Raw genomic sequence first — 144,179 nt, forward strand, 5'->3', positions numbered from 1 at the left:
AAACATTTATTAGTTTACTCTCTAAGGTGGTCCTGGAATTCAGTTAATTATTACAGAATCACAGTTAGGCAGCCTTGTTTAAAGTGGGGTTTTAGTTCTCCTTTTAATCATAATTGAAAGAAACGTTAAGTCCATATTAGTTCAACTGTAGGAGGATTTTCAAAGGAAACTAATCTGTAAAGCACAGAACAGAAATGCCTTGTATAAAAAGAACAAATGGAAGATTTAGCTATAGGTGTATGTTCTGCTCATATGAGTTTGAACTAAGTAGTAAGCGATGAATAATTAAGATGAATCACTACTTTTGATTACTGAGTACCCTGATCATATAGCTGTCATTTCACCTTTCTGTATGAGCATGGATGTAGAATTCCTGCTGAAGATACTTTACCAAGGGGCTGTTAAAGAAATATTTGTCAAGATAGGTATTTTTTTTTTTTTTTTTGCTTTGGCGGAGCCACACAGTTTGGGAGATCTTAGCTCTCCAACCAGGGATCCAACGCAGCTCCCGCAGTGAAAGTGCTGAGTCCTAACCACTGGACCTCCAGGGAACGCCCTCAAATAGGTAATATTGATAAGTGTATCCTGGCTTCCATCCTCTTAAGGTCAGTGTTTTAGGGTTCATTCTTACAGTATAAGTAGGATTTATTTAACAATCAAATGAGGGGCACTTTACTGTCTATACTTCTCTACTCTCTGCAGATGGCCCCAAAGAATGAAACCACATTTCCCTCTCCTACCTACTCAACATCAGCATATGCTATCTCTATATTCCCTCCCACCAAAAGCTGCTTTGGGGAAACAATCTGATGAAGTGGTACAAATGACTAATAAGGCTTAAAATATTACCTTTCCCAGGATTATGGCTTTGTGCTAGAGAAATAAACCACTCAAAGGGTTTATTGTGTGGTTTATTTATTATTTATGGTTTGCCACTCTAGTGGCAAAATTTCAGGTGAATTGGAGGAGGGGTTTTTGGTTATAGATACTTTCCTAGCCTAAATGGTAATCGGCCAGATAGGTCCCAGTAGGCATCTAAGTTAAAAAAAAAAAAAAAAAAAAAGGCCGGGGGCCAGGGCAGGTTCTAGCCTAGGGACTGGTCCAGTCCTATTTATTTAGGTTTGGGAGTGGGGCAGGGAATGGGAGGTTAGGTTTACTTGAATCTATGATGCCACATTTAAAGGGGTCTTGAATCAACCTGAGATTAAATGCAACTTCGGAATTTCACCATCCATCTGGTCTCCCGCTGGTGTGGGAGACTCTTCATTCTGGGTTGCTTTAAGAGAGAGCTATACCACTGATTCTGGTCAAACTCAAAGCAGTTTTTGAAAGTGGGGTAGGAAATCTTTCTTGTGTCGATTAAAAATAGTTTATATGCTAACTTTTATACAATTGCCAAGAGTCATATTCACATAAAATGGATAACTAGCTTACTAGTATACCTGGCTGCCGTTTCTTCTAACTTCCAGCTTAATGCTTTTACGTCTAGTTCAGCACTGAATAAGCCTGAACACTTTGTACTATCTGTGAACCTTCAACTTCTGCTCTAGGCTAAGGCACTACCTGTGTTAATTCTACCAGTTCTGAAGTAGTTAAAAGCTCCCACCCCTAACAGAATGTCTTGAATATCTTTGGAGTTATTTCAAGTGTTTATCACTAGCATACAACTCACTTTGGTAAATAATTCTTTGCTGGACTTTATCAACCCCTTCCTTTGGATGCAAGCCAAAAATCATCTGTAGGGCATACAGCTCTTTATTCAAACTTGGTAATAAATAATTATCTTTGGAGCACAGACGGAAGAACTGAAGCAGTGACTTCAGGGACACAGAGACTAATTACCGTCATTGTACACGGTTAAGTACAGCAGAGACTGGGGGCGGGGAATGGTTTGTTTCGTATCTACTGCGTTCCTTCTCGGGGTAAAACAAGGCCGTCTTGTCTGTTCACATATTTAAAGCGGTAACTGCAAAAACTGCAATGTTATGGTTGAGGCGTTTTATGCCATATGTGTTGATAGAATGCCTAAGCAGCTCTCTCCGCAATAAACGCAAACCCTGCCAGGCTGAGTTTCACTAGGGCCAGCGTAATTCAACGACTGCATCACCGAAACCGCCAGGGTTGGAAGCCTACGTTGCGTTCGGAGTGTATCCAATGTTTCCTCTAACAAAGGCACTATCTTGAGGCAATTTCGCAGACCATTTTCCCCCTCCCAGTGCCAGCTTTGTCTCCCCGCCGGTGTGAGGTCGAGACTTGGAGGAGCCCCAGCTGCGTTGCTGTCCGAGCAAGCTCGGAGCAAGAGCTGGCGTGGGAAGCTCCACCACGCTGCCGCTGTGGCTTCTTGCAAACTGAGCGTGCCATTAGAGGAAGTTGGAGTGCTGCAGTTGAAAGAGATAGATACCTGCAGCCTTAAAATCGGGTTGGACATGAACCCTTCGCACCGATTACTGTCGTACAAAGAAACTCAATCGACTGGGGTGGAGGAGGCTTGGGGACTCTAGGTCTCCCAGGATGGGCGGGGGCAGCCGGGGTCGGCTTCAACCGAGTCCCCCACCTTGGGCAGCCGGGAAGCCGCAGGAAGGCCTCCCAGGCCTGGGCCTGAGCGGGCCTCAAGCCGCGCTTCGCAAGCGAACCCCCGGCCGCCGGCGGCCCCACCCCCCGGTCCCCGGCCCGCGGCCCCGGGCCCGCAGCCCCACCCCACCGCCGACGTCGGCCCGCGCCGCCCCCACGCGCGGTGGCCGCCCCGCCCCCGCCTCCAGCCAGACTGTTGGCGGTTGGGGAGAAGCCCGCGGGAGGCCGCCCCGCCCCCGCCTCCGCCCCCGCCGCCGAGCCATCACCGCGCGCAGCCTCTTCCCCCCTCGCCGCCGGGGCGGAGGCGCTGTTGCCGCCGCGGCCTGTGAGGCAGTAACTCCCCTCCGCCCCAGCCCCCTTCCTCCTCCTTTCTCTCCTCTCCCTCCCTCCCCTCCCCGCCCCTCGCACTCTCTCGCTCGAGTGAATGTGGCGCGGTGGCGCGGGACACAGCCTCGGCCCCTGCCGCGGCCCCGCGAGCTCGTGAGGAGACGAAGCGGCCGCCTGCCCCCACCCCCTGCGCTTCCCGGGGGAGCCACCGCTGCCGGGGAAGAAGAACGAGGAGGGGAGCGAGGGGACAGCGGCAGGGAAACGGGAGAGGGAGGAGAAGAGGGCTCGAGGGCGAGAAGGGATAGTGGGGAGGGACGGACGGAAGGACGGACGGCCCGACGGACGGCCCGGGGAGGGGGCCGCCATCGAGCCTATCCAGCCCCTTAGCTCTAGCTCGGGGCGGCCGCGGCGGCGGCGCAGGCGAAGGGCGCGGCAGGCGCTATCGAGACAATAACCCCGCCGCCCGGCTCCGGGGGCGGCGGCGAGAAGGAGGTGGCGGCCTAGCGCGGCCGAGGCTCGCCCAGCGCCCCGGCGGCGTCTTCGCCCCCCGCCGGCCAGGTTCGGCCGCCGTCGGGTGTCGGGGCGCGCGGGTCGGCCGGAGTCCCAGGCTCGCAGCTGACGCCCCCTGCCCTCCCTCTCCCCGGCGCGCGTGGAGCTGGTTTTCCGGGTTTCCCTGGACCGAGTTGGATCCTGCTGCTCGCCACGGCAGGAAGTGAGTTTCGTACGGTAATTCCGGGCGGTGTCACGAGTGAAAAGTTTTTGTTTTTCGGCGGAGATCCTAGTTGGGTCTGGGAAACTCCTGCAAAACTCGAGACCAGGAAACCAGTCCGCGTCCCAGCCCCCACCAAAGCCACCTTACTCTTCCTACTGCGGGAGGCCACTTCACATCCGCTCTCACCAGAGAGAGAAATTCGGCTGGATCCGAAGTGACTAATGAAGGGAAGGAAATCATGTCAGGCGAAGCCTTGAAAAAGCGGCCCTGAGACGCTGCCCCACCGAAAGGTAATTTTCACAAGTGTCTACGAGTCACAAAGCTCCCGGGCCAGGAAAGTGAGGGAACTTCAGCGTTTTTCACTTTTTGTGAAGTTCACCTAGATTCTCCCTTTCTGATGTCGAACTGGATAGTGTTTTGGGTGCTGAATAGTAGAACTGATTTTATTCCCTCTTCTACCATCTGGACTCTGGTTATTTTAGAAGAGGTTGTAAGAGTGCGGTGGGTCGAAAAGTTTTTAGCAATCCGAGGAAGGAGTGCCTTTGTTCGGCACAAGGTCCAGAAGTTTTAGTTTCCCGGAACATATACGATGTATATTTCTGATTTATTAAGTTGCTGAACCCGGCAACTTTTTGTTTTGGAAGAAAGTTATGTCACTGCGGGGAGGGATTTGCTGCTGCTGAGATGGCTGCCACATTTGTTTATACTGTTACCGATTACTTGGCTTTTGTGTTTAATTGTATATAGAGATTTTTTTAGTACCAACCTTTATGGGTATATTTCATTTGGATCTTATAAGCCAAAAGCCTTTGCCATTCTTAGTCGTTTTTCTAGGAGGGTAATACATTTCTTCAATAACTTGTTTCTTTCAGACATTTAGAACTTGATAATACTTGTTAGGTTAATTAATTGAAAGCAACTGTCGGCTAGGTTTTTCTAGTCATTGACTTAGTAGAAAGAAAAAGGAGGGAGTAAGTATTATGGACAAAGGGAGAGTTATAATTGAAAAACAAACGTAAACATCTGTAAGTGGTTTGGTTTGTTAGGACTTCTGTGCAGTTCAGAACAGAAGATACAGGAAGGGAAGTAAAACGCTTAAAACAATTTTCATGGGCAGCACGTTAATTGTGATAAACAGCTGTGCTTTTTGAATAGTACAGTATTTACATTTTTGTGTTGGCCCAAGTGTTTTGGCCGGTTCTGCCGCCCAGAAAGTGATGAGTATCCGCCTTGGGGGCAGGGATTAGTGAAGCAGGGGGGACATTCCACCAGTCAGTTATAGATGTAAACACTTCTGAACCAGTCGGCAGTCTGTATAGATGAAACTAGTTTTGGTCGTAGCAAACACAAACGGTTTCTTCAGTCGTGTTATAATGTGTCTTTTTAAGGTTGGTTTTTCCCCCAGTACTTTGTGGTAAAGGGAGGTGAAAGATAGTACTGTGCTTTTGAATAAATATTAAATAAATATGGTATTTTGTTGGTAGGTGTATCTTAAATATAAACTGATGTTTATTTGCCCATGCTACCTCAAGGAAAAATAGGTGGCTTTCTTTAGTTCAAAGAAGAGAAAAGGTAGGTCTTAAAAGACAGGATCAAATTATTTCACAAGTATATTTCAAAATGGGAATCTTTTAAGTCTTACTCTGTACTGTTTTGAATTTTTCCCTAGAGCTTAGTCTCTGGAGCTCCTTTTTAAAATTTTTTTAATTTTAAAAATTGTTGGTAAGATTTGTGACTCATCAGGTAATTCCTGTTAGGTCAGAGTGGCTTTATCCAGAAATTTAAAGCGTATAACTAATCTACTTTATGATTTGGGGACGTATCATTAGGCAACAAAAGAGGTTATTCTTGGGCATCTGAAAGAGGGGAACAAAATAAATGGCATTGAACTTCGGTTTCCTTATATGGTTTATACTTGGCTTCAGAGCAGCAAAACCTTAATAGAGCAAGTCTTTTATAGAGAATTATCACTTGTGAAAATGTTTCTCTGCATTAGTGAATTTTACTTATAAAAACTATTATAGCCCGCGAAAATACCTACTTAAATAAATCCCTGTTTTAAAATATAGTTCTTGATTTTTTTTTTTTTTTTTTTCCTTGAGGGAGCAGTAGTATGTTTAAATGCAGACAGCACATTTTTAAAAGTGAGATGTTCACCTTTGTAGTTGCCTTTGAGTCCTTTTTTTCCCCTTAACAAGGCAAAATTTACTTTTCAGTTTACTTAGAATTTTATTAGGTTAGCACTGAATTAACGTAATGAATTTTAGGTTTTATACTATGGTCAAACTATAAATATTTTTCAAAGTTTCGTTTAAAATGTGACAGTGAAAAGAGGTTTAAAAAAGATGATAATCAATTAAAATATTTTAAAATGGCTTCAAATTTTGGATACTGTTAACATTGTGTGGGTTTTCTTAGATTAAATTGGCAAATCTAGAGTATGTCCAAGGTGTTTGCGCAAAATGCGCTCTTAATGGCACTGTTTATTGAAGGTACTTAAGAGTATTCCATAGTGATAAACTTAATCTTTCAACTAATTAATTCAAATATTATGTTATGAAGTCTGCTTGCTGTTTGAGAACAAACTATTACAAACTTTTCATGTATAAAAAGCTTACAGAGGTTCAAATATGGAAAGCAAATTTTTATTGCATGTTTTTTATTAATGAGGTGATAATTATAGTTAGAGACATTTTGCATGTATCATTGGTAAATCTCTAAAATTCAGGTATTTTAGGAATATTGGTATTGAGCTCTTGGTAGTAAATGATACCTTTAAGAAGCACATGAAAATTTCAGAAAATTAGGTGCATATTTGGGCATTTATTTTAAATAATTGTTTATAGATGACATGGTTTAGAGTTTAAGCTGTTTTTTTGTTTAGAAATAGATTATGGCAGTGTTTACAAAGTATTTGGGATTATGCAGGTTTTAGTGATATTGGATAGGAAAGTAATTTTTTTTTTTTGTAATTGCTGCTTACCTAGATTCTCTTTAAACAGACGTTGTTGCTTGCGTTTTTTCCCGTTGCTCATCCATTTCTCTGTCACATGTCTTGTTTATTTTCTGGGAACACCTATAAAGTCCTAAAGATTCCTTTCTCTTTTCCTTTCCTGATAACATATACTGTACCCGTGTTTAGCTATTCATAATAGATTATTCAGTTTTTAAAAAATTAATGAGTTTATTTTTTGGCTGCGGTAGGTCTTCGTTGCTGCACACAGGCTTTCTCTAGTTGTGGCTTCTCTTGTTGCGGAGCACGGGCTCTAGGCACGTGGGCTTCAGTAGTTGTGGTGCACAGGCTCAGTAGTTGTGGCTCGCGGGCTCTAGAGTGCAGACTCAGTTGTGGCTCGTGGGCTTAGTTGCTGCACGGCATGTGGGATCTTCCCGGACCAGGGCTCGAACCCGTGTCCCATGTGGATTGTTTTTATTTTTTTAAAATTTACTTAATTTATTTTTTATTTTTGGCTGCGTTGGGTCTTTGTTGCTGTGCGCGGGCTTTCTCTGGTTGCGGCAAGCGGGAGCTACTCTTCATTGCGGTGCGTGGGCTTCTCATTGCAGTGGCTTCTCTTGTTGTGGAGCTTGGGCTCTAGGCACACGGGCTCAGTAGTTGTGGCGCATGGGCTTGGTTTCTCCGCGGCATGTGGGATCTTCGCGGGCCAGGGCTGAAACCCATGTCCCCTGCATTGGCAGGTGGATTCTTAACTACTGTGCCGCCAGGGAAGTCCCAATTATTCAGTTTTTAAATGCACACTGTTTGCCATGAAAAATGTGTATGTGAATTATGCTCTGTAATATCTACTTTTGAATTGTCTAAGGAAATAAGCTCAGCACTTCTGCTTTCTACTTTTCTGTGATTTACTCCCTATTATTTTTTGTTTATTTCTTGGTGCCTATCATCACTTGAAATGTACTACATCATTTTTCAGCTTTAACTTTTTCTGTCTTTATAAAAAAACAAATCTAGCTGTTATTCAGCTTTCTCTTCTAATTCCTTTATCTTCTTATTTTTATGGTTAGCTTCATTTACTTCCCCTATTTTCTCCATGTTCAGTTCTTGTTTTTAAATTATATTTTGCCCTTCTCCTCTTTTTGAACTTTACTAGTCTATGCTTATCACTTAAAAAGTTGTTTAAGGCTTCCCTGGTGGTGCAGTGGTTGTGAGTCCGCCTGCCGATGCAGGGGACACGGGTTCGTGCCCCGGTCCGGGAAGATCCCACGTGCCGCAGAGCGGCTAGGCCCGTGAGCCATGGCCGCCGAGCCTGCGCGTCCGGAGCCTGTGCTCCGCAATGGGAGAGGCCACAACAGTGAGAGGCCCGCGTACCGCAAAAAAAAAAAAAAAAAAAAAAGTTGTTTAAAACATGAGTAGAAAATATTTATTTGCTCAGCTCCATTCAACTCTGAATATCCCTTTTCATTCCAACTCAGTTTACATGTCAGTGTTAACCTAATACTCATCAGTGTATTTGTTTTTATTTATGTTTTGTTTCCTCAATTCTTTTTTTCTCTTTAATATTACCAGATTTACCTCTGTTAAGATAATATCATGGTGTTATGTATTCTTATATTAATTAACCCTCTCCCCAATACCTTTTTGCTTTATTATGCTTTCGGCCTCTTAAAACACACAAGCTTATACCTTTATACCTCCCTTCTCTATTTGTTCCTTTCCTTCCTGTCCTACCTCTCAAATTAGTTGTCTTCTCTGTCAGTGTCCCTAAATTTTTGAAATTGCCTTCTTTTGTCTGTTTTTATGAAATAAGCAGAGTGGAATTCTTTCACTCACTTTATTCTTCTCACTTCAAATTTTGTTCCAGGTACCATTGGGTTAAGGCCACTCCAGGCTTTCTTATTGATAGTATGTGAGACAATAGGAAAGAATATCTAAAAATTAAGTTAATAAAAGAAGATTTTACTTATCTGGAGGTTATTTATCTACCTATGACTTTAGGTATATAGAGTATAGTAGAAGAACTAGAAAATAATAAAAGAGACATTTAAGTAATCAAAATAGATGTAATAAAATCCGGGGACTTCATTCATAGGGACATCCTTATTCAGAGCCCATTTGTTTTTGATTATACTGAGCTGTTTCCTGCCTTTTTGATGTACTAGAAGAGGTGAGAAAGCACCCTGACAGCATCATGAAGCTAGGGTCCATGATATTGGGTGGGCCAAAAAGTTCATTCAGGTTTTTCATAAGATGTTGCAGAAAAATCCAAACTTCTTGGCCAACCCAATACAATGAGGGAATAGAAGAGTGGAAAAGAAGACTGAGTAACTTAGAAAACAGTAGTCTCACACACGGGAAATATAGCCCATATTTTGTAATAAGTGTAAATGGAAAGTAACCTTTAAAAATTGTATACAAATAAAAAATTAAAAAAAGAGTAGTCTCAGACAACTTGCTTTACGGATGAGTGCCTTATACATTTTATTTGTCCTTAGGAGGATTCACTCTATTATAGCATAGTATAATTACAAGTAATAGTAACTAGCCCTAAGGCAGCTGTTCGCAAACTTTTTGGTCTTAGGATTCCTTTACTCTCTTAAAATTTACTAAGAACCCTACATAGCTTCAGTTTATGTGGGTTATATTTATTATATTTCCTGTATTACAAACTTTCAAAAGTTAATTAAAAATAATAAACCATTGCCTGTTAGTGTAACCCTCTTTTAATAAAAATATTTTTTAAAAATTAAATTAGGTTTTTTAAAAAAAACCTGTTTCCCAAAACAAATCTTTAGCAAAGAGTGACATTGTTATATGTATTTGGAAGTCTCTTGTGTTTGGTTGAATAGAAAACAGCTTGATTCTCATATCTGCTTCTGCATTCAATCTTGCAATATATTGTTTTATTTAATTTAATTTATTTATTTATTGCGTTATGCGGGCCTCTCACTGTTGTGGCCTCTCCCGCTGCGGAGCACAGGCTCCGGACGCGCAGGCTCAGGCTCACGGGGCCCAGCCGCTCCACATTATGTGGGATCTTCCCGGACTGGGGCACGAACCCGTGTCCCCTGTATCAGCAGGCAGACTCTCAACCACTGTGCCGCCAGGGAAGCCCACAATATATTGTTTTGGTTGAAGTATATGAAGAAATCCTGTATTATACAGACACATGGTTGGAAAAGGAAGAGGTATTTTAGCCAACATTTGACAAGTGGTAGTTTTTTAAAGGAGAGCTGCAATGTTGAATCTGAAACCATATCACTGAATTTTCCATTTCTTGTTATCTGAAAGTCCGTGGTATATCTTGCACTTTATTTTTTTTGTGTCTTAATATTTATTTATTTATATTTATTTTTGACTGTGTTGGGTTTTCGTTTCTGTGTGTGGGCTTTCTCCAGTTGTGGCGAGCAGGGGCCACTCTTCATCGCAGTGCGCGGGCCTCTCACTGTCGTGGCCTCTCCTGTTGCAGAGCACAGGCTCCAGACGCATAGGCTCAGTAGTTGTGGCTCACGGGCTTAGTTGCTCCGCGGCATGTGGGATCTTCCCAGACCAGGACTCGAACCCGTGTCCCCTGCATTGGCAGGCGGATTCTTAGCCACTGCGCCACCAGGGAAGCCCATATCTTGCACTTTGAATGAATCTTTCACCTGTTTATGATTTTGTAACACTGTGTATTGGTTGTTTGGGTAATACAGGTTCATTGAGTTACACATTTTTTCCCTAAAGTTGACACATTTCATTATGCAGTAACAAAACCAGAAAAGTTGTTAATGTCACCGGTAATCTCAGCAGAAGTCCTTAATAGGAAGCTGTAAAGCTCAGGGTGGCAGATACAAGTTTTCCACAATTCTAAATTTTCACTTGGAAGCTCGAACATTAATCATTGGTAACAGATACTGTCAGTTTTTCCCTTGAAGTTACAGGCTTACTCGGTTTATTTTTGAGAAAATGTCTGCCGAATTCCTAAGTCTATATAACCATAATTTCTCATTCTTTAAGGTCAAAATGTTGTTCCATTAAAAAAAGGCTAATTTAATTCACAACTCATTTATTTACACAAGTGCTCTTCCTCAAGATTGCTATTTCTCCACATAGAATATGAAGAGGACATGTATCGAAGAGTTGAGACTTAATAAAATTATTATTTTGGGAGGGGGATTCTCTGGCGGTCCAGTGGTTAGGACTCACTGCAGAGGGCCGGGGTTCGATCCCTGGTCAGGGAACTAGGATCTCGCAAGTCACGCGGCATGGCCAAATTAAAAAAAAATTTTTTTTATTGGTTCATTAAAGATATACTTAAGTGAGGGCTTCCCTGGTGGCTCAGTGGTTGGGAGTCCGCCTGCCGATGCAGGGGACACGGGTTCGTGCCCCGGTCCGGAAAGATCCCACATGACGCGGAGCGGCTGCGCGCGTGAGCCATGGCCGCGGAGCCTGCGCGTCCGGAGCCTGTGCTCCGCAACGGGAGAGTCCACAACAGTGAGAGGCCCGCATACCAACAACAACAACAAAAAAGATATACTTAAGTGAAAGTGGCATTTGAAAAGAAATCTGGGAATATGTAATGGTGCTAGTCGAGCTTGATGTCACTGTTTGTGCTAAGATGCTACGGATTTTACCCACCGTTGCTGTCAGTATAGTGGGAAAGGGCAAATGATGTTTTAATATTATGATGAAAATAGTATTGACCTTGAAAAGTCCTTGAAAGTCTCCCAGGACTGCCAGGGCCCATTGACCACTCTTTGGGAACTTAGGTGGATGTTGGGATTTGTGGAGCTTTTGTTACTTGCTTTGATTTTTTTTTTTTTTTTTTTTTTTTTCATTCTGGGAGAAACCTGAGGCTTGATTGTTTAGCTCATTAATTTGGTCTTCAGTTCTTTTCAATTATTTCATTACTTTTTTGGGAAGGAAAATAGAATTTCTAAGAACTCTTGCTTTGCATTTTCAAAGGAGTTGATTTTTATTTTTTGGTTGTATTTTTGGTCCACACATAAGCTCTTGAATCTCTGAGATATGTACTACTTTTACATTGACTTCTGTTTGCTCTGTTAACAATATAGGAAGTTTGTTCTTGTGCTTGGTATATCCATCATGCTTTTGGTTTTTCCTCAAATGTTAGATTTTTCATTGTAAAGTTTTATATGATGGTCCAGACTATACCGTATTGGTCATTTAAGTGTATTTCCCGAGCTCAAGTGAATCCCAGTTTTTCTGTCTTTGGTATATTTAGCTAATGGGTTTCTCCTTAGGGTAGCTTGTCCTCTTACACATATTTCTTGTCCCTCAGGAGATAATATTCCCCTATTTCACAGTTATACTGTCCAAATGTCAGATCTCCCACAGTATTGAGAGCTGTGCTGGAGGCCCTAGCCATGCAGCTGTTCTACTATGGTTTTATTACCTGGCTGACTGCCCGGGACACACACTTCTTCCAATGCTTCTTGCTAAGAAAACTTATCCTTTTTGGAGATCCCACTTTATACTTGTCTTGTGTATCTGGTTCTTCAGATGTGTTTTGTTGTCATCCGCCGTCTCTATCCCCCCCACCCCCCCGCCCGCCCCAATCCACTTTTTATTCTCTACAAATTCCTTTCTGTTCTTATCTGTAGATGTACCCCTCCTAGGTTTTTTAGGTCACTGTAGTTTTTTTTGTAATTTTTTTTCATATTTTAAAGTTTGGAACAATGACAGATACGCAGGAAAGTTAGTAGCATAGTGCAAAGAATTTTTTTTGTTCCTGAACCATTTGATAGTAAGCTGTCCACCTCTGATGTCTCATCAGCCCCAAATACTTTAATATTTATTTCCTACAAACAAGGGCATTCTCCTACATAATAACATCATAACTATTAAATTAGGAAGTTAACAAGAATACATTACTAACATCTGAATCTGACAAATCGTCCCAGTGTCTTTTTTTTTTTTTTTTTGCGGTACGTGGGCCTCTCACTGCCGTGACCTCTCCCGTTGCGGAGCGCAGGCTCCGGACGCACAGGCTCAGTGGCCATGGCTCATGGGCCTAGCTGCTCCACGGTATGTGGGATCTTCCCAGACTGGGACACGAACCCGTGTCCCCTGCGTTGGCAGGCGGACTCTCAACCACTGCGCCACCAGGGAAGCCCCCAGTGTCTTTTAGATTAAAAGTAGTTTAGAATCATGTATTGCATTTAGTCGTCATGCCTCGTTAGTCTTCTTTAATTTGGAACAGTTTTTATCTTTACTTTCAGGGGACTGACTTGACACTTCGAAGATTATAGCTCTAGCTATTTTGTAGAATAACCCTTAATTTGCATTTCTCTGAAATTTTAATTAGATTTTGATTAGATTTTCATTATTAGATCTTTGGCAGGATTATCATGGAAGTGATGTTGCATTCTTCTCCTGTATCTTATCTGGTGCCAGGCAATTTCAGTTGTCCCATTATTGATAGGAATTGGTTATGTGATTAAGGTTGTAAGTGCCATGTCAAGGTACTCCTTTCTCATTTGTAATTAATAAATATTTTTGGGCTACGTGTTGAAACTATGTAAATATTTTGTTCCTCATCAGATTTTTTTTACAGCTCTGTCTATTCATGATTACATATTATATGCACTGAGTTATAATCTACTGTCATTTATTTTGGTACTCAAATTGTTGTTGATTAGGCTAGTGGGAACCCCTTCCATCTGGCTTATTTTCTTTTTGACATACCTCTTCCTTCTTTGAGCACTTTTTTGTATCTAGCATAATATGCTGTTCCAGACTTACCTTCAGACTTGCCCCAGTTATTTTTAGTGGAAAATGGTACTTAGAAGCCAAGATCAGGGCACTTCTTGTGCTCATTGCTCTTGGGGTGTTGCTGCACCTGGCCTTCTTAGTATATAGAGGTGGGGATATTTTTACGTGCGCACATGTACACATTCACATTTACATCTATATTTCTATAAATATAGAATGATTTTGCAGTGGTACTTCTGATTCTAATCCAGTACCACACAGTTCATTCTAGTGTTTTCCCTTCCCATATTTGTAACTTTTTTCTGATAGTGAGAACTAGTTTTGTTTCTGTACTTTTTTTTTTTGGTAAGGGAGATGAGTTAAACATTTGATCAGACATTTTCAGCCAGAAGCCCCTGTAGTCCAGTTAATTTTTGACGTATTTCTAAAGGGATAAAATTCTAAAATGTAGCACATGGTAAAATATACTTAGGTGAAATATTTCATTCCTTAGTAATTCCAGATTACTATATGAAAGGTGGATGGAATGAATCAGTATGTTTATGGTCTATGTTGGATAGGTTCCTTGTGGAGATAATGTTGGGGTTTGATTTTAGTATGAGTGCAGTGATTTTGCTGCAATTGTATTTTTCCATATGAAGGTGTTTTTTTTTTTTTAATATGAAGATTTTATTGTTTATATAATCCCAAACTTTGGAGCGTGTATCTTATTTTCTTGATAATTTTGTCCTTGGAATTTCAAACCTTAGGCCAATTCTAGAATGCTGTGGGCTGGGGTGGGAGAAAGTTGTGTCATTTGTATTAGGGCCAACACAAGAAACGTGTAATGTAAAAATGAATCTCCTTGGGCTTCCCTGGTGGCGCAGTGGTTGAGAGTCCGCCTGCCGATGCAGGGGACATGAGTTCATGCCCCGGTCCGGGAAGATCCCACGTGCCGCGGAGCGGCTGGGCCCGTGAGCCATGGCCACTGAGCCTGTGCGTTCGGAGCCTGTGCTCCATGATGAGGGAGGCCACGGCAGTGAGAGGCCCGCATACCGCAAAAAAAAAAAGAAAAAAAAAAGAATCTTGGGCTTCCCTGGTGGCGCAGTGGTTGAGAATCCGCCTGCCGATGCAGGAGACACGGGTTCGTGCCCTGGTCCGGGAAGATCCCACATGCCGCGGAGCAACTAAGCCCGTGAGCCATGGCCGCTGAGCCTGTGCGTCCGGAGCCTGTGCTCCGCAACGGGAGAGGCCACAACAGTGAGACAGTGAGAGGCCCGCATACCACAAAAAAAAAAAAAAAAAAAAAAAAAGAATCTTGCCGAGGCTATCACCCAGTCTAGAATAAGTTGGTTTGACTTCCCCCATCCCTGGAGATTTTTGGAAGTGATTTTAGAGGCTTATTGGGATATCTTTTTGTGGCTAGAATAGATTTACTCTCAGTCTTTTAGGAAAAGATAAGGATCCTGGTGGCAACAAACAGATTCTTTGGGTGCCCTGTTAATCTCTGGGGACTTGAAAAGATTTAGTTAATTTTCCTGGGGCTAGCTGAAGAATATCAGAGACTGTGTATAGTAGATGCAGTTCAATGGGTCAGAAATACCTGATAGCAACATAATGTCCTGTATGCTCTTTCTCTTGAAAATTGTTCCCAAGCCAGAAACACTGAGAGTCTATCTTCTTTATCTTTTTGGAACTTGGTTATTGAAATCAGTACCATTTCTATCAATTCTGTCTTTTAGGTATCTATAGAGTGATATACTTTAGGGTAGGCTTGGAGGGCTGGACATGGTACAAGCACTGAGAGGCTTTTGTTAGGCAAAGTGCTAAAACAATTACCTTATTTTTTTTTTTTTTTTTTACTCGTTATACAAATTCAAATACAGAAATTTATAGAAGATGAAAATTCCCTGTAATTCCACTTCCCAGAGATCCTCAGTGTGTTTTTTATTCTTCTGAAGACTTCTGTATGTATTCCAACATGTAAGTGTGCATGTGTGTACATGTGTAAGTATCTTTAAATAAAAATGGAAGATATATTTCATTTATATATAAGGGGATATAGTAGGTATGTATAGGTGTTAATTAGCATTAGAATTGTTTCTAGGTTGTTATACATGTTGATGAAAAATTAATCAGTCCATCTAAGAACTGGAAAATTATATTTGAGCCAAATTTGAGGATTATAACCTGGGAAGAGCATCTCAGAAAGCTCTGAGAACTATTCTACCTATTAGAAGTCAACACATAGTATATAAGTTTTTTTTGAGACAGAGGGCTGTATGGTAAATTATTGACAGTTTACATAATCCAGATTTAAGTGCCATTGGGGTAGGTCATGTGACCCTTTACAAGATCAAGAAGGAATGGTATCCTTTGAGTTGTCATGTTGACGCTGGCAGAATGTTGCTGTTCATGGTTTAGCAGGTATTCCTGCTGATGGGGGAGGTTTGGTCAATGCATAATGTGGATACACAATGCACAGTGTGAGGAGAGGGCAGAGAAAAATTTTACGTTTAAATTTCTCTTGTCTTGATGTAAATATGAATTTTGTTTCATATACATGACAATGCTGTACAGAATATAGGTTTATTCTTGGATTCTTTGCATGTAAATTTTTACACTTGTATGAATTTTTTCTGGTGGACAAATACCTAAAGTGCATTTGCTATGTGTGTAGTTGAAATTGATAGAATCAAATTCCCTATGAAGAGTTTGTATCCATTTATACTTCCACCAGTTGCATATGTGAGTACCTCTTTATGAGCATTCTTGAACAAATTGGATATTAGCTAAAGTACTTGTGCAGATCTGAGACAGGCAGCATAGTATAGTATATATATAACATAGGCTTTGGAGTCACATTGCAACTTACTAACTGATGTTGGCAAGTTAAATGTAAAAATTCTTTTAGGAATATTACATATTTGTATGCCTTTTGTATTCTACATGGATTTAGTTGACTTGTCACTTATATACTTTGGTTATGGTGTTTGCCATTTAGAAGTTTAAATTTTAATGTAGTCATATTTGTCAGTCTGTGCATTTTTGGGTTTAAGGGTATTCTTAGAAAGAATTAATGCCAAGATTATAAAAATAATAACCTAAGTTTTCTTACTTTGGCTTAAGGAGTGAAATAATTATCTAGATAGATTCCAAAGTTCTAACCAGTTGTTGTAACACCATTTGTTGAATAAATCACCTTTTTTACTTCTAAAATTCTATCTTTCTCAATAGAAAATTCCTTCCCAAATATACTTAATCTATATGAAAGTCTTCTTTTTTATTTATTGTGTTTTTGTTATAATACTATGCTATCTTGATTTTTTTCCCCCCTCTTCATTATAGTATGCTTAATATCTGGAAGTGTCAGTTTATTACTCTACTTTTGAAAAAACTTTCCAGGTGAACTTGAATCATTAAGTTCTAAAAATACTTCTTGTTGGTATGTTGATTGAGAGTGCTTGAATTTATAGTTTAAGAAGTAATTTATACCTTTACAGTAGCATATCTCTTTCTAGGAAAGTAAATTTTCCATTTATTTACTACTTTATGCCCTTCAGTGGATTCTATGATTTTCTTCTTGTCATATCCATGTTTCTCATTAGTATGCATATTTTTTGTTATTGTTAAGAATTATGTATATTTTTTCATTAAGCTTATTTCCAAAAAACTTAATGGAGGGAAGGTGAGAGCTGCTGCTGTTATGAATGGGGCTATTTCTTTCATTGTATTCTTATCTGGATACTTAAATGGAGGGAGGAGATTGATTTTTCATATTTATTACCTACTGCATTCTACTGAGGACTTTTAAAAATTGCTAATAGATTTTTAGATAGTGTGGTATATCTTCTAGGTATATAATTATAGATGAATGAGTAATAGCACCTTTGTGAAAATTGAATTATAAATATATTAAATTGTATAGTCTCATGTATTATAATTTAATATACATTCTGACAAGTACTTAGTAACCTATCTTTTTAACTGTAAAATTCTTCCCTGATATCCTTTTTCTTTTAATACAGCAGGTTCTTATTAGTTATCTATTTTACACATATTAGTGTATATATGTCAATCCCGATCTCCCAATTCATCCCACCATCACCACCCTCTGCCCGCTTTCGCCCCTTGGTGTCCATACTTTTGTTCTCTACATCTGTGTCTCTATTTCTGCCTTGCAAACCAGTTCATCTGTACCGTTTTTCTAGATTGTACATATATGTGTTAACATACAATATTTGTTTTTCTCTTTCTGATTTACTTCACTCTGTATGACAGTCTCTAGGTCCATCCACGTCTCTGCAAATGACCCAATTTCATTCCTTTTTATGGCTGAGTAATATTCCATTGTATGCATATGTACTGCATCCTCTTTATCCATTCATCTGTTGATGGGCATTTAGGTTTCTTCCATGACCTGGCTGTTGTAAATAGTGCTGCAGTGAACATTGGGGTGCATGTGTCTTTTTGAATTATGGTTTTCTCTGGGTATATGCCCAGTAGTGGGATTGCTGGGTCATACGGTCATTCTATTTTTAGTTTTTTAAGGAACCTCCATACTGTTCTCCATAGTGGCTGTATCAATTTACATTCCCACAAGAAGTGAAAGAGGGTTCCCTTGTCTCCACACTCTCTCCAGCATTTGCTGTTTGTAGACTTTCGGATGATGGCCATTCTGACCGGTGTGAGGTGATACCTCATTGTCGTTTTGATTTGCATTTGTCTAATAATTAGTGATGTTGAGCAGCTTTTCATGTGCCTCTTGGCCATCTGTGTGTCTTCTTTGGAGAAATGTCTGTTTCCTCATTTCCTTTCGTTCCTTGAGATCATCCTCCAACATTAGGATAGCAGTCTGATTAATTTAGTCTTCAACGAGGGGATTTTTATTGTTGCCCAGGAGTTTCCATTTAATCATACTACACTTTCTTTCTCGCATTGTCTGTCTGGGGGAATCGGAAAGGGAACAAGAAAACTTGCTAAATTCTGAGGGTGATTTAAGTAGAAGTTGGTTCCTTCTATCACTATTCTGCCCCGTAACTGCCTCTCAAAGGTGACTTCAGTGGTATGAGAATGGCTTCTTCAACCTTGTTCCTTTACTGCTTTTTGATTTATTTCTGAGAAAAATACGACTACTTACAAACATTTTCCTTCAACTCTTAGTATTTAGTGTGATGCACAGTAGTATTATGTATATCTTTTAATGATAGTTATTTTGGTCCTTTATTTGATCATAATATTAAACTCTCTAGCTATGTAGTTTATACACATAGTAAATGTTTCCCAAGAGATCTTTGCCACTGCTTACACCCTAGTTTATTTTTGTCAATTTACATGTTTCACTGACCTTGATCTTATCCTTCCTTTTAATATATTTAATAGATAATTTGGTGTAAATGAAAGACGTTCCCCAGAATGCTGATATTTTCCTCATATTCAGTGGATTTTATCACTGAAAGTGACTTAGAAACAGTCTAGTCTAAGTAACCACTCTTTTCTTTTCAATTAACAGAAGGGGAAACTTTTGGCCCAGAGGGAGAGGTGAAATCCTAGAGGTCATTTAGTTTATTAGTGACATAAGTGAGATTCAAAAAATAAATCTAGGGCTTCCCTGGTGGCGCAGTGGTTGAGAGTCCACCTGCCGATGCAGGGGACACGGGTTCGTGCCACGGTCTGGGAAGATCCCACATGCCGCGCGGAGCGACTGGTCCTGTGAGCCACGGCCGCTGAGCCTGCGCATCCGGAGCCTGTGCTCTGCAACGGGAGAGGCCACAACAGTGAGAGGCCCGCGTACCGCAAAAAAAAAAAAAACCAGGGAGTTCCCTGGTGGTCCAGTGGTTAAGACTTGGCGCTTTTACTGCCATGGGCCTGGGTTTGATCCCTGGTCAAGGAACCAATATCCCACAAAGTGCGTGGCATGGCCAAAAAAAAATCCAGGTTTCCTGACTCTGTGGCTTTTTTTCCCTTATACCAGAATTTTACTAGGTATGTTCTGAAGTAGATAGTTTCTGTAGAATAGCACTATTTTTTAAAAAAAATTTGCTAAATGTTTATTTTGTGCCTCCTTTCAATTCTCATCTTCCCTACCCCTCCCCCAGCTTTATTGAGATACAGTTGACATGTAACATTGTGTAAGTTTAAGGTGTATAATGGGTTGATTTTATACACATGTATTGCCATATGATTACTACCTTTGGGGTAGCTAACACTTCCATCACCTCACATACTCACCTTTTCCTTTTTGTGGTGAGAGCATTTAAGATCTACTCTCTTAGCAACTTTCAAGTATATAATACTTGTTAACTATAGTCAGTCATAATGCTGTGCATTAGATCCCTAAAACTAAATCCTTCTTTCGTTTGTTTCTCATCACCCCCCTCCCCAGAACTATACTCCTAAATGGCAGCTAGAACAGCACTATTTTCCAAATATTTTTAATAGGTGTTATAGAAAAAAAGTTCTGGGTTCATGTAAGTGAGGACACCTTGAGTTAATACACCTTTTCTTTTTCCTTTAGCACGTGCTAGTTTGTCATAGATGATTGTTTTTAATTTTAGAAATAACTGGAATACAGGTCAGTTTACAAAAAAAAAAAAAAAAGCATCAATATTTGAGCCACGAACTTTCATGGAAAGAGTTATACTAAAGCAGCATGCAATTTGTAATCTCACATTTAAAAAAAATGCTCTTTTTTTTTTTTTTTTTTTGCCTCTTTCTACTCATCCATACAGCCCAGCTCAAGTACCATTGTTTCCACTGAAGCTTCCCTAAATATTTGAGAAGTTTTCGCTTCTTTGGATTTATAATTTAAATTTTTTTTAGATTATGATAAAGTTCACATAACATAAACTTTACTGTCTTAACCATTTTTAAGTGTACAGTTTAGTGGTATTAAGTACATATTGTTGTGCATCAATCACCACCATCCATCTTCAGAACTCTTTTCATCTTGCAAAATTGCAATTTTGCGCATTAAACCATAACTCCCTGTTCCATTCCTCTTCCTCACAGCTGCTGGCAGCCACCATTCTACTTAAAGTACTTTAAGTGCCTCATAAAGATAGAATCGTATAATATTTGTCCTTTTGGTTTCAGCATATTTCACTTAGCATAATGTCCTCAAAGTTCATTTGTGTAGTAGCATATGTCAGGATTTCCTTTTTAAGGCTGAATATTCCTTTGTATGTACCACATTTTGCTTCACTATTCATCTGTCATGAACACTTGGGTTGCTTCCATGTTTTAGCTATTGTGAATAATGCTGCCATAAATATGTGTGTACAGATACTACTCTTCAAGACCCTGCTTTCAGTTCTTTTGGGTATATATGCAGAAATGGAATTGCTGGAACATATGATAATTTCATTTTTAGTTTTTTGATGAATTGCCATATTATTTTCCACAGTTACCTGTACTATTTTATTTTACATTTCCACCAACAGAACACAAGTGGTCTAATGAGAGGTCTAATTTCAGTACATCCTTGCCAGCACTCCCTTTCTGTTTTGTTTTGTGTTTTGGATAGTAGCTATCCTGATATGTGTGATGGTGGTATCTCATCATTTTGATTTACATTTCCTTAATGACGAGTGATTTTGAACATCTTTTTATATGCTTGTTTATATGTTTTCTTTGGAGAGATGTCTTTGCCCATTTTTGAATCTGGTTGTTCTGTTGTTGTTGAGCTTTAGGAGTTCTCTGTATTCTGGATGTTAATCCCTTACCCAGATATATGATTTGCAAATATTTTCTCCCATTTTGTGGGTTACCTTTTTCTCTGTTGATAATGGCTTGAGGCACAACATTTTTTTAATGTTGATGAAATCCAGTTGTCTAATTTTTCTTTTGTTGCCTGTGCTTTTGGTGTCATAGCCAGCAACTCACTGCCAAATCCAGTGTCGTGAAGTTTTTCCCTATGTTTTCTTCTAAGAGTTTAGTTTGGATTGTAACTTTTAAATGTGCTTAGCTATTTAATTTAAAACTTAAATATATAAACTCTTCTAATTATTTTTGGGTATTTTGGTTAGCTTAACTAAATTTTTTCTTTTTTAAATAAAAGTAAAGATGCTAGCATTTTTCTCTCTTCCCCTAGTTTATTTTTTATTTTTATTTTTAAAATAAATTTATTTATTTTTGGCTGTGTTGGGTCTTCCTTGCTGCCCGCGGGCTTTCTCTAGTTGCGGCGAGTGGGGGCTACTCTTAGTTGCGGTGCATGGGCTTCTCATTGTGGTGCCTTCTCTTGTTGTGGAGCACGGGCTCTAGGCGCACGGACTTCAGTAGTTGTGGCACAAGTGCTCAGTAGTTGTGGCTCGTGGGCCCAGTTGCTCCGCAGCATGTGGGATCTTCCCGGACCAGGGCTCGAACCCATGTCCCCTGCATTAGCAGGCAGATTCTTAACCACTGCACCACCAGGGAAGTCCCCCCCCTAGTTTATTAATGTTGCATTTTGGGCTTCTCTTTGGAGCTAAGCCTTTTATTTTGAGATAATTGTAGATTCACATGCAGTTTTAAGAAATAATATAGTGAGATTTTTTTTTCCCCTTGAGGCAACATCTTGAAGAATTATAGTACAGTATCACAACCAGGATATTGAAGTTGATAGTCAGGATACAAAATAGTTCCATCATCACAAGAATCCCTGTTGTTGCCCTTTTATTACTACAATAACATCTCCTTCCCATACTTCCCTCCCTCCCTTTTTGTCTTTTCAAAACTTTATAAACGGAATCATATAGTATATAACTTTGGGGATTGGCTAATTGCCTAATTCCTTGGAAATTCATCAAAGTTGGTGCTTATAGTAATAGCTCATAGACTTTTATTGTTGAGTTGATATTCCACAGTATGGATGTACTACCAGTTTGTTTAACTATTTCATGTTGAAGGACATCTAGGTTGTTTCCAGTTTTGGGCTATGAACATTCATGTATGGGTTTTTCTGTGGAGATAAGTTCTTATTTTTCTGGGATAAATGTCTGAGTGTAATGCTGTGTTGTGTAGTTTAATATTATACGAAGCTGTCAGAGTGCTTTCCAGAGTGGCTGTACTAGTTTACATTATTCTCACCAGCAGTGTATGAGAGATCCAGTTTTTCCACATCCTTGCCAGTATTTGATGGTGTTACTATTTCTTACTTTCTTACTACTTTTTATTTTAGCCGTTCTTTTTGATACATAGTGGTATCTCATCATATTTTAATTTTCATTTCCCTGATGGTTAATGATGGTGAATATCTTTTATATGATTATTCACCATCTGTATATCTCTTCAGTGCAATATCTGTTCTTGTTTTTCATCCACTTTCTAGTTTTATATATATATATATATTACAGTTGCATTTTGAGAGTTCTTTATATATTCTAGATACTGATCCTTTTAAAAAATATATATATTTTTAAAATTTATTTAGTTTTGGCTGTGTTGGGTCTTCGTTACTGCTCTCAGGCGTTCTCTAGTTGCAGAGAGCAGGGGCTACTCTTTCTTGCGGTGCATGGGCTTCTCATTGTGGTGGCTTCTCTTGTTGCAGAGCACGGGCTGTAGGTCCGTGGGCTCGAGTATTTGTGGCACGCGGGCTCAGTAGTTGTGATTCATGGGCTCTAGAGCGCAGCCTCAGTAGTTGTGGTGCATGGGTTTTGTTGCTCCACGGCATGTGGGATCTTCCCGGGCCAGGGCTCGAACCCGTGTCCCCTGCATTGGCAGGTGGATTCCCAACCACTGCACCACCAGGGAAGCCCAATACTGATCCTTTCTTGATATGCGGTTTGCAAATATTTTTTTAACAGGGTCTTTTGCAGAGCAAAGGTTTTTTAGTTTCATGAGGTCCAATTTATCACTCTCTATGGTTGGTGCTTAATACTCTTTGCCTATCCCTGTATTCTGAAAATTTTCTGTGTGTTCTTCAGAAAGTTCTATCATTTTACATTTAAATCTGTAATCCATTTTGAGTCAGTTCTTATATAAGGTGTGAGATTTAGGTCAAGGATATCTTTTTGGCCTCTGCGTATCCAGCTGCTCCAGCACCATTTCTTGAAAAGGCTGTATTCTTCCTCTATTGAATTGCTTTGCATCTTCGTTGAAAATCACTTGGGAATATTTGTGTGTGTAGACATTTTTTAACATAAGGAGAGGTTCAAAACAGAAAATAAAAATTACATGCAGTTCCACCTCTGAGATAATTACTGTTATATTTTGTTGTATTTCTAGTTTTTTAAGCCTCTGTATATGTGCATAAGATTACTTTTTGTTTTAAAAAAATTGTTCTTTGTACTCTTTTTATTATGAGCAGTTTTCCATTTCTGCATAAAAAGACAGCATTTAATGGTTTTGTAACTTCATGTAGCTCTGCTGTAGTTTGTTATTGATGGGATTTTATAGTGTTTCCATCTGTTATTTTCATAGCATAGTGCTTAACACATAATGAATAGATTCTCAGCATATACTTGACAAATTAATTTAGACCTACTCATCATACCTTAAAAAGACAAAACAAAGTTCAACTTTTAATCTACTATCTTCTGCCGTGCATTGGCATATATACTAGTATTAGGCACTTTCTTCAGAGTAGAGTGTTTAGTTCTTTGAATTGTATACAAGGTGAAGAGGTTCCAGTGTATCAGTTTATGGAGTTACAGTTTTTTCCTGCACTACAGTGTCTCACCTATATAGTCTGCTTACCATGTAGGAGCAAGAATTTGAGGTAGATTTTTGGAGGATAATACAGAATCAGATTCTGTTCTCTTCTAGCTTAGAAGTTAGATACAACAACAGCGTTTAAACACCTACCTTGTGCTAAGAACTGTTCTAGGCTCAAGTGAGGACAAAGAATAAATATTTGAGGTCTTACTTTCCTAGTCTATAAGTAGCCCTACCTTTATTCTGATAAACGAATAAGCTGAGACACATAGGCATTCTTTTGCCAGGATCTGTTGTGCTATTCAGCCTCTATACTTATTCAGTTAGCTTTCTGTGTAACTTTCTAGCACTTTGGGGGTCTATTTGGAGATATTTTCAAAAGATAATTCAAGGGCAGCCTTAATAGTTTGTCTTTTATTTTTTTCACCATATAATAGAGTTATTTATTAAGATCCCTGTGTGTTCAGTTTGACTTTTTAAAAAAAAAACGATTTCTTCTTAAAAATAAGATTCGAGGTGACTTTTGATAGGATGTGAATACTAGTTAATAGAAATACAAAATCAGATCCAAGGAAAGGAGTGAGGAAATATATAACATTAAAGTAATTTAGCTATGAAGAACATCCGATTTAGCCAAGCTGCCTGGGAGCCAAGGTTCTCATTACCCTGAATAAAGAAATACATATCAAGTTCTCCAAAGGATTCACAAAGATTTTCCTTGCATTAATTTCTAAATGATTTCTAAAATGTAAATTCCCTTACGTTAAGAGCTGTTGAGTAATGAATGGACAGTACTGTTGACAATAATTTAACAACACATATTCCATGGCTCTCAGGCTCTTTTTTAATATATATGTATTTTAATAAATATAGGATGATATAATATACAAAAAACTCAGCAAAGATGGATCATACATGAGGGAAGGCTAATGTGTTTCAGAATATTATATGTATTCATATATATCACACATATATGTATAGACACATACATATATGTGTGTGTGTGTGTATATATATATATATATATATATATATATATATATATATATATTTTGGCACTCTTACTTGATCTAAGGGTAAAATAGACATGGATGGAGACAGTATTTTTTATACTCCTCTAACCATCACTGTTCTAATTTGGAGTTTATCTAGCTGAGTAGCAGACAGTTTCAGGATTTTGCTTTCTAATGAAAGAATGGCATATCGGAATTCTATTTTGCTTATTGATGCTCTGGAAATCAGTTGAGAGAATGGTATGTTTATTGTCGGATTAAGAAAGTGATAAGTATTTATGTCTAGCTAGCCAAGCATTCCTTCTCTATAGGGGCACTTGCTATTATAAAGCTTGTAGTTTCCTCAGGAGGCAGGTTTATAGCTGTTAATAGGCACCTAATGCAAATGCTTTACTGAGATCACTAAAATACCAGATAATATGGTACAGATGATTCTGGCTTAACAGATTTTCAAGATTTCCAAGTCTATAACTAATCACATGTCTGCTATAGAAAAAACCCTCATAGTCCCAGGAAATGTCAAATTTTGGGCAGCATGGTGTCCCAGTTTGCTTGATTGAGTTAGCTTAAAAAATTTTTTTTTTCAGATAGTTAAAAGAGGTGACTTTGAGGTATTATTTAAAACTAAGTGGTTGCATGTTGGAATATGAGTACCACTGACAGAGATTGTAAGTCTTCCAGTTCATGTGCATCCATTCTTTTTTTCATAATAAGTAAAATATCAGGACTAGTTGTTCTTTTTAAAAATAGACTTTCTTTTTTTCAGAGCAGTTTTAGTTCACAGCCAAATTGAGCCTAAGGTACAGAGATTTCCTATATACAACCTTGTTCCCACATATGCACAGCCTCTCCTATTATCATCATCCCCCACTAGAGTGGTACGTTTGTTGTAGTTAGTGAACCTACATTGACACATAACTATCACCCACAGTCCATGGTTTACATTTGGGTTCATTCTTGATGTTGCACATTCTGTGGATTTGGACAAATGTATAATGGCATGTATTCATCATTATAGTATCTTACAGAGTAGATTCACTGCCCTAAAAATCCTCTGTGTTCTGCCTGTTCATCCTCCTTCCACGCCCAACCCCTGGAAACCTCTGATCTATTCACTGTCTCCATAGTTTTTTCCTTTTCTGGAATATCATGTGGTTGGAATCACATATGTGTGTATGTTTTTTTCAGGCTTCTTCTTCTTTGCAGTATGCATCTCAGGTTCCTCCATGGCTTGATAGCACATTTCTTCTTAATCTCTGAATATGTACCACAGTTTATTTATCCATTCACCTACTGAAGGACATCTTGATTGCTTTCAAGTAGTGGCAGTTATGAATAAAGCTGCTATAAACATACACCTGCAGATTTTTTTTGTGGTCATAAGTTTCCAATTCCTTTGGATAAATACCAAAGAGCATGATTGCTGGATTGTTTGGTAAGAGTACGTTAAAGTTTTGTAAGAAACTGCCAAGCTGTCTTCCAAAACGGCTGTACCATTTTGCATTTCCACCAGCATTGAATGAGAGTTTCACGTCCTCACCAGCCTTTGGTGTTGTCAGTGTTCCAGATTTTGGCCATTCTAATAGGTTTACAGTGATATCTTGTTTTAATTTGCATTTCCCTGACGACTTACAATGTGGAGCATCTTTTCATGTGCCTATTTGCCATCTGTATATCTTCTTTGGTGATGTGAGAGTGTTAGGATCTTTGTAATTTTTTAATTGGATTGTTTGTTTTCTTGTTGGGTTTTCAGAGTTCTTTGTGTATTTTGGATAACAGTCCTTTATCAGTGTATCTTTTGCAAATACAGTGCTCCCACATATGGGGGAGGGGGCGGGATTGGTTCGAGGACCCTCCCTTGTCCCAGGATACCAAAACCTGATGATGCTCAAGTCCCTTATGTAAAATGGCTTAGTATTTGCATGTAACCAAGGCATATTTTCCCTATGTACTTTATTTTTTTAAATATTTATTTATTTATTTTAAATTTTTGGCTGCGTTGGGTCTTCGTTGCTGTGCGCAGGTTTCTCTCTAGTTGCAGCGAGCAGAGGCTACTCTTCGTTGCTGTGCATGGGGCTTCTTACTGCAATGGCTTCTCTTGTTGCAGAGCATGGGCACTAGACGTGCGGTCTTAAGTAGTTGTGGCTCATGGGCTCTAGAGCGCAAGCTCAGGAGTTGGTGGCTCACGGGCTTAGTTGCTCCGCTGCATGTGGGATCTTCCCAGACCAGGGCTCGAACCCGTGTCCCCTGCATTGGCAGGTGGATTCTCAACCACTGCACAACCAGGGAAGCCTTCGCCATGTACTTTAAATCACCTTGGGTTACTTACAATACCTAATACAATGTAAATGCTTTGTAAATAGTTTTAAGTACATGAAAATACTATGTAAATTGTTTCCAGCTTGTGGCAAATTCAAGTTTTGCCTTTTGAAACTTTCTGGGATTTTTTTTTCAAATATTTTTGATACAAGTTTGGTTGAATCCAAGGATGCAGAACCTGCAAATATGGAGGGCCAGTTATATTTTCTGCCAGTCTGTTGCCTGTCATTCTCTTCACATTGCAGAACGGGTTTATAGTTTTAACAAAGTCTAACTTATTATCAATTATTTCTTTCATGGATTGTGCATTGGATGTTGTATCTAAAAAATCATCACCATACCCAAGGTTTTCTTCTGTGTTGTCTTCTAGGAGTTTTATAGTTTCATGTTTTACATTTAGGCCTGTGATCAATTTTGAGTTAATTTTTGTGACAGGTATAAGTTCTGTGTCTAGGTTCAGTGCTTTGAATGTGATTGGTTGTTCTGGCACCATCTGTTGAAAAGACTGTCTGGTGCCATTGTATTGCCTTAAGGGCTATATTTTTTTTAATTGCATCGATTGTAATATTTTATGGATTTGCGGTCACCTTTTCTCGGAGAAAGGAAGGGGTCATTGTGAACTGGGAAGTTATTCTAATGGTGTCTATGTCATTTTTCCCTGTCATCCATTTTAGAATAGATAGAATATCTGTTGAAATTTCAGAATTGTTTCCACCCATAGGCCATGGGGTTTTATTGCAAAAGATTCCCAAACTCATACATATGCCTATAAATGTTTTCTCAACAGGAGTATTGAAAGTGTAATTATTATCATGTTGGTCCTTGATGTTTTTGGACCTAAGGTGTCCTTTCATTCATTGAGAATCATTGATGATATGGAACACTGTTATACTTGGAGCTTTAAGACTTGCCTCTTCTTTATCCTGTGGTCTTTGTTTATATTTAAATGTGTATATAATAGCTAATTTAGAGGGATGTCAGAGTTCAGGATGTGAATGAATTTGGCACAAAGCACCTGGCAGTTCTTAGCTGTTCTCACAACATTTTCCCACTTCATTTTCTACAGAGAATTTTAAAGAAATTTGTTACTTAAAAAAAGTAACTTTCAAAAGTAATGTTTGACAAATTAAGGCTAATTCCACACATTGTCTATGAGATAAACACAAGAGGATTTAGGTATAGGTGGGACATTTTCACTGTTGTGGCCTCTCCCGTTGCGAAGCACAGGCTCCGGACGCGCAGGCTCAGCGGCCATGGCTCACGGGCCCACCCGCTCCGCGGCATGTGGGATCTTCCCGGACCGGGGGCATGAACCCGTGTCCCCTGCATCGGCAGGCGGATTCTCAACCACTGCGCCACCAGGGAAGCCCTAGGTGGGACATTTAGAAGTAGAAGCAGCTTAAAATTTGGGTTTGCTTCTCTTCTCTACATATAAGATGCTATTTTACTTAAAAAAATAAATGTCTTCAGCCCTAAGGGATTTTTAGAATGAGTTAATAAAATTATAAATATACCTAAAATATTAATCTGAATCCTACTAAAAGTGAAACTTTTTATACATAAGACTTCGATCAAGTGGTGGTATTTTTAAGCTTTTACTTATAAGTGTTAATAATTAAGCTTTTAAAATCCTTTTGTAACAAGGTGTTAAGATTGATCTGGTTTTCTTTGGAAGGTTTGTGGTGTTTATAATCATAATTAGGCTAAGTAACCTCAAAACAAACACATTAGCTGTACAGAAAAATGATGATTTCAAACCTGCCTCGTGTGTGCGCATGCGCGCATTTGCTGGTTTCTACCTTTTTCTGCTTTTTGCTTGTGGTTCCTTCTCTATAGCTCCTTTTCTCTTGAATTTAGGAAATACTGTAAGGAAATTTACCTTAAGAAGTTAGGGCCTTGTCTTTACCAGGTGGATTTGCATTTTAATAGAGGTTGTTTGGAGAGTGTCCAAAATAAATAATGGTGGAATTTCAAGCACTAGGGCACTTGTGTCCAGGATTTGCAAATCAGGTCATGCTTTTCAACAGGTTTGGCTCAGTTTCTAGGGCACTGTACACGGTGCATAAAAACATTTTATTTATAGACAGCTTCATTTAAAATGCCACTTAAAGAACAAAGAAGTAATTAGCATATTGAAGTGTCAGGTGGAAAGGAGGAGTCTTGTGGTAAGGTAAAGGGCCTCAACTGAGCAAAGGATTTGGCTCAGTAAAGTTGTAAAACCTTAGTTGGGATTAGATTATGGGGTTGGGTATAAGTAATTTATTTTAAGGTTTTAAAGGGAGAAGGAAGGTGGTAAAATAAATTTAAATGAAAAGTCAGGTGCTAACTGAATGGGATTAGGAAATCAGTTTGGAATCTTTTGTATTAATACATCATAGTGGCATTAACCAATGTCCTGATATTTTTTCTTTTTTTTAAGCTATTTTTCCATCGAGCTCTAATTCACATACAATAAAGTTCACCAGTTTAAAGTGTACAATCCAGTAATTAGTACATTTACAGGGCCCTGCAACCATCATCATCATCTGAGTCCAAAAAATCTCATCATTTCCCCAAACTTCATACCCATGAGCAGTCACTCCTGTTTCCCACTGCCCTTAGACCCTGAACCACTAATCTGCTTTCTGTTTCTATAAATTTGCCTGTTTGAGACATTTCATAAAAATGGAATCATACAGTATGTGGCCTTTCGTGTCTGGCTTCTTTACCATAGCATAAAGTTTCCAAAGTTCATCCATGTTGTATCCTTTATCAGTAATTCATCTCTTTATATAGCTGAATAATATGCATTTCATTGTATGGATATAAAACATTTTGTTTCTCTATTCATTAGTTGATAGATATTAGATTGTTTCTACTTTTTGGCCATTATGGATAATGCTGCTATGAACATTAGTTACAAGTTTTTCTGAAAGCAGGTGTTTTCAGTCCTCTTGGTTTTATACCTAGGACTGGAATTGATGGGTCATATGGTAACTGTGTTTAACTTTTTGGAGGAACTGCCAAATTGTTTTTCAAAAGTGACTACAGCAATATACATTTACATCAGCAATGTATGAGGGTTTCAATTTCTCCACATCTGTCTTGATACCTACCTTTTTTATTGTAGCCATCCCTAGTTGGTGTAAAATTTTATCTCTTTGTGGTTTTGATTTATATTTCCCTAATGACTAATGATGTTGATCATCTTTTTATGTGCTTATTGGCCATTGGTATTTCTTCGAAGAAATGCCTCTTCAAATCCTTTGCCCATTGTTAAGTTTTGTCTTTTTAGTGAAAGTGAGCCCCAGTGATTTTTCTGCTGTGGGAGGCCATCTAGACTAGAAAGCAAGCATGGGCTGGTGGTTTGGGAAAGTTAATGTCCACAGAAGCAGTCCTTAACTAGTGGGAGACAGGAGCAGATGGATAACAGCTTGCCTCTCATCCTATAGGCAGACAGTTCTGAGACCTCCTGTGCACCTGTCTCAGGGAGTTTAAGTAGATTGAACCCCAGTTGTCCTTAGGGATGACTTTGATAATATACCATTTCTTATATTGGCTTTTCCTCCATATCTCATACTCTCACTACTCCCTCAGGTCATTTCTTAGATAGACTATCTGCATTCAAGTCTTTACCTCAGCCTTTGTTTTTGAGAGAACCCAAACTAAGACAGGTGTCGGTAGAGGACTTAGTATTGAAAGAGTTGATAATATTTCAAGATTTGAAACTGGATGATCAACAAAGGTACGAGTATAGATAGAGAAGAGGGCCAACATCTGTATTCTCAGTCACTATAATGTGTTAAGAGGTTGACATAAAGTGGAGAGATTAATTTAGAATTGTCTGTTGGATTTGGCAATAGGTAGGCCATTAATAATCTAGGAAGAACAGTTTCCATTGAAGTGATTGGGACAAAAGTGTGATTGGGGAGTGGATTTGAGAACTGTTGATGAAATAATTGAAGTCAGTGCATATAGACAACTTGTTTGGAATTTTGCTGTAAAAGTGAGCAGAGAAATGGGTTAGTAACTGGAGAGATATCCTCAGGAGAGGTCCTTTTTAAGATGGGAGGAGAAGTAACACCAACTCGGTGTCTTGTATTTCTGCATGTGATCATGCAGAATCAGTTGTTCCTTAGAATATCTTAGAGAACTCGGGTTCTCCTTGGTTTATTTGAGCATCTCGTTCTGTACCCATCAAGGCTCCCCAAATCATGTGTAATGAGTTCAAGAAGGAAAAGAAGTTGTTATAAGTCATTAGCAGAAACTAAGAAGATTGGGATTTACTCTGGCATAGAGATGAATATTAGGAAGTAAAGAAAAATAAGGGAATACACACGAAGAAATTAGTCCTGCCACTGGATTGTGTTATGGGAATAGTTTAGAATCCGGTCAAGACTGTATGAGAAAGTATTTCTAAGTTTGAAATAATGCCAAGATTTAATTTCCTACCATGTTAAGCACAACATCATTGTGAATATATGTTTGTGATGCATATTGCCAACAAACGTCTCTTTGCACAGCTTTATTGACCTATTGTTGAAAATAACAGAGCTAACTCTGTGTTAGAAAAAGTTGAAATTTACTCACAGACCTTCAGTATTCCTTTTTGGCACAGTTTCACCTTCTTTGAGTTTAGTTATGAGCCATACTGAGCTGCTTTCTTTCCTCATTCTCCCTCTGTTTCCTCCCTCTGATTATAGAATGATCTAATGTTAGGTTTTCAGAGTTAAATAAACCAATTCTAGCTGGGATGTTTGCATTTGTAGTCTTATTTCTAATTGTGGAATGAAAGATTTTTCTGTAAAAATAATTAGGCCCTCTTTTTGTTCCATAAATTGTCATTCCTTCTAAACTGAGATGGAGGAGAATTCTGAAGGTTTGTCTTCTACCTTGACCAAGTTTGTTTCACAAAGGGGTGAGTCAGACTGGATATCTTCCATGGGAGTATCTTTTCTATAAATAGAACGTTTTATCTACACTGGCAATCTCCTAGTATTTCTTTCTGTTTGTTTGTTTTTTCCCCAGAAATTTTATTGCACTTTCTCCTAGTGTTTCTGCTTCTAGTTAGCATATAGGAGGGCACAAAAATTTTTTGGTCACCTGGTAAGAATAAGGAAAAACCTGTAAAGAATAAAAATCACACTTAAAAAAAAAATAGAGCTAGCAAAAAATCAGTGGAATCAAGGAAGCCTTAGTGAACTGATTTCCGTAGATACATGAACCTCTCATAGGTGAGTCAAGAGTGTGGCAGTTTCCCAGCCAGATTTCAGTATAGGATGAAGCAGGACTTACCATAAATGGAAAGACTGAAGGGATGAATATAAATCGTCTAGTCCTCAAGTGACATGTGGGCTTTTGTCCACTGGGTTGGGAAAAGGGATGGGAATCTGACAGAGCTCCAAAGGCAAAATTAAATCGTTAAACCTGATAATTTTATCCACCTGCTGGGGTTGAATCTAAAGGTAAACTGAACCAAAAATATCTGGAATTGCAGCCCAAATTCTTCCTATCTCAGATTTTGACAAGATCAAAAAGATATGGCTGTGGTTGGAGATGGGAAGTTGGGGGTTGAATTGATCACAGAAGAATTCACTCTAATTAAAGCTGCAGCCAGTCCCAGCTCATGTTGGTTCTACTAGGAATCTGAATTATCAGTCACTCATCCTAACTGAGAGAAGAGCATAGACTCTCTGGGTAATAAGTAAAACTTAACAATATTACATTCAGTTCTCAACTGTTATTTTATAAAAAGCATCTAGAATACTGTGAAAAATTACAAAATATACAAAGAAAAAGGAAAATATGATTGTATAATTAAGAGAAAACAGTTAATAAAACCAGACTTATTAGATAACCGAGAGTTAGGAGTCAGTGAGTTAGGAGACAATGATTTTAAAACAATTTACAGGATAACGTGAGGGGTTGAGTATTTCAGGAGAGTATTGGGAACTTTGTACCAACACCAGATGTTTTCTAGAACTGAAAAATGCAGTATCTTTTGAAAAAACTGTTCAATTGGGCTTGATAGTAGTAAGAAATAGACTAAGAAATGGTGAATGTGTGAATAAATATGAAAGTCTATTTTCTGGTTTTTAAATTTATATAAATGACAGTTGAATAGTATAAAACAAAAATTGTGGGATTTATAATATGTAGAAGTAAAATTTATGACAATAGCATGAAGTAAGAGCGAGAGTAGACATAAATACATTATACTCTTATATTTGTTACATCATATATAAAATTACATACTATAATTAGAATAGTATAATATTATTTGATGGTGGACTATGATGAATTAAGAATACATACTGTACATTCCTAGAGCAACCACAAAATATATATGTATAGCTTAAAGTCCATAAAATGAGACAATATAGGAAAAAAATAACTATATCTGAAGGCAGGAAAAAAATATCTGTATTTGAAGGCAGGACAAAAAAGGAACAAAGAACAAATAAAAAATAAATAGTAATGTAATAAACTTAAATTAAATCACACCAGTAATTATATTAAATACAAATGGTCTAAGCCTACCATCAAAACAAAGAAATTGTCAGATTGGATAAAATAGTAAGACCCAGCTATATGCTTCATACAAATAGGCACTTTAAAGACAAATTTGGTTAAAAGTAATGGTTGGAAGAATATACATTAACACTTACCAAAAGAAAGTTCCTATGGCTATAGTGATATCAGGCAAACTATACTTTAAGACAAGGATTATTAGCAGAGAGAAAGGACATTTTATATGATAAAAGGATCCATTCCTCAAGAAGGTACAAGAACCCCAAATTGTATTTATTGATACTTTATAAGAGATTCAAAATACATGAAATAAAAATTGACAGAAATAAAACATATTTACACTTACGATTAGAGATTTCAGTACTTTTCAGTAATTAGTAGAAAAAGAATGCCATAAATTAGTAAGGGTACAGAAGATTTGAACACCATTCTCAATCAATTTAACCTGACATTTTTTGAACACTAAACCCAAGAGATGCAGAATGTGACGTGTAAATATACGTGAAACACTCACCTCAGTAGATCTCATGTGGGGCTGTCAAAACTTCAACATATTGTGAAGACTTGAAATCATAATATTATTTTCTCTGATTATAGTGGAGTTAAATTAGAAATCAGTAACAAAATGAGGTTTAGTAGAGCCCTGAATTTTTTTTTTTTTTTTTTTTTTTTGACTGTACCACACGGCTTGTGGGATCTTAGTTCTTCAACCAGGGATTGAACCCTGGCCCTCGGCAGTGAGAGCTCCAAGTCCTAACAACTGGACTGCCAGGGAATTCCCAATCCCTGAATGTTTTGAAATTAAGATGATTCTGAATAACTCATGGGTAAAATAATAAATCAAATGGGAAATTAGCATTTTAAACAAATTCAACAGAAAGACAACATCAAATTTTATGAAGTACATCTCAGAATTTATAGCTTTAAATCTTGAAGAATAAAGTATTAGAATCAATTACTTAATAAGCTTTACCCTAAGAGTCAGAAAAAGAGAGACAAATTCAAAATAAATAAAAGACCGAAAATATAGAGAAAAGTGAAATCAGGGAAATGGAAAATGTCCCATAAGTAAATGAACAAATTATGAAGTTTTCTCTTTGAAAAATCAATACAGTTGGTAAACTTAAGCTTAAAACTACAGCAATTTATATAGCTCTTGAATTTGTGAATCAGGATGTGGTCTTTTATCCTAGAAAGAATTACAGCATGATGTCCTCAGGGCTGCATTCAAGGAAGGTAAAAGCAGAAGTTGTAAATCTTCTTGAGGCATAGGCACTGTTACTTGCTTATCTTCTGCCACATTGAGTTGGTATAAGCAAGTCACAGTTCAGCCCAAATTCAAGGAGTGGGGAAATAGACTCTGCATCTCTTGATCTCAGGTGGTATAAAACATCGTGGCCATGTTTCTTAATTTACGCTGGTTAAATCAGAAACAGTAAAGAGTCTGAGGTTTTACCCTACTTACAAGCTAAAATGTTAACTTGCCAGAAAACACAAGACTTCTAGACCAGAAACAAAGGGTTTATTACTCCCTGAAAAAGCAGCAACCAGGGCAATATTTTGTGTCAGTTGCCTGAGCCTAAATCTTCATAGGGCTTTACAGTGAGGGTCAGATGGTACCTGCACAGATAGTAGTGTGCATTACAGAAGGGGAACCCCAAATTAGGAAACTCTGATCTTTCATAGGACCACTGATGACATGTCTATCCTCTCCTCAGGAGAGTGAGAAATAGAAACCTTATTTTTACTCTGGAATTTAAACAAATCATCTCTGGAGAGAGGACACTGAACTGTCTCAGTGTTGCTAAGTGTTATTATCTGGAATGTATCCTTGTATAAACATCTTATATTGGCTGTAAATGACATTGCTCAGTGGACCCAGACCATGCAGAAATGTGAGATGTTCATGGAGAATTGTTTTCTAATATAGTATATGTCCTCTTGTACAATAATTTGCAATCCTCCCATATACAAAATTTCATCACTCTTTTCTCCAAAAGTCTTATCCCACTAGAGTGTCATGTAAGGCTTGATTCCAGTTTCTTATAATGTGAGTTCCAAGTACAGATGAGGCTCTGCTATGCCATTTTGTAATTAGAGAAATGCAAAACACAAATACAGCGGGCTACTTGTCCTACATAGGTTAATATTAAGAAAGACTGAGAATATCGAGTGTTGGTGAGGATTTAATTGGAACTCTGGGAGTGTTAAGTGATAAAACCACTTTGTAAAATGACTTGTGTGTTTATTCCTTTTTAAAAAAAAATAAAATTAAACATGCTTATAGACTTTGATCTAGCAATTTCACTCCCATATTTACCCACAAGAACTGAAGCCTGCATTCTCCTAATACTTGTACACAAATGTCATAGCACTCTTATTTAGGATAGGTTGCCTTGGCCAGGGTGTTGACTGGAAAGTAGCACATGGGAACTTTCTGGGGTGATAGAAATATTTTATATCTTGGTTGCTGTTGGTTATATGGATGTATGCATTTGCCAAACTGTACTCTAAAGGTCTTTTTTATTACGTAAGTTATTTGTAAAAATATAAAGTGGAAGTTTCTGCAAATGTGGGAACTCCGTATAACTTCAGTATGTATGTCAACTATTTTATTCCACATTAAGATTTTTTTTGTGGCATATTTAGGCTAACCATGGTTTGATGTGAAAGTTTGATTAACAGTGCAGACATTGAAGAAGCTCTCAACTTTCTACTGAATTAGAATTAGGCTAGCAGGGGTTAGACAGCAACATTGACCTTGTAAGTGTGAAATTTAGTTATTTCACCAGCCTCCTTTCCTCATTTCTTGCTGTATATGTTGTAGGCATAGTGCATTTTATACGTTGAGTTATTTTTGTCCTTCAGAATCAAATGCTTCTGTACAGTATTTGTTTTTTTCATTACGTAGGTTTTTTTACGTTTTTATTTTTGCTGTTTTGCATATAGCTATTTTCATTGTTTACTATTCATGTACTTACCGGTAATGGGTTAATAATGGCCATAAAATGCCTCAGAATTAAGCACAGGTTGTACCAAATACAGATTAGCAAATACTGTGATAGCCATGATTAAACTAAAATGATTTTACACAACCACTAAATACCATCTAATGGCTATGGGCATGCCTGAGGAGCCTTTGTTGTGCATTTCAACTTCTGAACTCATTTAAAAAGATGGTTCCAATGTAAGATTTCTCTTAAATCTAGCCAAGTATAACTTGTGATCTCTTCAGATCCATAGGGAAGTATAACATACTATATTTTAGAAAACCTTTATAGTGATTTCACTTTTCAGTTGGTACAGTAATCCCCCAAATGAGAGTTTATCAAAAAAGGATGGAAAGGGGTTGAAAAGATGGTGGTTTGAGTATAGATGAAATAATATTGACTATGGGTTGATTATTGTTGAAACTGTTAGAAAAAAGTATCACATCAGCATTTTGTGTATGAAAAAGAATCTTGAGTTTCGTATCTCATCTCCTAAATCAGAATCTCTAGGGAGAAGCTACGGTAATCTGTAGTAGTTTTAAAAATACTCTAAGTGAATTTCGTTTAACTAGTTGTACCATGGCACCCGAGGTTTCTTTTGTTTTCTTCTCCTCCTCATGAGCAGGTTTTCTTATTTGAAACTGGTGGGAAACTTTGTTAGGATGGTCTATGAATGGTTTTCCAAATCTCTTTATAAAAATGTATCTCTTTCTCTTACTAGATTATTCACATCTGCCTACAAATCCAGTGCTGTGACTTTTGATTCACATTCTGCTGTCTCTACTGCTCTATTTTTCCAATGTCTTTTTTAGTTAAACTACCTGAGTTGCCTATATTTGCTATGTCAAATTATCCTCTTCCTATTTCTTGAATCCCCTCCGAACAGTGTTATGTCTCTACCACTGCCCAGTAAGATAATCAATGACCTTTACATTATTACACAGTGACAATTAAAGTTCTTACTAACATAGTTGATAACTTCCTCCTTGAAACATTTTTTTCCATTTAGCTTTTAGGATATCACACTTTGGGTGGGTGGTTGGGGGGTAGTTTCTCTTGACTCGCTGACTGCTTCTCTTCAGTGTTCTATTTCTGGTTCTGTTTCTTTTTTATGACCTATTTTTATAATATCTCAGGGCTCAATCATTGAATCTGTTTTCTTTCCCCCTTCCTTCCTTCCCTTCTTCTTTTCTTTCTTTTTTGAACCTGTACTCTGTCCACATTCATGCCCTTGATTCTTTTTTTTTTGGTGGTACGCGGGCCTCTCACTGTTGTGGCCTCTCCCATTGCGGAGCGCAGGCTCCGGACGCACAGGCTCAGCGGCCATGGCTCACGGGCCCAGCCGCTCTGCGGTATGTGGGATCTTCCCGGACCGGGGCACGAACCCGTGTCCCCTGCATTGGCAGGTGGATTCTCAACCACTGCGCCACCAGGGAAGCCCCATGCCCTTGATTCTTTCATCTAATTTCATTACTTTAAATATCATCTCTAAACAGATAACTTACAAATTTATATCCTCAGTTTGGATTTCTCCCCACATCTCTGAATACCCATATCCAACTGCCTGTGTAGGATCGCAGTAGGACAGCTTTCAGGTATTTCAAGCTAAAGCCTCTAAACACAAAGTTCCTTCTCTCTTTTCTCTAACCTGCTCCTTCTGTAGCCTTGTTCCATCTCAGTTCATTGGCAATGCCATTTTACCCGACTACTATGTATGTGGGAGTACCTTGAGTGACAAATTAAGTGGCCATCTTTGCTTGATACATGCAGAGGTATTCTTTGTGACATGTACTATGGGTGGAATTTGTGGAGAAGGTTAAACAACTCAGCAGTCCTAAACAATTTAGCATAGAGACATATAGCCCAGTATATTTAAAGTGACCCTGTAAATTCTGAAACACATACTTATTAATATCTTTTAAAAAGATTTTTTATGATGTATATACATTAATGCTGTTATTTTGGGTTTTGAGCTGTCTTATTTTGGAATGTGTTGGTTACAGGTACAGAAAACCTAGCAATGGTTTAAGCACATAGGGGTTTAGTTTTCTTATAAACCAAGAAATCCAGATACTTCTGTAGTTCAGCTACTAAACTGTGCTATTAGAGACCTCCAGCTTGTTTTGTCTTTCTACTCTGTCAGCCTTTTCGGTAGTTTTTTTTTTTTTTTTTTTTTTTGTGTGTGTGGTACGTGGGCCTTTCACTGTTGTGGCCTCTCCTGTTGCGGGGCACAGGCTCAGCAGCCATGGCTCACGGGCCTAGCCACTCCGCGGCATGTGGGATCTTCCCGGACCGGGGCACGAACCCGTGTCCCCTGCAAAGGCAGGCGGACTCTCAACCACTGCGCCACCAGGGAAGCCCTTTGGTAGGTTTTTAATCCTCATGCTTGTTGACTCATGGTCATAGGATAGTAGTAGACATGTTCACATCTCTCCCTGGATAAGGAAAGCAAATGTTTTTCCAGGACCAACCCCCATCCCACCCCCAAAGTAGACTACTAAGTATATGTCATTGATCTTAACTGTGTCATCCGTTACCTGTTCACCCTTCTTGGAAAGCTCAAAAGTGGGTTTTTAGCTGGGTCCATTACCACCCTGAATAAGGAAAATTGTGGAAAGGGGGAAAAGACTGATAAGCAGTTAACAGTGTCTGCTGCATAGAACCATCAAAAATTACTAAATTTAAATATAATTGGTGATTAGCGTTTATTTGCTTGGGAAAACTTTATTATTTTTCAGTAAGTGCAAATAAATGGGGTTTTAATGGTAGATAGAGAGATATTTATTATTTGATATAGATGAGGGCTCTCAACAGTTTACAAATGTATTATTAACAGTAAATCCAGTGACTGGTTGAGAAGGTAGCCATGTTTTTAGAAGTTAGCAAATTTGTGTGTGTCAGTTTATGGGGCTGAATTATTGAGAATTTTAATTTACATTTTGAGGTAAATAAGAAATTAGAAGAGATATTCCTTAAAGTCATAAAGATCTATTTTTATAGTTAATTTTGTTTCTTTTTATGGTTTCCATAGAATGTTGGCTCAGTTAAGAAACATCAGTGAGATAAATTCAACCCAGTGGTAAGTAGTTTTAATTTCTTTTGTTAGAAAATGTTTGAGTTATTTTGCCTGTTTTTTTTTGTTGTTGGCTTCTCTTCCTCCATTTGATTAGAATGTTTTTGTGTCTGCCCTTTTAAGTCTGATTTCTAAGTGGCTCTTTATCACAACACTAAAATTCTAATTAGCCGTCCCATGTTGATCACTTCCTGTTCTGACCAGGCCAATCTTTCTCCATTTGGTTTATTACTTCTTTGTAGTATTGTGTAAGGGAGGATCTCTTTGGGTCTTGTTATTCATTCCCTTTCATATGGTACTTTCCTCTTCTGACCTCAATAATTAAGGTCCCCCTCCTTTCTTATCAATCAGAAGTTTTTAGTCTAAATTGGTATCCATTTTTGTATTGGTTCAGGCCCACTGAATTTATTCTGAGGTCTAAATTGCTCTTTCCACTGTCTGTCCACAGGAAGTTTTGTTTTTTTGGGGAAGTTTTCTTTTGTTTTTGTTTTTTGGGGGACATTTTCACTTGAGTTGTAAATAAACTCTTTGCAGTTTCCTAGATCTAAGTGTCTAATCTTTTTCTGAATTCATGGTCTCTTCTGAGAAGTTCTGCAGTATGATTAGCACTACAGAAAAGTCTTGGAAGTCTTTTTACCTTTATTAACAATTATTCTGCCTTGTAAATTGCCGCCTACCTCAAGTGCCCTGCACAGATGATTTAAATAAATATAGTAAAATAAATAACACTTTTTTTTTTTTGGCCACACTGTGCCGCATGCAAGATCTTAGTTCCCCAACCAGGGATTGAACCCGTGCCCCCTGCATTGAGAGTGCAGAGTCTTAACCACTGGACCACCAGGGAAGTCCCTACACTCTTAAACCATGTACATTTGGTAATAACATTTCATGTCCATTATTCTCAGCTGGGAGTTATACTTCCAAATCCATTATAATTTCTGGAAAATGGATTTTTTAGGCCATATCTTACAAGTTATTGCATACTATCATATTGTATAAATATAAGCATACAGTAGTTATAATATGAACCAGAATAATAGTTTGAAATATTGTATTAGTTCTGTCTCCTAGAACTTTCTGCAGTGATAGAAATGTTCTGTATCTTCTGTTATTTAGTATGGTATCCATTAGCCACCTGTGGCTATTGAGCATTTAAAATATGGTCAGTGTGACTGAAACCAGATTTAAAATTTTGTCTGACTTAACTTGAATTTTCAGGTTAAAATGCCACTGTGTCTAGTGGCTACCAGATTGGACAGAGCAGATAAGAGGTTTTTTTCCCATTTTTCTTAAGTGTCCCCCTAACTCATTATCAGCGAAGTCTTAGAATCTCTTGAAAAAGAAAGTGTATATTCATTTTTAGAATCTTTTTAAATTATCTCATTAAACACACCAAGTATAAGCTAAATTCCCCTTTAGTGATTAAATTCTTATTAGATCAATAAGACTGCTTATTCTTATCAGTAAAATACACCTTCATATAAACATAGATTAAGCATATTCAGTAAACTTTATTGACAAAGTAATTTTTTGTTTTTATTGGGGTATAATTGATATATAACATTATATTAGTTTCAAGTAATACAACGTAGTGATTCAATATTTGTATATGTTGTAAAATGATCCTCACAATATGTCTAGTTAACATGTTACCATACGTAGTAACAATTTTTTTTCTTGTGATGAGAGCTTAGGATCTACTCTCTTAGCAACTTTTAAATATACAGTACGGTATTATTAACTATAGTCACCTTGCTGTACATTACATCCCCATGAGACAAAAATTTTAGATAGAAACATTTGATGTTTGACATCATAGTGTAAGGGAGGAAAAATTTTTCTTTCACCCTCTTAGGGTTCCTGGCTGGGTGTGAAAATTAAACTGACAAAGACAGATTAAAAGGAAGAAAGTATATACATTTATTTAATGTAAGTTTTAAGTGACACAGGGAGCCTTTGTTAGGAAAGGAAGACCCAAAGAAACAGTTAAACCTGAGTGTTTTTATGCCATGTTTGATGAAGTGGACAGTTGTGTAGAAATACAATAGATCAAAGAGTATGAAGTAAGTGTAGTAAACTGGGGGAGATTTAACAAGTCCCTTCATTAGAATTCTTCCTTCGTCTTCAGAGATACCTTCTGGTATAGGGAGGGCACCTTTCACAGGAGGATTTTATTACCTGTTTCAGGGGAGAAGGGTGTGGAAGTTCAGAGTGACCTTCCTGCTTCTGCTGTTTTATCAAACTCCTTTAGCTTATAATATTCAGTATGCTAGGGTGCCATATTTTGGGGTGGTTTGTCCTGAACCCCAACGGTAGCTTGTTTGTGTGAACCCTAAAGGAGAAGTATGTAGTAAAGACCTATTGATATTTGAATTATTTCATGAATCTGAGTTCAAGTACATCATTATATATTGAGAAGCAGTATAGTGCACTACAAGCACAGAATCAGTTTCTTTATGGAAAAATAGGGATAATAATAATACATGCCTTAGAAAGATACACGAGGATGAAATGAGAATAAGCTTATAGTTTTAAAAATAAATTTTTGTTGTTGTTGTTGCGGCATGAGGGCTCTCTAGTTGTGGCATGCAGGCTCAGTAGTAGCAGCGCGCAGGCTTAGTTGCCCCATGGCATGTGGGATCTTAAGTTTCCCGACCAGGGATCAACCCATGTCCGCTGCATTGGAAGGTGGATTCTTAACCACTGGACCACCAGGAAAGTCCTGAAACATACAGTTTATATAAAGAATTTAGGACAGTGCCTGGCACACATGGTAAGTAAGAATAGTCAGATTTTTTTTTTAATTGCAAGGGAAATACTTATCCTATTATCAAACTCTTTAAGAATATGATATAATTAGAAGAGTTAGAAGCAGTGCCTTGCAGAGCCATATTGGAGCCTGAGGCAAAAGAAAAAAAAATTAGTCATACTGATTCTGTCTTTATTTTTAAATTTATCATTTTGGTCATTAATGGATTATTTTTCAGTGATTTGGATTTTTTAAAAAGATATTGCATTAAAATATTTAATTTGATTACTGAGTTTTTTGTGTGTGTGTGTGTGCCTGAGGCATTTGCTGCACTGGCTTCAACCTAGCCTTGGCTCTGGGTAGAAGTAATCTAATACTCTAATAGAGTCTTCTGCTTAGGGCAAGAATTTATTATTATTTTACAAAGAATTGATAGCATTAATTAGCAGTTACTTATTGATGTAGGTTTTTCTTTGCTAGTATAATGTTAGCCTCCTAGTTGGAATTAACCTCTGTATGAATGTTGTGTTCTTAATAAAATTAGCCTTGAGAATTTTCACTAATTCAGAATTGAGCCTTTCCCCCCAATTAGATCAAAAAAATGAAGTCTGCACTTTACTGGAGCAAGTTTTCTTCTCTAGTGTGTAACCTTATACACATATAAGACCTATAAACTTTAGAAAAATTAAAAGAACAGTATTAATTGAAACGAAATTGACTTGGCATAGATTGGAATTTTGATGTTGGAGAGTTACAGGAAAGTTAATGGCTGGTTAGGAGACCTGAAAATATCTTTGCACTCCCACTTTCTACTCAGAACTTTATAGAGTCAAGTTCTTAATTGAGAAACAGCTCTTAGTCAGAAATTAAAGAAATATCTTTGTTGTATTAGGGTTTTTCTTGTTGAGGATGAGCAGACTAATAATCATGTTTCTTTAAAAAAATTTTTTTTAAATTGGCATATAATTGCTTTACAGTGTTGTGTTATTTTCTGCTGTACAAGGAAGTGAATTAGCTATATGTATACATATATTCCCTCCCTCTTGGACTTCCCTCCCACCATCCCCCCATCCCACCCATCTAAGGACATCACAGAACACTGAGCTGAGCTTCCTGTGCTTTATAGCATGTTCCCACTAGCTGTCTATTTTACGCATGGTAGTGTATATATGTCAATCCTAATCTCCCAATTCATCCCACCCTCCCCTTCCCGCCCCGTGTCCACATGTCCATTCTCTACGTCTTTGTCTCATTCCTGCCCTGCTAATAGGTTCATCTGTACCATTTTCTAGATTCCACATATATGTGTTAATATACGATATTTGTTTTTCTCTTTCTGGCTTACTGCACTCTGTAAGACAGACGCTAGGTCCATCCACATCTCTACAAATGACCTAATTTCATTCCTTTTTATGGCTGAGTAATATTCCATTGTATACATGTACCACATCTTCTTTATCCTTTCACCTGTCATTGGACATTTAGGTTGTTTCCATGTCCTGGCTATTGTAAATACTGCTGCAGTGAACATTGGGGTACATGACTCTTTTTGAATTATGGTTTTCTCAGGGTATATGCCTAGTAGTGGCATTGCTGGGTCATATGGTAGTTCTATTTTTAGTTTTTTTTTTTTTTTTTTTAAGTATCAATTTTATTTATTTTTGGTTGCATTGGGTCTTCATTGCTGCATGCGGGCTTTCTCTAGTTGCGGCGAGCGGGGGCTGCTCTTTGTTGTGGTGCACAGGCTTCTCATTGCGGTGGCTTCTCTTGTTGTGGAGCACGGGCTTCAGTAGTTGTGGCACGTGGGCTCAGTAGTTGTGGCCCACAGGCTCTAGAGCGCAGGCTCAGTAGTTGTGGCACACGGGCTTAGTTGCTCCACGCATGTGGGATCTTCCCGGATTGGGAATTGAACCGGTGTCCCCTGCATTGGCAGGCGGATTCTTAACCACTGCGCCACAAGGGAAGTCCTATTTTTAGTTTTTTAAGGAACCTCTTTAGTGTTCTCCACAGTGGGGTTCCCTTTTCTCCACACCCTCTCCAGCATTTGTTGTTTGTAGAGTTTCTGATGATGGCCATGCTGACCAGTGTGAGGTGATACCTCACTGTAGTTTTTAAAAATTAATTAATTAATTAATTAATTAATTAATTTTTGGCTGCATTGGGTCTTTGTTGCTGCACACAGGCTTTTTCTAGTTGTGGCAGGCGGGGGCTACTCTTCGTTGTGGTGCCCAGGCTTCTTATTGTGGTGGCTTCTCTTGTTGCAGAGCAGAGACTCTAGGCCCATGGGCTTCAGTAGTTTTGGCATGCAAGCTTCAGTGGTTGTGGCTCGCACGCTGTACAGCGCAGGCTCAGTAGTTATGGTGCACGGACTTAGTTGCTCCGTGGCATGTAAGATCTTCCCGCACCAGGGCTCGAACCCATGTCCCCTGCATTGGCAGGCATATTCTTAACCACTGCTCCACTAGGGAAGTCCCATCTCATTGTAGTTTTGATTTGCATTTCTCTAATAATTAGTGATGTTGAGCATCCTTCATGTGCCCCTAGGCCATCTGTATGTCCTCCTTGGAGAGATGTTTATTTAGGTCTTCTGCCCAGTTTTTGATTAGTTTGTTTTTTTGATATTGAGCTCTATGAGCTCTTTGTATATTTTGGAGATTAATCCTTCGTTGCTTCGTTTGCAAATATTTTCTCCCATTCTGAGGGTTGCCTTTTCTTCTTGTGTATGGTTTCCTTTGTTCTGCAAAAGCTTTTAAGTTTCATTAGGTCCCATTTGTTTATTTTTGTTTTTACTTTCATTACTCTGGGAGGTGGGTCTATATGCTTATTGAAGCATATAATTGGTTGCTTAATGTATCATTTTGTGAAGTACAGAAGTGCTTGAGTTTAATTTGAAGTTCTGTATATAAAATTTGATAGTAAAGCAATGTTAAATGCATCTATTTAGTGTGTGTTGGGGAGGAGATATTTATCTGTGATATGTAAACTGTGAGAATTGAATTGGAATAATTTGTTTTAAAAATTGTTATAATACATGTTTTTACTAAATTTATTTTTGTTTGTATATTGCAGTGTCTAAAAATGACTACAAAACGAAGTTTGTTTGTGCGGTTGGTACCATGTCGTTGTCTACGAGGAGAAGAGGAGACCGTGACTACTCTTGATTATTCTCATTGCAGTTTGGAACAGGTTCCCAAAGAGATTTTTACTTTTGAAAAAACTCTGGAGGAGCTCTACTTAGATGCTAATCAGATTGAAGAGCTTCCAAAGGTATGTTAATCCAGTCTTTCAAGAATTGCTTTTGGTTATTTTTATGCCTAGAAGTATGATATTCCCAATGTTGCCATAATGCTGCGCATATATATATATATATATATATATATATATATATATATATATGCATTGTTTCCCCTTTTTTTGGTTTAATTTCACCTTAGGGTGTGCAACATGACTCAAATTTTTTTAAATAGAATTTTTAACCTTTATCTCTTCAAGTTAATTGCTTAAATACTTGTGCAAATAATTTTAAATTTTGTATTTAATTCCAGTACCTTAGTCACTAAGGTAGACAATAAGACTACACAATTTCTGCAGCCAATAGATTTAACTAGACAAAGAATTGAAATTAATGTTTTTCTAGTTTTCCTGAGACATTGATCTACATTATAGTTATTGAGGATAAATTGTCCTTTCAGTTATCACATCAGAATTTTGCTTTTTAACAGCTTTGTAGATGTAGTATTCTGTTTTCCCCATTTCAGTTTATTTGGAAAAGTTTTGGAGGGCTAAACTTTCTGAAATGTAGGAGCAACTAGCAGGAGAAAATAGGTTTGTTGCCATGAAACATCATCTCACATTAACTACTGCTTTGCTGAAATTTTTTAGTGGCGGCTTTTTTTTCCCTTAAATTCTAACTCGTCTTCATCCTCTACTCAGTTTCTTATTGTTGCATGGAAAGCTATGATAGTTTTGTCAGAGAGCTTTACCACCCACACAGCAGTGGTTTTCAAGCTGTGGGTGAAGACTCACTAGTGGCTCATAAAAATCAATTTAATATATGGGGCATTTCCAAATAATGAACTATTATTTGGACTGGCAGAGTTAGAAAATAAAAAGTACAGGACACCCAATTAAATTACACTTTTCAGATAAACAGTGAATAATTTTTTAGTATAAGTGTATCTCATGCAGTATATAGGACATACTTTCATTAAAAAATTATTGTTTATCTGAAATCCAAGTTTAATCAGGCATCTTGTATTTTACCTGGCAACCTTAACTGTGGAGTAGAAAATAAAGAGGGTTGAATGTATCTATTGTTACTTAAAATATTTGTTTTAGATTTGTTTGTGTGTATATATACATACTGGATGGCAGCAGTGTTTTGAAAAAGGTTTTCTTTGGGTGGCCAGTAGTAAAATCATTTTGAAAGCAGTGCTATCCAAGATCATCTTATAAAGAAATCTGTATATAGATGTGGATAAAATATTGAAGGTTGTGGGTTGCATGTTCATGAATTTCTCCCCTAAGTTGTAATAGGGTGCTTTGTAATTGACTGTTCCCTTGTATATTGTTTTTCAGCAAGTAACTTATCCTCCTTAGCTAGTTCTCCTAGAGAAAATGGAAAACTAAAATTAGTCCCTTTTTCTAATCACCACCAGCAAGGTCTCAGTCTGGGGACTGTGTTGAAAAGAGAGAGGCTTGCTATGATAGTGAAAATAACTGAATCACTTATCATGCCTAGCAATTTTCCATTTTTGGAAGAATGCTCTTCTTAAATAGGACTTATTCAGTGCCATCCTGCCGTGCAGTTTTGTTTTTTTCTAAAGACTCTTCTTTTTTAGAATAATTTTAGATTCACAGGAAAATTAAGAGGAAGGTATAGAGATTTCCCAAATACATACCCTGTCCCCACACCTGGATGGCCTCCACCCTTATCAGCATCCCCCACCAGAGTGGTACCAGAGTGGTTAAACCACCAGAGTAGTTAAAACTGGTGAACCTATGTTGAAAAATCATAATCACCCGAAGTTCATAGTTTACATTATGATTTGCTCTTGGTGTTGTGCATTCTGTTGGTTTCGACAAATATATAATGACACGTATTCATCATTATGCTGTCAAACAGAGTATTTTCAGTGCCCTAAAAATCCTGTATCCTCTGTATAGTTTTTGGTATGGGGCTTAGAAGTAGCCCATTTACTTACTGCTTTTGGTTAAATATATTTTGGTCACATTTCATTATTGTGATTTTAGCATAACAGTATATTTGCTTCCTTATTTATTTTGTGCTCCCAAATCAGAATTCTGTATTTTAAGTCATTTAAAATCAGTTGTACATATTGAATTTAATTTATATAAACTTTCATTTTGGAATAAGGATGCTTGGAATACAAGATCCAAAGTTTACCATATTTAACAGCCACTTATTTTTTATGACTTTAGCAGAAAATACACCATATTCTTATTTTCACTAAGTGCATTTCACCCAGGGCAGAAGTGTGAGGATATAAATCATTCTGAGTAGTCCAATTGTGTTCAGTTCCATAATAGCATAAAATAAGAGATCTTCACTTGTATTTGTGTAGGTATAACTCATTCAGTTTTAATGACATTAATAATATTTGTTTGTGTAAAGGTTAATAAATGAAATATTTAAGGAAACTTAAGGAATAATCAAAATCCTTCTCTACCTTGTTTCAACAGCAACTTTTTAACTGTCAGTCTCTACACAAACTGAGTTTGCCAGATAATGATTTAACAACATTACCAGCATCTATTGCAAATCTCATTAATCTCAGGGAACTGGACGTCAGCAAGAATGGTAAGATTTTTTTCCCCCTAACTTTTTGTACTTGGGAACATGTTATATTATTAAAATTTCTATTGTGTTTTAGCAAATAAAAAGATAGAATTAAAAAGTCAGATTGTAATGTATTATCATAATTAGCTTTCATGTATATATAAATGATCTATGAGAACTTAAAGGCAGAGAGTAAGTATAAACAATTTTAAATGACTGTTTAATTAAAATGCTGTGGGTAAATGCATGTACATATTTATATATCCTTATATCTGTTTTTAAATATATATTTACAGCCCTGTTTGTGATGGTGAGAAACTAGTAACAACTAACTATAATGTCTGTTGTTTATTACATAATTTGATGCATCCATAAGAGTGGAGTGTAATGTAGCTCCATCAATACTGACATAAAATATTCAGTGTAGTGGTAAAGGTTAAAAAAAAAGTTGTGCAACATAAATGAATTGAACATCAACAAATATTTATTGAGAGACCACTCTGTGCCAAATACTTTATTAGGAGTTGGATTACAATTAATGATGAAAAGTAAAAGGACATGGTCACTGTTTTCCTGGGGCACACAGTCTTGGTTTTATTTGTTTAGTTTGATAAACATTGAAGAAAGTATGGAAGATATATTCCAAAATGTTAAGTGTTTACCTTGGAGGGAGAGAGAAAGACACTTGAAAATTTTAGAATGAGCATATATTCCAATATATTGGAATAATATTGGAATAAGCATTTCCCAAGAGCAAGAAAATCCTTATACATAACCACAATATCATTATCATGCTCAAGAAATTTGACATCACATTTTCCCTGTTGCCTAATAATGCCCTTTTTAGCTGTTTGCTCACCCTACCCCCACCTTCAAGTTAAAGATCACATACAGCATTCAGTTGTGTCTCTTTGATCTTTCAAAACCAGGAACAGTTTGCCCATGTTTTTGTGATATTGTCATTTTTGTAGAGTTCAGGTCAGTTGGTTTTTAATTTGTGTGAGTTTTCTTCTCATGATTTTATTTTAGGTTAAATAAATTTCCTCAGCTTGAAACTTCTCTTTAAGGGCAGTTTGAAATTTGTTTCCATTCCTTGTGCTTAATAGAGTGGCAAGTATTGCTTGATAAATTCCAAAGTAAATGAACTTGATCCATTACATTGTGCTCTGCATATGCTGACAGTTAAGTAGTGTTATAGAACTTTGGAACTATTGTGACATTAGAAGTCATCAAGTGTAACCTTCCACTCCAAAGGGGTATCTTTTCTACTTTTTGGTCTTTTAAAATGAGAGATGTTAAGGTGTAAGGAAAGAGACCTGAAATAATCTGGGTGTTATTGATAACACTCTATGCACCTGGGAAAGGCTAGTAACCCATGTAACTAGTCTTCATGATATGAAACTATTACTTGGCTCAATAATGAACACGCTTACATATATCCTCCTGAAAATGCACCAACTCCAAACTCATTACTCTAAATTGAGAATGGTGCAATTATGGCCCTGCAGCATCATTAAATTAATATCTTAGACTTTCATGCAACTTCTTGAAGAATGTGTTTGAGTTAAGACAACCTGTTGAACTGTAGTGTTTCTTTTTTTTCATTCTAGTTTTGGCAGTTCCTTCTTGCTTATATTGAAAACCTGCTTTGTACAATTGTGTCAGCTTGTGTTTTTGAGGAGTCGGAGATAATTTCTATGTGACCAAAAGATTTAGGATAAGCACTTAAATATTCTGCCCTGAAAGAGAATGGCTTTAGTAATTGTTGCCAACAAAACCTTACAATTTATTTTCATTAAAAATTAAGTTGATTTATCTGTTCTTTTCTTCTCTTTATATGTGATCTCATCTGTTTTTTTTTAATTTTTAATTTAATTTAATTTTTATTTATTTATTTTTGCGGTACGCGGGCCTCTCACTTTTGTGGCCTCTCCCGTTGCGGAGCACAGGCTCCGGACGCGCAGGCTCAGCGGCCATGGCTCACGGGCCTAGCCGCTCCGCGACATGTGGGATCTTCCCGGACCGGGGCACAAACCCGTGTCCCCTGCATCGGCAGGCGGACTCTCAACCACTGCGCCACCAGGGAAGCCCTCATCTGTTTTTTAAATGGCAGAATCAGTCCCTTGCCTATGGTGAAAAAAGCTAGTGAGGCGAGACAAGAAACTATGATAATGTTGGAACCATTACCTTGACTGATAAAAATTCTGGTATTCCTAATTCCTAATCTGATAGTCATCGTTACAACTGATGTAATTAACCCACTTTACTTTTAGAGAGTTGAGATTATTTAAATTAACTTGTAATATGTAACTCTAAAGTGTATGTTTATACAAGTCTATTTTATTTATTTATTTATTGGCTGTGCCTTGTGGCTTGTGGGGTCTCAGTTCCCCGACGAGAGATTCAACCCAGGCCACGGCAATGAAAGCCTAGAATTCGAACCTGTAGGCCACCAGGGAACTCCAGCTACGTTACTGAAAACAAGAAAATCGCATGCATATTATAGTTGATGGTGTTGGTTATGAGAAATTTGAGTTTTGCTAGTTGCGTATTTGATTAAGTAACAACTTGCTTAAAAGAAAGGATAGCACACTAAATGAAAGTAGTGTTTATCAGATTTTGGAAGTATTAAAATTACATTTAGTATTAACATGACCACTATGTTAGAGATGGATGGGAGTTTCATCTTATAATCTGAATGAGAAAATTGAATTACCCCTAAATTTTTTCTCTTATTACAACATCTCATCATGTTAAATCTTGCATAAGATGCTTTAATCTTGTATCCAAGCTCTACTATTTTTTCCTTTTAGGTGTTTTTATTAGTTCAATCTAATAATATTCTAGTATATCTTAATATACCAGATGCTGTTTTCATATTTATTATCTACATGCTCTGCTTGGAAGGAGGCAGGAAACATTGTGGCATACTTTACTAGTGTTTCAGCAAGCTGTATTTATTTAAAAGCACTTGTTTTAGGATTTTTACTTTCACATTTTCTTAGTTTCTGATCTTTCACATATTTCTTCCAAAGTTTTTCAGCTGGCCTAGTAACATGGTTTAGTGATTAAAACATTTATTTAGGAAAAAGAATTGTACTCTAATCAGTGCTTCTCTGTTTATTTGCCCTGTTGTTATATTGGAGAATTAATCTCATTCTCGGTTAGACTATACATAATATTATCAATATTACCACTTCCCGTTTTGCCTCATGACACTGGCGACCGAATTGTGGACTAGTCTATGTATAGGATGTATATATATTTAAGGTATTTGTCTTCATTTTGTATGGAATTCTTTTTTTTATCATTTATATTCTATGATAAAACTAGAGTGTTAATTTATGAGTCTTAATTTGCTCTTTCCTTTCATGTCTAAAGTTTTGATTTGTTGTTAGCTTTTTAAAGAAATGAAAAGCTCACCAAGCTGCTATTCCAAACCATTGCAGATAGCAACTGGTGTTGGAGAAGTTATCATCCGTTGTGTTCAAATGGCCTGTCTTCTTGAGAAGACCAATAGGGATGATAATTAAAACAATTTGCGAAAGGGATTGATAGAGAAAGCTGATGGAGAGGAGAGAGAAAAGAAATGAAGACTAGTTGTTAATTCTCTCTATATAAGCACACTGATTAAAAGCTAGGAATTGTAAGGCAAAGAAACCAGAAAGAGTAGCTCAGATCTTTCTGTCTGATATGGGAATGCTAGAGAGGTTAATTAGGCCTTTTTAAAAAAATCGAGTCCAAAAGTCCAGAAAGAATGGGTTGAAAGTTTGTGGGTCAGTACAGAAAGCAGTTCCTTGAACCTGAGAAAATCTGATGATTGGGGACAAAATGTTGGAAAAGCCTCTTCACTTTAAGTTCAAAGAAGTTATGTTGATTACAAGGGAAATTATAGATTGCTGGGGAAGTCACTATTTTTCTCTCTGTTTTAAAATTTCTAAAATTGCTAATTTGCTTAATAGTTAATGTTTAAGTTCAGCTGTTTTAATAAATCAGCTTATTTAAGATAATGAAAGAAGAAAAACCATGTGTTAAACTGACATGGAACTTAAAAAATGTAGGCTGGTAATCACTGGTCACTGCTAAGTGTGTTGTTAATGTAGACTATAAGTGGGGTGTGCAGTCACTGTGCCTTGCCATAGGCCTCACCATTCACTGTGTTATAACTGATCCAAACCATATACCTGTTATTCCCTAGCCAATATAATCATCTGAGTTTGCAATTTCTCCTTTAGCCTGTTTTGACTGGAACTCAGTGTTACATTCTATACTATTTAATTACCTTAGCCTTTAAAATACAGAAACAGTAAGGAGCCACTATTAACTTATATTGTACATTTAGGGCATTGGAGGAGTGTTGATGCCCTCCAAACAGAGATCACCAGGATTCCATGTGATTGAGCCATGGGGATGGAAGGGGAGTCTTAGGGGGTGCTAAAAGACTTATTATAGGATTTGGGCTTGTACTTGGTGACTGGAAGAAGGTTTGAGAATATGAGGGTTTGCTGTGGATGGAATGCTGTCACGAAGTAGGAGTAATTCTGTGATTGAGAATATTAATAAATCTCATCTATAGGGCGGGCAGATTAGAGCAAGGCTAAAACTATAATCAGTTAAAAAAAAAAGCAGCTGTCAGTCATTAGGATAAGGGGTGGCTTGTACAAGGTTCATATTTTATCTTTTTCAAGACATGATTACAAATTTGCTTTTTTCTTGATCTGTCATGGTTAAAGAATGGCCTCATCTGATATTGGTATTCAGTGAAATTGCTTAGTTCAACAGGAAAATACCAAGACCTCCCTTTGAATGCAGCTTGTTTGTAGTATGACAAGGACTAGCTGATAGTACAAGGCCAGTTCTTAGATTTCAGGAGGTATTTTCTCTTTCTCAGAAATAAAGGGAGAACTCTTCTGTAACCAAAATAGATTAATATGAGAAAGATAGCGATGTTTTATAGTATCTTCATTTTATTGAGTTTTAGCAAGAGTCACATTCGTATAAAAAGAGTGTATGACAAAGAAGGAACACTATTGAAGTTAAGGGAGAATGAAAAAGGAACAGGTAGCTGAAATTGTTCGAGAATTAAGAAGTAACTCATGATAAGATTCAGGTTCTGCATACTTTATGTACAAGAATAAAAAGAGTTCTCTTTGGAGACAAGCTAACAAGCATTGAGTGTAGGCCTCATTGAGAAAGTGGCTTGAGCAAGGACTTAAGGAAGTTAGCCATGTAGATTTCTAAGGTAAGAATGTACCAGAAAGAAGAAACAGCCAGTGTAAAAGTTTATAAGGTATGAGTATCCATAGCATGTATGAGAAACAGAAGGCTATGGTAGCTAAAATATAGTGAGCAGGATGGGAGAGTGATAGGAATAGAGGTCAGAAAGGTAGGGATTTGGAGCAGCAGATAATGTAGAGCCTGATAGGCATTTGTATGTACTTTGACATTTACTCTCAGTGAAATGGAATCATTTGGAAGAGTTTGAGTCAGGTCATTCAGAGCATGAAATGACTTGCATTTTAAAGGTTTACTCTGGTTATATGTAGAAACAGTATGGTACAAGGGTGAAAAGTAACCAGTTTAGGTGCTATTTCAGTCACCTCTAGTGATAGTGGTGGAAATAGTGAGATGTAGACAGACTCTAGATACATTTGAAGGTTGAGTCAACAAGATTTCATGATGGTTTGGATGTGGGATGTGAGATAAGAGTCAAGAATGATCTCAGTGGTATTGGTCTATGCATGTGGAAGGATAGAGTGCTGCCAGCTGAGATGGGGACATCTCTGGGACTTGTAATTTTTAGTGGAAAAAAATCAGGGATTCATTTTTGGACATGTTACATTTCAGATAAGATATCCAGATGTTCATAGGGGTTTGGAGTTCAGTTGAAAGGGAAATGTGCTAGCTATACATATTTGAGAATTGCCAGAATGTAGATGGTATATAGAGCCTGAGATTAGATACAGTCAACAAGGCCATGAATATGAAAGAGGACTAAAGAATGAACCCTGGTGGCAACCCGACATTAAGAGATCTGGAGGAAGGAGAGAAAGGTACAAAAGATACTGAGAAGGAACACTACTGAGGAAGGAAGGAAGCCAATAGAATGAAAATATTTGTTTTTCTTGCTACATTTTAGCTTTCAAGAAAAGGAACTATGTCTCAGTATCTACAGTCCATAGCATGGGTACATATTAGCTGGATAATATAGAGAATAAGTAATTTCAGTTTGAGACATGTTTTATTTAAGGTACCTAACCAGTACCTAAAGGGCATTTGAAAATTCTTATTTGGAGTTAAGGAGAGAGGAGGGAACCGGAGATACAGATTTGGAACCTGAACATATATATGATAAGAATTGAAATCACAGTGAATACATTGCTAGCAATTTGTAAAAGCAGGAAACCAGTGAGTACTTCAAAACTACTTGCTTAGGAAAAAATTACTACCATGTATCTGAAATTAGAGTTACTATTTCACAGATATTGGTTGGTTAATTTTTATAAACCACATGCTATGAAATAAAGTACTTTAAAATTTGAAAAATATGAAGTATATGTATTTGTGGAAGATGATATAAGCATTACTGTCCATTAAAAATTTAAATTGAAGAAGTCTAACATAGAACTTTTTTTAAAAAATAAATTTATTTATGTATTTATTTTTGGCTGTGTTGGGTCTTCGTTGCTGTGCATGGGCTTTTCTCTGGTTGCGGCGAGCCGGGGCTACTCTTCGTTGCGGTGCCTGGGCTTCTCATTGCGGTGGCTTCTCTTGTTGTGGAACACGGGCTCCAGGTGTGCAGGCTTCAGTAATTGTGGCACACGGGCTCAGTAGTTGTGGCTCGCAGGCTCTAGAGCTCAGGCTCAGTAGTTGTGGTGCACAGGCTTAGTTGCTCCGTGGCATGTGGGATCTTCCCAGACCAGGGCTCGAACCCGTGTCCCCTGCATTGACATGCGGATTCTTAACCACTGTGCCACCAGGGAAGTCCTAGAACTCTTTTTTTTTTTCCCGGTATGCGGGCCTCTCACTGTTGTGGCCTCTCCCGCTGCGGAGCACAGGCTCCGGACGCGCAGGCCTAGCGGCCATGGCTCACGGGCTTAGCCGCTCCACGGCATGTGGGATCTTCCCGGACCAGGGCACGAACCCGTGTCTCCTACATCGGCAGGCGGATTCTCAACCACTGCGCCACCAGGGAAGCCCCCTAGAACTCTTAAAATTATCTTTCTTCATATAAAATTTTAGGTCAGTAGTGTTCTACAGTAGTGACCTACTTAGATAGACTTTATCATGTACTAAAAATTTTACAGCTCTTGGAATAACGTCATTTACATAGACTATTTCAAGATACATTATAGACTTTAATAAAAACCAATGAAATGATATGTAAAGCTGAGTATGAAAATGAAGTCAGGCTCTAATGAGGACGGTGTAGAATGTCCTCCTCCCACCTTCCCTCTAGATATGGAATTTTTTTTTTTTTTTTTTTTTTAAGTATATGATAAGAATTATTCACCACAACCAAGTGGGACTCATTCTGGGCATTCAAGTTTGATATTTGAAAAAAATCAGTGTTATTCAACACATCAATAGACATATAATGAACTTGGTAATTCCATTCCTCGGTGTTTACTCAAAAGAAATGAAATACATGTCATTTGAAATTAAATATAGTGATTTGTAAAAAAAAGTTCATTGCACTTTTTTCATAATTATTGAAACCTCCTTCCTTTTTTTGCCCTATTCTTCAGTGTCTCCCACATCTGCTATGGGAACCCTGCTGCTACCAGATATTCCTTAGGGCCTGCCACCTAGGAGAGTTATTTTAATGTATCCTCAGTAGAATTATCACTTGAGGCAAATTATTTGTTAGTTGAAGAACTGATAAGAATTTGACTCCTGGGCTTCCCTGGTGGCGCAGTGGTTGAGAATCCGCCTGCCGATGCAGGGGATACGGGTTCGTGCCCCGGTCCGGGAAGATCCCACATGCTGCGGAGCGGCTGGGCCCGTGAGCCATGGCCGCTGAGCCTGCGCATCCGGAGCCTGTGCCCCGCAACAGGAGAGGCCACAACAGTGAGAGGCCCGCATATCACAAAAAAAAAAAAAAAAAAAAAAAAAAAGAATTTGACTCCTAAATTTATAGGATTCAGTAACACTAAATATTTTGTATGTAAATAAATGAGAGAAAAGAAAGAAGAAAAATTAGTGTAAAACATATCGATGTTATTATTAGTGGGTAAGTCAAATTTAACGAGTTGTTGTACAAAAGTATAGTATATTAAGTAGTTACATGTGTTTAGAATAGAGAATTGAGTCAGCCTAAGTAAGACCTATTAGCAATAATACAAGAAGCATACAGATACTATTAAGTAATTCTTTGTATAAATGCCCTAAAATATATATTTGAAGTGTTAAATGTGCAGGTAAAGGAATGCTTTGTAGATCAATATTTCCATTTTGGGGACTTGTAATATGGTTGTCAAGTTTTTATGTCAGCATTAAGAAAATTCCTATCCCTCATTCCCTCCAAAAAGCAACATCTCTCACATCCCTATTACCATAATTTTATTTAAAACTGACTTTTCACTCAAAAGAAAATGAATGCTATAAAGCCACTGAAGTTTAAAACTTACATGAAATGAAAAATTTCCAAAATCAACTCAAGAAGAAATAGAAAACTGAAAATACTAAATCAAATTAGTGGTCAGAAAAACTGTTAGACCTAATTTTAGGGAAAAGTTGGACCAAACCTTCATGGAATGGGATAATCCTTAATTTATAAAATCTATTCTAGAAATTAGAATGGGAGGAAAGTACTTGACTCAGTTTATAAGGGTAATAATACTTTAATAACAGAAATAGATAAAGACTGTTTAAATTAAAATGTTGGAAATTCTCTGCTGGGATGACAGGAGTGGCTCTGCTGTGGATCTCATCCTCTGTCAGGCTAGCCCAGGCATCCCAGGCATGTCCTCATAGGACAGTTAGGGGAACCTGAGATCTAGTGGAAATTAGGCAGGGCTTTTTTAAACCCTTGATTTCATCAAATGTGTTAACATTTTAGTGGCCAAACCAAAACAGATGGCTGAGCCCAGAATCAGGATTAGGGAAATTATACTTTGCATTTTGTTGGGAGGAGCTGGTATATCACATTCAGAGAGTGGTAATAGGGAGTAGTGAGCAGTCATTAATGTAATCCATCTATCACACATATCTAGAAATAAACTTAACAGAAAATGTGCAGTATGATCTAAACAGGAAGACATAAAACTACGGAATAGATCAGTAGAAGAGGGTAACAGAAAAGACTGTCCAGAAACATAACCATGGAATATGACACACAAAAACTCTTCTACAAAAAAAAAGAAAAATTCCTCTACAAATGGAATATGACACACAGAAATGCCTCTACAAATCAGTGGAATAAGGAAAACAAATATTTCATAAGTTTTGGCACAGTGTTTTTATATGGGAAATAGTAAAAACAAAGAGAGCCTTACTTCACAGTATATACTAAAATAAATTGCAGATAGATTAAGTAATATGAAAAACAAAAATTACAATTATTAGAAAATGTAGAAAAATATTTTTACAACTTTGGAGTAGAAAAGATGCCTTATTCAAATATTAAAAGCACAGCAGTAAAGGAATGAAATTTCTTTCATGACAGGCTGTGAGGAAACATTTGATATACTAGTATTTCTTAAGAATGCTTACAATCAATAATTAAAAGAATCCAATAAAAAATGTGCATTGAACAGAGAATTCAAACAACAAGAAATAAAAATGATCAGTAGGAAGCAATGCGTCTATCAGCAAATGGATAGAGAAGACATGTTTTATACACGTGTGTGTGTATGTGTGCACGATGAAATATTAATCAGCCGTAAAAAGGAATGACATTCTGACATTTGCAGCAATGTGGATTGAGCTAGAGTTTTTTTTTTTTTTTGCTGTGACATGCAGCATGCAGGATCTTAGCTCAATCTTAGTTCTCCGACCAGGGATCAAACCCATGCCCCCTGCAGTGGAAGTGCAGAGTCTTAACCACTGGACCACCAGGGAGGTCCCCTTTTTAAAAGATTTTTTAAGTTCAAGTATAGTTGATTTACAGTGTGTTAGTTTCAGTTGTACAGCAAAGTGATTCAGTTATACATATACATTTATGTGGGTGTTTATATGTAAGTGTGTGTGTGTATATGTGTGTATATATATATATATATATATATATATATTCTTTTTCAGATTATTTCCCTTGTAGCTTATTACAAAAAATCTATTTCTGTTTTGTATATAAGTTCATTTGTATCTTTTTTTTCTTTAAGATTCCACATATAAGCGATATCATATGATATTTGTCTTTTTCTATCTGTCTTCATTTAGTATGATAATCTCTAGGTCCATCCATATTGCTGCAAATGGCCTTATTTCATTCTTTTTTATGGCTGAGTAATATTCTATTGTATACATGTACCACATTTTTATCCATTCCTCTGTTGATGGACATTTAGGTTGCTTCCATGTCTTGGCTATTGTAAATAGTGCTGCAGCGAACATTGGGGTGCATGTATCCTTTTGAATTATAGTTTTCTCTGGATATACGCCCAGGAGTGGGATTGCAGGATCATATGGTAGCTCTATTTTTAGCTTTTAAAAAAATTTATTTATTTATTTATTTTTGGCTGTGTTGGGTCTTCGTTTCTGTGCGAGGGCTTTCTCTAGTTGTGGCAAGCGGGGGCCGCTCTTCATCACGGTGTGCAGGCCTCTCACTGTCACAGCCTCTCTTGTTCCGGAGTACAGGCTCCAGACACGCAGGCTCAGTAGTTGTGGCTCACAGGCCCAGTTGCTCCGCGGCATGTGGGATCTTCCCAGACCAGGGCTTGAACCCGTGTCCCCTGCATTGGAAGGCAGATTCTCAACCACTGTACCACCAGAGAAGCCCTATTTTTAGTTTTTTAAGGAACCTCTGTGCTGCTCTCCGTAGTGGCTGTACCAATTTACATTCCCACCAACAGTGGAGGAGGGTTCCTTTTTCTCCACACCTCTTCAGCATTTTTATGTAGACTTTTTCATGATGACCATTCTGACCCATGTGAGGTGATACCTCATTGTAGTTTTGATTTGCATTTCTCTAATAATTAGTGATGTTGAGTCTTTTCATGTGCCTTTTGGCCATCTGTATGTCTTCTTTGGAGAAATGTCTGTTTAGATCTGCCCCCCCACCTTTTTTTCTGCCCATTTTTTGATTGGATTGTTTGTTGTTTTTTAATATTGAGCTGTATGAGCTGTTTATATATTTTGGAGATTAATCCCATGTCAGTCATATTGTTTGCAAATATTTTCTCCCATTCTGTGGGTTGTCTTTTTTGTTTTGTTTATGATTTCCTTTGCTGTGCAAAAGCTTTTTAAGTTTAATTAGGTCCCATTTGTTTATTTTTGGTTTTAGTTCCATTACTCTAGAAGATGGATTCAAAAATATATTACTGTGATTTATGTCAAGGAGTCTTCTGCCTATGTCTTCCTCTAGGATTGTTATACCATCTGGTTTTACATTTATGTCTCTAATCCATTTGGAGTTTGTTTTTGTGTATGGTGTTAAGTGAATGTTCTAATTTTATTCTTTTACATGTAGCTGTCTAGTTTTCCCAGCACCACTTATTGAAGAGACTGTCTTTTCTCCATTGTATATTCTTGCCTCTTTTGTTGTAGATTGATTGACCACAGGTGTGTGGGTTTATTTCTGGACTTTCTACCCTGTTCCTTTGATCTATGTTTCTGTTTTTGTGCCAGTACCATACTGTCTTGATTACTGTAGCTTTGTAGTATGGTGTGAAGTCAGGGAGCTTGATTCCTCCAGGAAGGGGAGAGGGACTAGATAGGGGCATGAGATTAGGAAATATGATGTACTATGTATAAAATAGATAAGCATCAAGGATATATTGTACAGCACAGGGAATTATAACCGTTGCCTTGTAATAACTTTTAATGGAGTATAATCTGTAAAAAATACTGAATTACTATACTGTACACCTAAAACTTATGTAATGTGAATCAGCTCTACTTCAATTTAAATAGATCATTAAACATGTGAAAATGTGTTCAGCATCTCTAGGAAATATCAGGAAAATATCTAGTTTTAATTAATATTTCTATTATTTCTGGTGAGGTTCAACCCCTTATACTAGCAAAAAGTAAAGACATTATCAAATGTCAACAAGAATATAAATAGGTACTGTAGTATGAAAATTGATATTACCACCCTGGAAAAGAATTTGGACATTACCTAGTGACACTGATAACTATGTGTCATGTCCTATTCCAGTAGTGAACAAGAGAGGCAAAGATTCTCCCCTCACAGAGCATGTACTCTTAGTGGTGCCTGATAAGCAAACTTCTAAAGATAGGTAAATATATGTTAATCTGCTTTACATTGTCCCATGTATCCCTGGGTTTTCATATATTTTTTTCCCCCTCTATGTTTCAGAATGGCTGTTTTCTGTTGCCATGTCTTCCTGTCTCCCTGACATGTTCTCCTACAGTGACTAATCTTTTAATCCTGTCCTGTGGATTTTTCATTCACATATTGTATTTATCATTTGTAAAGTTTCTATTTCTTACATTTAATCTTTTCCTCCCCATTTTGTTCTTTTTTCCCTTTAAATACAATAGCTGCTTTAAAGTCCTTTTTTGGTTAATCTTGTTATCTAAGTAGAGAGAATAATACAATAGACCTGATGTGCCTACCAACCAGCTTCAGAATTTATCAGTGTGTTATAGTTTCATTTATACCTACTGTTTTGCCACCTCTGATTGTTTTAAGGCAAATCAGACAACCTCTTTCATGTATAAGTATGTTAAGATGAAACTCTCTACTTTCACACTTAAAAAAAGAGAACCAGCTAACAGTAATTGCTTAATATCATTAGATATCCATCAGTGTTAACATTTTCTGATTTGAAGCTTTACATGAATTTTGTAAATTCCAGCAAACGTTCCTTAAACAAAAATTGAAAAAAAAAAAAGAATCATCTTGAAACTGTTAGGGAAATTGAATTTTAATAAAACAACAATGATAAAACCTTTCCTTAAGGAATCATTAAGCCCAGATTTTTTTTTTTTTTTTTTTTTTCCGGGACTCGGGCCTCTCACTGTTGTGGGCTCTCCCGTTGCAGAGCACAGGCTCCGGATGCGCAGGCTCAGCAGCCATGGCTCACGGGCCCAGCCGCTCCACGGCATGTGGTATCTCCCCAGACCAGGGCATGAACCCGTGTCCCCTGCATCGGCAGGCAGACCCTCAACCACTGTGCCACCAGGGAAACCCAAGCCCAAATTTTTTTAATTGAAATTTTTATTGAGATAATTGTGGATTCACATGCAGTTTTAAAACAAGACCCATATATATGCTGTCTACAAGAGACCCACTTCAGACCTAAGGACACATACAGAATGAAAGTGAGGGGATGGAAAAAGATATCCATGCAAATGGAAATCAAAAGAAAGCTGGAGTAGCATTTCTCACATCAGACAAAATAGACTTTAAAATAAAGACTATTACAAGAGACGAAGGACACTACATAATGATAAAGGGATCGATCCAAGAAGAAGATATAACAATTCTAAATATTTATGCACCCAACATAGGAGCACCTCAGTACATAAGGCAACTACTTTCACCAATGGACAGATCATCCAAAATGAAAATTAATAAGGAAACACAAGCTTTAAATGATACATTAAACAAGATGGACTTAATTGATATTTATAGGACATTCCATCCAAAAACAACAGAATACACATTTTTCTCAAGTGCTCATGGAACATTCTCCAGGATAGATCATATCCTGGGTCACGAATCGAGCCTTGGTAAATTTAAGAAAGTTGAAATCGTATCAAGTATCTTTTCTGACCACAACGCTATGAGACTAGATATCAATTACAGGAAAAGGTCTGTAAAAAATACAAGCACATGGCGGCTAAACAATACACTACTTAATAACGAAGTGATCACTGAAGAAATCAGAGGGAGAATCAGAAAATACCTAGAAACAAATGACAATGGAGACACGACTACCCAAAACCTATGGGATGCAACAAAAGCAGTTCTAAGAGGAAAGTTTATAGCAGTACAATCCTACCTTAAGAAACAGGAAACATCTCAAATAAACAACCTAACCTTGCACCTAAAGCAATTAGAGAAAGAAGAACAAAAAAACCCCAAAGTTAGCAGAAGGAAAGAAATCATAAAGATCAGATCAGAAATAAATGAAAAAGAAATGAAGGAAACGATAGCAAAGATCAATAAAACTAAAAACTGGTTCTTTGAGAAGATAAACAAAATTGATAAACCATTAGCCAGACTCATCAAGAAAAAAAGAGAAAAGACTCAACTCAATAGAATTAGAAATGAAAAAGGAGAAGTAACAACTGACACAGCAGAAATACAAAAGATCATGAGAGATTACTACAAGCAACTCTATGCTGATAAAATGGACAACCTGGAAGAAATGGACAAATTCTTAGAAATGCACAACCTGGCAAGACTGAACCAGGAAGAAATAGAAAATATGAACAGACCAATCACAAGCACTGAAATTGAGACTGTGATAAAAAATCTTCCAACAAACAAAAGCCCAGGACCAGAAGGCTTTACAGGCGAATTCTATCAAACATTTAGAGAAGCGCTAACACCTATCCTTCTCAAACTCTTCCAAAATATAGCAGGGAGAGGAACACTCCCAAACTCATTCTACGAGGCCACCATCATCACCCTGATACCAAAACCAGACAAAGGTGTCACAAAGAAAGAAAATTACAGGCCAATATCACTGATGAATATAAATGCAAAAATCCTCAACAAAATACTAGCAAACAGGATCCAACAGCACATTAAAAGGATCATACACCATGATCAAGTGGGGTTTATTCCAGGAATGCAAGGATTCTTCAGTATATGCAAATCAATCAACGTGATACACCATATTAACAAATTTGAAAGAAAAACCATATATGATCATCTCAATAGATGCAGAAAAAGCTTTCGACAAAATTCAACACCGATTTGTGATAAAAAACCTGCAGAAAGTAGGCATAGAGGGAACTTTCCTCAACATGATAAAGGCCATATATGACAAAGCCACAGCCAACATCGTTCTCAATGGTGAAAAACTGAAACCATTTCCACTAAGAGCATGAACAAGACAAGGTTGCCCACTCTCACCACTCTTAGTCAACATACTTTTGGAAGTTTTAGCCACAACAATCAGAGAAGAAAAAAAAAATAAAAGGAATCCAAATCGGAAAAGAAGAAGTAAAGCTGTCACTGTTTGCAGATGGCATGATACTATACATAGAGAATCCCAAAGATGCTACCAGAAAACTACTAGAGCTAATTAATCAATTTGGTAAAGTAGCAGGATACAAAATTAATGCAGAGAAATCTCTGCCATTCCTAAACACTAATGATGAAAAATCTGAAAATGAAATTAAGAAAACACTCCCATTTACCATTGCAACAAAAAGAATAAAATATCTAGGAATAAACCTACCTAAGGAGACAAAAGACCTGTATGCAGAAAATTATAAGACCCTGATGAAAGAAATTAAAGGTGATACAAATAGATGGAGAGATATAGCATGTTCTTGGATTGGAAGAATCAACATTTGAAAATGACTCTACTTCCCAAAGCAATCTACAGATTCAGTGCAATCCCTATCAAACTACCACTGGCATTTTTCATATAATTAGATGAAAAAATTTCACAATTTGTATGGAAACACAAAAGACCCTGAATAGCCAGAGCAATCTTGAGATTGAAAAATGGAGCTGGAGGAATCAGGCTCCCTGGCTTCAGACTATACTACAAAGCTACAGTAATCAAGACAGTATGGTAATGGCACAAAAACAGAAATATAGATCAATGGAACAGGATAGAAAGCCCAGAGATAAACCCATGCACATATGGTCACCTTATCTTTGATAAAGGAGGCAAAAATATACAGTGGAGAAAAGACAGGCTCTTCAATAAGTGATTCAGGGAAAACTGGACAGGTACATGTAAAAGTATGAGATCAGACACTCCCTGACACCATACACAAAAATAAACTCAAAATGGATTAGAGATCTAAATGTAAGACTGGACACTCTAAAACTCTTAGAGGAAAACATAGGAAGAACACTCTTTGACATAAATCACAGCAAGATCTTTTTTGATCCGCCTCCTAGAGAAATGGAAATAAAAACCAAACATAAACAAATGGGACCTAATGAAACTTGAAAACTTTTGCACAGCAAAGGAAACCATAAAGACGAAAAGGCAACCCTCAGAATGGGAGAAAATATTTGCAAATGAAGCAACTGACAAAGGATTAATCTCCAAAATTTACAAGCAGCTCATGCAGCTCAATAACAAAAGGACAAACAACCCAATCCAAAAATGGGCAGAAGACCTAAATAGACATTTCTCCAAAGAAGATATACAGATTGCCAACAAACACATGAAAGAATGCTCAACATCATTAATCATTAGAGAAATACAAATCAAAACTACAATGAGATATCATCTCACACCGGTCAGAATGGCCATCATCAAAAAATCTACAAACAATAAATGCTGAAGAGGGTGTGGAGAAAAGAGAACACTCTTGCACTGCTGGTGGGAATGTAAATTGATACAGCCACTATGGAGAACAGTATGGAGGTTCCTTAAAAAACTACAAATAGAACTACCATATGACCCAGCAATCCCACTACTGGGCATATACCCTGAGAAAACCATAATTCAAAAAGAGTCATGTACCACAATGTTCATTGCAGCTCTATTTACAGTAGCCAGGAGATGGAAGCAACCTAAGTGTCCATCAACAGATGAATGGATAAAGAAGATGTGGCACATATATACAATGGAATATTACTCAGCCATAAAAAGAAACGAAATTGAGTTTTTTGTAGTGAGGTGGATGAACCTAGAGTCTGTCATACAGAGGGAAGCAAGTCAGAAAGAGAAAAACAAATACCATATGCTAACATATATATGGAATCTAAGAAAAAAAAATAGTCATGAAGAACCTAGGGGCAAGATGGGAATAAAGACACAGACCTACTAGAGAATGGACTTGAGGATATGGGGAGGGGGAAGTGTAAGCTGGGATGAAGTGAGGGAGTGGAATGGACATATATACACTACCAAACGTAAAATAGATAGCTAGTGGGAAGCAGCTGCATAGCACAGGGAGATCAGCTTGGTGCTTTGTGACCACCTAGAGGGGTGGGATAGGGAGGGTGGGAGGGAGGGAGATGCAAGAGGGAAGAGATATGGGAACATATAACTGATTCACTTTGTTATAAAGCAGAAACTAACACACCATTGTAAAGCAATTATACTCCAATAATGATGTTAAAAAAAAAAGAAAGAAACCTTACAGAGTAGTACTCTTGTATTTGTCACCTAGTTTCCTCCAATGGTAATGTTTGCAATTATTATAGAACAGTAATAATACTGACATTAATACAGCCCCCCAGTCTTACTCAGATTTTTCCAGTTTGTGTGTGTGTGTGTTTGTGTGTGTGAAGGAGGTTTGGCTATTTACCACAGTCAGTTCTTTTTGATCTCCTCTTACCTGGGTAGTTCTTCAGTTTTTCTTTGTCTTTATCTTTTTAGACCCGGAGAGTTTTGAAGATTACTGGCTAGGTGTATAGGATTTCCCTTAGTTTGGATTTGTTTCATGTTTGCTTATGATTCAATTCAGGTTGGGTGTTTGGGGCAGGAACACGACAGTAGATGCTGCAACCATTCTCAGTGCATCTTAAGATTAGTTGCTCCGTGATGATGCTTTTAACTACTGATGCTAACTTTGAAACAGTTTAAGTGGTGCCTATGAGATTTCTTCACTTTTTTCCCTCTCTTAAAATTAATAAGTATTTTGGGAAGAGAAACTTTGAGACTATATAAATGTATACTGTTTTTCTTCATTCTTTAACCCACTAATTTTAGCATCCATTGATGAGTTTTGACTGATCAGTTATTACTGTAATATTTGCCAGTTGATTTTGTATCATTCATTTTTCATTACCTGAAACTCTATACTTGGGCACTGTGGTAAACTTGCTTAGAATCATACATCAATGAAGTTGAAAGAGCCTTAAATGATCGTCTAGTGTCAGCCCCTTTGATATACATGTTATGTTAGTGGAGGAATGAGTCATATAACACAGAAGTTTTTGAATTTTTTTAAAGTTATTAATTCGCATTCCTCTAGTCTAGATTAGAACAGTACTACTTAAAGTTTCTCTATGGATTGTTGCTAATTCACAAATTATTGTTGCTATATTTTTGCTAAGATAAATTGAAGAGATAAGATTAAGTGCTAAGAAACTTCTACCATAATTTGACTTGTCACATTTGTGTTGTATTTTACAGAAATATTGGTATACAACTGCGTCAGGCATATCCACTGGCATATCTGATACATATTTTCTACCTCTTCTATCTTCAGCTTTGCTTTCAGCTTTGTTATCCTGTATGTATTAGGGACCAGCTCAATCTGGAGCCCAGCAATTAAGAAGTAATGCCTCTTTTATACACACTACTGTATAAAAAATAGATAACGAATAAGAACCTACTGTATAGCACAGGGAACTCTTTTTAATACTCTGTAATGACCTATATGGGAAAAGAATCTAAGAAAGAGTAGATATATGTGTATGTATAACTGACTTATTTTACTGTACAGCAGAAACTGACACAACATTGTAAATCAACTATACTCCAATAAAATTTTTTTTTTAATGCCTCGTTTTATGTGAAAAAACAAAGAATGCTTAATTGTTCTGAATTTTGTGTCCTTAATACCACATAGAGAAGGCACTGATTTTCAGAAGAGCTGGGAGAAGGAAAGGAAGGCAAAACTAAACAAGATAAGTAGCAGTAGTCATAAAGAGGCAAAAGAGTGAAGAGAAATTGTTGTGCAGATGGTTTTGTTCGTTTGACATTGGTGTTGTCAGTTTATCAAGAATCTGCTCAGTTGGTAAATTTTGAATCTGAAAAGTGTACATTAATTATTAATATCATTATTTTTTCCTTTGTAATAGATTCTTTTCACTTGATCATTGATTATTTGTTCGTTTTCTAGGAATACAGGAGTTTCCAGAAAATATAAAAAATTGTAAAGTTTTGACAGTTGTGGAGGCCAGTGTAAATCCTATTTCCAAGTGAGTTCTTCTCTGTTGAATTAAGTTATTTACCTTTGTGAATAAAGCAAGTATGATATAGTAGAATATTACTTAATACATTTTAATGAACAGTTAATACCAATCTGATATCTGCACAAAATTTTAGTTAGATTAAAAAGGAGCCTTTTAATTACTTTCTAACTCCATACATTACAGAGGTAAATTTGACATCCATACAGATAAGGCAATTGCTTTTCCGCAAGTCTCACAGATAGTAAATGTCAGAAATGAGACTAGAATCCAGGTCTCCTAGCTCAGTGTTACTTGCACAATATAAAAATGTCTTCACCTGCAAATCCAATGTGTGTGGCACACTCAAACTTTTGAAAAGAATAAAAGAAACCGAAAGGTCAAAAAGGTAAAAACAACAAAAAAAGGGAAAAGCCATGTGATTGGTTGTACTGTATACCAGAGGTCACATATATTCTTTTATGATGCTAATGGCTTTAAGCAGAATGCTTTAAATTTTAAATTTTGCAAAACTGGAATGATGAAGCAAAAGGTGAATAGTGTGAAGCATAGCTTAGTATAGCTAAGTTGAAAGTTGAAACCAGCTTTCACGTATTACAGTATTGTATTTTAACAAGTTTTTCCAAACATAGGCAAACTTGTAAAGGACAAACATGTAAAGATGATGTTTTACCTTCATCTGAAAATATTGCTCTAGCATCAAGTTCTAGATTTGTAATTTCTTTTGTAAGCCAGAGAAAATAAAAGTAAAGCTACTTATATAGGTTCTTATATGATCTTAAATGTCATTCAGCTTTTAATATTATTTCTTTCCATTTGATCATTATAAAATTATACAATCTTTATTTGATTATTTAGGGACCCAATATTGAAATTGAAAATAATCTAAACTAGTGTTTCTCAAATAGGGACTGTTTTGCTCTTATGGCTATTTGGTAAATTCTAGAGACATTTTTTGGTTTTCACAACTTGTGGTGGACAGTGCTGCTGGCTTCTAGTGGGTCAGAGGCTAGGGTTGCTGTTAAACATCCTACAATGCCGAAGACAGCCTCCTGACAACACAGAATTATCCAGCCCCAAAAGTCAATACTGTCAAAGTTTAGAATTCTTTGTCTAGTCCTTTGGATTGGTGTTAGGTAAGGTGAATTTCAAGATTGTCTGCTGATATATCATAGTCATAGCCTGAATACATTTCTGTGTGTTGTGGCTCATTCATAGTTGACTTATGTGCAGATTTTGTCTTACTGAGACAAATATTGCCTCACTTCCTTTTTATAAAATGATGAAGGTGTAAACATTGAAACAGGTAAGTTATTATAAAAGGCAAATCTCAATTTGAGGATCACTCATAAAAGTGAAGAGGTGGTTGTTACCTGTTAAGAACATGTTATCTGTTAAGTTTCTTATACAGATTTTAATAAGAGACTAAAATTCTGTATATGAATTAAATTTAAATTCTGGTTTATTTTACATAGGCTTCCTGATGGATTTTCTCAGCTGTTAAACCTAACCCAGTTATATCTGAATGATGCTTTCCTTGAGTTCTTGCCAGCTAATTTTGGCAGGTAAGTTACAGTTTCTTCTAAAACCTTCTCTTGTTAGCCCTTGTAAAGTTTACAAACTACAAGTCGCTTTAGTAATACTATTAATTACAGTTTCATAGGCTCTTCTTTTGTAATTATTTCCAAGCATTGTAGTTTTTGTAGTTTCTTCAGAACTTGTTATTTTGTCTTGGAATTTATTTTCCCAAGTAGAAATAAGCAGTGAAAATTTAAAAGAAAAACGTAATTTAACACTTGGCTTTAAACTATGTAAAAATAGGGAGTTTATTTAAATCGGGATAATTTTTGCATATTTGAGATAGAATGCTTTATTCTTAGCACTTACACATTTTTTAAAATGATCTAATTATTGGTTTATCTGTCTTCACTGGAATCAAAGTTCTGGAGAAAAGAAAAATGTGTTTCTGGTGTCCACCCCATTGCTCCCTGCTTGAACTTAGACCAATTCTTGTCATACTGTAGTCCCTGAGTAATTTTCCTAATGGAAAAATGAATCAGTAAATGAACAATAGGTATCAAATTATTATTGTGTTTAGATTAATTGCTAGAGAAAATGCTATCCAAATAATTGTTAATATGGTAGTCATCTTTTTTGTCTTGAAGACAAATACCATTTGATCTCACTTATATGTGAAATCTTAAAAAAGCCACCAAAACGCCAAGCTCATAGATACCAGAGAAATGATTAGTGGTTGCCAGAGGTGAGGGGGCAGGGGTGGGCAAAATGGGTGAAGGTGGTCAAAAGGTACAAACTTCCAGTTATAAAATAAATCATGGGGATGTAATGTACAGCATGGTGACTATAGTTAATTGTACTGTATTGTGTGGTATTTGAAAGTTTCTAAGAGAATAAATCTTAAAAGTCCTCATCTCAAGAAAAAAAAAATTTTGTAACTGTGTATAGTGACAGATGTTAACTAGACTTTTTGTGGTGACCATTTCACAATATAGTTGACCCTGGAACAATGCATGGATTAGGGGTGCTGATCTTCCACACAGTCAAAAATCTGCATATAACTTATAGTTGGCCCTCCATATCTGTAGTTCCTCAGTATCCAAGGTTCCAGATCCACAGAACCAAGCACAGATCATGTGGTACCATAGTATTTACTGTTGAAAAAAATCTGTGTATAAGTGGATTCGCACAGTTCAAACCCATGTTGTTCAAGGGTCAGCTATAGGCTGGCTTTAGCTCAAGTGGTTACTCTGTCCCGTTGGACTTCTGATGCCTATGTTGTTCAAGGGTCAACTGTACATACAAATATCGAATCATTATATTGTACACCTGAAACTAACAATGTTGTTTGTCAATTGTATTTCACAAAAGAAAAAAGAATTTTGGGTGTCGTTGCAGCCCAGTGACTGTCCTTTGGGAACCACATTATAATGCTTTATATATTTACATACATACACATATATATGTGTGATTTCTCTTCTGTATCTGGTATTTGGACCACTTTTTAAAATTGAAATGTATTTGACATGTAACACTGTGTAAGTTAAAGTATACAGCCTGCTGACTGCATACGTTGTATGTTGTAATATGATTGCTGTTGTAGCATTAGTGAGCACCCCAGTTCATCTGCTCATTTATCCTCTAATTTTATTGGAATGTGCATCACTGAAGTGCCAGAGGATTTTCTCCTTTTCCATGTCCCCTTGTGTTTCTTTAGTTTTCTCTCTCAGAGCTCAACCCTAGAGTTAACTTATTGTTCTCTAATCTACTAATGACTAATAATCTTGGGAGGTGTTTTTAGAAAAATGCATGAAGTTTGTTAGGATGGATATTAGGGGACAGTTATTTTGTGCTTTGGATATGTCAAGAAGTGTTTATCCCCCCCCATTAATTCTGAGGAGCAAAAATAGTCTTTTCTTCCTTTATATTTCTGTGTAATTTTTAATACAATATTCTGCACATTGTAATTACACAATAAATATTGGTTGCTTTAAAATTTTAGAGGATTGCATTAATTTGTTAATTAAATTCTTTATCTTTGTCATACATGCTTGATTTATTTTATTTGTTTTGCAGATTAACTAAACTCCAGATATTAGAACTTAGAGAAAACCAGTTGAAAATGTTGCCAAAGTAAGTAAAGGTGCTATCCTTTGTGAAATTTAGTTTAGAATTTTAAATTCTTAAATCCTTAGAGAAATATTAACCTTTTAATATCTAAAATGTGAGTGCAAATTATTTTAAAAGACTGACATTTGTGGTCTTTGTATATTAATTAGTGGTGTTCAGTATAAAAATCTGTATATCTGTTGGTATTTATTTTTTTTGCGGTACGCGGGCCTCTCACTGCTGTGGCCTCTCCCGTTGCGGAGCACAGGCTCCGGACGCGCAGGCTCAGCGGCCACGGCTCACGGGCCCAGCCACTCCGCGGCACGTGGGATCTTCCCGGACCGGGGCACGAACCCGCGTCCCCTGCGTCGGCAGGCGGACCCTCAACCACTGCGCCACCAGCGAAGCCCTCTGTTGGTATTTAATAGTGATTTCATAGTTCTCTGGAACTCAGTCTTGTGTGACAAAAGTCAGAATAATAAGTATGTAAAGCCCACCTGAGTCCCAAATTAAGATCCCCATTTCTATATTAGAGCTCTTACATAGTACTCATTAGAGAGACTCATAAGGTCTTCATGTAAAGTCTGGTAACTCCTAAGTTTTCAGAACTTGTTTGGTTTTAGTCTGTTGTAAATTGGAAATGGGATGGAGGGCCCCCTACTGGTAAGCTAACATCAAGAGGAGATGGCAGTCCAAGAGCAAATAAGATAAAACTAAAGCAGATATACAAACTCAAAATGCACTGGTCTATGTCCATTTATTGAAGAAATGTCTTAAAACACCCTGATTCACTGCTGCATTTTTACAGTTTAGGTAATGGCAAACTACAGACTGGTTAAATCTGTCCCAGAGCCTACTTTTTGTAAATAGTTTCACCCAGAACCACATTCATTCATTTACATATTGTCTATGGCTGCTTTTGCTCTACAGTGGTAGAGTCAAGTAATTGTGACAGAGACTTTTTGCAAAGCCTAAAAATCTGACCCTTACAGAAAACTTCTCAGACTCCTGTTGTAGTTTATTTGTCAAGAGTTGTCACCTCTTGATAGAAGCATCTTCAGTTCTCCAGGAGTTAGTTGTTCTGTTTACCCAACGTCTGTAGCATTTTACTTATATCTGTTAGGACATTTACTGCATTAGCCAAATTTTAAAAATACATTTTACTCTTGTCTTACCTGGCCAGCATACTCCCATGGGCACATATACTTGGTCCTTCCTCCTCCCCACCCCTACACCCCCATGAGTGTAAGGCTTTGAGGGCAAGGAGCATATCTGGTTTTGATTCCCAAAAGACTGGATTGATTAGAGTTTATGGTGATGGTTGTGAGTATAAATTAAAGTGGGAATTATCCATATTAAAATTCAAAAAGGTTTAAATTTTTACAGATTTGGTATTGGCATTGATGACTCCTTAGCTCAGAACTTGACTGCTAAGAGATTTGAATAAACAAGGTGTAAATTGCTTACTGAAACATCTAAGCCTACAATTAATATGGTGTCTCTGATATCATAGGTAATTCACTTATTTTAACTCGTTCTATTTTAAGTCTTTATTTAACTTCAGATTGGGCTCTCTCAGTGTATTTGCAAATACAATTCTTTACTGCTTTCTTTTTAAGACATGATTAAAATATTTGAGGCCTCACAAACTATAAAGAGGCCACAGTTTTGTTTTTTTTTTTTGAGGCCACAGTTTTATGTGTTAGGAAAGTCATGTGCATTCAGGGTCTGTGAGTGGACCTTTTTATGATCCAAGATTAGAACAGTGGGAAAGCTGTTTTAAATACGCAGTTAAATGAAATTTAATACCATCTTAATACTGGAGAGTACAGTACAAAGAACACAAAGGATGTATATTTTTCCTCTGAGACAGAAGAGAAGGTAAAAATGAATTAAATACAAAGGAATTTTAGAGACAAACAGGATGAAATTTGAGGGGTATTGTTTTTACTTTCTCCGTGAAGTAGGAAGCTGGATCTTAAATGAATAGACTTAAAAATGAAATTTTGTGTCTTAGATAGATTTTTGAGGTGTATGAGTAGGACCAAAGTTGCCAGTGTTTGCTACAGCAAGTTGCAATGCAGATGCTTTTAGAATTTAACAATGTATTTCCTCTTTTTTATTACATATCTGTGTCATTCACATTTTCCTAAATCAGTTTTAAAACTTAAATTTCTAACGATATTGTTTGTAATTGAATTTTCTAGCACACTGCTTTTCTTTTTGTACCCTTTTTAAAAAATAACTTACCCTTGTTGATATAAAGTGTTTAATTGCTGCATGTGAATTTTCTATGTTATCTTGTCATTATAAGAATACTGAATTAAGAAAAATAAGACCATGTTTTATTCTTTCAATCTTACCCCCCCCTCCTTACAGCCCTCTTTACCTTTCTCAAACGTCGACCTGGTATAGTATTATGGACATAGGAGTTAGTATCTAATCTTTCTTGAGAAAGATCCTGGAAACACCTTTTTGCTTTGTTATAAAGCAAATTGGAGCTAGTTTACAGGTTTTCAGGACAAAGACAGATGTGAGTAAGGGAGGTAGAATTATAGTACCTCATAGAACCTGAGAATAGGCACTCAGTAAATCAGAGTTAAATAAAGCAGCTTTGAGAAAAATTGGTGTTGGGAGATGAATTCAATTAGTGTTGATAGAATGGCATATTTTAAATGGAAGGGTTAGGGAAAATTAGCTTTCTCTAATGGTAGGTCAGTAACATAATTACATTACAATTATGATACGTATTCTTATTTTTTTCCACTAAAAAGCCAGATAAATTTAATCAAGTTTTATTTTACTTACTATTACTAATTTGTTGAATTTCAAGAGAAGATAAAAATAATCTGTGTTCTTGTGTCATAATTTGAGGAGTCTGTTGGTTTTTAATGGTGTTAATTTCCTAATTAACATATTGATATATTGATAATATTATGATTGTATTTTGCCATCATTTTGTCATATCCTAAAAAAAATTTAATGTGTTCCTAGGGAGTTCCCTGGTGGTCTAGTGGTTAGGATTCGGTGCTTTCACTGCTGTGGCCCAGGTTCAATCCCTGGTTGGGGAACTCCCGTAAGCCATGCGGCACTGCCAAAAAAAATTTTTTAAGTTAGAAAAAAAAATTAATGTAGTTCCTTATCTGGGTAGCTGGTAGCACCTCAACCTATTAAATAATAGGTTTTTCTAAAAATAATAATTTCAGAATATAAATATGTGTTTGAATTCATAGAAATTAGTTTAGTTTAAAAAGTGCCTTCATTGAAGGAGCTATAAAAATACAACTCAGTTTTTTTCATCATGAAATCCATTTGTACATTCTTCAAGTTTCTGTAGTTGCAGAGATATGTTGGTATTAAGTTGGAAGTTAAAAATGGTATATTGTAGCTTTAATTTAAAATAAATGCAGTCTACGAATTATTTTTGTGATTCATATAAAACTTTATTTTATAAAACTTTATTTTGAATTGTATTGAATTTAATTTGAAAATGTGGGCAACAGTGTAATATTTACTGTTCTTGGAATTTTGAATGTTGATTTTCAGTTAATTATCCTAAAGTGTTACAAATATATCGCCAGTCTTGAAAAATGGTAATTCATATAAAGCTGCCAAACAACCTAATAATTAGTTAATTTATACTATCTGAAAATTTATTTTGTGGAAAAAAATGGAAAATCAATTACTTGTATTCTGGACTGGGGGTTTAAATTTACTGCAGTTACTTCTTAAGAATAGAAATAACCTGATGTTGGGCTTCCCTGGTGGCGCAGTGGTTGAGAATCCGCCTGCCATGCAGGAGACACCGGTTCGTGCCCCGGTCCGGGAAGATCCCACATGCCGTGGAGCGGCTGGGCCCGTGAGCCATGGCTGCTGAGCCTGCGTGTCCGGAGCCTGTGCTCCGCAAAGGGAGAGACCACAACAGTGAGAGGCCTGCCTACCACAAAAAAAAAAAAAAAAAAAAAGAAAGAACCTGATGAGAAGGCAAAATTAGAGAATAATTGATAACATTTCATTTTATTTAGAAATTAAATATGACATTTTTGTATTAGAAAATTATTTTTATTTTATCAACATTTGAAAGCCTGTATGTTATTAGATAATACATAGAATATTTTACACTATAAATTTTAAAAGATTCCGTGTAATTGATATTTTTGTATACTTAATTCTTTATTATCCATTGTGCATAGAACCATGAATAGACTGACCCAGCTGGAAAGACTGGATTTGGGAAGTAATGAATTCACAGAAGTGGTAAGTTCTCACCAATCTCACTATCCATAAGTCTTTTCATTTGATCAAGAGCAAAATGTGAAAATTAATGTGTTTATTTCTCTGCATTTGTAAAGTATAAAATTGGGTAAAGATATACACATATTTTAGGGAGACAAGATATGAAAATTTTTAACAGGGAAAATTAAACAGATAACAACATCTGAAAGGAGTGAGGGTAAAAATGTAAAATTAATGAGAAACCCATAGAAAAGGTATTTAAAAGTTTTTAGGACAGAAAGTAGAAACTTTGAAAGATTATAAGGGAAAAGTTTCATCAAACCTAGAATGCATCAGGAAAAGTACTTGTGAGTCAAAAATAACTCCATGGGAGTATTGCTTAGGAATTTACTCAGTGATAAAGTACTTCTCTATAATTTTACTTAATAGCTAAAAGGAAAACATTGAGTGAAACCACTATTATTTTCGAGTTGGTAATGAGACCTCAGGATCGTGTTTTTGCTTTGTATGCAAAGTAGTATGATGCTAAATCAAAAACAAAAGAAGTATGTAAGCAGTTTTTTGTCTGCAGTCATTGCTCCAAGAGAACTCAGAAAAATAAGCCAGATATTTTTTTGAAGAGGAATTCATTAACAATATCATCATCATTAAAATTTTTAAATTATGTTTACAAGCTCGTTTTTTTAAATTGCTGTTAAGTTCCAAATGATAGTCTTAAGAACAAGAATTTCTCAGCACCACCAGTTGCATGATTGCCCTTTGGATATTGTATTGTACATTTGCTCACTAAATAGACAGCTTTTCAGCTGAAGTCACTGGAGGAGCATGGTGGTTTTGGGTATCACATGTTTTTTTCTAAAATATGCTACTTTATATTCTTTTTTTTTACATTTGTAGCAAGTATTACTATCAAACTCCACTCATTGGGCCAGAGACCCTTGTGATGTTAGCGAAAAACTTGCCCCTCATGTAGCACACTACCTACACTTGTGAGTTCATTGGCCAGTGGCCTCAACTCCAAGCTCTAACAATGTGCAGTATATTCTTTATTATATTTTAATTGAAGCTGGTATATGATGACTTTTACTCTGTGTTGTAGAAGTTTTTACTCCTGTGAAAAAATGAATATTCTGTGCTTCCTAAAGTATCTAACTGTTGTACATTTTCTCAATATTTGTCTTATATGTATTCATCTATTTCCATATTAACTATTTGAAAATTCTAAATTATTGTTTATTTTATGAATCAGAGCATCATTCAGAATCATTAATTTTTGTACCATTTCCATCTTCCAACACTACACATTAAAAAAAATTACTGTTAGAATTGTAACAGGTAAAGCACAGAAAGAGATTTCTTTTAATACAATTTAAACCTTGAATTCTTACCTATACTTAATGTTAACAGTAAATCTGAATGACATGCCTTTTATGTATTACTCATGTTATTATGGTGATTAGATATGATGACATTCCATGCCATCATACTGTCAATGACTGGACACAGGTTTTTGGAATGACGGAAATATCTTCAAAGGATGCATTCAGAAGAGCCTCCAAGGGTGAATTTTGCCTAAGAGCAAAATTTTACCTGAATACCAAAGTCCACTACACCTTTTTAATTTTTTGGTCCTCAACGTCATGTTATGAACAGTATTGTACCATGTAATTGCAGGAAGCTGAAAATAACACAATACGCTTATCATATGATTATGCCTTGGTTTACTTACCTTTCCCTTATTATTGGACTTTTAGGATGTATATTGCCTTATTTCTTTTTTCCTCCCTCTAGGTCATCAGAGAATATCTTTTTTTTTTTAAGATTCCCTAAAAGTCTACATCTTTTTACAGATAATGATTGAGAGTATCTTTTTATTGTATTCTTGAAAGTAATGGGTCTTGTTTTATTTATTAATTGTATAAATACTTGAGCCTGTTATGTAATCAAAAGCTTAAAGGAATTTTATGTAATCTGTTATGGAATATCTGTTTAGTAATATTTGTGTAATAACTATAATATAGTGGAAGGGCTTGAGTCTTGGCTCTGCTTTTTTTTTTCCTAATTTTTTAAAGTGAAACTTACCATTAGAAATTCCCAGGGGAGCTTCTTTTGCCAAATAAATATATTCAAGTAAATTAATATATTCCCTCCTCCCCCCAATCTAAATAGCCTGAAGTACTTGAGCAGCTAAGTGGATTGAAAGAATTTTGGATGGATGGTAATAGACTGACTTTTATTCCAGGGGTACGTATATCAAATTTTAAAGACTTTCCTTATTGCTGTCTATCCTTTGCATTTTTATGAATTATACATTTTCAAATAAGTTTTAATTAGTTTTTTTAAAGTTTTAATTAGTTTAAAAATGATTACTTAATTCTTAATACTGTTAGATAGGAGCAAATTACATTTTTAAAATTGTCAACACATTCCTTTTTTTTTTTACAATGTTGTGTTAGTTTCAGGTGTATAGTAAAGTGAGTCAGTTATACCTATACATATATCCACTCTTTTTTAGATTCTTTTCCCATATAGGTCATTACAGAGCATTGAGTAGAGTTCCCTGTGCTAATCAGTAGGTCCTTATATGATATTTGTCTTTCTCTGTCTGACTTAGTTCACTCAGTGTGACAATCTCTAGGTCCATGCATGTTGCTGCAAATGCCATTGTTTCATTCTTTTTTAAGGCTGAGTAATATTCCATTGTATATATGTACCACATTTTCTTTATTCATTCCTCTGTTGATGGACATTTAGGTTGCTTTCATGTCTTGGCTATTGTAAATAGTGCTGCAGTGAACATTAGGGTGCATGTATCTTTTTAAAATTTATTTATTTGGCTGCGTTGGGTCTTTGCTGCTGTACACGGGCTTTCTCTAGTTGTGGCAAGCGGAGGCTACTCTTTGTTGTGGTGTGTGAGCTTCTCATTGCAATGGCGTTTCTTGTTGCAGAGCACAGGCTCTAGGCTTCAGTACTTGTGGCATGTGGGCTGTAGAGCGCAGGCTCAGTAGTTGTGGCACACGGGCTTAGTTACTGTGTGGCATGTGGGATCTTCCCGGACCAGGGCTCGAACCCATGTCCCCTGCATTGGCAGGTGGATTCTTAACCACTGCGCCACCAGGGAAATCCCCATGTATCTTTTTTTTTTTTTTTTTTTTTTTTTTTTTGCGGTATGCGGGCCTCTCACTGTTGTGGCCTCTCCCGTTGCGGAGCGCAGGCTCCGGACGCGCAGGCCTAGTGGCCATGGCTCACGGGCTTAGTTGCTCCGCGGCATGTGGGATCTTCCCGGACCAGGGCACGAACCCGTGTCTCCTGCATCGGCAGGCGGATTCTCAACCACTGCGCCACCAGGGAAGCCCCCCATGTATCTTTTTGAATTATGGTTTTCTCTGGATATATGCCCAGGTGTGGGATTGCTGAATCTATACCATATTTATAGAGCTAAATATGGTAGTTCTATATTTAGTTTTTTAAGCAACCTCCATACTGTTCTCCATAATGGTTGTACCAATTTACATTCCCACCAACAGTGTAAGAGGGTTCCCTTTTCTCCACACCCTCTCCAGCATATATTGTTTATAGATTTTTTGATGATGGCCATTCTGACCGGTTTTGTAGAATCAAAACCGGTTTTGTACAATCAGAATTGTAGTTTTGATTTGCATTTCTCTAATAATTAGTGATGAGCATCTTTTCATGTGGTTTTTGGTCATTCGTATGTCTTCTTTGGAAGAAATGTCCATTTAGATCTTCCGCCCATTTTTTGGTTGGGTTTGTCAACACTTTCTTGATTAAAATTTTTAAATTTCTGTAATAAATTTTTGTAAAACACAGTTGACCCATGAACAACTCAGGGGTTGGGGGCACTGACCCTCTGCGCAGTCAAAAATCTGTGTATAACTTATAGTCAGCCCTCCCTATCCGAGATTCCTTCATTGTTTTGGGGTTCCTCCTCTGGATCTGCGGTTCTGCATCCACAGATTGAACCAACCACAAATAGTATAGTATTGCAGTATTTACTGTTGAAAAACATCCATGTGTAAATAGATGTGTGAAGTTCAAACCTGTGTTGTTCAAGGGTCAACTGTCACTCTCTTTTAATGCCATGGAGTGTGTCCTTCCCAGTGGTTGCAGTTGGCTTTATATCTTATTTCATTTTGCCCAGGGAATTGTTGAAGTAAGCTATTTTCCATGTAGTTTCTTAGCAGCTGACATTGTGTTCATTCTCAGACCTAAAGCCATACGAATTCCCATATTTGCCCTCCCCCTTGCAAATGATGGGCAGCTAAGTTCCCAAAGAAAATTATATGTCTGTTGTCACTCTGCTGGGCTAACATTAGTAGGAGCTCTTAGCTTTATTACTGAATACATTACTAATAGCATTTTTAAAAATTATGAATCCTCTCATATAAATATTTAATTTTAAATTATAATTTGGCATTAGGTTTATTATCTAAACTTTTCACCACTTACTGTTGATGGAGTCATTAGATTCCCTTTTTTTACTTACAGTTTATCGGTAGCTTGAAACAGCTTACATATTTGGATGTTTCTAAAAATAATATTGAAATGGTTGAAGAAGGAATTTCAGCATGTGAAAACCTTCAAGACCTCCTATTATCAAGCAATTCACTTCAACAACTGCCTGAGACTATTGGTTTGTATTGCTCTCTAAATCATGTAATTAATATTTGCTAATATAAAATATGAGAAACTTAATGCCATTTCTTGATTCAGACCTTCCATATATTAAATTGTATTTGTTATGAGATAGTTTTACTGTTGTTCTCTGAAGTCACAGATCTTATTTGAATTTTTTTCTGTTGTGATCAGTTATACAATTTACTCTTGTTGACATTACTGTTTTTCTTTACTTTAAGGAAATGTCGTTTTTATCACTGAAATAAAGTTTAAATTCTTTAAAAGAGTTTAATTTACCCAAATTTGGTTTAACTCTTGATTGTGGCCATTATCTAGTAACTTTTTTCAATCTTAACTACATTTTAGACTCACAAGAAGACAGCCAGATAAGCAAAATCCTACGAAAATCTATGCAGTTAACCCTTGAACAACAATGGCGGTTAGGGGGCCAACCCTCTGCACAGTGGGAATATCTCATATAATGTGTAGTTGCACCTTTGTATCTGCATTCATTTCCTCCCTATCCATGGTTCTGCATCCATGTATTCAACCAACTGTGGGTCATGTAGAACTGTAGTATTTACTATTGAAAAAACTCTGCATGTAAGTGGATCCATGCACTTTAAACCTGTGTTGTTCAAGGGTCAACTGTGTTTGTGTAATTGTTTGTCTGATGATGCATCAAGGAAATTGAATTATCTTAAAGAACCAAAAACTTAAATCTTGGCATCTTCATGTTGTTTAAATATAAAAATCAGAATTATTTTTACATATTTTTCAATTGAATTACATAACTTTTTTTGTTGTTGTTGTTGTTGTTTGTGGTACGTGGGCCTCTCACTGTTGTGGCCTCTCCCGTTGCGGAGCACAGGCTCTGGACGTGCAGGCTCAGCAGCCATGGCTCACGGGCCCAGCCGCTCTGCGGCATGTGAGATCTTCCCGGACCGGGGCACGAACCCGCGTCCCCTGCATCGGCAGGCAGTTTCTCAACCACTTCGCCACCAGGGAAGCCCCTACGTAACTGTTTTAGTTCAGGTTACATTTTGCAAACTTTACTATAATTTATTCAACACTTTTAATTTTAAATTAAACTCCATTTTTATTGTTTTAGTTTTTAGTATATGTACAATATGTAGAAAAGTTTGTTATACACTTAAGAAAATTATGGTCATAGTACCACTTCTTTAATCCATTGATACCATAAGTTTGTATTGTGTATCTTCACTGTGCTATCATGGCATTGTTTTAAGGAGCATGGCTACTACAGTGAGCAAAGGGAGACAAAAAGTACATACTTTTATGAAGCTTACATTTTAGTGAGGGTTAAATTGATAAATATACACTACTGTCAAGAGGTAGTATGTATGTGAAAATTGTAATTACAGGGTGAGGGAATAGAGAGTTGGTGGGGTTGGGGTGGTATCTTTTTTAGATATGTTGGTTTTTAAAAGTTCTTTATGATTCATGTCAAATGTAATATGTGCTCACATTGACTGTTGGTTGACTTGATTCTAGTTCAAGATGGAAAATTGTATATTATTTCTTCCCTCGATAGGTTCATTGAAGAATGTAACAACTCTTAAAATAGATGAAAATCAGTTAATGTATCTGCCAGACTCTATAGGAGGGTAAGATTTTTGTGTATTAATAGAACTAGAAGATTTTTCTTTCGGTTCAGCATGCCATATATTGTTTTCAGATAATTGTTAACATCTAAAGGAGATTCTAAAAGCATTTAAATGAGCAGTTGGTTGCAGGTTGGGTTTATTTATAATTAAGACAGGCTGATACTTTTATAGGTGAACTTTAGTTTATTGGAAGTAGATTTTCTCTAGGTTTGTTAAAGTCAAGTTCAAATAGTCATAAGTTCTTAAGTTTTGAATGATATACAGGAACTCTTGTTAAAATATGTGCTTTCTTTTTTAAAGGTTAGTGTCAATAGAAGAACTGGATTGTAGCTTCAATGAACTTGAAGCTTTGCCTTCATCTATTGGGCAGCTTACTAATATAAGAACGTTTGCTGCAGATCATAATTACTTACAACAGTTAACCCCAGAGGTACTGTATTTAAAATTTATTTTGAATTTTTATTTTTTCTAATTATTAATTATAGCTATCAGTGTGGTTTTCTTTATTTTCTTTCAGAAATAATTTTGTAACTAAGTTATTTATTTTCTGAATAATAATTAGTTATATTGATTTTCAAGAGATACCTAAATTCTTTTCTCCATACATGAAAGTTAATAATTGAAAAGGGAAAATATATTTCCTTTTATAAATGAGAAGAGTATTTTTTATAACTTTTGAAAATGATACTTCACTTAATGTCTGTTAAGCAGTAGGCGAAGTTTTGATCCACAATTCTGTGTTTCTCTTTCAGATTGGAAGCTGGAAAAATATAACTGTGTTGTTTCTCCATTCCAATAAACTTGAGACACTTCCAGAGGAAATGGGTGATATGCAAAAATTAAAAGTCATTAATTTGAGTGACAATAGGTTTGTAACAATGTAATTCATCATTTGGTTTGTAGAAGACATCTATTGGATGAAATTAAAATTTCATTATATGTGTTAGAAAATCTAATGCATGTTTTTCTTTTCATATATATTTTTGGTTTTTTGTGTAGAATTTTCATTTGAAAGAATGATTTAATTTTACCTGATGTTAATTATCGTACTGTGGTTGTCACAGTTCATTTTATGTTGACTTTAGCTATATAGTCTTAATTATCTCCTTATAGTAGCCATTTTTATTTCTAAAGTCAGATCTTCACCTTAATAACTGCTGTTGAACAGAGCAGCTTTTAATCTAATCTACTCCTTGTATTAATCTGGGCAAAGGTGTGATTAGACACCCACTCAAATAATTTTGGACAACGCAGCCAAGGTATAGAGCAAAATAGATCACAAATTGGAACAATGTTTAAGTTAACAGATTGTCCATAATTTTTTCTGATGTAAAGATACTAATAGTGATAAAAGAACATTGTAAGGGCATTTTTACATTTTGCTTTTGTAGTATCTTACAAAGTATTCAAAACAGCCCTATAAAGTAATAAATGGATATTCCCATTTTATGGAGGAGAAAATTAAGACTCAGATTTAAGGAGATTCACATAGCTTTTAAGATAGAGCTTTAATGTAAACTCAGTTTTCTGACTAGTTAGGGTATTCAGACTGTTCCATTTTATTTAAGAAGAACTACTGTCCCTGCCCCCACTTGTAAATTATTAATTATAGCTATCCAGTGTGGTTGAAAATTAAATCCTTAAAATTAAATCCCTTTTAAAATTAAATCCTTGTTTCAGCCCATACTTTGTCCCCTAAAACTAGAGCCCTAAGTTCCAGCACCCTAGGTTTCTAGAGACCTAGATTCCCTAGGTTCCTTGGAAGTTAGGCATAGAATAGATAGGCATAAGACAGAAGCTTTAAGTAGGGTGCTGTTCCAATTTAGCATTCTACTGAGTATTGCTGTTACTTTGTTTTTACTCATTATAGTGTTAAAATAGTCTTTTTGAGTATGAAAGTGCTGGGTCACAATGAAATAAAAAGAGTGCAGTATTTATAACAAGCTCTTACTCAGAGTGGTTCCTATAACAGTTTGTTCTCTGTAAAGGCAAGTAAAACATCCAAAGCAATTTTATGAGACATTGTTTAATTTGTCCTTGCCTTTGCAGTAAGGTAGGGATAGTTACCAGTTTTTCTTAGCAGATAATTTTTTTTGAGGTTATTAGATTATCCATTTTTCCCCCAATCAAATTGATTCAATTGAAGAATTATATTTTTAAAATTAATTCTTATAAAACTGAATAGTATTTTGTCTTATATCCTGTTCAAAGACCTATACTGGGTTTTCTCCTGAATTAAATGTTTTTCTCCTATTTTCATATGCAATAATATAACATTGTTTAGAAGACCATTAGATGTAGCTCTCATTTTAACATTTCTCATTTTTAAAGTTTAATTTTTGTTTGTATTTTTTCCCACAGATTAAAACATTTGCCCTTTAGCTTTACAAAGCTACAGCAATTGACTGCTATGTGGCTCTCAGATAATCAGGTAGACATTCTGATTTTGTAAATTGATAGAATTCCAGTTATTCTATATGATTATGCATTCTAATTTACTTAGGATTATTTAATAGAAGTTCTAATCTGGTACACATGTATAAGGAAAATACTTAGATACACATAATTTTTTGTGAAATATGTGTAGATTCGTGAACGGTAAGTCCTTTTGGGCTTGTCTAACTTCTATATCTGTAAAAAGATAGATTAGGACAGAATTCTCCCTAACTTTTAAACATTTTTATAGACTCTCTGTGGCTTATATCTGTATAAATTTGATAATTTAAATTATGCTTCTAATCAAGCACTTTGACAAACCTTGAAGAAGTATTTCTAAGGAATTAAGACTTGTTCCTTGGACTTTCCTTTGTTTGACAAACATTTATTGAAAGCTTACGATAGGACATGAACTGCTCTGGGAGCTGGAGTTATACTGATGAAGCAAATAGAATCTTCTTACATTCTCATTGAGTTTACATTCTCATGGGAGACAGAGACAAATAAGTAACTACATAATAATATTTCAGAACTACAGAGAAAAATAAAGTTTGATAGGCATTGGAACAACCCTGCTATTGGAACCCTGATAGCAGGGTTGGAGTAAACATCCTATTTTATTTTTAGTTAGAGTGGTTTAGGAAGTATCTGTCTGAAGAAGGGAAGATTAAGCAGATTCTCAAATGAAATTAAGAGTGAGCCATGCTGGGACTTCCCTCATGGTGCCGAGGTTAAGAATCTGCCTGCCAATGCAGGGGGACACGGGTTTGAGCCCTGATCCAGGAAGATCCCACATGCTGCGGAGCAACTAACCCGTGCATCACAACTAGTGAACAACTAAGCCCATGCACCACAACTACTGAGCCTGCGCTCTAGAGCCCATGAGCCATAACTACTGAGCCCACGTGCCTAGAGCCCGTGCTCTGCAACAAAGAGAAGCCACCGCAATGAGAAGCCTGTGCACCGCAATGAAGAGTAGCCCCCGCTCATCGCAGCTAGAGAAAGCCCACGTGCAGCAACAAAGACCCAATGCAGCCAAAAATAAATAAATACATTTATTTTTAAAAAAAAACTTACAGCTCCTCTCAAAAACAAATGTAATAGGATTAAAGAAAGGGGAAGAGTGTTCTGGTTAGAAGGAATATCTATCATGAGCCTAAGCACTTATTAGTGAAGCAGTGTAGTATATTCAGTACCTCTACAAGTGGTTTTATAACTAGAGCATAACTTGTGAGATGGAAGAGTGGGACGTGAGGCCACAGAGGTGGACACAGATCAGGTCATGGAGGATCACATATGCCGTACAAAGGAACTTGCATTATATTTCAAGGATGGAAAATAGATTTTTTTAATCTTGCATGTCAACTTTGATAAATTATGATTTTTTTAAAGGATTCTAAGGTCATATTCAGGCTCAGTGGAAAATTGTGATTAGGGTGACTGTAATTTATTGTCTATTTTAGGACACTTGATAGTGAAAGGGGCCTCTATGATAAGTGTCAGAATAGCATGTGTAAAATGGGAATGTCCCAGGCAACCTGGATGTTTGGTCATTATAGTCTTGGTCAATTATTCATATATGTTATCAGTTTAAGAGAAGTGGTCCTGGGATTACATGTCAACCCTACTACAGGAGATAAGAAAGCTGTGTAACATATGAACGGAACGGGCAAGTGGCATGATCAGACCTGATACATTAGAAAGCCTTTGCAGGCTGCATTATGGAAGATGGATTTAGCAGGGGGTGGTGCCAAGTGGGAAGACCAGAGAAGACCTATTGGAGGGCGTTGCCATACTCAAGGCAACAGAAAGTGTTGGCTGAAGTAGAGTAATGATAACAGGGCCCAGGAAAATACTGTCTTTTTAGGGCATAACTTAAAAGGTCACATCAATGGAATGTGAGAAGAATGCATGTATGTGAGAAGAAAAAATAAAAGCAAAGGTGAGCCTCAGAGACGTGGCTTGAGTGACTAGGTAGATGTTGATACCATAACCAAGATAGAGAACCACAAGAGAAAGAAATCTGTTTATGGGAAGATGTGAAGTTCTGGTTAGGTTTATTGAGTTTGAAGTACTTTTGGTGTATCCAGGTAGGCACGCATAGAACAGTTCAGGTGGCCTTGGACCACCCGCACCCATCGCCTTGTTTTAGGCTGTGGTTTTCTGTGCTCTTGGTTTCTCCACTCTTAATTTTTAACCTCCAGGGGTTCTCAAAATAGCTGCTGAAGGCATGATTTTTTCCCCAGTACTATTATAGATTTATTTCTTTCATTTGTAAAATGTATTTAGCATGAGAAGAGATGTAAATGAAGTCCATCATTTTTTTGTTTTTTTTTTTTGCGGTACGCGGGCCTCTCACTGTTGTGGCCTCTTCCATTGTGGAGCACAGGCTCCGGACGCGCAGGCTCAGCAGCCATGGCTCACGGGACCAGCCGCTCTGCGGCATGTGGGATCTTCCCGGTCGGCAGGTGGACTCTCAACCACTGCACCACCAGGGAAGCCCCCAGTCCATCATCTTAATCACTTTTTCTTGAAAGTGGTTTCATAGCTTTTTATTATTTTGTCAAAAGGGGTTATTGTCAGTTTATTTTTTTAAATGTTAGGAATGGATTAATCCTGAGGAATACTAACATTTAAGTGGCAGGCAGGTTAATAGGCTTAGAAAGAGTGGCCATACCTCTATGGCTGCTCTTTACAAGGAAAACTATATGATGGTGTTTTTACATTAAGGGTGAAGCAACTGGCCTAAAGGAAGGAGTTGAAACAAGATAAATGCCAATGAGAGGTTCATTCAAATGAAGTCTGAAAAATATCCATTATATTTTGGCAAGTTATACCTATCTTGTCAACTTATCTTGACTATAGCTAATGCAGTTTTAGAAGTATATGTCAAATACCAGATTGAAGTAGTTTAAGGAATAAATAAATGAGAGAATGGAGACATGAATGTTGATTAGTCTTTTAAGAAGGTTGGATAAGAAAGAACAGGAGTGGAACATAAAGAAATTGGTAGCTAGGCACAAGTTAAGAGAGCATGTTTATAGGTTGTTGGAAAGAGGCTCTATGGAGACTGAAATTAAGGATATTAGAGTGATGGATAACTGGAGTGGAAACTGATGGAATCAAAAGCTCTGGCAGGGATTCTTACGTTCTTGAAGGGATCTTGGGTATGAAGTTTGTGAGAGGGAGGGCTAATAATCTATATGGTGAAACTCTTAGAATGTAGCAGTTTCCAAACTCTTAGCAGTTCTTGAATCTTATTTTTATTAAAAAAAGTTTTTTTTTGAAAATAATATCTTCTTCAGAATACAATTTAGGAAGTTTAGAAGAATTTTCAAGCAACATTGGGAGTCTGTTGAAGTTTGTTACCACAGACTTATTGTTAGTACTAATTTGCTCAGTTGTGTGATACAGAGAAAGCACACAATTAGAATAATTCTGGGTTACAGCTTTGCCAACCCAGGTGCAAGAGAAGGACAGTACAGCAAGGTCTTGATAATTGGCAGGAAACTGGTCATAATGAGATATGGTCAGATATGTAAAGAGAAGCAAAGACAGGAAAGAATGATGGTGATAAAGTAAAAAGTTCAAGAGAGTGGCAGTCTTGGTGGGGTTGATGAGCAAGTCTTGTAGGAGCAATGAAGTGAGAGATCTGCCTGGTGTCTATGTTACCATGCTCTGCTGGTTGTCCTTTTGACTGACCACGCCTTAGTTCCCTTTTCAGGAATTTTTTTTCTGCCAGTATCTTATATGTTGGTGCCCCTCATGGTGCTCTAGGCTCTGCTTTAGTTACTTTCCTTATACTTTCCTCTGGGAAGGATGCAATTACTGACTATATCATCATTATTCCTAACAACTGTCTTCAGCCCAGTTCTCTTTCCTGAACTTCACACTCACTGTCTACTTAACATTGCCCCCCCTAGATGTCTCAAATTCAGCCAACCTAAGACTGAACATTTCATCTTCTGCTCCAAATCTTTTTCTTTTCCTGGGTTCCCTAGATCAAAAAAAAGTGCTTGCTGGAGACAGAGACCTGGGAATGTAATTCTTAACTAGTGTTTCTCCCTGTACTTGAGTACAGTGAATCACCAGGCTCTGTTTAGTCTTAACTGTTAAGTATATCAGATGTTTTTGTGCTTTGCTTTATCCCTGCTCCCCCTTCCCTTAAATACAGTCCACCATCATCTTTCAGTTAGACCTGCACTGTCCAATACAGTAGACATGGTCATGTGACTAGTCCAAATTGAGATGTGCTGTAAGTGCAAAATATACACTGAATTTTCTATACTCAGTATGAACAAAGAATGTAAAATCACATCAACAATTTTTATTATCAATTACACATTAAAATGACAGTACTTTGAATATATAAGTTTAAATTAAATGCATTATCAAAATTTAATCTCTTTTTACCTTTTAGAAACGTGGCTACCAGAAAATTGTAAATTATCTATGGTTCTCATTTTTATCTCACATTATATCTCTATTGGACAGTGTTTGCTTAGACTATTGAGGTAGCTTCCTGATATGTCTCTGCCTTGGGTGTTGCCACAGCCCCTATCTCTTCTCACCCTGGTTCCGTTCAGAACCACACTGCAACTCAAGTGATCCTTTAATCTTGTTCTAGCACTACCTGCTTAAAATGCCTGCTCATCCTCTAGCTTCACCTCCTCCCCTTACGTCTTATTCTCATTTCCTCAAGTGAGTTCTGCTCTCTTGGAACATGCATCCTTCCCCTTCTTACCTGGTTAATGCGCTCATCCTCATCTAGGAAGACATTCTTTCAGGAATGCTTTCCTTATGGCTCAAGATTTTGGTAAGCATATACCTCCTGCTTTGTGTTCTCTTAGCGCCTTATACCCTCTCTACCTAGTTCTTACATTGTATTGTAATTTATTTTGTTATCACTATCCCTCCTCTCATATATTGTAAGCTCTACAGAATCAAATCAGTAAAGATGGTTTGCTCTCTAGTTTATACCCAGTGCCTGTCATAGTGCTTTGCATATAGGAGGCACTTAGTAAACACTTGCTGAATGAGTGAATTTATATTTCAGAGAAAGAACATTAACAGGTTATATTGTAGGAATTATGGCAAGGGAGTAGAATGAGTATCTAAAATGAAATAGTAATAAAGATCGTTGGAGTTAATTATTTAGGGAATGGAGATGCTCGGTAAATAGTTCTCAGTCTCATTCTGCCTTTGCACTCAATAAATAACAGATGATTAGTTTTCTTATAACACCTTTATTGAAATATAAATCACATTCTCTACAATTTACCTATTTTAAAGTGCATAATTCAGTGGTTTTTAATATATTCATAGAGTTGTACAGCCATTACCACAGTTAATTTTAGAACTTTTTCAGGGGTGTGATTAGTTTTTAAAAGCCTCCCAGATCATTCTTTTTTTCTAAACATAGAATTTACCATTCTTTTTTGAAATTTTATTTATTTATTTATTTCTTCATACATGCATGCATGCATGCCACGCCGCATGGCACGCAGGATCATAGTTCCTCAACCAGGGATCGAACCTGGAGTGCTAACCACTGGACTGACAGGGAATTCCCCTTCCCAGATAATTTTTGTTTTTTTTAACTTTTATATTTACTTATGTAGTTACATTTAGTGATGTTCTTTTTTTTTTGGCTATGCCACGTGACTTGCAGGATCTCAGTGCCCCGACCAGGGATTGAACCCAGGCCATGGCAGTGAAAGCCTGGCATCCTGACCACTAGGCCACCAGAGAACTCCCTCCCAGATAATTGTGTCTATCTAAGTAGACTTCTTTCCTCATTCCAACCCACTCCTCATCTACTGAGAAATAACTGGGCTAAAAGTATGGCTATGTCATCTACATTTTATATCTGTGGAATTACCCATTACTGTGGAAAGATTTGGCATAAAAGAGTCAGGAACAGTTGGATACTATCAGGAGGTCAGTGGATATTACGAAAGGAGCTAGAATGGTTGGGGCAGGGTTTGCTCTCCCTTAAAAGAAGAGGTGTTTATAATTGAGAGAGGAGTAATGATCTCATAGCATTTGTAAACACTAACTCCACCGCCTGAACTAGAGTTTATGAGTTGTGGGAGAAGAAGCAATCTGTATCTGAGAAGGCTTCAGGGAAGTGCTGTCCTTGGGAAAGGAGTAGATCTACCATTTTCATTATCTGAGGAGGTCAAGGAAAGTTTTCATTGAAGATGTTTGAGATGCAGGGCAGTAGTATCTCTACTGTGGAAGAAGGATGGGGGCACAGAGGAAATGTTTGAATGGGAGTAAGATTATAGGATGGCATTAACTAGCTGCACGGTTTTCACAAGAGTAAGTCCAAAGAATTAATTGATAGGGTGGCAGGTGAGGGGAGGATTGGGTAGTTCCTGCTTGTCTGGAGTTAGCCGAGGCTTGGATTGGTAGGATGTTAGGTCAGTAGACTGGCAAAAGTATGAGTTATATTAAGAAGTAAATTGAAAACACTTAATAACCAGTTAGGAAAAGAGTCCTAAGGAAAAATGAGGTCCAAAATAATTGGGTTTTCTAGTTCTGCCACTTAGTAACTTGTGGTATCTTTAATGGAGAAAGGAGACACGGGGCAGAAAAGAGAAGGTTACAACTTAGCGTTTAAGTACTCTGTTTTCAGCTAAAATAAACCTGCAGATAACTAGACTAAACGTTCTAAATCATTTCTACAAAAGCATCTTCCCAAAGGGGAATACTAGAAGGGGCAAAATAACATAAAATGGAAAGGCTTAGTTTTTGGCGCTATTAAAATCACTATGATAAGTAATTATTGGACTGTGGATGTACTTAATATATGAGAACTTTTAAAACTGTATTGATGATCAGTGATAATTGCAATGCAGTGTGAGTTTGCTTTGTATTAAAAGCTAAATTTTATTTTTTAGGTTTATATATTGTTTCAAATCTTAAAGTTTTATTATGTATGTTAAAAACATTTTTTGGGGTAACCTACACATTGATACTTTATAGAAAAAATGGTGAGTGCTTATTCAGAGGTATTGCTGGATATGTATTTGCTTTAGGGTTATTGAAAACTAAACTTTTATTTTCTTTCCCTAGTCCAAACCGCTGATACCTCTTCAAAAAGAGACTGATTCAGAGACCCAGAAAATGGTGCTTACTAACTACATGTTCCCTCAGCAGCCAAGGACTGAGGATGGTAGGAATTTAAGAATCTCTTTTCTTTTAAAAAACAAATACTGACAAATTACAGCAAAGGTGTAAAGTTAATTTTAAGTCTCAAAAACTTTTACTAATTTGAAGAAAATTTGGAGAATTGGTTAATGAAGTTCTCTGAAAATGGGAAAGAAAGGCAATATCTCAGTGTTATAGATAGTTGAATTTAGAGGTATATGTATACCATATGTTTCCTTAAATAGCTCCTTTGATTTTGTTAGATGCATTTTAATGTGGGAGAGGCTTCAACCGAAAAGTACAAGTTTATAATATTCTGAGTCCTTTTAGAGTTCATGTGTTTTTTAAAGTATTTCACTATGGGTATTATAAGGAGAGCACTATAACTAGTATACTTATAATACTGAATCAGAAACTACATTTGGTATGGTCAGGCAGGTGAATTTCCTTTCAACTGCAAGAAAAGCGTTTTTCCTTTATCACAGTGTCTCTAAAAAATAGATGAGTCAGAAAACAATATCCTTGAGGCGGAATTTTTTAGTACTTCGAGAGTAGACGCTTCACATTTAGTTCATTCCATTTTTATTACCACCTATGTGCCAGGCATTGTGTTAGATCTAAGTTTTTGGTCTTTGTTGTTGTTGTTGTTGTTGTTGTTCTTGGCCGCACCACATGGCATGTGGGATCTTAGCTCCCCGACCAGGGATCGAACCTGCGCCCCTTGCATTGGGAGCGTGGAATCTTAACCACTGGACCGCCAGGGAAGTCTCAGATCTGAGTATTTAAGATCTTAAATCCTTGCTTTCAAGAAGCGTATGATGTAAGAGGGGGATAATGATGAATAAATTGGAAAGAAAGGGCATGATATCTTGAGCCTAGTTAGAGGAATCAGTCTTAAACAGGAAAAAGGGGAAGTATGGATCCACCTAACAATAAATTTATAACTGAGGAAAACAAGGTATCAGGGAGCAACATCAGTCTGAGGGTTCTCATTGCATTTACTTTCTCAGTGAAGTCAAAGAGAAAATTGCCTCTAAAGACTGGGGGAAGGGCATTTGAGGAAGTGGTAGTGATTTGGAGTGGCAGAGCAGACTGACTTAGAATAAGTAGAATTCCTGAGCAGCATTGAAGGTGGAGCAAAGAGGAGGGAATACCATAAATTTGCAGTGGTTCTAAACAACAAGGTTATGTCATTTTTCTCTGGTTAAATTCCAGGGCAAAGGAGGTAGGTGATTGAAGTACCACGTTACGGACTTATTGCATAGGTATGACTTAAGGAAAGGGGGCAAGAAAGGTGAGAATGGTGGAAATAATACATCATGAAATCTAAGGTGAATAGAGAAGGAAATAAAACCTAGAGTGCTTTTACAGGAAGAAAAAGAAATGAGGTTAAGGAACTTGACGTTTACCAGCAATAATAAGGAAGTGAATGATTTAGAAGGACAAGTGTAGTGGTCAGGGAGGTAGAAAAGTATTACAGAAGCTAAGGTCTTGAGTATTACCATGATTGTGAATCACATGGGTGAAATGCAGATGGACATTGGAATTGAGGGCATCGAGGAATTATGAAATTATAGGGTTGAGGTGGGGTCATCGCACATTTTCATCATTCAGGGTTTTGGCAGGTCGTAGGTAGAGAGAAACACTCTAGGCAAATACTAGAGTCCTCAATGAATATGGCAGTGTGATCAGATCTAGTGGCATCTGAAATGCAGAAAAAGTGATGTTACTGCCTGATGCCCTGAATCGCAAAAGATGTGAGATTTACACTAAAGGGTAGAAAATGTAGGTGACCAGAAGTTGACAGGAGTGAGAGGCATGGTAAAAGTTTTCTTTGGGGTTCTAAAAAAATTCTGGTGTTAAATTGCTTTGATGTAATCTAAAACTCTTAGAGATCTCTGGGCTAGGCTGGTGGAGCCTTAACCCCCATCCCCACCCCCAGTACATAATGAACAGTATTGGGATTTGGAAGATTATTTCCGAATGCCAAACCTTGAATGAAATAATTTATATATTACCATGTTACTTTTTGTAGGGAACAGAGGGAACTGTACAAAATCATCTATCTATAGTGTTTTAATTGTTAGATTCTCTTCAGGAATCCTTCTGGTAACAAAAAAGCCTAAGACGGGAGGAGAAATCTTCTCAATCCTGGAAATAGACTTTGTTGGAAACTGCTTGACTCTGCTTGTCTTTCCAAGTATACCACAAAAAGTATGTCAGTAGGGTTTCCCAGGAGTTTGAACCACATTGGACAAACAAACAAGAACAAACACTCTAATTCATTTACTATTAAGCAACAACACAAAGCAATTAAATTTTTGAGTCAAGTAATGAAAACAAAGAAAAAGGTGAATCTCAAAGCTTTATTCCTGTTGTTAATGTTTGGTTTCATGGCATTCTTACTTTGTGACAGTTGTCACATCTTTAATATTAATATCAGATAGCAGGATATGTAAGTGTTGAGTTTATGTTAAATTTTCAGTTTTCCTTAGTTTTGATAGAGAATATCTTGTAATTACTTTATTTACATAGTAAAGCTATATATAATGTTTCATGCAAAGATGTAATTACATGCCATCGGGATAGTCATTTTTTGCCAAAATATTTCCCTCTTTCTGACTTAACACCCTCCCCCAGTACATAATGAACAATGTTGGAATTAGGAAGGTTTCTGAATGCCAGAACCTGGATGAAATAATTTATATATTACCATGTTACTTTTTGTAGGGAACTGCACACAATCACATATCTATAGTGTCTTAATTGTTATATTCTCTTCAGAAATCCTTCTGGTAACAAAACAAGACAAATCAGCTTTAAGGAAGAAAAGATATGTCATTGATATTGTGAAGAAATGTTGGAAACACAGCCTAGTTGTTAGTGTAGCACTTATAGCTGCTGACATTGACTGGTCTTGATTTATCTTAATGAACATACCTCATGAGCAAGTAATAGTTTTTCATAATTATAGTAAAATACAGTGGGGTTTTATTTGTTTTTCTCTAGTTATGTTCATATCAGATAATGAAAGTTTTAATCCTTCATTGTGGGAGGAACAGAGAAAACAGCGGGCTCAAGTGGCATTTGAATGTGATGAAGACAAAGATGAAAGGGAAGCACCTCCTAGAGTGAGTCTATTCTTTTTTCCTTCAAATTTGAACAGCTCTGCTGATATTTATTGGGTACTATATAGCTAATCTGTGCTATTTTGCCCTCAAGGCACTTGAAATTTTATTAATCCAATACATTTATCATGTGAAGGTATTCGAGAACAATATAAAATTATGCAATTAAAAGCCAAATTTCATAGTGTGTATAAATATAAGAGAAAAACAGATTATTATTTCCCGCTTTCCTTTCTTTAGTGATTTATTTATATATATTATAGGAATAAAGAACTCTTTGATATGAACATTTTGTTTCTTTGTGAGACTGTGTTGCAGTGATAGAAGTAGCAAATACACATTTCCTAGTTACTTATGGATGTAATTTTTTCCCCTTATATAATAAAACTAACTGAATCCCAGAAAATGATTAGATTGACCTTAGAAGTGTTTGGTTCCCAGCACATAAGTCATAATAATCTAGGAATTTTATGTATGTTTGCATAAACATCTAGCTGGAAAACATATATCTGTTTCAAAGCCAAGAGGTGGTGTTGGCAATATCCACATCATATATCTCCAAATGGAATATATTTGAGACTACTAAAAAAAAAGCTTTTAAAACAGGTAACTGTGAAGTTTTCGATTATCAATAAAACCATACTTTTATTGAGTCTAAAATGCTTTCAAAGGCCTATCATCTGTCTTCACAGTTACCCCTATGAGCAATATAATTAAGAAGGATTATAGATTAAATTTTGAGATTGACATTAGAAATATTTATCTGTAGATAACTAATAAGGACCTACTGTATAACACAGGAAACTCTAGTCAGTACTCTGTAATGGCCTATATGGGAAAAGAGGAATCTAAAAACGAGTAGATATATGTGTATGTATAACTGATTCACTTTGCTGTACACCTGAAACTAACACAGCATTGTAAATCAACTCCAATAAAAATTTTTTTTAAAAAATATTTATCTGTATTTTAAATTGTGCTTATTTTATTTCTCTAGGAGGGAAATTTAAAGAGATATCCAACACCATACCCAGATGAGCTTAAGAATATGGTTAAAACTGTTCAAACCATTGTACATAGGTTGAAAGATGAAGAGACTAACGAAGACTCTGGAAGAGATTTAAAACCACATGAAGATCAGCAAGTTATAAATAATGATGTGGGTGTGAAGGTTAGAAAATTCAAAAGCATTGACCAAAACCTGTTTCAGGTTCTTTAAAATTCTTAAATGATAAATGATATAATGATCCTTTTTGTTTACAAGAAAATGTACTTCCAAACTTAGGGCACTGTTCTCAAATACCTGAACTAAAAGCTATAATAGTGAGCCAACTCCCTAATTGCTATTATTACCACTTCACTGTGGTTACAGATTGTCCATATGGGCAGGGGAGTGTCAGCATAGCCTTTGAAAAATCATTGCCTGAACAAAGAATAAGGTAACAAATGTCAGAAAGTTCATTGTTATAGAAATACTTTTTCCCCTGGTAATATTGATTCACTCTACCCAGTTTTCATTTTAAATATAATTGCTATGATAGACCATTGGCATTTCCTCAGGATGTTTCTGAAACCTACACTAATCCCTAAATTGTGTGTTCCTTTAATGGACTCCCCCCTCTCCCCGCCGCCATTGTATCACAGAAACAGAAGTTTTATCATGTCACTAGAGTTACTGTATATTCCACAATGAGCAGGAAAATATCTAGCCATCGTGATTTTGAGCATGCTGAGCTAAGTGACTCACTCATAAATACCAGCTTTGCAACTTCTAGGATGAAATGTAGCCTCAGCTAAATTGTAAAGTTTAATGTGGCTCATGGACCTTTGGGACCACCTGTTCCCAAAATGAGCATTTTTTATCTGTGAGTCCTACAGATTTCCATGTTTAAAGTTTCTTCAGTTTATCCAGAATAGGAAGATACTAAATTACAGTTAAAATTTCACCTGAACTTTAATACAAGAATAGATGTAAAGAATGTGAATTCTTTATCTTTTCTTTTACTTAGACTTCAGAAAGTATTACTCCAGTAAGAAGCAAAGCTGATGAAAGAGAAAAGTATATGATAGGAAACTCTATACCGAAGACCAGTGAACCTGAAGCTGAGGTCAGTCCTGGGAATCCGCCAGTGACTGCAAATATGAAAGCCTCTGAGAACTTGAAGCATATTGTTAATCATGATGATGTTTTTGAGGTATGGCTTTATGATTATTCTGGAGTAGTGTTAAATGGTAAGAATTTAATATTTTATTGTTGCTAACTAAAGATAGGAGAAACCTGATACTGATAGCAGAAAATATGCTAATGCATTTGCCATTGAGAAATCTCATAATATTTGCTATACCACTCGTTTATCACTTTAAGCATTGGAGTACAGTGGGTATAAAATTTTTACTATGTAAATTATGTCTTTTTAAAAAATATTTTTTTGGTTGCGCCAGGTCTTAGTTGTGGCATGCAAGTTCTTTAGTTTTGGCATATGGACTCCTTCTTAGTTGTGGCATGTGGGCTTCTTAGTTGTGGCATGCAGGTGGGATCTAGTTCCCTGACCAAGGATCGAACCTGGGCCCCCTGCATTGGGAGTGCGGAGTCTAACCCATTGGACCACCAGGGAAGTCCCTACTATGTAAATCAGATTGTGGCAGTGTTGTTCTAATTCTGTAAAATTCATAACGGCAATTGCTTTTATTTCTGTAACTTAAAAATGAAAAGCTTACATATATACAATGGAATATTACTCAGCCATAAAAGGAAATGAAATTGAGTTATTTGTAGTGAGGTGGATGGACCTAGAGTCTGTCATACAGAGTGAAGTAAGTCAGAAAGAGAAAAACAAATATCGTATGCTAACACATATATATGGAATCTTAAAAAAAAAAAAATGCTTCTGAAGAAGCTAGGGGCCGGACACGAATAAAGACGCAGAGGTACAGAATGGACTTGAGGACCCGGGGAGGGGGAAGGGTAAGCTGTGACAAAGTGAGAGAGTGGCATGGACATATATACACTACCAAACGTAAAATAGATAGCTAGTGGGAAGCAGCCGCATAGCACAAGGAGATCAGCTCGGTGCTGTGTGACCACGTAGAGGGGTGGAATAGGGAAGGTGGGAGAAAGGGATATGCAAGAGGGAAGAAATATGGGGACATATGTATATGTATAACTGATTCACTTTGTTATACAGCAGAAACTAACACACCATTTTAAAGCAATTATACTCCAATAAAGATGTTAAAAAAAAATGAAAAGGTTGCCTTAGGTGTACTTCAATTATTTGACTTCTTTAGGTATCTATCATTGCTTATGAAGTAATTTTTTTCTTGAATATCTGAGACTTTTTTTTTAAAGAGATTCTTCCTGTGGATCAATAAAAACTGTAACTTTTTTTAAAAAACAGCTTTATTGAGATATGACTCATATATTATACAATTCACTCATTTAAATAAAGGGTGCAGTTCAGTGGTTTTTCAGTTTACTAAAAGTTGTGTGGCCCTCACCACAGTCACTTTTAGAACATTGTCATTACCCCGAAAGAAAGCCGGTACTTCTTAGTTGTCTCCCTACAACTTCTCCATCCCCCCAAGTTCTAGACAACTAGTAATATACTTTATCTGCATCTCTAGATTTGGCTGTCCTTTGCATTTCATATAAGTGTAATCATCTGATATGTGGTCTTCATAACTGTTTCTTTCACTTAACATAATGTCAAGACTATTCATATTGTAGCATGAATCAATACTTCATGCATTTTTTAATATCTGAATAATATTTCATTGTAATCATCCATTATGGACATTTGGGTTACTTCCACATTTTGGCTATAATGAATAAGGCTTCTTTGAATATTTATATACAAGTTTTTGTGTGGATATATATTTTCTTTCCTCTTGGGTATAAACCTCAGAGTAGAATTGCTAGATTGTATGGTAACTTTATGTTTAACTGTTTGAGAAACTGTCAGACAGTTTTCCAAAAGTGATTACACCATTTTATATTCCCTTCATACACTGCTGGAGATATTAAGTGCTACAGAAATTTAGAAAGGAGATATTTTCTGGCTACAAAGAACCGTGGATGCTTAAAGGCGAAGGAAGCATTTAACCTGTATTTTGAAGTGTTTCAATTAGCAGAAATAGGAGAATTGAATGAAATGGAAGGAATAATGAGAGCAAAAGCATGGTATTTAGAAAATGTAGAAAAGAGCATGTTCCATCTGACTATGTCAGGGGTTATAGTATATGAATAAAATTAGTAAGGTAGGTTGGATCCTGATTCTGAAGCCCTTAATACCTCTGCTAAGAAGTTTGGACTTGATGTTCTACACTGTAGTCTTCAGGGAGCCACTGAAGACTTATTAGCAGAATTATCTACATTAAACATAATCATTGGAGAAAAATGCAATATCCAGGGAGAAAGAGTAAGAAAGGAAAGAATATGAGCTAACTGCAGGAAGATTAATTGAGATGAACAAAGGAAAACAGAAAGGTGGGAGGAGATTTAGGAGACTACAGTTCCCAGAAGCCCAGATGTAATATAATTTCATGAAGGAGAAGGCCTGGTCAGCAGTTTAAATGCTGCAGATGTCAAAGATTAAGACAGACCTCTTTGTTCTTTTATCTCATTCTTCGCATTCATTCTATCAGTCAAGTCCTGTTAATAGCAAAATTTCTGTCAAATTCTTTTATTCTTTACTGTGCATCACTGCCATTGCAGGACAGATGTAGTTTTTTTTCTTCAGGACTATCAGTATAGCTAGTTTCCTTTCTGCCAGTCTCTTTTTCTTTTCATACATCTTTAATACCAGAGTTACTATTTTAAAAGAATCTGATCTTGTGAGTTCCTGGCTTGTCAACTTTCAGTAATGACCAATACATACTTAACTGAGTTCATACTCAGAGCATAACCTTTTACTATCTGTTCCAGTCCTCCTTTTCTGTCTCCTGCCACTTATCTTAAGTTCCAGCTGCATGGAACTGACTTGCCATACCTTTTCTTATTTCCATGCTTTCCCCTACTCAGAATGTCATTTCCCTCTTAACTCACCCTTCAAGACTAAATCCAATTTACGTTCTCTCCCTAATCTACTTAGCACTCTAACTCTGTCGTAGTGCAGTTTGGAACAGGGTTGGCAAACTATGGCCTATGGCCCAAATCCAGCCCACTGCCTGTTTTTGTGTGGCTTGCAAGCTAAGAACAGCTTTTACATTATTGAATGGTTGAATAAAATTCAAAAGAAAGTGTATTTCGTGAAATGTGAAAAATTAGATGAAATTTAGTTTTACTGGCACACAGCCATGGTAGTTTGTTTACATATTGCCTGTGACTACTCTTGTGCCAGAGCAGCAGAATTGGTTGGTTGAAACAAGAGACTGTATGGCTTGCAAAGTGTAAAATATTTACTCTCTGGCCTTTTTACTGAAACAGTTTTCAGACTCCAGTCCATGTCTTATTATGGCACTCTTAAAGCACCTAGAAATCTTAGTATTTTTAATAGAACACCCTTTTAAGAGCTTTTATTTATTTTCATCATATTAACTAAGAATAATTTAACCTGCAGTAGATATGATTTTATATACAGTGTTAAAATTTTTCTATTAATATTTGTTGACGACAAGGTCTCTTTTGTGTGCTAACAGCACTCAATGGTAGATAGTCTGGGACAGTTGCCAAATATCAGAGAAAAAAATCAAATTTGGCAAAAATTGCCATTAATCCAGTTTGGTGGAAGAACATCTCAGTCCTTCTGATTCCTTGGAACCCAGTGATCCTTGAGGGAATAAATTTGAGGATTAGGAATAGACTTTTTGTTAGAGTACCTTCACTAAACTTGAGTTTTTCAATGGTAAGGATTGTGTTTTACTCATTTTTGTTTCTTTGGCACTTGACATATTACCAGGTACATACCAATCATTAATACAGTTGGATTAAGGACTGCACAGAAAATTATACCTTAGACACTTTGGTGTACTGTTAACAATTTCCATAGTTTTACAGCCATGTCTTGAAAAATTTAAGTCATATACTAGTTTTATTCACTATTACCTTAAAAAGGTTTTTTTTTTAACCTGTTCTAAATATTCGTTAAAGAAACCAAAATTTATTTTTGTAAATATTTTCTCTCTTTTTTCTTTAAATTAGGAATCTGAAGAACTTTCTTCTGATGAAGAGATGAAAATGGCAGAGATGCGACCACCATTAATTGAAACCTCTATTAACCAGCCCAAAGTGGTAGCACTTAGTAATAACAAAAAAGGTTAGGTGTTAAAGAAAAGCACTAAGAATAGAAATGGGCTGAATAAATTTATACATTTTTTCAAATAAATTTCACTAAATGTCATTGTGTTATTTAAAACACTTTTTAGAAACAACCTTTAAAACATGCCTTTCTAAAAGCTCTGTTTCTTACCTCTCGTTTTTAAAGAAAAATCTTGATGGATCTTTTCTCTTCCCTCATTCGTGCAAGTTTACTTACATGGCATAGATTTTATAGACAAATAAGCCTAGGTTATGATTCCATCTCTACCATTTATTTGCTGTATGATCTTTGCACTCCTTAATTTTGTCTGTGTATATATTAGACATACAATGAGGCTAGTGAAGGGTTTTGTGACTCTCAAATATATCGGATTAGTGCACCTCAGACCTAGCATAGTACCTGATGTATAACAGATGCTGCTTGTTACTTTATCTCTCCCAGTACTTTTTTTTTTTTTTGGTATGCGGGCCTCTCACTGTTGTGGCCTCTCCCGTTGCAGAGCACAGGCTGCGGGCTCAGCGGCCATGGCTCACGGGCCCAGCCGCTCCGCGGCATGTGGGATCTTCCCGGACCGGGGCACGAACCCATGTCCCCTGCATCAGCAGCCGGACTCTCAACCACTGCGCCACCAGGGAAGCCCTCTACCAGTACTTTTTAACATCCCCACCCCCACCCGACATGGAGTCTCAGACTCTTGGAAAGGAAAGAGAACTTGAAGAGTCTCTATCCCTTCCTTTTATCCTTCCCTCACTCCTCTCCACCAAATGTCTGAACATCTCTACATTATCTCCACCAGAGGTTTATCCAGCCTTTACCTTTATGGCATTAATGAAACATACTATCAAGGTGGCCCTTTGGAGGATAGCTTGGGGTTTCATAATAATAATGGTACTGATATTTGTTACTAATTGCTAATTACCATGCTAAATAGTATACATGTTATTATCTAATTGTCACAATTGCCCCATGATAAGGAGATAGAAGAAGAAGAATATATCTAGGAGAGAACTTAAGTGCCATATAGTTTAACAGTATTTTAAAAATTCAGAATCCAAAACCCAAATACCTTAAAGTTGAAGTTACAGAGCCCCATGTGCTACTGTTTTCAGCTGTAAACACAATCCAGACTACTTGAACTGAGATATTTGGAACAGCAAAAAATTCATATAATCACCTATGACTACATGTCTGTATGTACTGTTTCTATGATTTGGCTAGAATTGAGTTAGTTAAAAATAGCCTTTAGGGTTGTAAAGATATTAAGTTATGATCTTTTTATTACTACTTTAAAAAATAGTACTTTTTATACTACCTGACTATAATGGAATATGAATATTGTCTATTTCTGTTTATATAGTTGTTAAAATCCATCTCACATATTGAGAGTTCACTATTCATATACAATTCTTTGAAATGATTTTAAAAAGTAGAAAACTGACCTTGTGAAAATTTCTGGATTTGTTTGGTGTTTGTTTTTTGGTTGATTGTGCTGTTCATTTTTATTATCAGAATAGATAAAAACAATTCCATACATGTATGAAATAATTTCTACCCGAGGAAAGTTCACCAAGGTTATGAACTGTATTATGTATTTCTTACTATTATGACTTTTTAAAACCAAAGATGTGTGGAAATTATATTCACTAAAACTAATTGATGGCCTTAAACATTGTGTGATACCATCTTGTCAGTAGTTTAAACTAAATCAAATTCTGGGTAACTAACATATTTTTTAAAAAAACTATAGGTATCACTAAAAACAAACTAACTGAAGGTATCACTATTTTTAAATTCTCTAATCTTTTTATGTATTAGGACTGAGTTTTCAGAGGTGAGCCTCTGGTTATCTTCTTAACCATATAATTCTTTACCTTATGTATTGAACCAGGACAATATAAATGTCATTTGTCATCACTGGAAATTCTTCTTGGCTTTATCAATAGCTTAAGTTTTTTTTGTTTCAGATGATACAAAGGATACAGATTCTTTATCAGATGAAGTTACACACAATAGCAATCAGAATAACAGCAACTGTTCTTCTCCATCTCGGATGTCTGATTCAGTTTCTCTTAATACTGATAGTAGTCAAGATACCTCACTCTGCTCTCCTGTGAAACAAACTCATATTGGTATTAATTCCAAAATCAGGTTTGTGAACATCTTAACAAAATAATTTATTTGTACAATAAATAGAAGTGGTAAGGCAAATAAATATATATTATTAAAATGTAAAAGATTTTATAAATTAATATTATAGAAATGGTTCAGGCAGTATATGGTTTCTTCCCCACTTTGCTACTAATTATTTAGCTTTTATACATTTCCATTTTAAATCAGTCTTTTAAATGGGGGAGAAAAGATTTAAAATATATTCTAATTCTCTTCATTTAAAGGTTGAACAGTTTTATAATATTTCTAGGTCTTATAACATAAAGAGCCTGTTTGGAATAATTCACATTAAAAGGGGTATTTTTAGAGTTAGAAATGCAAAGTCACTTTGGGGGTTATCATTAAAGTGTTCAATCATATATTTCTGATTAGTGCTGTATTTTTGGTTTAGAGTTAAATTTGTAGGTCAAACTCGCTGAAACAAGATTTACTTCCTATAGGCTTGAATTTAGGTGAATTTTAAAACAAATTTATTACTAGGGTTCTCAAAAAGTTTTGTTATCAAAGTGAGACTATACCATTTTACCTTCATGTTATTGTATCATCTAGAGTGCTTGATAGAAAGATTTGGGTTACTACTGAATCTAAAGCTTATTGTATGGATATTTTTTTTTTGTTTTTTTTTTGCGGTACGCGGGCCTCTCACTGTTGTGGCCTCTCCCGCTGCGGAGCACAGGCTGCGGATGCGCAGGCTCAGCGGCCATGGCTCACGGGCCCAGCCGCTCCGCGGCATGTGGGATCTTCCCAGACCAGGGCACGAACCCGTGTCCCCTGCATCAGCAGGCGGACTCTCAACCACTGCGCCACCAGAGAAGCCCTGTATGGATATTGTTAACTAATTTTTAGAGTTAAATAGTTCTTAAATTCCAGGCATATTTAAGTCAAATTTTTCTATGTATTGATTTGCATTGCTTTAAAAGAAAGATGAATTTTATGTCTCATATTGAGCTTAACTATTATGTAGTTGTAGTTACGATTAATCATTTATATCTATCCTCTGAATTTGGGGCTAATATCAGTATGGTAAAATATTAATTTTAAAACCTCTTAGAGGTTAAGATAATGATTAATTTGTCAAATAGTAAAATTTTACTGATATTGTTGGGAAGTAGTTTAGTCTAAGTCATGTTTTTTGTAATGAAATAAAGGCTAAGAAAGAGATATTGCCACACTTTTTTGTTGTATTTCTAGTAATATTTTCTGTTACCTAATGGGAAGATCAGTATTAAAGAAATTGTTGAGGGCTTCCCTGGTGGCACAGTGGTTGGGAGTCCGCCTGCCAATGCAGGGGACAGGGGTTCAAGCCCTGGTCCGGGAAGAGCCCACATGCCGTGGAGCAACTGAGTCCGCGAGCCACGACTACTGAAGTCCCTGCACCTAGAGCTGGTGCTCTGCAACAAAGAGGGGCTACCTCAGTGAGAATCCCGTACACAGCAACGAAGACCCAATGCAGCCCAAAATAAATAAATTTTTTTGAAAAAAAGAATTTGTTGAAACGTAACTTGAATATTTACAAAGAGGATGCAAATATGTTTTCATATCACCAAATAGAAATAAAATATCTTCTATAATTTTGGAATGGTACATTTTATAAATATTTGCCAAATACAGTGTAGTCACAGAAAAATGATTAGATTTAGTTTCTTTTTTGATCTTTCTTCATATTTTGTAGATCTTTGAGTGATTGTTTAGTTCTTTGTATAATTTCCTTATATATATTTGGATCTAATAATACCTACTTAGTTAATATCATTAACTGATCAATAATGTGAAGTTTCAGAATTATTTGTAAAAATATTCTGTGCTTTTTACTTAACTATTCAACTTACTGGCCTTTTCTCCATGTATGTGCCCATCTTTCAAGCATTTCATGTTTTAACACAGTCATGAAAAGATACAGCAGTAGAAGAGAATTATTTCATTACATAATAAGCACATTTTTCTTCATTGTTTAGCACTATTAAACTATTGTGATAGATTGATGATATTGATGAAAATTAATCTTATCTATGAATTTTAATTAGTATGCTTTACCTTTTCTCCATAAATCTATATTATTTGACTGTTACAATAATATTTTAAAATTACATGCTTGATAATAAATGCCTTTTATCTGTAACTCCCATCAATGCTCTTATCTTTATGTACCTCCACATTAATTAGTTGTTAATGTTCCCCATTACTAAGAAAACTGGGCTTTATGATGTTTGTGATAAAATTTTCTTTGTTTTAGGCAAGAAGATGAAAATTTTAACAGCCTTTTACAAAATGGGGATATTTTAAATCATTCAACAGAGGAAAAAACCGAGGTTCCTGATAAAAAAGATTTTAACTTACCTGAATATGATTTGAATATTGAAGAGCGATTAGTTCTTATTGAAAAAGGTGTTGACTCAACAGCCACATCTGATGAATCTCACAAATTAGACCATATCAATATGAATCTTAATAAACCTGTAACTAATGATACATTTCAACCAGAGATAGTGGAAAGATCAAAGACAGAGGATACAGTGCTTGAAACAGGCTTTTTAAGCAATAATGCTGAAGGAGAGGTTGAGCACTTGGATAATGGAAACAAGTATCCTACTCTTGAATGCATAAATAAGGTAAATGGACGTTCTGAGGAAACTCCACAGTCTCCTAGGAGGACTGAACCACATGACACCAGTTCTTCTGTTGATGCAGGTCTTTCCAAGAGCACTGAAGATCTCTCCCCTCAGAGAAGTGGGCCAATTGGATCTGTTGTGAAATCTCATAGCATAACTAATATGGAGACTGGCGGGCTAAAAATCTATGACATACTTAGTGATAATGGACCTCAGCAGCCAAGTGCAACAGTTAAAGTAACATCTACTATTGATGGAAAAAATATAGTAAGGAGCAAGTCAGCTACGCTTTTGTATGATCAACCATTGCAAGTATTTACTGGTTCTTCTTCATCTTCTGATTTAATAGCAGGTACAAAGGCAGTTTTCAAGTTTGATTCAAATTATAATCCTGAAGAACCAAATATAATAAGAGGCCCCACAATAAGTGGCCCACAGTCCACGCCTCAAATATATGGTCCTCCACAGTATAATATCCAGTACAGTAGCAGTGCTACAGTCAAGGACACTTTGTGGCACTCCAAACAAAATCCCCAAGTAGACCATGTCAATTTTCCTCCGCAGCGCTTTCCTAGATCAGAGAGTACAGAAAATCACAGTTATGCTAAACATTCTGCCAATATGAATTTCTCTAATCATAACAATGTTCGAGCTAATACTGGATACCATTTACATCAGAGACTTGGTCCAGGAAGACATGGGGAAATGTGGGCCATCTCACCAAATGACCGACTCATTCCTGGAGCATCGCGAACTACGATTCAGCGACAGAGTAGTGTGTCCTCTACAGCCTCTGTAAATCTTGGTGAGCCAGGTCCCACGAGGCGGGCCCAAGTTCCTGAAGGAGATTACTTATCATACAGAGAGTTACATTCAGTGGGAAGAACTCCTCCAATGATGTCAGGATCACAGAGACCTCTTTCTGCACGAACATACAGCATTGATGGTCCAAATGCATCAAGGCCTCAGAGTGCTCGACCCTCTGTTAGTGATATACCAGAGAGAACTATGTCAGTTAGTGATTTCAATTATTCACGGACTAGTCCTTCAAAAAGACCAAATGCAAGGGTTGGTTCTGAACATTCATTATTAGATCCTCCAGGAAAAAGTAAAGTTCCTCACGATTGGCGAGAACAAGTACTACGACACATTGAGGCCAAAAAGTTAGAAAAGGTAATTAAACATGAATTTTTCATTCTCCTATTTATGAATTTACTAATTTTCCTTTAAAATATTTGGCAGTCTTTGTTTTTGAAACTAGATGAAACAAGATACTCTGAATTATTGAATATATACCTATATTCTATAAGTTTTTCCTTGGTAGTGAGATTAAAGGTCCAAGTTTAGACTTACCCAGTCTCAAAACAGTTGAGATGTTAATATAAACTTCTTTCCCGTCTCTTACTCCTTAGTGTTTTCTAATGGGCTTACCTTCATTTTATATATTTAGGTGTGTATCTCGTTTAGATTGTGCCATACTACAAATAATACACATATATACATGATTACCTCTTATTTTCTGGCTTCCTGCTCTTGTCTATTAATAATTAATCATGTAAATATGTTTACAGAAATAGCAATTTACCATATAGTTAACAGAATAACAAGAAATGTATTGTAAATGTATATCTTTCACCTAAGATTTTTTTCCCCAGTTCATGTTGTATGACTAACAGTGTCACTGACTCAGATGGCTTCTGGCATGGCATTTACTCTTGACTTTCCTGAATTGCATTTCTGACCTATTTGAACTCAGGTGTCTGTGGCTCTAGTGTAGTGTAGTGTAGTTTGGAAATAAGCTCATGTTCAGTTTATAACCTTATGTATAGATATTCCTTTTTTGAAAGGAGATAAAATTTTTTTTAAAATTATGCTTAAAACTGATACTTTGGGGCAGTTCTGTGGCCCAAGAATATAAGGCATATTCGTTCTTCAAGATTTAGCTTCATATCTCTCAGTGGATTTTACCCAAGGATTATTTTAACTTTGTTTATTGGTATAAGATATTTTTAAAAACAGCTGAATGTATACAACCTCAATTAATCATTACTTTAAAAAATTCTTTAAGTTTTTCAGAAATCAATGTCTAAAATGTGATTAATACCTTATGTCAATTCACATTGAACCTCTGTCTGTAATTGTTAGCTCTTTTTAATTCTGTTCTTAGCTTTAAGTAGCTGAGCATCTATAGCATTAGGCGACTTCGTTGTCAGCTCTCCATTTTGTTTCGGCTGTAATTCTCTACATACTGTTGAGGCTCTTTAAATTTGTGTGCCTTATCTATGGAATTTGGAAAATTCTTAAGCAAAGGAGTAACATAACTGTTTTACAAATAAACTTCTGGTGATGGTGTGGAACTGGATTTGGGGAGAAAGAGGCTATAGTCAAGTTGATTAAGTTATGAGGCTGTCTAATGGTCCAGAAAATAAATGGAATGAGAAATATTTCAGTGGAATTGAGGCAAAGGAACAAATTCAAGAGGCAGTTCTGAAATAGATTATAAGAGTTTACTTCTGATGGGAATATTCCTGTAATCATTCATTGAGGAAAAGGGGTTAAGCTTGAGATTGGTACCATGAATAACTGTTTTTTGGGACTGCTGTTAACTGGATATGGAAGAGGAATAGCAGGTTTGGAGGAAGAGATGAGTTTGGTTATCATTATGTTTTTTAGTTGGCATCTCAGATGGCTGTTCTCCACTACTTTCCTGACACAGACACGCCTGGACTTTAGTAAATAGGAAGCAAGTAGCAGCCATCTCATTGTTCACTGTATCTCTCTAAATTCTAAACCTCATGTTTAGAATTTACTGTATGATTGCTTAGAGAATGCATGACAGTAGTTTGCCTGTTGTGCTCACTGGTAATTTATAGGTGAGAATCAATTCAGTGAAATTAGGAAAAACCTTTTGAGGACACAGGGCAACAAGATTTAGATTGTGATGGAAGATCTGTATTTGCTCCTCTGCATCTCCTCCTCTCTCCCTTAAACATAATTCTAATGGTGTGGTAGACATTTGAAAATTTTCCTCGGGATTTCACAATGCCTGCCCCACCTCTAGAGGAAAAGTTGCTACTTTGCCCAGCTGAGGAGTTTAGTAGTAACACAGAAAGAGATAAGTTATTGAAGCTTACTTGGTGTTTTTTAACCTTGTAGTAGTAATCCCTCCTTCCCAACCACTGCAGCAAACTGTACCTGGAACACAAATCTATAAAATAAATCCCACCTCAGAAATCTTGAGACTTATTTAATTAAACTCATCAACAGAGACTGAAAAGGAATAAATATTTATTTCAAAATTAAAATTATTTCTAATATCAGCATTTGCCAATATTCCTTATTATATTAAAAACTGATAAGGGCTTCCCTGGTGTCGCAGTGGTTGAGAGTCTGCCTGCTGGTGCAGGGGACACGGGTTCGTGCCCCGGTCCGGGAAGATCCCACATGCCGCGGAGCGGCTGGGCCCGTGAGCCATGGCCGCTGAGCCTGTGCGTCCGGAGCCTGTGCTCCACAACGGAGAGGCCACAACAGTGAGAGGCCCGCGTACTGCAAAAAAAACAAAAAACAAAAAACTGATAAGCACTCAACCAGAATATGATTAACAAAACAGATGATTTCCATGTTCACTTGCTATTATACAGCTGTTAGCATGTAGTGAAAAACAGTGCCCAGGACATTGGCCCAGCACTTAATTGAGCTTTGCACAATGTGTTGATGTGTTGTGACAGAGTGCAGTTTTATGTGGCTGTCTCTGTACAAGCCTGAATTCAAAGTCAGACCTATTCCAAACTTTAACCTTCTTAATCAGTGAAATATTTACAAAAACCTCATGTATGTTCAGAGATGACAGCAAAGGCTTTGTTCCAAGATCAACATATTATTAAAAAGGGTCAATCAGACCACTCAAGTTGACACGTTAAAACTGTGTAACATGGGAGGGTGTGTTGCTGAAATGTTTCTCTGTATGTGTGGTTATGTGTGTAATTTATTTTTACGTTCTAATCAGGTGTTTGGGGAACCTCTGAACTGCCTCTGCCAAATCCTTATTCTTTGTGAGATGGTTTGGGAAAGTACAGGCCTGGCCTGTTAAATTCAGCTTTTTCTTTAGTCTTTACTTCAGAATCCACAAAATAACTAAACGTGTACATTGTAATTTTACAGATTCTTTTCATTCTGGAATGTCACGTTAATGTTTCTTGGTATTAGAGATCAACTTCATAATCTGGAGAAAATCTGTATTTCCTAAGAATAATACAGAAATGCTTATTATATATGTCATAACATATATATAAATGCTTGTTGTAAATGTCATAACAAGTATTTGTGGATTTGTGGATTTCTTACTAATAAGTCATGCCCCAAATATGGTTTCTCTCGGTTTAACCATCAGACCCTTAAAGTTTAGGGACATGACTAAAAGCATCCACATGGGAAAGAACAGTAGTTAACTCTGGCAATAAACAAGCAGGAACAATGAGAATCAGGCAGTGCTTTTATTGAAGTACATTTCTCAGGCAGCTCTGGGATTGGCAATTAGGCATTTATAGTAAACTCAGTCATAGAAGGATTCCATCAGTGAAACTTGAAGCATTCTTCAAGTTTAAGCAGCAAAGCCACTACTAAAATATAATAATCTTTAATATCTATCTATTTGAATGGGAAAAAAAGTTTTACATGTGCATTTTCTAGATTTATTGAAAATTTTTTCCTGGTAATTGTAAAGCAGTAGGAGCCTTTTAAATGTTATATCCTAAAACTCTGTGTGTATGTTAAACTTTTCTCTGATGTTAAGACATTTTCCTAAATGTGGAAGATAATTTTTATTAGAAATTGCAATAGCCAAGAGCCAAGTATTCTTTTTTGCAAATATATTTTGTGCTGTATTATGTATGTCTAAACTCTCCATTTACTTAATAAGACAGAATTAATTTGTATAAAATGAAGCAGACTCTCTAGAAACCCATTTTGACTTAGAAATAACTGAATGTTGGTAAAGTTTGTCTTTATAAAGAAATTAGTTTGTGTTCTGTGTGTAACTATATATGTACAGATATATCTGGGTATAACATCAATTCCTATCTTCCGACAACCTTCTAATAAGATATGTTAGGAGTAAAAGAAATAATCACATTATAAAAGCAGCTGTATGTTTGCACTTTCTTTTTTGGTGTTTAAACATGTGAATGGTTGGGTTTACATATAATTTATGTGTGTACATGTATGTTTTCATGTAAATATATGGTAAATAGTGCCAGTTTCTTTCAGTGGCACTGAAAATTCAGTGTTGCCTGATATTTCTGTGTGGTATTGGGGTTACTTGTATGTCTATGTACATAACATGTCTTGTGAATTATGCATGCTACACTAATCTCTGTTAAATCTATCCCCTCTTTATTCAGAGCATGCTGTCAAGGTCCTTTAATTCCAATTTTACTGCTGTAAGCCACTTTCACTATGGCAGCTCTAGGGATCTGCATGGCAGCCAAGGCAGTCTTGCCTTGAGTATTGCAGACGGAAGAGATTCTGGTGGGCACATTTTTCGAGTGAGTACCTGTAGTAGATCAGTACCTTTAGTACGTAGAAGAGGAAGAAAACCCACATTTTGATGTTTTAACAATTCTAGAAAATAAATTTGTGCTGTGGGTTAAATATCTTGTTTACCCCCCAGTTCTTCCATGGCTTAGTTCTAAAACTCTGTAAAGCTGATTTAGTTTTTATCTCAAGTTTCTGTGGTCATAACTAAGGATGTAGTCAGCTATTATATAAAAAGGGGTGAGCGATAGGACTCTAAGAGGTTTTGTAAAAAATTATTTTTCTTCGCAGTGCTTTCTCTTAAAATTCACTTCCTCTCCCTAACTCAAGGTTTTAAGGCTCTGCCATGTGTGATTCACAGAGGGGTTGTGGGAAAGAATAATTTTCACTTTAGTGATTGAGGGTTGGCAAATAAATACTTGGAACTAAGTTTAATAATAATTTGCAGAATATGATTAAATGTGAGCCTGGAGAAATTGCATTAAGTACCAGTGAAAAGGCAAAACCCAAATCCTTTATTACCTATGTAATCATTAGTAGGGAAGAAGAAAGGTTTATTCTTTTAATGAAAGTTAAGGGTAGGGACTAAGAATGACAGAAAAGGAGAAAGAACAGAACAACTCTGCGTGGCTGTTTTAAGATTTTTCTTTCCCTGACAACTTGAGGTGGTAGCATGGCCTCGAAGTGTTTCCTCTGCCCCTCTTCCTCCATCCTGAAAAGCGCTTTCTCCCATTGTAAAGCCGCATTCTCTCCCCCATAGTTTTATTTCCATAGTGACCTTGCTTCTGGGTCCTTTGCTTTTTCCTGAGTGTCTTCTTCCCAACACCCCCAATCTCCTACTACTTTTTAATATACTCCTGGCTTAACTCTGTTGTATTCTAGGATAGGAGCAGTATCCTCGATTCACTTTGTTCTGGCTGGGCCTCACCCATCTTGCTCTGCCTTCTGTCACCTGCCACCACCTGGTTTCTGTGTTACATAATAGTGGCAACAATCGTTTTGTAACTTAGCAGTTTGAAACAGAGAGGAGATGATGGCAAGTAAGCCCTGCGTTTCTGGCACTCATTCCAGCTGAAGCCATGGGGTAAAGACTGGGGACTTTTATTAACTCAGGGATAATCTTTATAGTCATGTGGAACAATTGTTCTTTACAAATTCTTGAACAGTAATATCTTTTGCTTGTTTTATTCAAGTCAGAGTCTTTGAGTCTGTTGCATTTAACTTTTTCATCCATAATGCACTTGTTCATTTAAAGACATAGTCGTACATTCACACTTGAGTTTAAACTTCAAGCTGTGAGCTGAGTTGATTATTATGCATTCTGAAAACACATCTCAAAAACGGAAAAGGAAAATAAAGTATTCATTGTATAAATAAAATTAGATCGAACTACATCTAAAAATGCTAAGCCATGGTTTGAACTAGCAGCAAACTGCACATGATAGTTTTGTTGCAGATATGGTTCCTAAGACTAAATTATAAACCCTTAGATTTACATGTATCCTGTGGCATATCATAATGAACTGAATTTCAGATTATTTTTCAACATGATCACGTAGTTTGCATATATGTGTTGCCAGCCATACACTGTTTTGAAGGTAACGGTACTGCTATTTATCACAGTCTCTGTAGTTTTCTTAAATATAGCTAGGTGTGTTTAGAACTAAATTAAGATGAAAAATAAGCATCTTTCTTCTCAGCATATTTATAAGAAATATTCAGAGATAATGAGATATTGAGTTTATTTTTTCCTCTAAAGGTATCAGTGAGATAAACTATAATGTAAGGATGTTATTTGATGTATAAAAATATGAACTCTAATTAATAAAATTTAAAAGCATTTCATCAGAGCAGTGCTTTTAAAAATACTGAGCTAATATTAGTATGATACAATTAGGCTAAAGCAAGTTTTATAAGATTGTATGTTTACTGATATTGCTCATCATTAATAAGGAAATCCTGGGTGATACTGTGCTGTTACAAAAAAACAGCAGTTAATTTTTTTACCAAAAAACTTTGCTGTGCTCAACAGGAGTGCATATATTTTAGTTTCTCTTAAAATTTGGGACTCTTAACTTGGATTAATAACTAAATTTATTGCTCAGAGTGTTAAAAGCTAGGTATTACTGTAAATAAACCTAAAAGTATTATAAAAGAATATCTTAACAGTATATATTCATATGTACTTTTCACACGTTATAAGAACAAACATTTTGCCATGTAACTTTGAAAGACTGTTAAAGGTACTAATATTTTTTCCAGTTTTATTGCGATATAACTGACATATAACATGTTAGTTCAAGGTATACATAATGATGGTTTGATATATGTATGTATTACAAAGTGATTACCACAATAATAAATAAATAAATCTAGTTAACACCCATTATAAAGGTGCTGTATTACAAAGTGATTACCACAATAATAAATAAATAAATCTAGTTAACACCCATTATAAAGGTGCTGTATTACAAAGTGATTACCACAATAGTAAATAAATAAATCTAGTTAACACCCATTATAAAGGTGCTAATATCAATGGTAGTTATGATGGTAATGTTTGATTTGGTTCTTCATCTTTCCATTGTCTAGCAGTATCTCCTCTCAAGTGTCATCATCATTTTGGTTTCACATCTTAAAGATCATTTTGTTTATTTTTTATTTCCCCCTCATTTGAAGCATCCCCAGACATCCTGTGCAGGAGATCCTTGTCAAGATGATATATTCATTTCAGGACAGCAGAACTACCCGTCAGCTACACTTAGTCACAAAGATGTTCTTCCAGACAGCTTGATGAAAGTAGGTGCTCAGGGAATGAAGTAGTATCTGTGAGCTTATTGTGTTTTACAGCTTTTGAACTAAACCTTTACCTCTTGATTAGTAAGGTTTTTTTTTAATAATTGAGAAATATGAAATAAAATTTCACTCTGCTGTTTCTTAGTTTATTCCATGATTTCTTCCACACTGAAGAATCATTTTGTTATCTTTGGATTTCTGTAGTATCTCCTAGTTTTTGGCATTCCTGATAGTAAAACTGTTTGGAGAGTTAAATATGAACCTGTCTTAAATTCTTGGAGGATCAAGGCATTTTAACATTCTTTAAAAGTAATTAGAAATCACCTTGAAAGACTTTTGTATATGGCAGAATAGATGATGGTTGTATTCTTACTACTTTTATAACTAAAGCATCACTCATTTAGAGAGTTTACTTTTTTGTCACCAATGCTGGATAGATAATTCTTTTCTTTAGTATTTTCCTCAGCTGTTCTTCATCTTAACTAAGCCCATATCCCTAGTATAACCAGTTATAATTGTGAAGCATAGTTATGTACTATATAAACTTTTACACTGTTCTTGAGAGTAGGAATCCAGCCATATAAGTTTGTACGTATTTATTTATTTTACCTTTTTTTTATTGTTTTTCTTTTAATCGCTGTCGAGTTTCTTTTTCCGCTATCCAGTTTCTTTTTTCTTTTTAATATCCATTTTCTGGTTTGGGTTACTGAGTTTGTTTTATGTTTTTTATTCTCCTGAGTTATCTGCTAATCATAGCTTAGTATATTCCATGGCTATGTTTAACACTGATGTAGAATGTGTTCTACACATTCAGGTATGTCCAAGTTCTAGGTGTCAGGGAGTCTTAAGAATGGGTCAGAAGTAGTTATTGTCTGGAGTATTCTCCCCAGGAGAAAGGTATTAAATCTGCATGTAGGAATAAATTGTACTAACATGAAGAAAAGCAAGTGCTATCTACAGAGTTGTGCAAAAATAATAAAATAACTGTACAACTATTTAAGTACTCCTAGGCAGATTAATTGCTTCAAATCTACAGTGATCAAGTGGGAAACAACCACAATATTTTTTAAAAAGAGATAATATAGCACCTCTTCTCCCCAACCAACATAAAATTTGTGAGGGAGTAATATCTTTGTGCCCTGTCATGAAACACCCATGTATGTTCCCAGGCTTCAGAGTTAACTAAGTTCTCAAGTATAATACAGTGAAAAAGAGAACTTTTTTTTAAGTAAAAATATTATTCACCAAAACCAAACTTTATATTCCTCAGCAAGATGAACGTAAGAAGATATATAGTTCTGAAACTATTGCCATAATGTTTCCCCAAACTTTTCTACTTTGGATAATTTTAGGGAAATGGGACTCAAATCATCACAGTTTTTTTCTAATTTCCTTGTGGGTTAATAGTTAACAATGAAGTTTTAAATGACTGAATCGCTTAAATGTACTTATTTCCTCTTCTACACAAAAATTTCTTTATATGCAAATATTTGTAATGTAAATATAACCTCTTATTTTTCAGATAGATTCCTCACACTAACAGAGTAAGCTATTATCACATTTCCATAAAGGTTATTTTTAAGTCTAAAAAACAAGAGACTAAGACAAAGGTATTTCTTTAACAGCAACAGAATAATCTGGAGTTTTTGTTTAGCTTGTGAAAAGCAAAATAAAATGTCATGGTTTACTTTTTGTGGTTAACATTCTATGGAATTAATACTTAGTTTAAAAATTCCTTACTTGATACACACACACACACACACACACACACGAGGAATAACTCAATTTTCTACTGCATAGCTAGATTGGCTTTTTAATTCTGGTGAGGAAGGAATAGAGGTAGAAGAATATACTCAGATTATGAAAAACTTCTACCACAAAACTACTTATACTTTCATTCTGAAGAAAAATATCAGCAAATGCATCTTTTGAGTGTATGTGAGAGATTAAGTATAGTATGGGAAGAGATGCCCTTTTAATGGGCTTACTTAAGTTTTAAAATTTGATATACTGTTTACCATTTTAACATTGGGTTAAGCTTACAGAAAAGCAAATAATTTTAAATGTAGATATGATGTACCTTAATTTGAAACTTTTAAAGAGTGAATCTATCAGTGAGCACTCAGACAAGCTTAGAATTAAGATATTGACAGGTTTTTTTCTTTTAAAAGTGTAAAATTAGAAAAAATGGCACACATGGCATGATACTGTGTGATTTAGAATGTTAAACTCTAGTGCTTTTGTATTGCTCCAAGAAGAAAATCCAAATATTTGTAACAAGGCATTATTATTGGTCATTTTAAGAGACTTCATGTTTTTCTTAGATGCCTTTGAGTAATGGACAGATGAGCCAGCCTCTCAGGCCTCAGGCAAATTATAGTCAAATACATCACCCCCTTCCTCAGGCATCTGTGGCAAGGCATCCCTCTAGAGAACAACTAATTGATTACTTGATGCTGAAAGTGGCCCACCAGCCTCCATACACACAGCCCCATTGTTCTCCTAGACAAGGCCATGAACTGGCAAGGCAAGAGGTAAGAATGATCAAGAATATTTGGAATATGAGACTAAGTTTTTAATGTATTTTATAGGTTATTTAATTATAGCAATAAATCCATACAGAATTTTAACATAGTTTTTACTGTTTTGTTTAATAGCTTGGTTTCATGTTAAGTTTATAAGGTATTAAACTTTGTGGTTTAACTTGACTGTATGATCCCCCCTGTTCTGATAAATTGACATAGGATAGTATTGAGGGCATGATTTTTTTTTTTTTCCTAAGGTGGTTGTTTTTCCAAAACTGGTTGATGATGATACTCCAGTAATCAGACCTTCTTCCGGAATAAAAATAGTAGACTATTAAACTTGAATGGCATATTATAGTTTGCTAATGGCATATTATAGTTTGCTAAGTGTTATTTGATAGTTAGCTTTTGAAACTATAGTTTGGACTATAGCTTTCCAGACTAAGAATTAAATCTTACAAAGTACTTAAAAAGTCAACAGTCATATATTCATGTATTTTGATAGTTTATTAATAAAATAATATTAGAAAGTTAGAGAACAAATGCTTCATTCATTTTGTTTTGGTCTCTGGGGAAAGGGAGTGTTTTATAAAACAAAAGTTTAGTTCTTGCATCTTTTTCTATAGCTTGGTTGTAAAAAATAGTATCAATTGATCATCAATCCCAACTCCTTTGAAGTGTATAAGCAGATTTAGGAAATGAGTTAATATCCAACAACCACCCAGGGATCTTTTAGATGTTTTATGAAACGTCCAGTAGTCAGAAATACTATGTAATTTAGATGTTCTACAAATGGAAACTGATAATAAAATACATGTTTTGTGTGTATACTCTATGTCATTAAAGTCCATGCTGTCCAAGATATATAAAGTCAACATTAATTGGTTGCATATCCTCATAAGATAGCAGTTGATTAATTTAGGAGCTATGCTTTATAATCCCAGCTGTGCCTTTAACTCACTAACTCATTAACATAATATTTCACATTGTAGTTTCATTTCATCTGCCCCAATATTTATTTTAGGTGAATTCTTACATATTTATGTTTTGTTGAATTTAATTTTCTAGTGTGGTTATTATTGTATTGTAGCTTTTTCTGATATTTGTAATAAGTTTATTTTCATATTAACTCAGATTCGAGTGAGAGTTGACAAGGATCCAGAACTTGGATTTAGCATATCAGGAGGGGTTGGGGGAAGAGGAAACCCATTCAGACCTGATGATGATGTGAGTTTTGTTTATATATCCTTGAAATGCCCATTAATTAACAGATATTTATATAGATCTAGACAGACATCACCTTGTGATATCCCTCTGTATTGTTCAGCTTTTTGTTTTGAAATGTGATCAGCTCAAATTAATTGTTTGAGGACTACAAATTTAACCAAAAATTTTTAATATTCATTGTATTGTAAAGTGATTTTTTAATTGTTAATACTTTTCTTCACATCTATAGAAGTAACTTTTTTTTATCACTTTAATAAAAATCACTAAAGTAAGAATTACCAGAAGCACAAATAACATAGCGTGGTCACAATATTATTCAGAGGAGACAGGGAGAAAACTTGCACCACAATTCAAATATTTGCATAATATTTAAAAAAGGATTGCTTCTTGGTACTGTTTTATTTATGCATCCTGCTTTCCATCAAATAATCATCTTTTTTGTTGTTACTAAAGGGTATATTTGTAACAAGGGTACAGCCTGAAGGACCAGCATCAAAATTATTGCAACCAGGTGATAAAATTATTCAGGTAACTAAGATACATTTTTTAAAAATTACTTTTTGTTTTATAACATCTTCCCTCCTCATCAAGGGATTATTAAATGCCAGATTTGAAAGAAAGCATTTTATGAAGTTATCTTTAAATACTTGTGGATGAAAACAGTGATATTTCTTATAGGCTACTTTCCAGTGCTTTCATAGCTTAAAATGTTTCCACCTTGTACCTTGGAAGATCATACTGATATAAATGTGTGGTTTTTTTTTTTTTTTTCTTTTTTCTTTTTCTTTTTTTTTTTTCCGGTACGCGGGCCTCTCACTGTTGTCGCCTCTCCCGTTGCGGAGCACAGGCCCCGGACACGCAGGCTCAGCAGCCATGGCTCACGGGCCTAGTCGCTATGCGGCATGTGGGATCTTCCCGGACTGGGACACGAACCTGCGTCCCCTGCATCGGTTGGCGGACTCTCAACCACTGCGCCACCAGGGAAGCCCATACTGATATTTTTAAATAAACCTTAGCATTTTTTGGAATATATCTTAGCCTTTTGTTTAAGTTTATGAATGTTAACTTCTTCTAAAATAAGATGATGAAAGAATCTCCTCTGTGTGTTATGAGAATTAAAGGATTTAATTCACAAGAAGCACTTAGAACTGTGTGTCTGATGTATAGTAAAATATCGTGTAGTGTCTTTGATCTGGTGGCTCCTAGGCAATTGAAAGACTAGGCCTTGACCTCTGTTACCCTTGCAGCTTGATGACCTCAGTTGCACCTTAGCATATACACACAACACCATGTCTGACACTGTCTTAGAAGTGCTTCCTAATGTCGGGTTGATACTAAGAATCATCTGAAAATGTGGGCAAGATACAGGTTCCTGGGTCCCACCTTCAGAGATTTTATTTCCATAGAGATGGGGTAGGGCCCAGGAGTCTAGATGTTCTAAATTGCCAAAATGATACTTATTTTCTACCAGGTTTGTGACCTGGAAGAAATTGAAATGCACAAATGCAAATAAATGACTATGAAATTTTTTTTGAGCTTTTTTCTTCTTTCTTCTAGGCTAATGGCTACAGTTTTATCAATATTGAACATGGACAAGCAGTGTCCTTGCTAAAAACTTTCCAGAACACAGTAGAACTCATCATTGTACGAGAGGTTTCCTCATAAGAGCTGTGGACTAAAAGATGGAGAGACAGCAAGATTTATTGGAAGATACTTGCAGGGGAAATTAATATTTTGACTATTTTTATATATAAAGAACTCAAATATGTTCAAATTTGTACATTAATGAAATAATGGAATTTGTGGTTAGAGGGAAAGAACCACTGTACAGTATATAGGGGAGACTGTTGAATTCATACCATATAAAACTTTTAGGTTTTTAAACATAGCAGTCAAGGCTACAAAAACAAATGTATGTTGTTTTTGTATAGAGTGTAGGTTTATTTTTGGATTTCATGCACATGATTGAACTCTGTGCAAGGCTCTAGTTAGCCTTGATTGTAGCCCAGAGACAGATGGCAGAGCTGTCTATCTCATAGCTTTTATGCCCTTATTTTTATTCAACTGGTATTAATGTTTTTCTGCTGAAACTTTTTTTTATGTGGGCAGGAGATTTGAAGTGTTGGCTTTTGCTATGTGCATATTGAATTGAAGAGTGAGTAGGTGAAGGTGGTGCTGGTGGGTTCACTTTCCAAGGCCAGATTAAAACAGTTATTTCCTATAAAAATCTGGAAGCAAAGAATGAAAAAAACAGCTGTTAATGTGTTTTTATTAATAGAATAATGCAATAAAAATGTGATGTCTTTTTAAAGAAATAAAAAAGACAATAATTGCATTTTATGAGCTCTAGGATCTGTTCTTGTCATAGCCATTACTCTACATTTGCTACTAGTGAATCAAGTTTCAATTTTTTAGTCACAGGAAATTTTTAACTCTTCTGTAGATGCATGTCCATGCATTTTCTTTCCTTTTTGTTTTTTTGGTTTTTTTTTTTTTTGGTCCATGCATTTTCCATGATGCAGAAATTCCTTGATTTTTTGCAAATGGTGGTACTTGCAATCTGTTTTATAATTAGTACTCCATTTTAATCTTAATTTATAATTTTTATTTTAAGCAACAAATGAAACTGAAATGGCCAGTTTTAAGATTGTGTTGCTGTAACACAAAATGTAAGAAGATTTAGGAAAGCCTCTTGATTTTGTTTGGCCTCAACATTGCCTTGGTAAAGTAAAAGGAAACAGTACGCATGGAGCTAGGAAACCAAAGCAAGTTTGTGAAACTGGCACAGTGATAGAGAATTGCTGTGGAGAGTTGTAGAGAAAAGGGATGGGTCCATGAGGCCTACCATGTATAATGGTGTTCAGATAAAGGGCTGTTCCTACAGGTAACATTAAATGTGAACTCGACACTTCAGAGTCTTTAAAGGGTTTCTAAGTGTATCAGTGTAATAGTGTTTTACCACCAACTGCCTTTGTTCCTCGTTAGTGTAACAATTATTTTGATAGAGGTTTATTAATTTTGTTCAGACCATTAATTTTATTTGTTTTTGTTCTGTCTATGTAATCAAATAAAATTTGAGTGACATGCAATGGTAAGAATTAATGCATGGTTATTTGGACCAGAAAAAAGTGCCATAGAAGACCAATAACTGTTTTTAGTCGAGGCTAGTCCGAGCGTTTCATTAGAACAATACTCATTTATTGCAATTCATTTTTAGTTACTAAGAAATATAATTTTGGAATTTTGAATCTGTTACGCTTTGTTCTTCAACCTTGTTTTAAGGTTAAGTCTTCTATAAGACTAGCGAAAACAGCAATCTACATTATTTTTGCAAAAGTGTGTTGGACTTGTTTGTTCAGAGTATATAGGCAGTACTTTTAAAAAGATGTGAATTCCAATACTGCACTTCTTTCAAGATGGTATCAATTGGTTATTGTACTGTATAGTTTTAATAATATTGATTGAAGCTCTTTAACAACTTTTGTAAATTTTAACTCATTTTAGTTGATTTTTAGTACTATTTACATAGGAATTGATTTTTATGAATATAGTAGAAAAAATGTGCTGTATTTTGATAAAATTCATTTATTGTGTGTGTGTTGTAATCTCTTTAAAAAATGACAAACAGCTTCTTTACACAAGCCTTGGTGTTCCCTTTATTCATAGTTTATGTTAAAATATTAATTTTGGCATTCTAAAATTACTCCCATCATTTTTTATTGGTTTTAGTCAACTTTTCACAGTCACATTCTGCTTTTAATAAGGAATACAAAAAATAGGTATAATTCTGACATTTTCAACTTCTTTACCTTGAATCAGATACACAGACTGTGATTTTGGAAAAGGAAATAAGCCACAAAGAACAATTGATTCATCAATGAGCTAACCTTAAATTAGTTGTCTGCACATTATATTGAAATATTACAAGTGCAACAAATGTTATATGCACTAGTATTTTATTCTATTCTAGTTAATTAAAAAATTTTTTAATGTTCTCATAACACATAAAGTCAAGTAAGAAAGTTTGTTACAAGATGAGTAATGTGACACATAACTTAAAACACTAATAGCAAAATAGTTTTGCACTTAAATTAATAGCCAAAGTTTTCTTCTAAAATACTGGAAAATTAAAATTAAATAACAAGAATTCTTCATTAGACTTTTTGTTTTGGTAATGATAAAATTTCAAACTTTGAATAAAAGTAATAATTTAAATCTTTTGAGGAAATAGAAAAGACATTTTTAGTTTATATATTATTGAGTAATCTGTAGTTAAGGCCCATGCCCATAATTGATATACTTATTTTTACTAAGTATTATGTAGCAAACCATCAAAACCAAAACTGTCTTATTTTTAGTAACAGCATTTAAAATTGACCACCCTAAAATTTTAAACCGTTAAAAATTATATGTCCAGCACAGAATTGTTACACAAACTAAAGTTTTATGCTGATTCATTAAGGAATCATTGGTTCCTGAGTCCACGAAATTCTAAAATTCCCTACATATTTATTTTGTAAATATTTTCCTGACCTCTTTGGACTTGAAGCTGTGTATATACTTGAAAAATTCTTTAAGAACATTTAATCCCTTGTATTTCTGGGTATGGAAGAAGTATAGGTTTACCTTATTTTTTACTTCTGAAGGAAGCCTTTGGGATGGAAATGTTTTTTAGTTCAGGATTGGTGATCAGTCACATCTACTTGAAAAGGTATTTTTTTCATTCTTTTTTGAAGTTCTTATTAGCTTATCCTTTGGTTTAATGTATAGTGAATAGATTTCTTATGAATGATATATTGAAATCAAAATTAAAATAATTTTGTTTAAAAGAGTTAATGAATACACATAATTGATGATGAACAAGGGAACAAGCAATTACTTTTAAAAGGTAGTCTAGGTTATATAAGTAGCCAGCTCAAACCTTTAGGTAATCCTTTTGTTTCTAATAATAGAATTCAGAAAAGGTTGACTATCTTATATCTAAAGCTGCTGTTTCTTTACCTCTGCAGAATTTTAAGCCCAGCGGGGTAGCAAACACAGTCATTTATAGTTTTGGAAAAATCTTAAGAGAATGCCATTTTCTTTTTAGGACTTTGTGAAGTCCTTTCTCTTTGTGAAGCAATTTGCAGAATTAAAATTTACGGTCTCCAAAAATGTACAGTCCTAAAATCCAAGCAGCATTCTAAACTGAGAAGGTTTATTTGGGGAAAATACCTCAGTAGAATTTTTAAGAAAGAGGGTGAAAAATGATGCTACTGTTATAATTCCCTTTTTCAAATATAACAACTCGGGAGAGTTATAATCTTTCATGGGATTTCATCTGGCCAACCTAGCTTCTCAGTCAGCCCTCAATCTGATTTCAGGATGAAATATGAAAAGCTCATGTATCACTCATAAATGAAAAAATACAAGCTATAAAATTATGCTCTCCTCCCCCCAGCCCTGTGATTCAATAAAGCTATTTTTGTTTTGTATGAAGAACATTGTCGATAAATATTTTTCCTCAGCTGACCTTGCTTTAATCTAATCAAACCAATTTAGTTCCTCCAAGGCAGAGCTTTAGAAGGATCTTTTTTTTAATGTGTTCTTCTTCCCAACTAATTTCCTTGTCAGGAAACTTAAAGAAAAATAAGCCCAAAATGAAGAAATAAAATTAAAATTGAAGAAAAATTAGTATGTGGAGCATGAGTTCTTAGGGTAGATGATTGTAGGGCTCCCCATCTTCATGAAGGGCCAAACCTAATACTCAGAACTATTGCCATCCCAGAATGGATATTAAAACATTTCTTTCATATTTGGATCATCCTTCAAAGGAGCATTTGTTTTCCCAAGAACCACGTGCAGGCTTATCTCCCACAGTAAATTGTTCAAGGTTGCACACTGGCTCATCATTCATGCTCCCCTTCCCATCCATATCCCTAGAAGTGACAAAAGATTATTTAATACTATGATAGGTGGAAGTATTTAATTTCCAAAGTTTTGGAAAATAAAGGTGTGCACTGGATAAACTTCAAGGAATTGTTGGAAGACCTAGGGCAGGTAGGGCCAGAAGATTCTATCACAAAAGGTGAATTTGGCTTCAGGGATACCTCAAAAGTAGAGACAGGACAGTGGATCAAGCAAGAGTTCTAGTGATGACTGGGTGCTGCATCATGAGAAACTGGTTAGGACAACCACCTTTTTTATGCCAAGCAATGTGCAGGAGATGTCTGGCCCAAGGCAGGAGCAATGAGTATGGATGCTTAGATTAGAAAAAAAAAAACAGTGCAGCCATTTTGAAGTGGCATGGCCTACCCAGTGTAATATCGCCTTCACCCACCATCAGTGCAGGTGGTTTGAGAAGGTTATTCGCTTACTGCAGTCAAGTTCATACTATGATGACAACAAGAGTTACTGAACAATTGAAGAAAAGCAACACCATGAAGAATGTCACCAAAGAAATCACTATTTAAAAGCAATATCTTCTGAAACTTATGAAAGTATTTAAAATCTTCATAATGTAAAGTGGAATTTGTCACAAATTCAACAACTGTGCTAAGTAGCAAGTATACACCTAAAGAGCAAATCAACTCTCTCTCTTAGATTTGGATTCCATAGAATGTAATGCAAAAGAATTAAGAAATAGTGTGGGGCTTCCCTGGTGGCGCAGTGGTTAAGAATCTGCCTGCCAATGCAAGGGACACGGGTTCGAGCCCTGGTCTGCGAAGATCCCACATGCCGCGGAGCGGCTAGGCCCGTGTGTCACAACTACCGAGCCTGCGCGTCTGGAGCCTGTGCTCCACAATGGGAGAGGCCGCGGCAGTGAGACGCCCGTGCACCGTGATGAAGAGTGGCCCCTGCTCACGGCAACTGGAGAAAGCCCACGCACAGAAACAAAGATCCAACACAGCCAAAAATAAATAAATAAATATTTTTAAAAAGACCCAATGCAGCCAAATAAATATTTTTTAAAAAAGAAAGAAATAGTGTGAAGTGAGACATGAAAAGTCTTCATGTTCCATCTTGGATCCAATAGGATTTCAAAGGGAGAAGGCAGGAGATAGATACAGAATGAGAAAAAATGCTTGAGAAAAAATGCTCAAGGAAATGTCCTAGATCTGAAGAACAACATAGGTCCTCAGATCAGTGGGTCCATTCATAACAAAAACTGTAACATGAACACCCTTCTAAATAGATCTTCATGAAATTTCAGATCAGGTATAATAAAGGACACCATGCAAAGTTCTAAAATGTGAAGGAAATTACTTGCAAAGTGAACAAAATCAGATTGACTAACAATTTTCATCAGCATCATTGGATGCAAAGATACAGTAAAGCAATATATCCAAAATTTTAAGGTTATTTAAGTCTGAAAGCAAAATACAGTTTCAGGAATTCAAGGTTTCAAAATTTACCTCCTACATAGCCTCTCCAGAAGAGGTACCAGGGGATATATTGGAATAAAATAAAAATTTAATCTCAAAAGTAAATTTGGGATCCAAGAAATAATGTGACCAAAACCACTTGTAGTAGAGCAGAAATAAATGTCCTTAGTATTGATAATAAATAATGTGGATGTAAAATATTAGAAAAATCTTAAGTTGGAATTCATGTGAATAATTATACAAAGAATAGACATTCAGTATTATATGTTTTTTATTTATACAAGTAAATGCAACAGTCTCTAGATTTTTTTTGTCATACAATAATGTGTATACATATAGTTTGACTCCACTGCATTTGACTTATCCATTTTTATAGTGATGAACACTTTTGATGCCTCCACTTCACCCCGTGTTGCCATAAACACCACAGTGGTGAGTATCCTTATTTCATTTTTTTGAACCTGTGTGAAAATTTGTCTAGAATATGTACCTAGGAGTAAAATTGCTAGGTCATAGATACTATTAATTTCACAAAATACCACTAAAAGTACTTTCCACAAGTCTGCACCAGTTTATGCTCTCACTAGCTAAACATGGATCTCATTTCTCCACATTTGCAAATAGTACTATGTGACTTTCTAACTTTTGCATGTTTGATGAATATAACATTGTATTTTGACGTTGGTTTAAATTTCATTCCTTTAATTACCCGTGGTTTGACAAGTACATATACTTGGTAGCCATTAAGGTTTACCATTCTGTAATTGTCCTATTCCCTTTGCCCATTTTTCTCATGTTTTCAAGGCTGATTTGTAGTATTTCTTTGTCCATTCCTTATATCACTCTCCTTTCCTTTTGGACATTTGCAAATATGTGTTCCCAGTCCAGTCTGTTTAACTTTGTTTGTGGTGTATTTTGTTTACAAAAAAAGTTTAACATAGATGAAGATGAGTCTATCAATTTGTCAACAATAAAGTATATCATTATGCTTTATTGTTCTTAAGTCTTCCCCATTGCTGAGTCAAAAAGCTATTTTCTCACATTTATTTCTACTAGATATATATATTTATTATTTAGATTTTAATCCATTTAGGGTCCACCATGGTTTATGGCCTAATGTTGGGATCAATTCCTTGTTTTCTTTACATCATTTACTAAACAGGCTTACTTCTTTCTATTGATCTGTGATGCAATCTTTATTGTATAGCAAATACCTCTGTATATGCAGACTTTCTGAGTTCTCTGTAGTGTTCTTTTGGTCTGTTTTTCTGTTCTTATACCTATACTTTTTTTTTTCCAGCAAATTTGAAAGCTTTATAAGGAACATCTATCATCTAGAGTCTTCCATTAATATTTTTCTATATTTGCTTTTATGTACTATGTTTCTTTTTTAACTAAAACTTCATATATATATATATATGTATATATCAGTGATTGTCAAGCTTTGCCACATCAGTCACCTGGAGGGCTTGTTGGGCCTCACCTAAAAGGGCTTTTGATTAAGTAGGTCTGGGTTGATGCCCACACATTTTCATTTCTGCAAGTTCCTAGGTGATGCTGACGCTTATGGTATGGGGATAACACTCAGAGAATCATCTTCCCTTTTTGCTCCTATTTTTCAAAATTGGCTCAGGTATATGTACATTTTTATTTTTCCATGTATGTTTCAGAGTAAGTTAGTTGGTACTGATTGTTCTGGCCATGATGAATTTATCCTCCCTCCTAAAATAACCCAAAACAGATAAAATATAAGAAATCATGATCTTCAAATACTGGACATCAGGCAGTGAGGAACAGTGATCCCTGAGGGACAAGGGGGAAAAAAGAGGTGAAGTCTACGATTGTCTCCAGCTTACTACTACCTTGAGAATATTTCCAGGCCATAGATCATGGAAGGGGAGCCCAGGCAAGCCTGCCAGACTCCCTAAATTGAGGAGGTGGAGCTCAGAGTCCAGGACACCAAGGGAGGTGTAGTTCGCAGGGCAGAATAATGAAGTGGAGAGAGCTGCACATAAAAAGAACTCCAGAGATCTGTGTAGGGTCCCTATTTTCAATTCAGCTGAGTACTGATCAGCACATGTGTGAGGAAAGTCCTCAGGGCAGGATAAAAAATTGCCTGAAGGGATTTGAGGTAACAGTGCCCTGTGCTCACAAAAAGTGAATAAAAATGCCCATTTCCATCCGCAAGTGTGGAAAACCTCATGATTCACAGGCATCAGGTAGAGTACACAGAATAGTCTTGCCTCAGTAATGGGGAACAATTAGCCCTAGATTAAAGACTGCTCCAGTACCACTGGAATTCATTATTTTTCATAGTGGTATGCTTTGATTTCCTTTATCTTTTATGAATCTACTGTATATCTTTGTTTTGTGCTTACCATGAAGCTCCCATAAAACATCTTATAGATATAAAGTCTATTTTAAGCTGATAACACCTTTACTGGAAAATTCACAAATGTGTGGACATTAAACAACATAGTCTTGAACAACTAATGGGTCAGGAGGTAAATCAAAAAAACATCCTGGTGAAATTGTAGAAGCATTCCCACTAAACACAGGGAAAAGGAAGATACTCATCATTACCACCACTACTCAGTAGTGTAGTGGGATTCTAGCTAATCTAACATGATATAAAGTATTAGATAAATAAGTAAATAAATGTAAAATAGATATTTGAAAAATAGAGAACAAATTTATTTTTCCACACATCATAATGTAGAAAATTATTTATTTAACAAAACTTTTGCAGAACTAATAAGAGGCTTTAGCTGAGATCAACCTCGTGGACCATTATCTCCCTGGTTGTAATTGATTGTACCTCTTTCTCAAATTTGACTAATTAGATTCTTTCTCAAGAATTTGGAATTGGGGTAGTGATTCTAGACAGAGCAGGTACTAGACTTGTATAAACATGGTAAGTAGGTGCTAAAATTTCTATTGTAACAAAGCCATTTTCTATTGTATGCTTTGAGAAGCTGAAAAAGTAGAAAGAATGAAGTAGGTCCAGAAGGTAACATTACACAGAGATTGAGAGATTTCCAGTTATTGGTTTCAGTTCCTGATAAAACCCAATTAATATTCTTGGATTCTGGGCGATTCCTCTAGATCCACACTAAAAATCCTCTCATTTTTTTCTGAAGCTCAGTTGAGTGGGTTTCTGTTTTGCACAACTCAGCGATACCTAAGACTTCCCAAACAAAGGCTCAGAAGATGTGGAACATTCAGGGAACGATGGAGTGAAGCTCTTGGGTTGTGAAGCACCAGGAAATTTAAATGTAGTCATCTACTGGAAAATAAAATCTTGATAAGAGCTTACCTTTAGCCTTTGTCAGGTCCTTAGCTAATGAGAGAAGAGGCTAGCATCAGAACAAGAGTCCCATTTTTACCAGTAAGTGGAGTCAAAACACTTCTATGCCAAGATTTAATATAGGTCCTGGAAGCACTTGAGGTTAGGCTCTAGCCTCTCTGTAAGTACCCATACCACCAACTAAGATAGGACTAGTGTGGTAAGCAGAATTCTCACATAGTCTCCATGATTCCTGACCCCTGATGTCCACATCTTTGTATAATCCCTTCCCCTTGAATATGGGTAGAACCTGTGACTTGCTTCTAACCAATAGAATATGGCAAAATTGTAAGGATTTTGTGGATGAAGTTAAGATACCTAATCAGGTGACTTTGAATGAATTTAAAGGGGGATTATCCTGTATGTACCCAATCTAATCAGATAAGACCTTTAAAAGAGGGTCAAGCACAGAATGATATCAGCAAATTGGTGGAACAGGAAGCCCTAGACCCTTATGCCTCTGTGGAGACACAGATTTAACAACAGTTCTTGGGTCAAATACTTATGTGAGAGAGAAAGAAACCAGTTAAAAGATTCCTGCACACCAGGCAATTGCAAAAACAACTATATCAAATCCTGGTAGGAAAATTTGGGACACTTTATTTTGCCAGAGCCCTTCATGCTGTGCAGTGTGATTGGGAGGAAACCCCCAACTCCCATCTACTCCCTAGGGAGAGAAAGAGGTAGGACATACATCTAACATTATTTTTTTAAATAAATTTATTTATTTATCTTTGGCTGTGTTGGGTCTTTGTTGCTGCGCGCAGGCTTTTCTCTAGTTGTGGCAAGCGGGAGCTACTCTTCATTGCAGTGTGAGGGCTTTTCATTGCCGTGGCTTCTCTTCTTGCAGAGCACAGGCTGTAGGTGCATGGGCTTCAGTAGTTGTGGCTCGCGGGCTCTAGAGCACAGGCTCAGTAATTGTGGCACATGGGCTTAGTTGCTTCATGGCATGTGGAATCTTCCCAGACTAGGGCTCGAACCCTGCATTGGCAGGTGGATTCTCAACCACTGTGCCACCAGGGAAGCCCACACATCTAACATTCTGTCTTTTAGTGGGTGCTGTATGAAAGACTGGTTTCTGTATTGCTTGAATCCAAGCACAGGCAGGAACAAGGTGCAAACTTGCAGGTCTCTAAGAACAAAGACAATTATCATACACCAGAGTGCAGTACCACAGACAGACATTTGGAGCTCCAGTAAACAGTGGTATCACTGCTTACTGTAGCACCCGAGAGTCCCTGTAACGCAGACAGACAAGAGGAAGAACTCCTGAGTAGAAACCAGCTAAACTCTTCATTTAGGAGATTACACACACAAGCCCAGAGAGAATGCATCCACAGAGAATGCTTGAGAGGTCTCCAGAATCTCTAACCAGTTTGAATGGAGAAAGTCCTTCCTATACAGAACCAAACTGCAAGTCTGAAAGAGGTGACAGATTTGTCAAATACCAAAATCCCAACAAGAAACATGCAGAGAAACAAGGAAACATGGCACATTTAATGGAACAAATGAAATCTTCACAAAGTGACCCTAAAGAAATGGAGATATATGAATTACGAGACAAATAATTCAAAACTGTCATTATGGGGTGCTCAATGAATTAAGAGAGCACAGGTAGGCAACTAAATAAAATCAGAAAAATGATGCATGAATAAAATGAGAATATCAACAGAGAAACAATGAAGAAGAATCAAACGAAAATTCTGAAACATAGCATAAATAACTGAAAGAAAATTTACTAGAGGGACTCAACAGCAGCCTTGACCAGGCAAAAGAAAGAATCAGCAAATTCATAGACAGGATTTTGAAATTACTGAGGCAGAACAGAAAAAAAGAAACAACAATGAAGAAAAATGAAGAGAGCCTGAGGGACTTATGGGACACCATCAAGCAGAAAAACATATGCATTATTGGAATGCCAGAAGGAGAAGAAAGGGGAAGCAGCAGAGAATCTATTTTAAGAAATAATGGCCCCCAAATTCCCAAATCTGACACAGGAATGGACACACAAATTCAAGAAGCTCAAAGGACTCCAACTAGGATAAATCTAAAGACTTACCAAGACACATCAAACTGTCATAAGACACAGACAAAGAATCTTGAAAGCAGCCCAAGAATAATGATTCATCATATACAAGGGAGCTTCCTTTACATTATAAGCAGATTTCCCAGTAGAAATCTTGCAGGCTAGAAGGGAGTGGGATAATATATTCAAAAGTACCAAAATAAAAAACCTGCCAGCCAAGTACTGTCCTTCAAAACCAAAGGAGAAATTAAGACTTTCCCAGATAAACTAAAGATGAGGGAGTTCATGACTACTAGACCTGCCATACAGAAAATGCTTAAGGGAGTCCTTGAAGTGAAAGGATGATAAACAGCAACACAAAACCATGTGAAAATATAAAGCTCCTGGTAAAGGAAAATATATAGACAAATGTAGAATCTTGTATTATTTAGTGTAGGTGTGTAAGTCATTTAATATCTGGTAAATAATTTTTAAAACAAAAGCAATTATAAATACTAATGGATACACAGTATAAAAAGAGCTAATTTTTGTCAAATAACATTAAGAAGGGGTGGCAGAGCTATACAGTAGTAGTTTTTATATACGATTAAAAGTGTTATCAGTATAAAATAGATTGTTAAAATTTTTATAGTTTATTTAATTACAATGATGACCACAAAGAAAATATCTAAATAATACACATAAAGAGAAATGAGAAGGAAAGCAAAACATGTCACTATAAAAAGTTAAAATCAATGAAACAAAAAAGTAGGTAGCAAGGGAAGAAAGGAGGGATAAAAAAGCCATAGGATATATGGGAAACCATTAACAAAATGGCAATAGTAAGTCCTCTACTAGTAGTTACTTTAAATGTAAGTGGATTAAATGCACCAATTAGAAGATATAGACTGGCTGAATGGATAAAAAGGATCCAACTATATGCTGTTTACACTTTATATCTAAGAGCACACATAGGCTGGAAGTGAAAAGGTACAAAAATATATTCCATGCAAACAGGAACCTAAGGAACAGGAGTGGCTATACCTCTATCAGACAAATTAGTCTTTAAGACAAAAAGTCATGAGAGACAACGAAGGGCTTTATATAAAGATAAAAGGGTCAATTCACTAGGAAGATATATCAATCATAAATAGATATGTCCTTATCATTCGAGCTCCCAAATATATGATGCAAACATTGCAAGAACTGAAGGGAGAAACAGCAAAACAACAATAGGAATAGACTTCAATACCCTACTTTCAGTTATAGATAGAACAACCAGACAGAAGATCAGTAAGGAAACAGAGGACTTGAAAAACACTATGAAACAATTAGACCTAATAAACACAGAACACTCCACCTAACAACAGCAAAATACACATTCTTCTCAAGTGCACTTGGAACATTCTTCAAAAGAAACCGACATGTTAAGCAACAAAATAAATCTTAAATTTGAGAAAAAATTTTAAGAAAAAATATAAGTACCTTCTCTGATCACAGTGGAATCAAGCTAGAAATCAATAGCAGAAGAAAAACAGGAAAATCCACAAAAATGTGGATGTTAAACAATACATCCTTAAACAACCAATGGGGTATGAAAACATGGATGCAGCAAAATCAGTACTAAAAGGGAAGTTTATAATAGTAAATGCTTACATTAAAAAAGATTAAAGCTCTCAAATCAACCTAATCTTACACCTCAAGGGACTAGAAAAAGAACAAACTAAACTCAAAGTTAGCAGAAGGAAGCAAATAGTAAAGATTAGAGCAGAGATAAATGAAATAGAGAATAGGAACACAATAGGAAAGGGGACTTCCCTGGTGGTCCAGTGGTTAAGACTCTGTGCTCCCAATGCAGGGGGCCCAGGTTCGATCTCTGGTCAGGGAACTGAGATCCCACATACCACAACTACGCCCATGCACCGCAACTACTGCGCCTGCGCACTCTAGAGCCTGCACATCTCAACTAAAGAAGCCCGTGCACTGCAACTAGAGAAGCCCACATGCCACAATGAAGAGCCTGCATGCCACAACAAAGACCCAATGCAGCCAAAATAAGTAAATAAATTTATATATTAAAAAAAGGAACACAGTAGGAAAAAAGTTAATGAAACCATGAGTTGTTTTTTTTAAAGATCAATGAAATTGACAAACCTTAACTACATTAAGGAAAAAAAAAGATCCAAGTGGCTAAAATTAGAAATGTAAGAGGAGACATTACAACTAGTGCCACAGAAATAAAAAGGATCATAAGATAACTATGAACAAATACATACCAACAAATTCAATAACCTAGAAGAAATAGATAAATTCCTAGAAACATACAATTTACCAAGACTGAATCATGAAGAAAGAAAATCTGAACAGAACTATAACTAGTAAAGAGATTGAGATTGAATTAGTCATCAAAAACCTCCCAGTAAAGTAAAGCCCAGGACCAGATGGTTTCACTGGAGAATTCTACCAAACATTTAAAGAAGAATTAATACCAATTCTTCTCAAATGCTTCCAAAGAATTGAAGAGGAGAGCACACACTCAAACTCATTCTATGAGGCCAGCATTATCTTTATATAAAAACCAAAGATAAGAAAAGTATAGACCAATCTCCCTGGTGAATATTTACACAAAAATCCTAAACAAAATACTAGCAGACAAAATTCAACAACAGATATAAGGTTTATATACCATGACCAAGTGGGAATTATACCTAGAATGAAAGATAGTAGAACATATGAAAATAATCACTGCAATACACCACATTTAATAAAATGGACCAAAACCACATGATCATCACAATAAAAGCAGAAAAGGCATTTGACAAAAATTCAACACACTTTCATGATAAAAATATTCAACAAACTAAGAATAAAGGAAACTACCTCAATATAATAAAAGCCATCTATGAAGAGCCCACAGCTAACATCATACTCAATGGTGAAACTCTCAAAGCTTTTCATCTAAGATCAGGAATAAGACAAGGATGCCCATTCTCACTACTAGTAATCGGCATAGTACTAGAAGTTCTAGCCAGAGCAGTTAGACAAGAAAAAGATATAAAAGTCATCCAAATTAGAAAAGAGAATTACCTCTGTTTGCAGATGACATAATCTTACATATCCAAATCTCTAAAGATTATACACACACAAACTATTACAACTAACAACTTCAGTAAAGTTGCAGGATCCAAAAATCAATCACATTTACTAAAGCATCAAGAAGGATAAAATACTTAGGAATAAACTTAACTAAGGAAGTGAAAGACTTGTACACTGAAAAGTATAAAATATTGCTGAAAGTAATCAAAGAAGATACAAATTAATGGAAAGACACCTTGTACTTGTGGCTTGGAAAATATAATATTGTTAAAATGTTCATACTACCCAAGACAATCTACAGATTCAGTGCAGTCCCTATCAAAATCCCAATGGCATTTTTCACAGGAATAGGACAAACCATTCTAAAATTCATATGCAATCTCAAGGGACCTGAATAGTCAAAACTATCTTGAAAAAGGAGAACCAAAGTTGGAGGCCTAAGATGTTCTGATTTCAAAACATATTACAAAGCATCAGTAATTAAAAGACTATGGGACTTTCCTGGTGGCACAGTGGTTGGGAATCCACCTGCCAATGCAGGGGACATGAGTTCGATCCCTGATCTGGGAAGATCCCACATGCCGCGGAGCAACTAAGCCAGTGCACCACAACTACTGAGCCTGCACTCTAGAGCCCACGAGCCACAACTACTGAAGCCCGTACACCTAGAGCCTGTGCTCCACAACAAGAGAAGACACCACAATGAGAAGGCCACGCACCACAACGAAGTGTAGCCCCCACTCACTGCAACTAGAGAAAGCTCACGTGCAGCAACAAAGACCCAATGCAGCCAAAAATAAATTAATTAATTACTTTAAAAAAAACCAAAACTGTGGGCTGGCATAAAGATAGATGTAAAAACCAACGGAGCAGAATAGAGAGCTCAGAAATAAATTCTTGCATATACGGCTAAATAATTTTTTACAAGGATGCCAAGACTACCCATGGGGAAAGGACAAACAGTTAAGAAAAAACTGGATATCTACTACATGCAAAAGAAATAAAGTTAGGCCGTTTACCTTATACCATATAAAAATTAACTTAAAAAGAAGTAAAGACCTAAATGTAAGGCCTTAAAACTATAAAACTCCTAGAAGCAAACGGGAAAGCTTCATAGCATTCGATTTGGCAATGATTTCTTGGATATGACAGCAAAAGTACACGCAACAAAATAAAAAATAGACAAACAGGACTGCATCAAACTTTAAAACTTCTCCACATTAGAGAAAACAATCAACAGAATGAAAAGGCATCATATAGAAGGGGAGAAAATAATTGGAAATCATGTATCTGACAAGAGGTTAATACCCAGCACATGTAAGGAACTTCTACAACTCAACAACAACAAAAACAAATAACCCAATTAAAAAATGGGCAAAGGGGCTTCCCTGGTGGTGCAATGGTTGAGAATCCACCTGCCGATGCAGGGGACACGGGTTCGTGCCCTGGTCCAGGAAGATCCCATGTGCGGTGGAGCGGCTGGGCCCGTGAGCCATGGCCGCTGAGCCTGTGCGTCCGGAGCCTGTGCTCCACAACAGGAGAGGCCACAACAGTGAGAGGCCCGCCTAGCAAAAAAAAAAAAAAAAAATTGGGCAAAGGACTTTAATAGACATTTATCCCAAGAATGGCTACTGAATGTTTAGCTAAGCTACTCCATGGTATTGCTGCTTCAGCATCCATTTTGTTTGGTCAAGTGACCTGCAGGGATCATAAACTCTGCCTGCTTCCCCATGCAAGCCCATGTCCTAGATTGCAGCCACAAAGTCACAAGCAAATTCAAGTCCTGATATGATTTCCCCAACAACCTATGATCAATTCTTCCCTGCCTCCCAATGCCTGTATGCCTTATGTGCCCTTTAGATACGACCCCTGTGGGGCTTGTAGAAACCCCACTCCTTTGCTCTGAATTGACTGATCCAGGCCTAGCCCAGGAAACCCAAAGCACTCCACCCACAGACCTTAATAAAGGCATGTGCCCCAAGTTCTGCCTCTCTGTTTGCACTCTGCCTTGACCTCCCTCTGTGACCCCTGGAGGCATGCAGTGTACTTCCTCCAAAACCTGTAATAAACTTTTCTATTTCAATTTCTCTTGTGATCCTTGTTGAACCTTGGCTCACCATTCTGTGATCCACTTTTAAAATGTTAATTAAACAAAGTCATAACAATGGCAAATGAGAACATGAAAAAATGCTCAACATTACTAATCGTTAGGGAAATGCAAATCAAAACCACAATGAAATGCCACCTCATGTCCACCGAGTGGCTGCTATCAAAAGAACAGAAAATAACAGGTGTTGAAGAGGATGTGGAGAAGTTGGAACTCTGTTGTTCTGTTAGTGGTAATGTAAAATCGTGCGGCTATTATGGAAAACAGTATGGAAGTTTCTAAAAAATTAAAAATAGAATTATCATATGATCCTGCAATCTGGGGATATGTATATATATCTGTCTATCCCTTTCTGGGTATATATTCAAAGTAATTCAAAACAAGATTTCACAGAGATATTTGCACACCCATGTTCATCACATCATTATTCACAGTAGCCAAAATGTGGAAGCAACCAGATGTTTATAGACAGATGAATGGATAAAGAAATGTGGTATATACAAACAATGGAATACTATGGCTGCCTTTAAAAGGAAGGAAATCCTGTTATATTCAATACCATGGACGAACCTTGAGGACATAATGCTGAAAGAAATAAGCCAGTCAAAAAGGACAAATACGGTATGATTCCACTCATATGAAGTATCTAAAGTAGTCAAATCATAGAAACAGAAAATATAGTTACCAAGGGCTAAAGGAAGGGAGGAGGGGTAATTTAGTGTTGACTGAGTATAACGTCTCAGTGTTGCAAGTCAAAAAGTTCTAGAAATCTGTTGTACAACAACATAAATAAACACTACCAAAATGTACACTTAAAAATGGTTATATGAAATCACAGAAAGATCCTTTTTGACCCACCTCCTAGAGAAATGGAAATAAAAACAAAAATAAACAAATGGGACCTAATGAAACTTAAAAGCTTTTGCACAGCAAAGGAAACCATAAACAAGATGAAAAGACAACCCTCAGATTGGGAGAAAATACTTTCAAATGAAGCAGCTGACAAAGGATTAATCTCCAAAATTTATAAGCAAGTCATGCAGCTCAATAACAAAAAAACAAACAACCCAATCCAAAAATGGGCAGAAGAACTAAATAGACATTTCTCCAAAGAAGATACACAGATTGCCAACAAACACATGAAAGAATACTCAACATCATTAATCATTAGAGAAATGCAAATCAAAACTACAATGAGGGCTTCCCTGGTGGCGCAGTGGTTGAGAATCCGCCTGCCGATGCAGGAGACACGGGTTCGTGCCCCGGTCCAGGAAGATCCCACATGCCGCGGAGCAACTAAGCCAGTGAGCCATGGCCGCTGAGCCTGCGCGTCCGGAGCCTGTGCTCCGCAACGGGAGAGGCCACAACAGTGAGAGGCCCACATACCGCAAAAAAAAAAAAAAAAAAAAAAAAAAAAAAACTACAATGAGATATCATCTCACACCGGTCAGAATGGCCATCATCAAAAACTCTAGAAACAATAAATGCTGGAGAGGGTGTGGAGAAAAGGGAACACTCTTGCACTGCTGGTGGGAATGTAAACTGATACAGCCACTATGGAGAACAGTATGAAGTTTCCTTTAAAAACTACAAATAAAACTACCATACGACCCAGCAATCCCACTACTGGGCATATACCCTGAGAAAACCATAATTCAAAAAGACTCATGTACCAAAATGTTCATTGCAGCTCTATTTACAATAGCCAGGACATGGAAGCAACCTAAGTGTCCATCAACAGATGAATGGATAAAGAAGATGTGGCACATATATACAATGGAATATTACTCAGCCATTAAAAGAAATGAAATTGAGTTATTTGTTGTGAGGTGGATGGACCTGGAGTCTGTCATACAGAGTGAAGTAAGTCAGAAGGAGAAAAATACCATATGCTAACACATATATATGGAATCTAAGAAAAAAAATATATATGTATCATGAGACTAGGGGTAGGACAGGAATAAAACACAGACCTACTAGAGCATGGACTTGAGGATATGGGGAGGGGGAAGGGTAAGCTGTAATGAAGTGAGAGAGTGGCATGGACATATGTACACTACCAAATGTCAAATAGATAGCTAGTGGGAAGCAGCTGCATAGCACAGGAAGATCAACTCGGTGCTTTGTGACCACCTAGAGGCGTGGGATAGGGAGGGTGGGAGGGAGGGAGATGCAAGAGGGAAGAGACATGGGAACATATGTATATGTATAACTGATTCACTTTGTTGTAAAGCAGAAACTAACACACCATTGTAAAACAGTTATACTCCAATAAATATGTAAAAAAAAAAAATGGTTATGTGATTTAATTTAATTTTTCCACAGTTTAAAAGAAAGAGGTCAAGTCCAAAGGCAGAACCCTATGCTTATTACTATTAAATTTCTCTTTGTGAGCTGAGGTTTATCATTTGTACCTACTGAGGTCTTTCTGAATCCTTATTCTGCAAGCTAATGGAGTTGCTATTGCTACCAAACCAGGTCCAGCACCTCGGTGCTAGAAAATCAATACATGAGAGAGAGAAAAATGTTAGTAGAAAGGAAAGTTGCTTTTAATCAGAATGCCAGCAATCTGGGGAGATGATGGACTTGGTGTCCCCCAGAAATCAATTCTGCTCGGCCATGAAAATTTTTAAAAGGAAAAAGAGAAGTAATCTCAGTTAATTATTGGGATAAGGGGGCAGAGTCGTCGTCATCTCCCACTGTGTGCAGGCTTGTGGGCAGCCTTGTTGACCTCTTGTGATTTTTCTTTAGATGCTACCTTGTTCACACAGTTTGCTCATGAGATTACTGAAGGGAAATCTAGGGAAGCGATCTGGTCATCTGTTAGTTACTTATTCTTCTTTTCTACTTCTTTGATCTATGGAAAGAACCAACAGATTGGGCAAGGTATTGTGTGATCAGAAGATTTGAAAGGTGTGCTAGGGCTGGAGATGAGTAGAGCATGGGGGTGCCAGGTTTAAGGTTAGTGACAAGACAAAAGAGTGCCTCCTGCAGGGAGCTCTTTCCTACAAAGAGCTCTTTCCTGCCAAAAGCTGCTTACACTATGCCTTCTAATAATGCACTCCACAAGTATGATATACATGCCCTTTTTTTTCCTGTCTAAATCATGTTAAAAATGCACTGTTTTGTCCTTCATAATCTCTCTTTCATTCCAAAGGGTGGTATTCATAGATCCTCCATGTAACAAGAGCCTCACACTGGATGTGATCTCAATGTCTCTGTCATGTAGATACTGTTTGAATGGCAAGCACCAGTGAGATTTAGTCACATTTCAGAGGAAACCCCAGGTTGACATCATTACTGTCAGTACCCTCTCTCTTGACACCCACATGTCCACCTCTACAGAGAAAGTCAACTTCTGTCTCTGGCCGCTCCTTCCCATGCGTTCTTTCAGGGTCACTGTGAGTAGGACATAGGTTATCCAAATTTCCCTTCCCCAGCTGTCTTGAATTCCAGAGCTACCATTTGGCCAGCCCTGGCTGTGTGAACCTAGGGAAATTCTTTTTTTTTTTTTTTTTTTTTTTTTTTTTTTTTTTTTTTTTTTTGCGGTATGCGGGCCTCTCACTGTTGTGGCCTCTCCCATTGCGGAGCACAGGCTCGGGACGCGCAGGCCCAGCGGCCATGGCTCACGGGCTTAGTCGCTTCGCGGCATGTGGGATCCTCCCGGACCAGGGCACGAACCCGCGTCCCCTGCATCGGCAGGCGGATTCTCAACCACTGCGCCACCAGGGAAGCCCCCTAGGGAAATTCTTTAACATTTCTGTGCCTCATTTCCCAATCTGTGAAATAGGAGTAGTAATAGTTAATGGATGACATGTTATCCATTCAGCATGTTATCAAGAAAGGAAAGAAAACATATTTTTTCATAATGTATTTTTATAGCTAGTATGAGAGAGGAAGGGATAACAAAATGAAGGAGCTACAGAATTAAAGAGATATGTTAGAGTCAGGAGCCAGACAGACTGACAGGCATCCGGACACAAGGCCTTCTCTAAAAGAAAGACTTGAAGCAAGAGAGATGCTCTCCTATTGACCTTGAAGAAGTAGCCGTATTGTGAACTGCCTATGGAGAGGGGCAGCCTCTAGGAGCTGATGGCCTTAGTTCTACAACTGCAAAGAACTACATTCTACTAACAACCTTAATGAGCTTGGAAGAGGACACCAAACTCCAGATGGAAATGCAGCCCAGCAGCATTGACTACAACCTGTGGGACCCTGAGCAGAGGTCCCAGCCAAGCTGTGCCTGGACTCCCGACCCACAGAAACTGTGAGATAATATGTGTGTTGTGCTTTAAATTGATAAGTTTGTAGTCACAGCAATAGATGCCTAATACGTCTGGCCATAGTTCAGTTTCTATTTCTGCTCCCATGACCCCTTTAACACTACACAGCAGTGCTGGAGTGGAGCCTGTTTGAGAGCCTAAACCCTGGTCTTGGCTTTGTGCCTAGAACTACATTTCCAAAGTTTCTCCCCCAACGACCCCACTCCACTCCCTTGGATCAGACCCACTTGATTAATACTGGCCCTAGTGGACCTTGTTAGATTTGGTGATATGAAGAGCACCCACTCTCTTCCATCAGACCCGAGAGCATCCAGAATACCACCTAGAAAAGATGTGTAACAAACAGGACCATTGATGCCATGCAAAGGATTTTATTCTGAGAACAATAGTGAGTGAAATAAACCGTTTGATTTGAACTTTAGAAAGATCACTTTGCTGTATATAAAACAGATGGGGTAGCAGTAGCTGGGGTAAACAGCTTAGAGTTAGTGACATGGTTAGATGGTTGTTGTAAAACCCAAAACAGAGATGACATTGGCACCAGCCAAGGTACTGGATGGAAGTTTAGAGAAGGGGATCTATATATCGAATATACTTAGGAAGGGCCAGGTTAACAAGATGCAGACTGGGGTGAGGAGGCAGTTAAAAGGCAAAATTAAGGGTGACTTCCAAGTTCTGGCTGGGGTTGGAGAATAGGTGGTGAAGCCACTAAGTGAAATCAGGAATAATAAATTGTCTTGCACTTGCTTACTTTGGAGCATTTAGAAATGCCCACCTGGTACTCAAGAAAAGTAGTGGGAGAGAGAAAGAGTTAGAGGCCTTCAGTTTGTTATTGTCATCATGGTAACTGGACACAAGGAGACGGTCCTCATCATGCCTTATCTGAACTCTGAACTTTCCTAGAATTTATTATTTAAAATTTATACCACAAAATTTAGTAACAACTTATTTATTCACATATTGTCATGTGTATTATTTAGTCTTGTTTCTGAAACTATTGGAAACTCCTTGATGGAAGAATCTTTTATATCCACTTCGGTATACTGGTTTTGCAGTAGGGTATCAGCACAGTAGAAAGGACAGTTTGTTGCCCTACACTGGAATTTTACACTTCATCCACGCATGAAGGGAATCAGAGAGAAAGAGAGAGAACTAGGTCATGAGACCAGATATACATGGGACATTTGTGTAGGGCCTATTAGGCCATTGTAAAGATGACTTTGGTTTTTACTGAGGGAGAGAGTATGAAAAGAAAGTGATAAATGCCGTGAAGAGAGCTGCAGGAGGAATAGCTATGGACCTTCACAAGAAGCCCCATGCTAACTTGCAGCATAATCAGCTTTGCAAACAAAAGATTTGTTATGTACATATTAAAGCACTCAGCATTTGAGTTCCATAAATATTTGTAGATGACGAATAAATTATGTGGGTGCTGTTCAGATGGTGACTCAGTATCATACAAATTACAACATTCTTCAAAAAACTGACATCAGCCAACTGTCAAAAGTGAATCGTAGCTTTTCCGCCCGCTCCCCACTTCCCATGAGCGCCGCTACGGCTGCACCGCGCTCGCTCTGAGCTCCGCGCTCCTTAGCTAGTGCCACCGTTGTCTCCCTCCAGTCGCCATCATGATCATTTACCGGGACCTCATCAGCCATGATGAGATGTTCTCTGACATCTACAAGATCCGGGAGGTCGCCGACGGGCTGTTGTCTGGAGGTGGAGGGGAAGATGGTCAGTAGGACAGAGGGTAATATTGATGACTCGCTCACTGGTGGAAATGCCTCCACGGAAGGCCCCGAGGGCGAAGGTACCGAAAGCACAGTAATCACTGGTGTGGATATTGTCATGAACCATCACTTGCAGGAAACCAGCTTCACAAAAGAAGCCTACAAGAAGTACATCAAAGATTACATGAAGTCAATCAAAGGGAAGCTTGAAAAACAGAGACCAGAAAGAGTAAAACCTTTTATGACAGGGGCTGCAGAACAAATCAAACATATCCTTGCTAATTTCAAAAACTATCAGTTCTTTATTGGTGAAAACGTGAATCCAGATGACATGGTTGCTCTGCTGGACTACCATGAGGATGGTGTGACCCCGTATATGATTTTCTTTAAGTATGGTCTAGAAATGGAAAAATGTTAACAAATTTGGCTGTTTGGATCTATCACCTGCTCGTCATAACTGGCTGGCTGCTGCTTTTCATCCACACAACACCAGGACTTAGACAAATGGGACTGATGTCATCTTGAGCTCTTCGTTTTGATGTTGATTTTTTTGGAGCGGAGACATTGTTTTTGAGGGAAAAAAAAAAAAACACGTCATGTAGGTTGTCTAAAAATAAAATGCACTTAAACTCAAAAAAAAAATAGTGAATCATAAATTGGCTGCTTGGCCACATAGTGGGTTATAATGAAGCTGCTCTTGGCTTTAAGAAAAAGTAGTTAAGAAGAGATTGGTTGAGAATTCAGGCCGGGTTTTTCCCTGCAGGTTTGGCCTGGGGGCTGGGTGAAGATGGCTTGCGCCGCTGCGAGGTTTCCCGGGCGCTGACCAGGACAGGTTCATTTGTATCTATCCTGCTTATTTAAATAACAAGAAGACCATAGCAGAGGGGCAGCGAATCCCCATAAGTAAGGCTGTTGAAAATCCTACAGCTACAGAGATTCAAGATATATGCTCAGCAGTTGAACTTAATGTATTTCTTGAGAAAAATAAAATGTACTCTAGAGAATGGAATCGTGATCTTCAGTACAGGGGCAGAGTCCGGGTCCAGCTCAAACAGGAAGATGGCAGCCTCTGTCTTGTACAGTTCCCATCACGTAAGTCAGTAATGTTGTATGCTGCAGAAATGATACCTAAACTGAAAACAAGGACACAAAAAACAGGAGGTGGTGACCAAAGTCTTCAGCAAGGAGAGGGAAGTAAAAAAGGGAAAGAAGAAGTGACCTGGTATGAGAATCAAGGATGTGGTACTACTGTAAGAGACATGAATGGAGGTTTCTCCTTTGTATCTGAGAGAAACAGAAGCTTTCTGTTTGCATCATTTAACTGAACTATGAACATTTGTGCTTCCCAGCTTCAGCATCAGAGTTGACAATGAAATAAATTTACATCAGAAGTATGCATCCAGTTCTTAGGCAAAAGAAATGTTTTCTTTTTACCTTTTTTTTTTTGTGGTACGCGGGCCTCTCACTGCTGTGGCCTCTCCCATCGCGGAGCACAGGCTCTGGACGCACAGGCCCAGTGGCCATGGCCCACGGGCCCAGCTGCCCCGCGGCATGTGGGATCCTCCCGGACCGGGGCACGAACCCGCGTCCCCTGCATCGGCAGGTGGACTCCCAACCACTGTGCCACCAGGGAAGCCCTCTTTTTGCCTTTTAATGTAGAGTTTTTGTGAAAGAAAGAATCATATTTTTAAATGGACAATGGACTCCACCATAAGTTACTTGAAATCCTATATCTTTTTGTCCTCTGTGTAAACATGTTTCAGATAAATGAGTTTAATAGTATTTGAAGTACACATTTTGTTCATCTTTTGGGGTTCCCTGGTGGTGCAGTGGTTGAGAGTCCGCCTGCCGATGCAGGGGACATGGGTTCGTGCCCCAGTCCGGGAATATCCCACAGGCCACGGAGCGGCTGGGCCCATGAGCCATGGCCACTGAGCCTGTGCATCCGGAGCCTGTGCTCCGCAACGGGAGAGGCCACAACAGTGAGAGGCCCACATACCACACACAAAAAAACAAAAACAAAAACAAAAACCATTTTGTTCATCTTTTAAGTTAATGAAATAAATTTCAAACTGACTTTTGTAGCTTTTGCTTATGAACTAATTAATGCCAGCAGAGGAGATAAAGAGAATAAAACGGCAAGTGGAGGCGTAGTGTGAGCCTAAAACCAGAAGAAAGTGGTTAAATCCTTTTGGAGGTCTATGAACAGGCAGTCTGTAGATCATATTCTTTTTTTTCCTTTTTACTTGGAGTGTAGTTGCTTTACACTACTGTGTCAGTTTCTGCTGTACAGCAAGGTGAATCAGCCATACATATACATATATCCCCTCATTTTTGGATTCCCTTCCCATTTAGGTCTCCACAGAACACAAGTAGAGTTCCCTGTGCTATACAGTAGGAGCTCATTAGTTATCTGTTTTACACATAGTAGTGTATATATGACAGTCCCAATATCCCAGTTCATCCCACCCCCCCTTCCCTCGTGGTATCCCTATGTTTGATCTCTATGTTTGTGTCTCTCTTTTTGCTTTGCATATAAGATCATCTATACAATTTTTCTAGATTCCACATATATGCATTAATATATATTTGTTTTTCTCTTTCTGACTTCACTCTGTAGATCATATTCTTCTACTCAATTATTGTAATTGAATTGTTTAATCAATTACTAGTTTGTTAGCATGTGGAAAGTCCTGGAGTTTAAGCTTTAATTTGCTTATTGTGTAGACTTAAGAATATTATTTT

General features: G+C 36.6%; 1 protein-coding gene, 1 non-coding gene and 2 pseudogenes across 13 annotated transcripts; 3 read left to right on the forward strand and 1 right to left on the reverse strand.

The window, feature by feature from the left end:
* The first annotated feature begins 2,878 nt into the window (after positions 1 to 2,878).
* On the forward strand, positions 2,879 to 120,592 carry ERBIN (erbb2 interacting protein). Of its 12 annotated transcripts, none has more exons than XM_059062262.2 (27): positions 3,376 to 3,900; positions 39,755 to 39,802; positions 45,615 to 45,812; positions 48,249 to 48,366; positions 67,471 to 67,549; positions 69,016 to 69,105; positions 71,135 to 71,191; positions 75,361 to 75,424; positions 77,573 to 77,647; positions 79,913 to 80,057; positions 81,597 to 81,669; positions 81,970 to 82,099; positions 82,422 to 82,537; positions 84,031 to 84,100; positions 91,186 to 91,285; positions 94,270 to 94,391; positions 95,386 to 95,559; positions 96,398 to 96,583; positions 100,528 to 100,642; positions 102,610 to 102,793; positions 105,048 to 106,596; positions 110,823 to 110,966; positions 113,635 to 113,754; positions 116,076 to 116,285; positions 117,411 to 117,503; positions 117,957 to 118,031; positions 119,061 to 120,592. In XM_059062262.2, exons 3-27 carry the CDS (start codon positions 45,624 to 45,626, stop codon positions 119,166 to 119,168), a joined length of 4,386 nt encoding a protein of 1,461 aa, XP_058918245.1. In that variant the 5' UTR covers positions 3,376 to 3,900; positions 39,755 to 39,802; positions 45,615 to 45,623; the 3' UTR covers positions 119,169 to 120,592. The 12 variants fall into 12 exon arrangements, with proteins under 12 accessions (XP_066887152.1, XP_058918253.1, XP_058918250.1 ...); XM_059062266.2 differs by having other exon boundaries at positions 116,157 to 116,285; XM_067031048.1 differs by having other exon boundaries at positions 96,398 to 96,496.
* On the reverse strand, positions 76,293 to 76,442 carry LOC131756489 (small nucleolar RNA SNORA62/SNORA6 family). The gene has a single exon (XR_009335663.1). It is a non-coding gene; the product is annotated as a small nucleolar RNA SNORA62/SNORA6 family (small nucleolar RNA).
* A 20,661-nt stretch (positions 120,593 to 141,253) lies between the features above and the next one.
* On the forward strand, positions 141,254 to 142,015 carry LOC131755617 (translationally-controlled tumor protein pseudogene; annotated as a pseudogene).
* Positions 142,016 to 142,188: 173 nt separating this feature from the next.
* On the forward strand, positions 142,189 to 142,759 carry LOC131755616 (signal recognition particle 19 kDa protein pseudogene; annotated as a pseudogene).
* The last annotated feature ends 1,420 nt before the right edge of the window (positions 142,760 to 144,179 follow it).

Source organism: Kogia breviceps, chromosome 4 (genome assembly GCF_026419965.1).
Source record: "Kogia breviceps isolate mKogBre1 chromosome 4, mKogBre1 haplotype 1, whole genome shotgun sequence".
In the NCBI taxonomy this organism is placed as follows: domain Eukaryota; kingdom Metazoa; phylum Chordata; class Mammalia; order Artiodactyla; family Physeteridae; genus Kogia; species Kogia breviceps.

Coding starts and splice junctions, on each gene's coding strand:
- ERBIN (XM_059062262.2), top strand. CDS start 45,624: ATGACTACAAAACGAAGTTTGTTTGTGCGGTTGGTACCATGTCGTTGT. Junction 45,813..48,248: donor AGATTGAAGAGCTTCCAAAG/GTATGTTAATCC, acceptor TTGTTTCAACAG/CAACTTTTTAACTGTCAGTC. Junction 80,058..81,596: donor ACAACTGCCTGAGACTATTG/GTTTGTATTGCT, acceptor TTCCCTCGATAG/GTTCATTGAAGAATGTAACA.